Source organism: Pinus tabuliformis, chromosome Q (assembly GCF_031772625.1).
Source record: "Pinus tabuliformis cultivar Carrire ecotype Pingquan chromosome Q, CPIR1, whole genome shotgun sequence".
Taxonomy (NCBI): domain Eukaryota; kingdom Viridiplantae; phylum Streptophyta; class Pinopsida; order Pinales; family Pinaceae; genus Pinus; species Pinus tabuliformis.
The window spans coordinates 142495258-142617153 of NC_142296.1; the positions used below are offsets into that span (position 1 = coordinate 142495258).

The 121896-nt window shown below is 37.9% G+C and overlaps 1 long non-coding RNA gene across 2 annotated transcripts; it reads right to left on the minus strand.

Annotated features, from left to right (window-relative positions):
- Positions 1 to 61055: 61055 nt before the first annotated feature.
- On the minus strand, positions 61056 to 121625 carry LOC149218650 (uncharacterized). 2 transcript variants are annotated; one of them, XR_016248636.1, is made up of 5 exons: positions 121284 to 121625; positions 62269 to 62309; positions 62092 to 62132; positions 61275 to 61851; positions 61056 to 61175 (listed from the first exon to the last, which is right to left on the minus strand). It is a non-coding gene; the product is annotated as an uncharacterized LOC149218650 (long non-coding RNA). The 2 variants fall into 2 exon arrangements; XR_016248635.1 differs by having other exon boundaries at positions 61076 to 61851.
- Between the last annotated feature and the right edge of the window lie 271 nt (positions 121626 to 121896).

The window sequence follows — 121896 nt, forward strand, 5'->3', positions numbered from 1 at the left end:
GACTATTCATTGTGCAGTTCCAGTAGTCAACCAGTCTCCCAACAACCCAGCCTATTCCTTGTGTAGTCTTGGCAGTCGATCTCCTTACCTCCCAGCTGAAATTACGCAACCTTCATCATCATGCACCCAGGTATGTTGCAAGTCAATTCTCATGTTCATTTTGGTTTTCAACTCACAGATTTCTTTCCATGAGTGTTGCCCTGTCTCCAGGTATCCCAGGCGTTCATCTACCTCTCAGCAGTACAGGTACAATGGTTTCCAGGAGAGTAAAGATGAAGACATTGTTCAGAGCACACTTGGGGATGCAATCGATCAAGTGTCCATGGACTTGCCTACCCATGAAGACATCAAGTTGTTCGTAGACAAGGACATCAAGATATGACAGTAGCAACATCACAGCGAGCAGCATCATGAACAGAAACTAAATATAGCATACTAAATGAAATGAATGCAAGAGGCGGGTTGTTGACAACACAGAGGCGAAACAAAGTTGCAAGCTCAAGTAGGTCCATTAATGATGAAATCAACTTTGGAGACTCTGGCTATGAAGTGACGGTGCGACATGAAAATCGCGTCAAGGAAGAAGATGGAACAAAGAAGGAGTTACATGTGCTGAAGTAGCAACTCAGGAAGAACATGAAGCTGCACAGACAGATGAATGAGTTGCAACAGGAACAAGAACAGCAGTGGGCGCAATATGCACTCACGGATGAAACTGCGCCCATACAAGTTAAGGGTCCATTCCAGCAACTAACACAGAGCAGACATGGTGAGCAATGTTGTTGATCGCATGAAAGTGATTCAGTAGCATGCATGTTGTTGAGTGCAGGCATGAAATCCAACCCATTCAACACACTAACCAAGGCGAAGAAAAGAACCAAGTCCAGCTGGGGCTAAACATGTACTTCAGCAAGTTGATGCGCATGACCACTAGCACACACTTGAAGATCAGCACAGACACTATGCATAAGTGTGTTGTCGGTTCAATCGTACCTAAGAAGACCATGTTCATGTTAGTAGACGAGTTGGATGAAGGGGCCGAACCAATGCACCGGTTGCAATGGAGGCAAGAGTTCTCTTCAGCAAGATGTCACCATGAGGTGCATGCACACCATCACGGATGACCAAGCTTGGCATCAGCTCACCACCTTCACCATCACAAGCATGTCAAAGAGTTGGTCTCATCACAGTGGATCGACTATCAGTGATGTCTTGTAAGGCTTGCTCAAGCCATGTTATCTCACATGAGTACATGTGCATTGTAATTTTGAGTCATGTCAAGTGTAAGTGTCAATGGTTGGATGTAATAGTCATAGAGTAGGTCAAGATTCATGAGGGTAGTTGAATTGTCACAAAGGGGAATGTCAAGGGTCACCCCACCCTTTGCTATAAATAGTCCCTCATAACTCATTGTAAAGGCTTTTGGTCAGCCAAGCTTCTATTAAGACTATCTTGAAGAAGGCTTGGACAATATTGTAACGTGCCTTGGCTTCTCCACTGCATGGAGCTAGTACATCTCTTTGGAGGAGCAGGCAGATGTGGTTGTAACGTTTCACTGATGGGGCTAGCAGGTTTACATGGATGTATTGTATGATTGGAACTTACACTTTTATATAATAAGAGCCAGCACATTTTCATGCATATGTTGTTATTGTAGTTGGACTGCTCTGGTTTCCTTAATGATATATGTTGTTTAACTTATGTATTTGTGTATGAACTGATTCACATGCAATTATATGAATCTTGTTGCAAATGTGTTGTATATGTTGTTAATGTTGTCACCGTCTGTGTCGATTGCTTTGCCGGACACTAGACAGACCTTTCACATGAACCTTGTTGTAACAACCGTTGCACTCATTCAAACTGATCCATGAGTGTTGTATGTGTTATCTTACCTTGTATGTTGTGACTACCGCATCCGAGTGGACTGCTCTACTGGAAGTTGTGTATGTCCTTTTGTGTTGTGTGTTCCTAGCTGAGTTGGGACTAATCCCTTTCAATTTGGAACTCACCTTCACCCTTTTCTCCCCCTTTTGTGTTAGAACCTCTCATACATCTTCCTTGACTCATTGCAGCAGTCACACCCTTGCTACTGACAAATCTATCTTACTTACCTTTGTGCGACATCGCGATGAAGGCATTACCTTACGACCCACTGCTAGGACTCCTACACCAAACGGTCTGAGGTCTAATTGGGACTTCTTACCAGGGAGATCCCCTTGACATGTTAGCGGGTCCAGCACCATCAACACAAGGTATCCTCCCCGATCTATACTAAGGCACGTTGGTTTATTGTGATTTGGTTTAGTTGACATGATATACCTTGTAGGAAGAAATATCAAATGGATAGAAAGATGGTAGAATACAAGGACTCTCCCTATGAATCAGAAGAGAAGTATGGTATTGGGAACTTTTCCGATTTGGCAAACAAACTAAGAAGCTTAACAAAATAAATAAGGAGTTGTAAGGCAGATAATGATATAATCATGCAGGCACAGGAGAAATAAGCAGAGGTAAATGCAGTGATACTTCAGAGTTTTTCATATTTGCAACGACAAGTACCACCTCAGATTAGCTATGAGCGGGAGGAAAGAACTAATGGGGCATATGGCATTAGGTCACATGGTGGTCACAGGTCAGATAGAGATGACACAATTAGAGATGGCAAATTGTTGGACACTTCGGAGAGGAGAAGGGATAGACACAGGTATTATTCTAGTTCTGATTCAAATAGGTGTTATGATCATTATCATTATCATCCTTACAAGAGGAATGATAGGGGATACTTGTGGGATGATTTAAAAAACAAAAGACACCTACTTTTGATGGAGAGATGAAGAAACCATAGGATGTAGAGGCATGGTTGCTTGGAATGAGGAAGTTCTTCAAATTACATGACTATTCAGAGAACATGAAAATCAGAGTAGCTACATTCAGTCTCAAAGGTAAAACAGACATTTTGTGGGAAGGGGTGAACAATGTTAGATGTATTCATGAGGAAGACTTGACTTGGAGTGAATTTTAGCCATTATTCAAGAAGAAGTATATGTCAGAGAGATACATTGATGAGAGGGAAAAATAATTATATGAGATAAATATGGGATCCATGATAGATGAGGAGTACACTAGTAGGTTCATGGAGCTACTAAGTTATGTTCCTTACCTCATGTAGGGGAAGGCCAAGATTCAGAGGTTAATTAGTGGATTGTTGGTTGCATTCAAAGACAAGATTGAGTTCGAAGAGCCTAGATAATTGGAGGAGACCATTCGAAAGCTAAGGCATTTCTATGAGAAATCAAAGTGCAAGTCTGAGACTAAGCCAGACTGGAAAGGCAATGCAAGGAATAAAGGAAAATGGGACAAGAAGTGAGCAAGACCTCAGGGTACAGATAATAAAGAGAATGTTGCACCATCTAAGAAGTTCAATGCATCAGATAGAGGATAGGTACATATATTTGACGAGCATAATAAGGGTGCAGGATGGAAGCATATAAAGTGTTGGACTTATGGAAAAGATCATCGTAGGAGAGATCCTCCATAGAATCAGGGTGGTAGGCCTCATATATATAGTGCCAAGGATGCACAAGTTATTGGGAATGTTGGTCAGAGCATTCCTCATATTTATGCAGCATTGGATAACAAACAGACAAACCATCAGGCATATATCATTGAGATGGACGGTAATATTTGTGATCAAGTTATTTCTATTTTGATTGACCCTGGATCTAATTATAGCTATATTAGTCCTCACTTGGTGGATAAGTGTGGTTTGAGTAAGGAATTGCATGCAGAATGTTGGTTAGTGAAGTTGGCTATGGGTACAAAGAAGTGAGTTCATCATTGGGTAAGAGCTTGTGCATTTAATTTGAATGGTATGCCTACTGTAGCACTTTTGAATGTGTTACCGTTGGGATCATACAGTATGTTTTTGGGAATGGATTGTTTGTATCTTCATAGAACCAAGGTGGATTTTAATGACAAATCCATTGATTGTGTGGATGTGTTGTTATGGCTACAAACACCCTCCAAAATTTTTCCTTAGCTTCGTTTTGGAGCCTCCCTACCAACCATTCTCAACCGCATGTCTTGCACCGTCAAGCATATAGGCTTCAGTTGTTTCTTAGTGTCTTTTCAGCCTGTGCATGTTAGTTTGCTTCACTCCCCTCACAGGCTGTCTTTCTGGACTTAGACCATGTGCTGGCCAAGCAGCTCCCCTAGAAAATTGCGCAATTCTGGAGGGGAACCAACCTTCCCTCCAGAAATTGCACAAATCAGCTGGCCAGCCTGCTGAGCTCAAGAATTGCGCAAATCAGTCTATCAGGCTTCCCTCAGAAAATTGTGCAATTCTGGAGGGGAACCAGCCTTCCCTCCAGAAATTGTGCAAATCATCCTGGCAACCTATTGGGCTCCAGAATTGTGCAGAGCAGTCAGGTAGTCTTCCTCCAGAAAACTGCGCAATCTGACCTAGCACTGCTGCTCAGCCTAGAAATTGCACAATTCTGGGAGGCAGTCACCTGCTGACCCTAGAAATTGTGCAATCCCTCTGGGACAGCTAGCCCAGCTCAGCCCCGGAACTACTTAGATTTTCATCCCAGGCTCGCAGAGTGATGTATGTGCCTTCAAGTTGACCGATTCCCTCTGAAACTGAGCAAAAGTAGTTTGCATGAATTGACTGCTTTTCCCAAGGCAGCATGCAAAAGAATCCCTAGATTTAGGGATCTATTTTTAGCAGTTGGAGGTTACATGCAATGCTCATTATAGAAACCTCCCACCAAGTGTCATTTTTCCTATATTGTGGCATGTGCGTCATAACCTCGATTTTATCAAAACTTATGAATCGAACACTACAGAGCTCATTCCTCATATCGATCTTGCAGCTCTAACATCCCACATCGCATCTAGGAGTCGTCAGCACATTCATCTCAGTTGTTTCGGGGTAAGCCCGCATTGCATGTCTTGCATTGTGTTTCTATCGCTTTTTGTGTTTTGGCTTGTGTAAGTGTTGTCTTCTTGATTTCAGTAAGCGTTTGATGTCGTTTTGATGTATGTTTTCTTATAGAAGCATTGTTTCAGTTTTTGTTCGCATCTCACTACTATCGCATGCATGACATTGTTTTTGCACCAACGGTCATCGTTGCGGCGACTCACTTCACACACATGCATGCTTTCCCATTTTTTGAATCCTGCACTTACTATTTGCATGCATGATCATTCACTCTTTTTTACATGTAGTATCACCATGCATTTAGACTTCTGATGTTTTCAGTCGCCCATCGGTGGGTCTGAGTTGCCTCATCCCGAACCTTGCCTTGCCCGGCGAGCATTGCGCATTTCTGGAAGTGAAGGCTCTACCTTCTCTCCAGAAATTGTGCAAGTCTGGCCCAACACTGACCTCCAAGCTTGCATTGTGCAATTCTAGGAGGACTTGCTGGCCCCAAAAAGTGCACAATGCAGTTTGCTGGTTTGCATGTCACTACTAACTAAAATTGTGCATTGTGTAGTTTCAGCCCTCAGCAGGCCAGGCTAGACTATGCATTGTGCAGTTCCAGTAGTCAGTCAGACTCCCGACATCCCCGACTGTGCCTTGTGCAGTTTTGGCAGTCAGTCTCCTAGCCTCCCTATGAAAATTGCGCAATCTTCACAGACAGTCACACAGGTATGTTGCATGTCAGTCCTTCAACTTGTTTTGGTTTTCGACTGACAAATTTGTTCTCATGAGTTTTTCCTTGTCTCCAGGTATCATAGGTGGTCTTCTGCCTCTCATCAGCACAGGTAAAATGGCTTCCAGGAGAGCAGAGTTGAAGACACCGTTAAAATCACCACTGGGGATTCAGTCGATCAAGTGTCTATGAACTTGCCTATATATGAAGACATCAGGTTGTTCATGGACAAGTATATCAAGATGAAATAGCACCGGAATCACAACAAGAAGCACCATCAATAGCAGCAAAAGTTAGCACACATGCATGCGACAAATGCAGGAGGAGGGTTGTTGACAGCACAGAGGCAGAACAAAGTTGCAAGCTCAAGCAGATCCACCTATGATGAAAGAAGCTTTGGAAATTGAGGCTATGGCGTGATGGCATGAAAAGTGGATCGTGTGAAGGTAGAAAGAGAAATAAAGAAGGAGTTGTAGGTGCTCAAGCAGAAACTCAAGGAAGAATAGGAGCTACATAGGCGAGAGAAGGAGTTGCAGTAGGAAGCACAACATCCACAGACAGATGAAACTGTGCCCATACAAACTATAGATCCATTCAGACAAGCTGAGCAGTTTTGTTGATTACATGTAAGGGTATTTAGGAGCATGGATGTCATTGTGCGCACACATGCGATCCCACCCATTTGGCACACTCATAGGCAAAGACAAGAAGCAAGTCCGACTAGAGTTGAACATGTATAATTTTGACAAGTGGATGTGCATGGTCACCAACACACACTCGGAGATTAGCATAGAAACTATGCATCAGTATGTTGTTGGTCCATCTGCACTCAAGACGATGATGTGCATGTTATCAGATGAGTTAGACAGAGGAGCCATTTAAGTGTACCCAGATGCAAAGGAGGTAAGAGTTTGCTTCAGCAGGATATCACCATTGAGCGCACAAACACCATCATGAATGACCAAGCTTGGCATCAGTTCACCATCGTCAATCATCGTGAGGATATTGAAGATTTGGTATTACCACAACTTTCTAAGTGTTAGTGATAGCTTGCATGGCTTTCTCAAGCCTATTTTGTCTCACATGGGTACATGTGCAGATTGTATGTAACGTCTTGTCAAGTGGAAATTCATGTGTCGATAGTCGAATGCAACAGTCATAGAGTAGTTGAAGAGTCATGAGGGTAGGTGAATAGTCACAAAGGGTAATGTCAAGGTTCACCCCACCCTTTGCTATATATAGTACCTCATAACTCATTGTAGAGGCTTTTGGTTAGCCAAGCTTCTGATAGGAGTATCTTAGAGAAAGCTTAGAGAGTATTGTAATGAGCCTTGGCTTCTCCAGCAGTGACTGTAAAGTTTTGCTACCGGGACTAGTGGTTGGTCATGGCTATACTGTATGATTGGAACTTTCACTTCTAAATATAACAGATCCAGCACGTTTCATGCATATGTTGTTACTGTATTTCAGCTATCTTGGTTACTCTAATGATATATGTATATGTTTTCTTATCCATGCATGTATGGACTCTTTCTTTATAAGTATGTACGAATCTTACTAAGATGTGTTGTTGGTTTAACCACCACTTTAGATTTTTATCTTACTTGCTTTCCATTTTGTGATGCATCTTCGCTCCTGTGTTCCCTTCCAAGCCTCGTGCTTCCACAGGTTTCCAAGGGGTGCACTCACCTCACTTACCATGTGTTAGAACCGTTCATGCACCTTCCTTGGTTTGTTGTGCATGTCACACCCTTGCTACCAACAAGGACATCTTACTTGCCTCCAACCGTGGTCAAGGCGATACCGTACGACCCACTGCTAGGACTCCTACACCAAATGGTCTGAGGTCTAGTTGGGACTTCTTACCGGGGAGATCCCCTGACATGTTGGTGGGTCCAACACCATCAACATTTTGGTGCTAGAAGGAGGGCCAAATGACAAGTTGTGTCCTCTCATCCTATTTTGAACCTTTGCACATCTATCATGGATTCTATCAGACTCATCCCTCCATGATGTCTTTTGCATGCCAAACCTCTCAACATCACGAGGGAGTTTTTTTATCTCTTATCTGAATTCATATATGATGGTGAAGGAAAAGTATCCTAGCCTGAGTACTTAGAAGACTTATATGTATTCCTTGAGATTGCAAACGAGTTCTATGCAGAAGAGTTTAGTTTGCTACTATCATACACACTTCGTGAATCCCCATAATGGTGGTGCTGGAGTCTGACTCTTGGAAGCGTGCACTCATTTGACCAATTCTATGATCTCATTGAATCTACTTTCCATCATTTTGATCTAGAACCTCTTGACAAAAAACTGTTAAAACAACAGAAGGCCCCGCATGAATTGTCTATGGATTTTTGGCAGCGCTTCCATGATTTGCAGTTTGAAGCTCTGAAAAGCTAGATGAAATTTCCATATCTTTGGGATAGATTTGAATATTGTCTTAACAAATCAGTCAATCCCAAGAATAAGTTCAATATCAATCCCCGCTCAACATACTTCGGTGATGGAGTTGCAGAATCACAAATGGACACGGTCGTTGTCACAAGTGATTGTCTGCCAACCCTCATCAAACATCTCCACCATTGTAGAGTGATGCGGGAGAGCATGCACACACATTTGTTCAACCGTCACGTCCTCCAGACATTGCTCCTTCTAATTTTCACACAAGCTTAGTTGTGAATCCATTTGGTTATCACATTCATTTTCTACCTCAACCTCCATCTTCATACTCGGATGATCCTCTGAATGACAATATCTTGTGTTCTTCCATTCCGGACTCTACACTTGTTGTGAACGAGGATCAAGCCATTGACAGAGTTGGTGTTGCAAAACCAACATGTGATATCATTCATGAAGAGTATGAATGGGAGCTTGAACATCCACCGGTAGCATAGGACCATCCCTATCTGTCCATACCTCCTCTATTTTTTCCTGACATCCTTGATGATCCTACCATCCCTAATTTTTCATGTGTATCTTCGTCCATGGATGCACCTATTGTTGATCATTCATAGGACACACCATATGTTAGCCCATCATCCGAAAATGGAGAGGACCAATCATTCATTGAACATCCACTTGATTTTTCATCTGATTTTTCTAGAAACGCAGAGGGTGAACATCCTTGCTTCTCATCTACCCCTCTGTGTGATTCATCAAATCATGAGGATGCCGACAAACATCCTGAATTTTCTGATCTTGATTGTCGTGATCTCTCTACTTCTTCATCTGATCACGATATTGATTCAACTGTTGTTAATTTGTCTAAGACACTGGTCTATGATGATCTATCCATCGACAAAGCCGAAAGCCCGCAGACTGTCGAGGCACTTCAGCCCGAGCTTATGGTTATGTCAAGTCCTCGTTTTCCTGAGGTTGGTTTCACTTCCGATCAGGAAATTGTTCAAACACCTGAGGCTCCTCATCACTCATTTGTATGCACTGAAGATCAATCTCACACACATATTACGCTTCCTCCACTCGAACTACACGATCCCATCACTCGTGCATTGGAAGAATCTTACACAGCAAGCACACTTGTGCAACATAAGTGGTCTACCTTTCTCATGTTTTCTTATAGGTCACAATCAAGAGAATGCATACACTTAACATCTGCACAGACTATAGCACAACACCATGGCAAGTCCATAGAGTGCATGTCATTCACTTTCACTCACTTATGTTTTGTGGATGCTTTTAAGCCTAGAGTGTGTTTGTCTTCATTGTTATATATTTCATGTTTGTTGGTTCGCACTGTTGTACTGTTCACGAACCATGCCTTCACCAACATGGGTCGACCAATGCATCAGTGGCTGCATTGGAAGTATCACTTTACATAAGCAGACCCATGCACCATTAGCTTAGGAGTAGGAGTAGTGTTTTCTTTTGGTTTGTTTGCTTGCATGCATGTTTTCTTCTTACTTTGCATGTTTGTTTGTTTGCCTGCTTGTTTTCTCACTCACTTTGCTTACACATTTACTTCTATTTTTTCTTTGTCTTGTTGTTTGTTGCTTGTTTACATCTGTAGGTTAGTTTCGCATGAGACCGTGTGCGACTCTTGAAACAAGTTGGGTAAAGTACAAGAGGACTTGTGCAATTATCAATACTTGGTTATCTGTCGTCCTGCCTCTATATGAAGAACTTGTTATCTTCAGTCCATGATACGCCAATGGAAAATATGTATTGTTCGAAGTGAACCTTGGTGAAAACACAACGCTTGCACGCTAACTAGTGTCACCTACTCTAGTCGGTTGTTTTTGGGTTAATCCTTGTCAGCTCAGTCAAGTAGAGTAAGGTGAGGGGGAAAACCTTAACAAGCACGTCAGAGGTATATATAAACTACTTCTTTGAAGGAACAACCTCTTCTGCTCTCAATAAGTCGGGATCCCTCTTCCACCTTTGAAATGAATAAGTGTTATGCATAGTCACGAAAATGAAACATGAAAAAATGGAAGTGTGAAAATTTTCAAAAAATGAAAAATGAATAAGGCGAAAGAAGAGAAAGGCTTATTGCGCATAGAGGTTGTTACAATAAAATTTGTCACCATGAATATTTGCAGTTAGTATGGCTCCATCAACTGTCATACTATCCTCCTTGGCAAGTCTCATACCTCTGCTCCTCATGTCAAACTCCAAGAAAGAGAGAAAGTCCTTAAAAAGTCAATTAAAGCTGGTTACACAGTTTCTCTTAACCTTACCTGCGTGTACGCACCCCAAGTTCACAATACCTGCGTACTTGTACGCTCTGTCTGTAAAGGGGTGGGTGCATACTCCTATAAAGGTCAAAAGGCGCGAGTTTTACTTCAAAAAAGTTACTTGTGGTCGATTCTAGAGCATTCTAGAAGTTTGTTTGACGTGTATTGAGCGCCTCCAGATGGTTCATGTATCCCTATGAAAGAGGAACTTATCCCATCAAGATGGGAGCTATCCCATTCAAAGAGGGGCTTATCCCATTGATGGTGGACCTGATTAACTTCCTCCAAAGCATTATAAATACAGGCATTGGGCCAGAGGGAGGGGATGTTGAAAGCTGAACATTCCTAAGGGTAGATGCTGCTGAAATTAGGACTCCCTTATAGAGCTTGAGAGGAGAGATTCCCATCCTTTCTTAGCTTCATTTGGAAGTGGGTGAGCTGATCAAAGTAAAGGAGAACTCTTGCTGGACCCTGGGAGGGACCTGCACAACACCAAGGCACTGGTTGTAATGGTTTCTTTTGTTTCCACTTAATACAATTAAGTTCATTTTTCTCAACAAGTTGTTATATATAATTTGTTTCATATACTCCTTGGTCTTTATGATGAATATGTTTTATTTTATGAGTTATTCAGGTGCTATGTAATCGTTTGCTTGTTAGTGAATGCAGGTTTCAAAGAGAAGGAGGAGCTCATCTGGATCGGAGAGGCTGGACTACTACAAACAGCGTTGGACTAAAGGTATGCTTTAAACACCTGGTTGCTTGTATTCTAAATGCATATTTAGGGAAAGATAGTGCTTAATTGTCTTGTTTGTCACTAGAAAGCCTTAGCTTCTAGGGAGGTCAGTTTTGTCCGCAAAATTGACTCTTTCCGCATGACAAAATGGCGACTCCACTGGGGAATCCATGGATTTGATTGATTTCTCTTTTTTGATACTTTGATTTGAGAAAAGTTGATTTCTTTCTGGTTTTTGACTGATTGACTGTGAATTTGGGTGGAATAGCTTAGGTTTAAGTTAGTTTTTATTTTTCTTGGTTTTTCTAGCAGTATGCACCCTCTGCGTTAAGCACAGTGCGTACCTGTATGCACTGCAGCTTTGTACATAAAGCGTACACACACCTGTGCAAACAGGCTGCCTGCGTACCCTGTCAAAAGTTGAGAAAATTTCAATTTTTTCCTTTTTGCCTCTTAGATTTTGTTTATAATTTGTTTTTGCTGCCCAGATCCACTGGTTACCTGTCAGAAGTCTTCATCTAAGCTTGTTTCATTAGTTTCAAGGGTTTTAGTGAAATTCATAGAAGTTCTAGCCCTAGGGTTTGATTTTTGCATTGGTCCTGTAGTGACTTTGGCTTTAGAAGTTGTGAAACCTTGGATATCCCTGGTCTTTTCAGTCTTCTTAGGAGTCGGACCTTTCGTAAAATCCACCTGTGTGAGAAACCTACCTTTGTGTTATCTCTTTGCGGAATTTCGAGAAAGCTTGTTTGTTAAAGTTGTGAATTTCATTCTTAAGAAAAAGAACAAAAGATTTTGATTTTTGTTTTTTGACTGGTTTATGATTCTGCATGAGCTAGTCCTTGGTTGAATTGTAACTGAGTAAAACATCCTCGAATTATACTTTGTAGGCTTTTGCCTCATTAGGTTTGCTTTTAGGTGAATTTCTCTTAGATTTGCTTTTAGGTAAAATTGATTTGATTGTTATAGATTTTTTAAATTTGATTTTTGTTAAGTAGTTTTACATGCTTTGTTTAAAAAAATACAAAAATCTCTTTTGAAGGAAAGTTCGTTTTAGTAGCATTTGAAGTCTTTGAAAAGAGAAAGGAGTTTTCGTGAAATAATTAGTGGTCATGTGTTGTATGCTTTGGAAAAGATAAAGAGATTGTTTCTTTGATTTTCGTTGCCAAGAAGGTTGCCTTTATATCAATTTTGCATCCTCCAACTCTCTTAGCTAGGAAATTCATTGAAAAAAGAAAAATAGTTTAAATCATCCTAGGTGCATCTTTTTAGTGGATTTGAGTCGAGTCTACACACCATCAGTTTCATCTCCACTACCTTTTGTCCTAAAGAAAAGCCATAAAAATTAACGCTTAAAGTAAAATTAACTTAGTAACTTTTTATTTACTAGGGCTCTGAAACACCAATATAGATCAAGCTAGTGTCTTGGAGTAGGAGAGTAATTAACTCTCCAAGACAACAAAACCAAAGAAGTAGCTCATCTTGTGGTAGGATAAATCCAGCTGTTACATTTATGCTCTGGGAAAGCTCCTCTTAAAGGAGAAGCACGAGATCGTGTCCGAACCAGTGAGGGGATCAATCCTCCTTCATTGGGAACGACACCAGATACGCACGTACTACAAACGGTAAACCTCGGATTATTGTCGAGGAGCCTGGGGTCACTTGTCGGTAAACCTTGGATTATTGTCAAGGAGCCGGTAAGGGGATTGAGCTTGATACTCTGCCCTTGCGTGCTATCGGATCGTAGACTGTTCCCCCAGGTATATTTGTTATTGTTGGTGACCTTAGTGACCATTATCTTTAGGTTTCTACCCAAGGTGACGGTGGAGGGAAGATCCCACTGTACCTAGAGCAGACGTCGGCTAGACTCACTTGGATTTTCCGGGGGGTTCACTTCACTCGAGACGGTTAAAGTGGAGGAACTTGTGCCGGTCTATTCATTAAGCAGGTTGCCGGGGTAACTGTTCCACCTGCCACTTCTGTACTGAATTCGGCGATGTTGGACTTCATCACCAACTAGTGTTTTCGGTCCGGAAGGCTACTGTTTGTGTATGGTTTGACGCCCTAGATTATTTAGGCGTGTGATTCGAATTTGTTTGTTTCTTTAGAGACTTTAGGCGGTTTGCTTTGAGATTTTACTTTGTTTGCGTGTGCAGTAGTTAAAAGTTTTTAATTGTGGCTGAATTACCGAGACAGTCCCGTAGACTTCGGGGCCAGTCTCCTGAGATTGTAACCGTGGTCGATTTGTTGAGGAAGTCCCGTAAGCTTTGGGGCCAACCTCCCGAAGACGTCCCGAGTCATTACGAAGGTTTGAAAGTCCTTGTAACTCCTAGTGGCGGTAAAGTAGGTTCACCTGAAGAAGGAGAGTCTTCATTGGTAGTTCATCCTGATTACCAAAGTCTAGAAACAGGTTATAATCCCGAAGCTATTGTAGTTTCCGAGCTTGCTGGTATTTTTTCATCTACTAGTGATATAGGCGAAGAACCTGAGATATCTGAACCTGTTACTCCAACTTCTAGTGCTCTTGATTCACCTAGGGTAGAAAGAGTCATCACCGAAAATCTTCCTTCTGGTTTGATAGCTATTGAAGAACTTGCTCCAGAAGAAGAAATAGGCGTCCCTATCCCTGAAGATCAACCTACTATTGATCTAAGGGAGCGTGAATCCATTTTTTACAGTCCACCTAGAAGTACTACTTGGTATCTTTCGTTAACTAATTATTTGGACAACTCAGGGTCAAGTTTTTCTCCACCTCGTACCCCTTATCCACCTGGAGGTATTTATACTCCTGTAAATATGTCTGGTCAGTCGTCCATGTTTACTCAATCGCCTGAAACTTTCTTGTACGGCGGTCCTTCTGTTCCCTCTGGGTATCAGTCACTTTCTGGTACTTTTGCGGGAGCATCTCCTCAACCCATTGAACATGGGTCATTAACTGGAAACAATGGTAATAAACCGTTGGGCGTAGGAGACATTTACATGATGTCAGGTTCAATTCCCAGTTCTCAACCTCAAGGTGGCCAGTTACCGCCTGGGGGGCAGCCTCAATTAACGCCTGGGGGGCAACGTCAAGGTACACAAATTGTGTCTGGGGGGCAACCTCAAGGACAGTATGTACCCGTGGTGCAGTACATTCCTCAAGGTCAACCCCAGCCTCAATATGTACCCCAAGGTCAACCTTAGTATCAATTTATACCTCAAGGTCAACCCCAGTATCAGTACTTACCTCAAGGGTATCTACCTCAAGGTCAGTACTCGAATCAAGGTTATCAACCACCCCAAGGTCAATCTTATGTTCAAGGTATGGGAAATGTACCTTTCAATTATCAATCCTACCCTCAATCCGGTTATGGATCTCAATATCCTCAACCTGTTATGGGTCAATACCCCGGCATGAACATAGTGTGGGATCCATCGCAAGTTCAACAGGTATTGCAGCCAAGTGTACAGTTGTCATCTCAAACTGGACAACCCCTAGTTTCTGGTTCACCCCAGCAACCAGTCCAGTCTAATGTTCAAACTTCTGTACCTTCGGTAGTTTCTCAGTCTGGGCCTATTGCGCCTAGTACTCCATCTCAAACGACTGCTGCAACTACCGCAACATCTGTTCAGTCTACCACACTTACTTCTGGAGTATCGACAGCTCCGGTTTCTACTGTCTTTGTAACTACTCCTCAGACATCTTTACCATCATCTGGATCCACGATTCAAACTATGGTTCAGATGCCTGTAGGACAACCTGGTTTAAGTACGGTTGTAACTAGTCAACCACAATTCGCTTATCAACCGTACTAGGGAAAGTACCAATACGGGCCTGTTGTCCAGCAGCCAGTTTACCAGTATCAACCGTATCCTGGGTACACTTATCAACAACCACAACAACCCCAGTACGGTCCGGTTAATCCTGGTTTTCCGGGAGGATACAATATCCCAAACGCGATTCCTATTCCTAGTTATCCTGGATATCCTCCTCCTGGGACTGGTCTCGTGACCCAAAGTTTTAGGGATCCTAATCGGCAATTACCGTTTATCGAAACTTTGGATTTACCAGACTTGTCGCGCCTAACGAACGATCCAATAAATTATCTTCCGTTTTGGCCGCCAATGCCAAATAAGTTGCCCAGTGACATACCCAACTTCGAAGGTAAGTCTGGAGAGGACCCGTCGAATCATGTGATGACTTACCACCTCTGGTGTGCCTCTAATTCCATCTCGGATGATTCGATCCGCTTACGTCTTTTCCAGCGTACTCTCATTGGTCTTGCGGCCAAGTGGTACATTGAGTTACCACGGGCCTCTTTTTATAATTTTAGCCAGTTAGCTACCTCGTTCTTAACTCATTTTCAGTTGCCGGTCAGATATGATAACGGCACGGAGTTATTAACTTCATTAAAACAATCGACGTCCACTTATATTTCCGATCATATTCATGAATGGAGACGTCGAAGACGATTAGTGAAAGTTTTTATCCCGGACCAAATCTTAGCTTAATGGTTTGTTAAATCATTGTTACCGAAGATTACTGAAGACGTAGCTAAGGCCGGAGTAGTTACTGAGGAGCAAGTGATTGCTCAAGCGCAGTACCTTGACTTAGTTTACACTCAGTCAGGTACGTTACACGAAAAGATCCCAGATCTTCCTAAGTCAAATCAAATCGCTGCTGCTCCTTCGGGGTCTCATGCCGCTGATGGTATGATTGGTACGGTGAACACTAAAAGCAAGAAGAAGTCTTCAAAGAATTCTTCGCCCATTATAACCTTACCAGACTCCCCGACAGGAGAATCTTCTGCTGAAGTTTCCGCTGATATTCACGCTGTAGAGTCATCTACGGCGAAATCAAAATCCGGTGGGAAAAAGAAAGGTAAGAAGAAGAATAAAGCAGACAAAACTCCAAAGGAGAAAACTGAAAAGTCAGAAACCAATGATGAAAAACGCAAACCTCGATATCCTTGTCTTATTTGTGAAGAGGATCATTTTACAAGAGATTGCCCTCATCGGGCCGAGGTTGTGAAAATCGTCAAGGGTTCCCCAACTCCTGCTGTTTTGAAAGATCCATTTCCAAAGCAGGAGAGTAAGATGATAGGTTCTTCCTCGAGTGCCAGTGAGGAACCCATATTGATGATGTCTCATGTAAGGATTGCGACTCGATCGCAAGATTATGGTAGTAAAAGTCCTGTTGATGGCAAAGAAGCAGAATCTTCTCATTCTAATCCATCAACCTCAGCTCCCGGTTCTGATCCACTACAGATCGAGAAGCCTAACCCGGACTTAGTAATCAAACTGCCCGCCAAGGGTGTACTTCGAAGGTCTGCTTTCAATCCACATGCGAGAGCGGCCCAGAATTACAACATTGTTGAGGATTTAGCTATTTCACCCTCAGCAATGTCGGCTTTGGAAGTGCTGCAATCATGCCCAGCACAACGCAAATTACTTTTGTCGGCTATAGGAGCTGTTGATGTTCAGGACCCGAACCTAATAATCTTTGATCTAGAAAATAGTACACCGCGTTTACCTCATCAAATGGCTTTCTAGATCCCAGTGATAGTCAAAAACAGGCCTATTCATCAGACTGTAATTGATGAGGGAGCTTCCACGTGTATTATGTCCATACAGTGTTGGAGATCGCTTGTTTCTCCTTCACTAAATCAATCCCCGACAATTCTTAAGGCCTTTGATGGCCGTGGGTTCCATCCGTTTGGCATTCTACAGGATTTGCCTATAGGGGTTGAAGGAAAAACCATTAGTCTAGATGTGGAGGTGGTTGATGCCCCTCTAGACTACAACCTTCTCTTGGGTCGAAGTTGGTCTTACGCTATGACAGCAGTCGTTTCATCGGTCTTCAGGGTAATAAAGTTTCCATATAATGGTAAGATCGTAACAATAGACCAGCTGGCTTACTTTTCATCCGACCCAGCCTCTTTAGAGAGTATCCAGCATGTCGGTAAAACGACTATCCCTTATAAGGATGTTGGAGTAGGTTTAGTTAAAGATGTCGGTTTACTGGGAACTTTTCCTTTTCCTCCAATCAACGCCTTGTCTTCATTTGCATCTATTCATATGATTACTTCAGACACCATTGTTCATGACGATCCTTGGATCGTTCCTTCTAAATCTGAGATAGACTCATTTGGTGATGCTATGCCTTTGAGTCCATATGAAATTGCTTATGAAGCCGTGCAGTCTTTTACCAACCCGCGTTCAACCAAAATCGACCAAATGAATGTGGTCCGTGAGGAATCACTTTTCACGTCAACCTCGGAGTTAATAGCGTTTCCCAAAGTTGTGTCATCTGACGAACAACTTTGTGAAGTCCTGTGTGTAGATGATTTACCATGGGAAGATCTCCATCACAAATCTTCGTTTTTACCTGAGGATGATCGTTTTGAAAATGATTCCTCATCAATCTTTACAGCTGAATATGTCAAAGAAGCTCAAAATCCAATGAAACATCCTGATTCAGAGCTAAATTTGGGAAACATTTCTCGAACTATTCCCATTGACATTTCAGTCAAGCCCGAAATTGTTGAGCACATTCATATAGGTGCCTCGTGTTCAGATGACGAAATTCAGACATACAAGGCCCTATTTCAAGAATTCCGTGACGTGTTTGCCTGGTCCTATGAGGAAATGCCAGGAATTGATCCCGCGATTGTTGTCCATGAGATCAAGACTTACCCGGACGCTAAACCCGTCCGGCAACGTTTGCGGCAGATTCACCCACGAAAAGCGACTGCAATTAAAGCAGAAGTTGAGAAGCTGTTGAAAGCAGGTTTCATTTATCTGATCCCGTTAACGGATTGGGTATCGAATATTGTTCCGGTTAACAAAAAACAGGGAACAATAAGAATCTGTATCGACTATAGGGATATTAATCGAGCTTGTCCCAAGGACAACTACCCAACACCCTATATCGATCAAATAATTGATGATTGTGCCGGCAGTGAAATATTTTCCTTTATGGACAGTTTTTTCGATTACAACCAAATCAATATTCTACCTGCCGACCAACCAAAAACGGCTTTAATTTGTCCATGGGGGACATTTGCTTATTGCAAATTACCCTATGGGCTTAAGAACGCCGGAGCCACTTTTCAAAGGGCGATGTCTTATGCGTTTCATGACATCAAACACATTGTGCAACCGTATCTCGATGATTTGCCCGCTCATTCATTACATCGAGCTGATCACCTTGTCCATTTACGCGCAATCTTCATGAGGTGTAGGCATTATCGTATTCGGTTGAACCCACACAAATGTGTCTTCTGTATCGAAGTGGGACGATTGCTGGGATTTGTAGTTTCAAAATCCGGCATTCGCGTCGATCCCTCAAAGGTAGAAGCTATCATCAAATTGCCTCCTCCTTCGAGTCTTCGCCAACTCCAAAGTTTGCAGGGGAAAGCAAACTTTTTACGTCGATTCATTCCTAACTACGCCGAGATTACAAAGGGTTTTACCCGGTTGTTGAAACAGAACGCTCAATTCTCTTGGGATGAGATAACTCAGAAATCTTTTGATGCACTCAAGCACGCGTTGACCCATGCACCGTTGCTACATCCTCCCAACTACAACCAGGATTACTTTTTGTACCTCGCCGCCGCTCATTCCACCATTGGAATGGTCTTAGTTCAGGAAGACGACTTCGGAACGGAACATGTGATATATTACCTTAGTCGGACGTTAAATCCAACTGAGCTCAAATATTCACATGTGGAGAAATTGGCATTGGCAGCCGTTCAAGCTGTCCAACGTTTTCGTCACTACATTCTTCTCTGTAAAACTACAGTCATTTCAGATTGCAACCCTATGATCTACATTTTGACTAAACAATTGCTAGGGGGCAAGTACTCTAAATGTATCGTTATCCTGCAAGAGTTTGACTTGGAGTTTGAGAAATCTAAGTCTAAGAAATCCTTAGTTTTTGCAGAGTTAATGTGTGACTTCCCGCGTGCTGACACAGAAACTGTGGCAGAGGAACCCATTGCGGACGAATCTTTGTTTCTCATCAGCACTTTAGATCCGTGGTATGGGGATATCATCGTCTATCTCCAGACCCAATCCTTTCGGCCCGAAGTTTCAAAGTCGGAACGTCGAAAAATTCGATTCCAGTCCCAACAGTACAAAATTATTGGAGATACTCTTTATCGCCGTGGGGCGGACTTGGTTTTTCGACGTTGTTTAACTCACGAGGAAGCTGAAAGGGTTCTCAATGACTGTCACTCTGGAGCATGTGGCAGTCATATGTCTGGGTATGCCACAGCCCAAAAGATATTGCGCGCTGGCTACTTCTGGCCGTCCTTGTTTAAAGATTGTATTACTGCGGTCCGGAAATGCCACAACTGTCAAGTGTTTGATCGCAATATGCGCACTCCACCTGCTCCTCTCCACCCTATAATTGTCGTTGGTCCTTTTGCCAAATGGGGTATCGATTTTATTACATGTAACCCTCACTCGGCCGGGGGGCATGCGTATATCATCCTTGCGGTAGATTATTTTACTAAGTGGGCCGAGACGATGCCTACATTCAAGGCAGACGGCAAGACAGCTGCAATTTTCGTATTCAATCACATTATTGCTAGGTTTGGTGTCCCACAAGCGATAATCACTGACCATGGGCGCCATTTTCGAAACGTTATGATGACAAAACTTACAGGCCAGCTTGGTTTGCGTCACGATAGCTCAACTCTTTATTATCCACAAGCGAATGGTCTGGTTGAGTCCATCAACAAAGTTTTAGTTATCATGATCCGACGAATCATTGGTATTCATCGGTCGAATTGGCACAACATGTTATTTTCCGCGCTTTGGGCGTACCGAACCTCAGTGAAAACATCAACAGGGTTCACTCCTTTCCAACTAGTTTATGGTTTGGAAGCTGTGCTGCCCATTGAATGCGAAATCTCGTCACTTCAAATGGCCATCGAATTACTTCCAGCTACTTCTGAAAAGGAGAAGCGTTTATTATACTTAGCTCAATTAGATGAGACTCGACGTGATGCTGCATTGGCGATCGAGACTCATGTAAAACGTATGAAAGCTCAGTATGATCGAAATGTGACCCCCGAAATTTTTCGGAAGGAGACCTAGTGCTATTATATGATCAAGCTAACGATAAATTAGGTGCTGGAAAATTTGTTCCTATGTGGCATGGGCCCTATATTGTCAAGCGAAAGCTAGCAAAAGGGGCCTATGAGCTGGTTGACTTTGACGGGGACTCTTTGGGTAAACCCAGAAATGGACTTTACCTAAAGAGGTATTATGCTTAAATGATGGGTATGGATATTTTAGTTAGGTTAGGTTTTTCTTTCTAGCTGGTGTGTTTGTTAGTTTAAACAGTGTGCGTAGCTTAGAGAGTGTTTTTCGTCATTATTCTGCTTATCTTGGTTTTACGTTTGATGTTTGCAAATGTCGATGCCTCTCCAAACATACATTGGATTTGCTGATGGTGCTTGTCATAGTACACGGAATATCTCTTCCGTAGCTTGGGTTATCTATTCGCCCTCTGACGAGTTAGTTTCTATGCATGGGGTAAGCCCCGGTCAAACAACAAACAACATTGCAGAGTACAGTGCAGTGATTGAGTTATTGTCTGAATCTATCTCATTTGGGATTCGGAGTTTGATAGTGAGGTTAGATTCTGAACTCGTTGTATTACAGCTTAATAGAGTATATGCCATTAGAAATCCAGTATTGTTAAGGTTATTTTTGAGAGTGCGTCTCTTGGAACGTAAATTTGATTACATTGAGTATCAGCATATTCCAAGGTCTTTAAATACATTAGCAGATGCAATTGCTTCTCGAGTGTTAGACAGACATTTGCAATAATCATACATGTAAATTTAAAAACATTTCATCACACATGTTTAACAAGATAAGCCGGTAATAATGATATATATAGATAGGAGTGTGTCAAAAATACATCGTCTTCGATCATAGGTTGAAAAACACCTTATGATCGGCAAAAATGATAAGTACAAAAAACCAAAATGTCGCATGTGTCTACAAAAACGACCATCCAATCACTGGTGATGCTCTCTATACGACACCACTGCACGAGCTACCCTACACAAGAACCTTCTAAAAGGTCCTGGGACTGCGACTACGTAGCGCTGAAGCCTGATAGGAATATCGTCTATAGTAGTCTCTGGTATATCTGCCGTCAGACGCTCTAGGTCTTGTTCCAACTCAGCTAAGGTCTCTGTGGCCTCGTCCTGTGGGGCCGGCGCCGCTGCAACTGGTAGTCTCCTCTCGAAAGGCCGGAGATTGGCTGGACGACGTGGGCCTACATTTGCATTTTGAAAATTATTACTGTCAGTTTTAAGACGATATAAAAAACAAAACAATAGATAATTTAAAAACTTGTGAAAAATGAATTACCTGTGTCATCCCATTGTTCTCCCGGTGGAAGAACCATGTCCGGATCTCCACGAAAATCAACTCCAGCATAAGGAAAATCCTGTATCGAAAAGACCTGGTCCTCTAACCAGTGAAAGTACTCTGGTCTAAATCGGACAACCTCCGTGCCCTCGTCAGGATGACGGGCCATAACCGCAACCCATCGCGTCAATTTGGGCTCTCGGGGAAACCCAACCTCAACAGTGAGATGTTGTGGGATCAGCATCGGAACCCTCTCTAAAGAAAAACTCACAACTAAAGCCCCATAACCAAAGGTCTTCAGCTGTCCGTTTTTGGCTTTAGTCAGTTGGCTTTTTACGTTAGCCAACACAGCATCACACCAGTTGAAAATGGTGCCTCGATAGCAATCAATCGCCATCCGCATCTGGGATCCAGTGTCAATGTGCAAAGCGGTAGCCCTGCAAAGTCTGGTAACTGTAAAAGCAATGACCATAAGTTCAGGGCGGGATATAGTTTTGATCTCTATCCCCTTCTCCTGGTTCTGCGTGTTGCACCACTCTAGTCGGAGACTAGCAATGGACTGGCCACCCGGCCTAGTCCCGAACAGAGTCAAGTGTTTGCCCCTCTTGGGCAAACCAGTGAGAAAGTAAATATCTGAGAGCTCTATCTCGAGCTGGTGCCCTCCAATGTAAAAGCACTGTTCCTGGACGTTCCATCTCTCTACCAGCCACTCTAGAAAGCGCACCTGGGCCCTCATGCCAGGTATGGCCCAGTATTTGTAAAGACCGCATGCCTTCAAAGCATCAATGGATGGTTGATGATTAATGGTGGCCAAATCAACATCTTCGTGCTCTCTCTCGCGCCAATCAAGCATGGTGGGCAATCTACACACCAAAAAACATCTGTTAGAGTCAATGAAATCAAAAAATTTGGTCCATTTTGAAGAAATTGGGGTTTGAAAACTCGTTTTGCGGGGTACGCACCCCGCCTTTAGGAACAGGGCGTGGGTACGTGGGTTCCCTTAAGGCAAGGTGCGTACGCCTGGCATTTTCCCAACTGAGAAAATGTCGGGGTACGCGGGTCACCAGTGGAGCACCTGCGTACCCCGAAAGGCGGACCTTGAAACCCCAAAGCCTCCAAAAAATAAAACTAGGGCCTAAAAACAAATTCCAAACGGATGGAAATGAAGAGGAGGATGTTGTAGAATACCTGATGAGACGTCGTTTGATTTCGATGGTCGGATTCTCTGCAATGTCCACGGGAAGTTTCTTGCCAAAAGCCCTTTTTCTCTCCTCAACAGCAAAACGGTAAAAATGAATTGGTAAAACCCCTTTTTATAGGTTTTTTGGGTAAATAAATGGTAAATTTGTTTATTTTTCACCATGAAAAGCTATTTTTACCTATCTTAAACAGGTATGAGTAATGTGTTGGTTTTTATGCAGGATAAAGGATTTTTAGGGAAAATTGTCATTTTTTACAAACAAAAACATCAGAGTCATCTTTTAAGCCCTTTTCTGACTCCTAAAACATGAAAAGATTGTCGAGCGTTTCTTTTACACTCATTAAAACGGAATTAAAAGACGGTCCCCTTATAGCCCTTTTCTGACCGTAAAAACATGAAAAGATTGCCGGATTTTTGTCGTTTCAAATTCGATATTGGAAATAAAACGACGTGTTCTTGATCGCTTTTTACTTTTCAGGTCAAAGACACTAATCATGAAAGTACTCCTTGGTCGCAAAAGATCAAGCAGTTCTCTCAAGTATTATTTTATACTTTTTCGGGCTTGGGAGACACAAATTTACGAAAAAGTTCAACCCTGGAGTCTTCTTAAGTTTTTTCAGACTCTCTAAAATTGAAAAACGCCGAATTTCTCCTATACTGGACTCGTTAAAATTTCACAGTAAAGGACCTGTTCGATTACAAACAGGAACGGACCACTCCTTCTTAGGGTTCGAATCTAAACTAAGTTGGACTCATCCGAAGGATGAGCTTATAATCAAGCATATGTTATCCTCCTCAAGCTTGTAAAAATTAAAGAGGTACTTGCCAGAAATGGTGGGGGAAAAGAGAGAAAAATGAGCCTGTTTGTTACCTTTTGTCTCAGTAGAAACCTTATCACCACTCTTGAACATGACACTTTTCATTCACCTGGGTTGGGAAATCCTTTGCCTAACAATTGATCAAACCACATTAAAAATCTTCAGCCGGTTCCGGGTATTAACTTTGGGTCAATTGTTACCAAGCCATCTGTCGTGTCGTTATGTGTTCAAGAGGTCACTGCAAATAAACTATTCATCTGCAAAATACCCGTCATCCATTTTGACCATCCCTGAGTCAGTCCTTACAGCTACATTTCTTCAACTTGATCTATGATTTCGTGTTGTGGGCTTGCCTGCAACGGGTCGCTTTCTATCGACATCGGCACATTATCTAGAAAGATGACCTAGAAATCGTCAGTACCTTGAAATCTGCATGCATCAATGGCAGGTTTCTCGCCTTTGACGACAGTTTACATCATTGACTTTCGATCGAAGGATTCCGTGACATGTTCGACATCAACACATTCATTCACATCTCATGGATTGTACTGGGTACTTTGAGAACCATTGACATCACTGGTGGTCTCTCTCACACTTGTTAACAGTTTACATCATCGACTGGTAATCAAGTGGTTTCTACCATGTTCGACATCAACTCATTTATTCGCATGGATAGAATTGTACCATTTCGGGAAGTAGGAATGAAGATCCTGGATCTAGTTTCCACTATCCAAGCTGCGAGGAGTTTTGTATTCATTATACAGTAGACTAATCATAAACAGATGGCTGCATCCATACTGTGTCTACAAGAGTCTATGATTATGATGTACTGCGAAATCATTCCTATATCAGAGCAGTAGTTAGTTTGTTAGTTAAAGTTTTCAATCTGAGTATGGGAATGCCTACCTCAGCGATGATATGATCTTATATATGTATTTTGTGTTGAATATTTGCAGGTTCCGACTGGGTTCTCCACAAGATAATCCTTGAAATGATAAAGTACTTCACCCTTCCTAGATGATATGAAACCCTAATCTACTACAGGCTTTGCACTTTAGGGGGCAATCTGTTACACTAAAATTTGTCACCATGACTATTTGCAGTTAGTATGGCTCCATCAACTGTCATACTATCCTCCTTGGCAAGTCTCATACCTCTGCTCCTCATGTCAAACTCCAAGAAAGAGAGAAAGTCCTTAAAAAGTCAATTAACTCTGGTTACGCAGTTTCTCTTAACCTTACCTGCGTGTACGCACCCCAAGTTCACAATACCTGCGTACTTGTATGCTCTGTCTGTAAAGGGGTGGGTGCGTACTCTTGTAAAGGTCAAAAGGCGCGAGTTTTACTTCAAAAAAGTTACTTGTGGTCGATTCTAGAGCATTCTAGAAGTTTGTTTGACGTGTATTGAGCGCCTCCAGATGGTTCATGTATCCCTATGAAAGAGGAACTTATCCCATCAAGAGGGGAGCTATCCCATTCAAAGAGGGGCTTATCCCATTGATGGTGGACCTGATTAACTTCCTCCAAAGCATTATAAATACAGGCATTGGGCCAGAGGGAGGGGAGGTTGAAAGCTGAACATTCCTAAGGGTAGATGCTGCTGAAATTAGGACTCCCTTATAGAGCTTGAGAGGAGAGATTCCCATCCTTTCTTAGCTTCATTTGGAAGTGGGTGAGCTGATCAAAGTAAAGGAGAACTCTTGCTGGACCCTGGGAGGGACCTGCACAACACCAAGGCACTGGTTGTAATAGTTTCTTTTGTTTCCACTTAATACAATTAAGTTCATTTTTCTCAACAAGTTGTTATATATAATTTGTTTCATATACTCCTTGGTCTTTATGATGAATATGTTTTATTTTATGAGTTATTCAGGTGCTATGTAATCGTTTGCTTGTTAGTGAATGCAGGTTTCAAAGAGAAGGAGGAGCTCATCTGGATCGGAGAGGCTGGACTACTACAAACAGCGTTGGACTAAAGGTATGCTTTAAACACCTGGTTGCTTGTATTCTAAATGCATATTTAGGGAAAGATAGTGCTTAATTGTCTTGTTTGTCACTAGAAAGCCTTAGCTTCTAGGGAGGTCGGTTTTGTCCGCAAAATTGACTCTTTCCGCATGACAGAGGTTATGCAAGTAACTTCATCGAGGTACTTGTTAGGGTCCTATAATTTATAGGATCTCAAGGTGATTGATTATTTTATCTTAGAAATCTCATATTGTAAATAATATTCCATGTTGTAAATTATTTCCAAAAAAGGTAAAAACCTTGAGAAAATCAAAAAATATGCTTGCAAGTCAAAATGCAACATTAGAGAATAATTGAGTGTGTTTAGATTAAATTAATCACATCATTTAAATGTGATTAAATAAATTGTAATTAGGCCTTGGTACCATAGATTTGATTTTATTCTAAAATTGATTATGACAAAAGGATATTTGTTGCATATGGTTAAAAGAGCGACAGTTATCCACTAAGGGATCCTCCTACCTTTCAGATCGATGACGCACATTCATTTTCAGCTCCCCCTCTCCATCCTAGCTTTACCACCAGGGGGGGGGGGGGTCCGAAAAGGTGGTATTCCCGATCAGGTCCCATGGCTACGTGTCCGCTCCCCAAAATTTCGGACCCCCTTTCACTAATACCACAATTTGCCTCTACCCCCCTCCGAAAGCAATATCCACTCCTTGCCGCAAACCACCACTTCACTACCACCATGTATCCTCCGCCTAATTACTCCCGCACCAATGTCCACCTGCCATGTCCCACCTCATATTCCACTCATATTCTGCCACCTAGTCATATTTCCACCAACCATATGCCTCCACATTATCCTCCACCTCCATGCCACCTTCTGCCTTCATGTCATATGTTTGTTTCATCGTCAAGTAAAACTATGTTTTTCCCTATACAAAACAGTAATTTCAAACATGGTTTACAGAAAATTGGGAAATCATTTTCAAAAACGGAAAGAGGTTTTTGTTGCTAACATCCTTCTTCACAAAAATTTCTCTCCGTTTTGTAACAACTATTATGGTTTGGGAGATGCTAATGATTCTTTGAAGGCATATTTTCCACAAATTTCATGTTTCAATCACCTTTTTGTAGAGAATATTGTGGATAATCAGAGATGAATATTAGGAAACTGGAAGAGGTTTTGGTTCATAAGATTCCAAAATACAAAATTGTATCTCACTTTTCTCACAGCTATCAGGGATAGGGGATTCACTCTCATCATTTTAGCCTATTTTTTCCGACTATGCAATGCCCTATTTTAGTCACCCTTTTGCAGAGCATATTATGGATAATCATAAATGAATTTTGGTAAACTGGAGGAATTTTTTGTTCCTCAGATGCTAATCTATAAAACCCTATCTCTATTTTTTAACAACTAGCTCGGATTAATATCTTAAAAGATATGATTGGACCCTATTTTTCAGAATTTCGGGAGGAAAAAGCTCAAAGACAGTTAGTGACTTGGAGGCCACCTCATTAAATAAGAGTTTCTATCAAATTCAAATTTCTCTTCTTCGTCACCAACAATCCACAAAGATAGTGACAAGTAGATTCATTAGTTTTGAATGTCCTATATTTTAGTTCTATTTGTGTAATACAATTTAAAATATTTGTAAACAAATCTTGATATTTTTTCAAGATATTTTAGTTTAGAATTTTTATAAATACTTCATAGTTTGAAGTAATAAAGGTTGATTGTTAAATATAATTTTCCTCTACGAATTGTAATTTCCAAGTTGCTAGAAGCATCAATAATACAAAGACATTCTTCACGGGATTCATGTGGTGTACGATTTGGTGATGTTTTGCTTCTATTCATGTGTTTACAAAAATTATTATAATGTAATTTCCACCGAAAAATCTTCTCATTAAACTTGATATGGATCACAGAAGCTTAAATTCAACAATTGTTTCTTTTCTCTGTCATTTCTGAAAAGCATAGTTACATAACAAAAATTGTGACAAATATGATATATTATACAAAACACCCTATTCGTGTTGTTAGTAATTTATATGTTTTCTGCTGAAGTCAAATTAAGGAATCCTTCATTGCTCCTTAGTTTCTACTGAATCTTACATTTATTTTGTTTCATAATTCATCTAAATTTCTGAAAGATCCAACTAGTACAACCTAGATTTCCCTGTGAAACTCCTTGAAAATTTGATTTTGATCTAGTTAATATTTAGACTCCATAGCCCAATGGAATTATAACAATTAAATCAACCAAGCAACCCAATCAAAAAAGCATCAATACAGTAATAACTAACCTAAAATTTACACCAAACATAGCTAAATTTTACAAAGAGATCCCTCTTTGAAGTTGGCAGGGCTAGATCCCAGCTTCCAAAGTGGTTTTGATGTTGTCATATGTGTTTGCTCCCTCAACCTCAAAAATACAGAATGACAATAGTGCTGACTAGCCTCGCTGGCAACAGAACGATGCTTGCATTCCAGCATGACTCGGTCGGGGTATTGTCCAGGCCTGCTGGCAGTGGAGCAACACCAAAGATGAAACTAAAACTCTGATGATTATATGACTTGTACACCAATATACCCATCATCCACAATCGAAACAAATGTGTTGACTTGGATTGGAATGTGTGTCGACCGACCAAGGGCTTGGCAGATGCTACATCTTACAATCAAGAAAGTGTGGAAACCAAGACGAACAAACAACTGAACAATACTTCCGGAGGTGTTAGACTTTCTTTTCATGAACAAGATCCATTCAGAGAGCTGGAGTTCTACCAGTGTGTCGCCAAGTGTTGTAGCGGCTACAAATACCCTCCAAAATTTTTCCTTAGCTTCATTTTGGAGCCTCCCTACCAACCATCCTTAGCAGCATGTCTTACACTGTCAAGCATATCGGCTTTAGTTGTTTCTCAGTGTCTTGTCAGCCTATGCATGTCAGTTTGATTCACTCACCTCACAGGCCATCTTTTTGGATTTAAACCATGTGTTGTCCAAGCAGCTCCCCCAGAAAATTGTGCAATTCTGAAGGGGAACCAGCCTTCCCTCCAGAAATTTGGAAAATCAGTTGGCCAACCTACTGAGCTCAAGAATTGCGCAAATCAGTCTGTCAGGCTTCCCTCATAAAATTGCACAATTCTGGAGGGGAACTAGCCTTCCCTCCAAAAATTATGCAAATCAGCCTGGCAGCCTGCTGGGCTCCAGAATTGCACAGAGCAGTTAGGAATTCTTCCTCCAAAAAACTGCACAATCTGACCCAGCATTGCTACTCAGCCCAAAAATTGTGCAATTCTGGGAGGCAGTCACCTGTTGACCCTAGAAATTGTGCAATCCCTCTAGTACAGCTAGCCCAGCTCAACCGAAGAATTGCATATATGGACTGCTTTTCCCAAGGCAGCATGCAAAGGCATCCCTAGATTTAGGGATCTATTTTTAGCAGCTGGAGGTTACATGCAATTCTCATTTTAGAAACCTCCCACCAAGTGTCTCTTTTCCTAGATTTGTGGCATGCACATCATAACCTCGATTTTATCAAAACTTATGAACCAGACGCTACAGAGCTCATTCCTCACATCAATCTTACAGCTCTAACATCCCCCATCGCATCTAGAAGTCGTCGACACATTCAGCTCAGTTGTTTCGGGGTAAGCCCATTATGAATGTCTTGCACTGCATTTCTTTCATTTTTTGTGTTTCATCTTGTGTGAGTGTTGTCTACTTGATTTCAGTAACCACTTGTTGTCATTTTTATGTATGTTAGCTTGTAGAAGCATTATTTTGTTTTCATTTTCATCTCACTATTATCACATGCATGACACTATTTTTGCACTGACAGTCGACGTTGTGGCGACTCGCTTCACACACACGCATGCTTTCCCGTTTTCTGAATCTTGCACTTAATATTTGCATGAATGATCATTCACTCTTGTTTACACTCAATATCACCATGCCTTCAGACTTCTCATGTTTTCAGTCGCCTGGCAGTGAGTCTGATCTGCCTCATCCCAGACCTTGCCTTGCTTAGCTAGCATTGCTCATTTCTAGAAGTGAAGGCTCTGCCTTCCCTCCAAAAATTGCGCAATTTTGGCCCAACACTGACCTCCAGGCTTGCATTGCGCAATTTTGGGAGGCAGTTCCTTGCTAGCCCTAGAAACTGCGCAATGAAGTTTCCTGGTTTGCATGTCACTGCTGACTGAAATTTCACATTGTGCAGTTTCAATCCTCAACAGGCCAGGATGCACTATGCATTGCACAGTTCCAGTAGTTAATCAGCCTCCCGACAGCCCGGATTGTGCCTTGTGTAGTTTTATCAGTTAATCTCCCAGCCTCCTGTGAAAATTGCGCAATCTTCACAAATAGTCACACGGGTATGTTGCATGTCAGTCCTTCAGCTTATTTTGGTTTTCGACTGACAGATTTCTTGTCATGAGTGTTTCCATGTCTCTAGGTATCACAGGTGTTCGTCTGCCTCTCAACAGCACAGGTACAATGGTTTCTAGGAGAGCAAAGTCAAAGACACCGTTGAGAGCACAACTAGGGATGCAGCAGATCAAGTGTCTATGAACTTGTCTATCTATGAAGACATCAATTTGTTCATCGACAAGGATATCAAGATGAAATAGCAACGGCGTTACAATGAGCAACACCATCAGCAACAGCAGAAGGTAGCACACTTGCATGCAACAAATGCAAGAGGAGGGTTGTTGACAATGCAGAGGTGGAACAAAGTTGCAAACTCAAGTAGATCCACCTATGATGAAAGTAGCTTTGGAGATTGAGGCTATGAGGCGACGGCGCAACAAGAGGATCACGTGAAGGCAGAAAAAAAAAATAGAGAAGGAGTTGCAGGTGTTGAAGCAGCAACTCAAGGAAGAACGTGAGTTGCACAGATGAGAGAAGGAGTTGTAGGAGGAACAGGTATAGAAGGAGGCGCAACATCCACAGATGGATGAAATTGTGCCCATACTGGCTATATATCCATTTAGCAGTCGGCATGGAGTAGACAGGGTGAGCAGTGTTGTTGATCGCATGCAAGGGTATTCAGGAGCATGGATGTCATTGTGTGCACGCATGCGATCCCACCCATTTGGCACACTCACCGAGGCGAAGACAAGAAGCAAGTCTGACTAGAGCTGAACATGTATTTTGACAAGTTGATGCATATGGTCACCAACACACACTCGGAGATCAGCACAGACACTATGAATTAGTATGTTGTTGGTCCAACTGCACTCAAGGCGATGATGCTCATGTTATTAGGTGAGTTGGACAGAGGATCCATATCATTGTACCCAGATGCAACGGAGGAAATAGTTCGCTTCAGCAGGATGTCACCATTGAGTGTGCAAACACCATCACGAATGACCAAGCTTCGCATCAGTTTGCCACCATCGATCATCACGAGCATGTCGAAGAGTTGGTCTTACCACAACTGTCTGAGTGTTAGTGATAGCTTGCATGGCTTTTTCAAACCTATTTTGTCTCACATGGGTACATGTGCAGAATGTATGTAACGTCTTGTCAAGTGGAAGTTCATGTGTTGATAGTCGAATGTAATGGTCATAGAGTAGTTGAAGAGTCATGAGGTTAGGTGAACAGTCACAAAGGGGAATGTCTAGTGTCACCCCAACATTTGCTATATATAGTACCTCATAACTCATTGTAGAGGCTTTTAGTCAGCCAAGCTTCCGATAGGAGTATCTTAGAGAAAGCTTGGAGAGTATTGTAACGAGCCTTGGCTTCTCCACAGTGCAGAGCTAGTACATCTCTTTGGAGGAGCAAGCGGCAATGACTGTAACGTTCCACTATCGGGACTAGTGGTTGGTCATGGTTGTACTATATGATTGGAACTTTCACTTCTTAATATAACAAATCCAGCATGTTTCATGCATATGTTGTTATTGTATTTCAGCTATCTTGGTTACTCTAATGATATATGTATCTGTTTGCTTACACATGCATGTATGGACTCTTTCTGTATAAGTATGTATGAATCTTACTAAGATGTGTTGTTGGTTTAACCATCACTTTGGATTGTTAGCTTACTTGCTTTCCATTTTGTGATGCATCTTCGCTCGTGTGTTCCCTTCCAAGTCGCATGCTTCCACAGGTTTCCAAGGGGCACACTCACCTCACTTTCCATGTGTTAGAACCGTTCATGCACCTTCCTTGGCTTGCTGGGCATGTCATGCCCTTGATACCAACAAGGAAATCTTACTTGTCTCTACACGCAACTGCGTTCAAGGCGATACCGTACGACCCACTATTGGGACTCCTACACCAAACGGTTTAAGGTCTAGTTGGGACTTCTTACCAAGGAGATCCCCTGACATGTTGGCGGGTCCAGCACCGTCAACAGGATGACAATGGGGAACCAAGAGTCTTACAAGGTAAGAATAAAGCCACATCAGTTAGGATGGTAACATCTATGCAAGCAAAGCGTAGCCACAGGAAAGGGTCTATGTTATTTGCAGTGCATATCTCTAATGACAAAGGTAAGGAAGTTGAGGATGCAGACATTTTGAGCAGGTACCCAATTCTACAATAGTTTCGGGATGTATTTCTTGAGGACATTTTAGAGTTTCCACCTCATAGGGAAGTAGACTTTTCTATCGAGTTAATGTCAAGGGCAACTCCAGCATCAAAAGCACCTTACAGGATGAGAACACCTGAGTTGGTAGAGTTGATGTTGCAATTGAAGGAAATATTCGACAAGGGATACATAAGACCAAGTGTATCACCATGGGGCTTATGGTATTGTTTGTGAAGAAGAAAGATGGTACTCTCATATTATGCATTGACTACAGAAAGTTGAATAAAGTCGCCATCAAGAACAGGTATCCATTTCCGAGAATTGTTGACTTGTTTGATCAGTTGAAGGGAGAAGCAGTGTTCTTGAAGATTGATATAAGATATGAATATCATCAGGTACGCATCAAAGAGGAGGACATTTACAAGACATATTTCCATACTAGATATGGGAATTATGAATTTGTTGTAGTTCCATTCAGTTTGACTAATGCTCAAGCTACGTTTATGTGCTTGATGAATAATGTGTTGCATCCGTATTTGTATAAGTTTGTTATTGTTTTTCAATGATGGTATATTGGTATATTCTAAAAATGAGGAAGACCATGTCGAGAATTTAGCAACAGTGTTGATATTGTTGAGACAACATCAGATGTATGTTAAGCTCAACAAGTGCAATTTCTTTCAAACTATGGTACATTACTTGGGACATGTTGTCTCCAAGGAGGGCATTGCAGTAGATCTATAAAAGATAAAGTCTGTCATCGAGTGGATAGCTCCCAGGAATGTAGATGAGGTGAGATCTTTGATGGGGTTGGCAGGCTATTATAGGAGTTACATGAAGAACTTCTCACATTTTGAATGGATATAGGAGTGTGAGGCTAGTTTTGATCAGATTAAGCAGTTGTTGACACATGCACCATTGTTAAATATTGCATATCCGGACAAAGAGTTTGTAGTATGCACAGATGCTTGCAAGAAAGGACTTAGTGGAGTCCTTATGCAGGATGGACAGGTAATATGTTATGAGTCACAAAAATTGAATGAGCACGAGAAGAACTACCCCACACATGATCTACAGTTGGAAGCGATTATACATGCGTTGAAGATGTGGAGACACTATCTCATGGATAGGAGGTTTACATTGATGAGTGATCATAGTGGTTTGCAGCATCTATTTGACCAACCGAACCTGAATGGTAGGCAACCTCGGTGGTTGGCCACAATCAATGAGTTCAATTTCGAGATCAAGTACATAAGGCAAAGAGAAGAGAGTGGCAGATTCTCTTAGTAGGTGAATACAAGTAAATCACTTAGCAGTTGTGAGCTCCTATGGGACAAACTTATAGGATAGGATCTTGCAAGCAAGTCAGCAGGATGTTAGATATATGGAGATTATGCACAGGTTGCAGTAGAGTACAGGCACAAGTACATGTGACAGTACAGGTAGTGGTATTGGTATAGGTACAGGTGCAAGTGCACAGTATGTAGGTTATTTCCTTACAGCGAGTGGATTGGTCAAATTCAGAGATAGGATATATGTGCCAGATAGTAGTGAGCTCAAGAAGGTGATATTAAGGGATTTTCATGCAAAACCATATTCGGGTCACCCAGATTATCAGAAGACACTTACAGAAGTGAAAAGATTTTATTGAACCTGAAGAGGGATGTAACAGAGTTTGTGGCCAGGTGTTTCAATTGTCAGCATGTGAAGGCAAAGTGTAAGCATCCACATGGAATGCTACGGCCAATTTCGATTCCAGAGTGGAAATGGGAGGTCATTTCGATGGACTTCATCATAGGTTCGCTGAGTACAATGAGACAGCATGATTCCATCATGGTTGTTGTGGACAGGTTGACAAAGGTTTCACATTTCGTTCCAGTGAAGTCTACATTGTTAGCTAGCATGTAGCATAGGTATTCATCATAGATGTGGTCAGATTTCATGGTGTTCCAAAGAAGATCGTGTCAAACATGGATGCAAATTTCACTTCCAAGTTTTGAAAGGAGTTATTTGCAGGTTTGGGCACAAAGTTGGCCTTAAGTACAGTTTATCATCCCCAAACAAATGGACAGACAAAGAGGGTCAACATGATATTAGAGGACATGTTGAGGATGTATGTGATGCATCAGTAGCGAAAGTGGGAAGAGTATCTTCCACTACTAGAGTTTGATTACAACAATGGGTATCAAGAATCTTTGAAGATGAGTCTCCTTGAGGCATTTCATGGGCGGAGTTGCAATACTCCTATCAGTTGGAGTGATCTAGTTAACAGGGTGTTGAATTGACTGGACATGTTGGCGGACATGGAACAGGAAATGAGGGTAATAAAGAAAAATCTAAAGGAAGCATAGAACAGGCAGAAGATCTATGCAAATCCAAACATGCTTTTCAAGGAGTTCCGGGTAGGGGAACATGTGTACTTGCACATCAAACCAAAGAATAGCTCCTTACGGACTGGACCCTATGACAAGATGGCACCACGGTTTTGTGGACCCTTCAATATTTTTGAGAGGACTGGGCTAGTAGCCTATCGAATTACACTGCCTCCGAAAATGAAAGTACATGATGTTTTCCATTCGTCATTGCTTAAGAAGTATGTTAAATATTTTAATCATGTGATTGAATCGTCTGTATTGCAGGTGGAACCAAAGGAGAATTCCAGTCGAAGCCTCACTATATATTGCAGAAAAAGGTTCTCATGCTCCAAAACCGAGCAATTGAGCAAGTTAGCGTGTTGTCGAAGCACTTTGGACCCAATGAAGATACATGGGAGATGGCAGATCAAATGCAGGCTATGTATCCTTCCTTGGTTTCTGGTTGAGGCAAAGCAGTTTTGGCATGGTTTTTGGGTATGGTGTTTTGGTATATGTCTTGGTATATGTTTGGTGTTTTTTATATATGTACATATGTATATGGATGTACATACCACCATGAGCTATGTTATAAATCTCTAATAAGTGATATGGGTGTCATGTCATTATGATGTTATGTTGTTATGTTTTCATGTTGTTTTCTTCTCAGCAGGTTGATCATTATAAATATTGCATCGAGCTAAGTTATAAAGCTCCATCGGAATTATATTTCGCTTATATCAGTTTTGTGGTTATAGGTGTTGTTGAACACTGAGGATGGTGTTCCCCCAAGGGGGAGGGTTCTGTAATAGCCCTGATGAAAATTCCATGTAATAAAAGTTAATAAAGGAAAACTAATAACTACGGTTGATGGGACACTTATTCCAAGATGAATGTTGGGAAAGATATCCTAGTGTGGATGTTAATTTGGTTATTAATGGCTAAGGAAATGACTAAGGCTTTGGAAAGGAAAAATGGAATTTTTGGCACATTTTATTTAAGAAAATAATGGAAATTAGGAGAAAAGGGATATGACAGGTCACAGGTTGCATCAGAAGAGGAAAATGAAGCAAAATAATGGAAAATGAAGAAAATAGAGGCCTCATTCATAAAAAGGATTCTAAGGATCAGTTGGCAACCTTTTTCCATTTCATTTTTGGATCTCTCTCATTATTATCTCTCTCTCTCTCTCTCTCATATTCTTGGATACTTAGAGTTTTCTTGGAGTACTCTTGGAGGGTGTGCCATACTTGGATTTTTGGAGCAAGAAATCAAAGGAAGGGCTTGAAAGCGCAAGATACATCGAGATCAACAGCTACAGCAAGATTTTCCTGTAGATACTGAGTTGCATGTATGTTTTCCTCACTAGTTTTGGCATGCATGGCATATGCATGTGGATTTTTGGCCATGTTCTATCACTAGCATGAAGGATTTCATAGATTGACAGTGGATTGCCTAGCCTTGCCATTTCCTAGATAGCCATGGATATTGTGGGTTTATTTCCTTGTTCTATTTTGGTTGGTTCTCATGTTTCCTTAGCTTGGGTTGAGTTATTAGTTCCTGGAAACCCTTTTTGGACAAATGCTCTAGAAGCCCTGTAACATCTTGGGTTGAGTTACTAGTCCTGGAAACCCTGGTTGGAAAAACAATCTGGAAACCCTTGGTGGGTTGAGTTACTAGTCCTGGAAGCCTTGGTTGGACAAATGCTATGGAAGCTCAGTAGTAGATATGGGTTGAGTTACTAGTCTTGGAAGCCTTGGTTGGAACAAACACTCTAGAAGCCCTTAAAAGATTGGATAGAGACCAATTTGATAACGGTTTTGTGGAGTCCAACCGTGAGGTGGAATCACTGTTTGATGGGTTGATGTGGATGGCCTCTGGAAGCCATATATGGTTTTGGATTGATGTGTTCTATGAGATCCAGCATTCATGCTTGGAATATGGCGTGAGGGTGAATGGATGAAGAGAGATTTCGCTCAGTCATACTACAGTTGTGTGGAACGTGGAAGTCCCATCCCGGGTTTGGATTTTGCATCATCAATATGAGATTATTTCTCTTTGTATTTCTATGAGTGTTATAATGGTTTATATGTGGATCATATAGTTGTGATTTCATTGGTGTTTTTGTTTCTATTATGTTCGTTATATATATGTTTTATGAAAGTAGATGTGTATGCATCTCATCATTTTTTTACTTGTAAACGAATGAAAAATGTATCTATGATCTAATGAATGAAATGGCAGTCATTGTGTTGAGGCATCAATGTCTCTTAGTGATTCTCGGCTAGGTAAGAGACCCTTATGCTTAGATCTGTTATTTACACTTGTAGCTTACATATTTGTGATATGTTTGATGAAATGCCTATCATGGCTAGTAGGGGTCCATTCAAGGTCTTATTCAAGTAATTGCTTTTGCATTGTCATTTCCATGTTATCTTATTGTTCTGAAGATGTCATTCTATTATGGGCAGTGATCTAGGCTCTGGGCTGAAAATTTGTCTCAAATCCCGAGGAAGTTGGCACAACATTGTGCAAATAATTCCCCGGATGTTGGCTTGTAAGCCTATGAGAGCATCCAGAAGTCCCTAGACACTAGCATGCCCATAGCATGAGAGAATCCAAAGGTCAAGTGGTCCAAAATCTTGGTGGGACCCAGGGGCTAGTTGGCAGAAAGATTGGATTAGTTCCTAAGGGCCCTAATGCTAATGTTGAATGTCTATATGTTGTGTTTCTGTCGGTTACACTTCCTTAACGTGACATAGGATGTCGCATCACATCATAGTGGCCTCTCATCGCATGTTTATCCCGGCTAGCCGGTTGCTTGGGTAGATGTGGGAGGAGGGTGTTACAGCCAAGCTGACTTGTTGTTGAAGGGTATTTTGACACTTTTAATGACAAAAATATTTTTTTTACAAGTTACAATGTGCCTGATAGGATATTCAACTTATGAAAATGAATCTTTTGACTTATTGACCTAGGACAAACCCTAGAAGCACTTAATGGGTGCTTGACCTATAAAATAAAAGACCTTGAGTATGAAACCCATGCTCCAAAAATGATAATAACAATTTTTCTTTCATTTTACAATATACAAGAATCATAAGTACATTTCATATTTATCATGAAGACTGAACATAGTTACAAATTTTTCAACATGGCCTAGGCAAGACAAATTTCAAATAACATTCATTCAAAGTTTTGAAACTTACATTATTAATTTTGTTACAAAATAAAATAAATTAGAGTCATTCTTCATGACTTTGTTCATTCAATCAAAATGGGGAACATATATGTTTCTTCTTTACATTCATTCACTAAATTCGATGTCTCATTTTTCTACATATATATTACATGCATATTTTTATGATAACCCTCACTTTTATGCCAAGGGCTTTCAGTTGTTGTCTGCATAATTATGTTTTTTTCTTCACACCATATTTGACCTTCCTCCTACAATTTTGCTTAATGAAAAAGAGGCCTTTGTTTGATGTCCATTCATCATATTTTTAAATCTAAAAAGTTTATTAGTAATATATTTATGATATATTTGGCCTATATAAAATTCAAAAATGTATGTAATCTTTCCTACCATGTGTTGTAACTCTTAGAGACAATTCGTGGTTGTGGGGGAACCAATACCTGATACATCTTCAATAAAACTTTTAGAAATGGTGGTCGGAGGGACAGGCCATGAATTCTATAATGAATTACTTAATTCAATAAACCTAATCTTTGAACTAGAATGGCCAGAAACAATGAGTGTTACAAAGCCTTAAATTAAAGATGTATAATAGAAAATGAAGGAAACATAGTTTTGCATAGGCAATTAAGAATCTTTGCTTCAAATCTGTAGAGAGAATAGTGGATGGAGAAGGAAAATATGAATGAGTTTTTGGAACGTGGAGCGCTCATTAAGGGTTTCAAACTTAAAACACATGAGTACAAAAGTAAATTCATGAGTTTAAATTGGAACATCATGTTTCATCATACATCATTCCAAAGAGGAAAAACAGACATGGAATCATAGAGATTGAAAGAAAATGATGCTTGTATCCATACTCATTGCTGGAATCAAAATGAATTCTATTACTGAGTTCATGAGAGAATTCTTCACTACAAAATAATCATGACTCCCAATACTCCCCAACCTCAGAACCCCTTCAAAATCTCATTCCTGGATTTTTATTTATACCTCCTAACTTGACTTTGCTAACTGATACTTGAAATAGTTTCAAGAACTATTTCTCTCTTTTTATAAACCATATGTGCTATGGGTAGCTTCAATTTCATTTATAGTAGCTTATGAGTCGTCAATTTCTTCCTTCAAATTATCACACACACTGAGTTCGTAGTTCCTTGCAGCTACCGCTGAATTGTCATTGGTTTCAATGATAATTTTGGGTTTCTAGAATGTTTTTAAAAGTTTTGGACGCAATGCCTTTCTCCGCCTAACACCTCCAACATGCCTATATTCAGCCAAAATCATAGAATTTGTGGGGGAGCATTGAAGTGATATTTATCTTGAAATTTTTAGAATACTCCTGTGTTGTTGAGGTGAGTTTTCAAGTCTGTGTGGTAGTTTGAAACCTCCAGGGGTAATGAGCGAAAAGCCATCTGTGATTGGAAACCAAGTGAAGTTCAATTTTCATCATTTTTTTCACTGAAAGTGTCACCCAAATCCTTTTAACTCATCTTTCTGGACTAAAAACTTCTCTTTGAGTTTTGATATCAATTCATGACAAATCTGGTCATTCTTGAGGAGCATATGCCACCAATCATTACATTCCATGCAGTTGGGTTTTTCGATGATAACTGGATCAAGAAACTTGGACTTCATTATCTCTGCAATAGACATTATTTTTGCAAGAGCAATTGGATGCACAACTTTTGAAGAATATCTAGTGTAAAAATCACTAGTTTCTCATGGTCCAGAACCGTAAGGTGTTGTTGCTTATGTTTTAAATTTTAGAGTGACCAAAATAGTTTCTGTCATAGTATAAGCAAAAATGTCAAGTTCTAAGGACTCAATTCACTTCATATCTAGATTCAATAGTTTAAATTCTTGTTCAAGTCTCATCTGAGAAGTAAATTTTCAACATACAAATCGAATTCGAGCATAAATGAGTTATCTGTAGGTCGTTTTTACGAAAACTGTTGTTTGAAGGAACACACAAAATCTTTGAAATTACTCTCAATTTCTAGAAATTTCCCATGCAGAAATCAATTTGGGTCCTTCTGTAAGAAACCCAGATCACTGATTTTTGAAATTTTTCTCTGTTTTCCCGCAATAACCAGCCGAAAATTACTTCCTCGCGCCACCTTCAAAAATTAGTTTTCATAGTGAGTGACTTACATTTCAACATTTTCTCCATGTAACAACACCACCAAGTATTCAAGAACCTTTTCACATGTATTGAATTCTTCAAAAGACTATTCATAACATTATGGAGGCCCTTAGCATTGAGAATCTCCATAAGTTTCTCACATAGTCATAGCCAGACTCAAACTTCTTGCATTTTCTGCGACAACATTTAACATTATGTTCTATGTATCACATACAATTCATGTAGCCAAAGGAAGACACCTTGTTGCAGCTTCTCCTGTTCCAAAACGTTGAAAAAAAGAAAAGTCCTCGAGTAATAGCCTTGGTGTACTGGAATCCAACAATATTTGCAATATATCTACAGGTCGATTAAATTCAATTTCCATCAGACCCATCATATCAAAAACAACAACTCACCTTATTCTAGTGTGTTAATACTCAGTTTGCAGTTTCATCAAATGAATTTCACAGAGATAACATTTCAACGGTTTCCTCCTTCAGGCTACCTTATCTTGGTGCTTGACATGGACACTACCTTTGATGAAGTATAATAGTTGTTGAATGATATACCTTGGTGCTTCGACTTGGATATTTTACGAGGCAGCAGAAAATTTAAAAACTTATAATTGTCTTTTGAAACATTTCATGGATTTGTTTGAAGAAGTTTTTGTTCTCTCCAGCTAGAAAACTGAGCTACAACATCTGGCTCCAATTGGGGACAACGCTTTCGCTACAAAGTTCTAAGAATCGTATACCAGTGGCCTTTGGTTGGGTATGGATTCAAACCAAAACTGCTTCCTAAAAATTGACATCTCCGGATAGATTTATTCCCAGATTGTCACTCTTTATTGAAAACTATATACCAAAATTAAAATTGCTGCAATTTGCAAATTGAAAAAAGGAATGCTCAATTACTCAGCTTATTTATTTACACTGCCCAGTTGCTTAGGTATACATAGATTTCCAAAAAAACCTGTGAGCAACATTGTAAGAGAAATAATTTATTTTGCATAGTTGACCAATAAAACCTACAAATAACATGACTTGAACCATAAAAACGTTTCTAGAAGAGCATATCTATAGTGGGAAACCACTAATAGGCCAAAATATATGTTATTTAAAAACTCAGAAAAATAAGATTCCATGAAGTCTGCCACTGGATCTTCAAAGGATTTTTTTTGTTTGTGTTGGCCTTTGTACAAACTCCACTTTCAAGGTTTGAATGTCATAAATTTGATTGCCATTTGTTGTTGACAACCATTTAGGTTGAAAACAGGAATCCAAAGTTTGTTCCCCATAATGTTGATGTTTTACATGCAATGCCAGCTCTTGACAAAACTCTTTTCCTTCTCTTAACAACTTTTGATAAACTGTACTAGCTCCTCCTTTGTTCATAAAATTATTAAAATCATGAACACTATAACGATCTTCAAGGCGTTCAAAGTGTTGTTCATTTTCTACAAAAAAGTTGTTGATCTAAATTATCATAATGTTTGCATTCTAGTTTCTTATTAGTATGGCAATCCTCTGCCACCTTTTGAAAACCCCTCCTTATCTCTAAACATGCATTTTCCTGCAAAGCATTTCCATTATTTTCTTGGAGGACCTTCTTGTTTTGAGCAGTATATTTTCTTTCAATCTGATAAGAAAGTTTTCCACAAGCCCATAGATTATCTTCAATCTCTTTTGCATGATAAATATTTGCTCCATAGTGCAAGGCTTCCTCTCCTTAAGATAAAAAATCAATTCAATAGGATGAGCCTTTGAATAGTACACCATGGCTATCTCTAAACATGCATTTTCCTGCAAAGCATTTCCATTATTTTCTTGGAGGACCTTCTTGTTTTGAGCAGTATATTTTCTTTCAATCTGATAAGAAAGTTTTCCACAAGCCCATAGATTATCTTCAATCTCTTTTGCATGATAAATATTTGCTCCATAGTGCAAGGCTTCCTCTCCTTAAGATAAAAAATCAATTCAATAGGATGAGCCTTTGAATAGTACACCATGGCAACAGTTTCACGAGGTTGAATTTCTTTTGGCATGTTGAAATAAATTTTCTGAAACCTCCTATTAAATCCAGTGACTGATTCACTACTCTCAGTGACTGATTCACTACTCTTCCTCTATATAGTATGTAATTCTAAGAGATGTTTGTCATATCTAAGGAAGATTTCCTAGAAACCCTACCACGAACTAATTGAAATTGCCTCTAAATGTTGGAACCATTGTTGACCTTCCCACTTTAATGAATGAAAAGACATCCTTAAATCCACATCTTCATAAATAATTTTAAATTTTTCCAAAAAGTACTCAAATCCGAACACATGTTGTTCACTTGTAACATCATCATTCTCTCCAGAGAAACTTGGGAGAAATTTGAAGTTTTTTTAAGGATATTGGTGAAGGATTGTGGGCAGCTCCAGGGGTTTAAATATGTAAAAATCATTAGTTTCTCGTGGTCCAAAACCATAAGGTGCTACTGCTTCTGTTTTAAAACTTAATGTGACCTAAATAGTTTCCGCCATAGTTTAAGCAAAAATGTCAAGTTCTAAGGACTCAATTGGCTTCATATCTAGCTTCACTGATATAAATGCTTGTCCAAGTCTCATCTGAGAAGTAAATTGTCAACATACATATCGAATTCGAGCAGAAATGAGTTATTTGCAGGTCATTTTTACGAAAACTGGTGCTTTAAGGAACCCACAAAATCTCTAAAATTACTCTCAATTTCTGGAGACTTCTTGCTATGAAGTCAATTTGGGTCCTTCTATTAAAAAAACGCAAATCGTGAATTTTTGAAAGAAAAAAATTGTTTTCCCGCGATAACCAACATAAATTTACTTCCTACGGCCACCTTCAAAAATTAGTTTTCACAGTGAGTGACTTACATTTCAACATTTTCTCCAGGTATCAATTCCACCAAGTATTCAAGAACCTTTTAATGTGTATTGAATTCTTCAAAAGACTATTCAGAACATTATGGAAGCTCGTAGCATTGAGAAGCTCCATAAGTTTCTCACAAGGTCCTAGGTAGACCAAACTTCTTGCCTTTTCCATTACAAAATTTAACACTATGTTCTATGTATCACATACAGTTCATGTAGCCAAAATAAGACACCTTGCTACAGCTTCTGTTGTTCCAAAACGTTGGAAAAAAAAGAAAATTCCTCGATTAACAACCATGGTGTATTGGAATCCAATAATATTTGCAATATATCTACAGGGCGATTAAATTCAATTTCCATCAGACCCATCATATCAAAAACAACAACTCACCTTATTCTAGTGTGTTAATACTCAATTTGCAGTTCCGTCAAATGAATTTCACAGAGATAACATTTCAATGGTTTCCTCCTTCAGACTACCTTATCTTGGAGCTTGACATGGGCACTAATTTTGATGAAGTATAATAGTTATTGAATGATATACCTTAGTGCTTCTAGTTGGATATTTTACGAGGCAATAGACAATTTAAAAACTTAGCATCATCTTTTGAAACATTTCATGGATTTGTTTGAAGGGTTTTTTGTTCTCTCCAACTAGAAAAACGGAGCTATAACATCTCGCTCCAACTGAGGACAATGCTTTGGCTACAAAATGTTGAGAACTATAGATAAATGGCCTCTGGTTGGGCATGGATTCAAACCAAAACTGCCTCCTAAAAATTGACATCTCCCGATAGATTTATTTCCCAGATTGTCACTCTTTATTAAAAACCGTAAACCAAAATTAAAATTGTTGGAATTTGCAAACTTAAAAAAGGAATGCTCAATTACTAAGCTTATTTATTTATACTAAGCTTATTTATTTACACGGCCCAGTTGCTTAGGTATACACAGATTTCCAAAGTAACCATGTGAGCCACATTGTAAGAGAAATAATTTCTTATGCATAGTTGACCAATGAAACCTACAAATAACATGACCTGAGCCATAAAAACTTTTCCAGAAGAGAATATCTATAGTTGGAAACCACTAATAGGCCAAAATCTATGTTTGTTAAAAACTCAGAAAATAAGATTCCATGAAGTTTTCCACTAGATCTTCAAAGGAATTTTTTATTTTTGTTGGCCTTTGCACAAACTCCACTCTCAAGGTTTGAATGTCGAAAATTTGATTGTCATTTGTTGTTGACAACCATTGAGATTGAAAAAAGGAATCCAAAGTTTGTTCCCCATAATGTTGATGCTTTTCATTCAAAACCAACTCCTGAAACTCTTTTCCTTCTGGTAACAACACTTGAGAAACTGTACTAGCTCCTCCTTTGTTCATTAAATTATTAAAATCATGAAGATTATAATGATATTCAAGGCATTCAAAGTGTTGTTCATTTTATGCAACAAGTTGTTGATTTAAATTCTCATATTGTTTGCATTCTAGTTTCTTAAAAGTATGGGGATCCTATGCCACCTTTTGAAAACCCCTCCTTATCTCTAAACATGTATTTTCCTACAATGCATTTCCATTGTTTTCTTGGAAGAACTTTTTGTTTTCAGCAATATATTTTCTTTCAATCTGATCCGAAAGTTTTCCACAAGCCCATAGATTATCTTCAATCTCTTTTGCATAGATAAACATCTGCTCCATAGTGCAAGGCTTCCTCTCCTTATGATAAAAAACCAATTCAATAGGATGAGCCTTTGCATAGTACATCGTGGCAATAGTTTCAGGAGGTTGAATTTCTTTTGGCATGCTAAAATAAAGTTTCTGAAACCTCCTATTAAATTCAGTGACTGATTCACTACTCTCCATTTGTATAGTATGTAATTCTAAGATATGTTTGACATATCTAAGGAAGATTTCCTGGAAACCTGCCATGAACTAATTGAACTTTCCTCTAAATGTTGGAACCATTGTTGAGCGTCCCGCTTTAATGAATGAAAAAACATCCTTAAAGCCATGTCTTCATAAATAATTTTAAATTTGTCCAAAAGGTACTCAAATTATAACACATGTTGTTCAGCTGTAACATCATCATTCTCTCCAAAGAAACTTGGTAGAAAATTGAACTTTTTTTAAGGATATTGGTGAAGGATTGTGGGAAGCTCTAGGGTTTTAAATATTTCCTTAGTTTTGAACTGAAAAGCGGTGGATTGTTTATGAGGCAGAGTGACAGCTGCAAAGGATGATGAATCGTCTTCTTTATATTCAGATCATGACCGATTATCTTCAAGAATTGTAATACAAACCTCATTTATTTTCTCAAATTCAAGGGCTAAAATCATCCCAATAATAATGATACAAGAAGAAGATAGGTTTTCTTTTTTCATTAAAGAATGTGATTTTTTGGGCTTACAATCTTCAGAGAATATAAAAGCCAGAAACGGAATTTTTGATGTGTATGGGAAAGTAGACTACACAACTAATAATAAAAAATAAAAATTCCTTGAAAAACCTCAAACTCTGTACATGTCTTTTCCACATTTCTTCTTCATTTTCTTGTCAACAAAATTTCTTATCCAATAAAGCCTTCGTCATTGGAGTCACCAGGTGAATAATAAACAGCCAATTTTGTATCTAAATCTTGTTCACCACCAAGAAAGAGATATTAATACCAAGGGAAAAATAACTTTGTGTCTCCATTCCCTGGCAACGACGCCAAAAGATGTTGTAACTCTCGGAGACAGTTCTTGGTTGTGGGGGAACCAGTGCCTGAGACATCTAAAGATCAATAATACTTTTAGAAATGGTGGTCGGAGGGACAAGCCATGAATTCTGCAATGAATTACCTAATTCAGGAAACCTAATCTTTGAACCAGAATGGCCAGAAACAATGAGTGTTACAAAGCCTTAAATTAAAGATGTACAACAGAAAATGGAGACATGGTTTTGGCATAGCCAATTAAGAATCTATGCTTCAAATTTGTCGAGAGAATAGTGGATGGAGAAGGGAAATATGAATGATTTTTTGGAACGTGGAGCACTTATTAAGGGTTTCAAACTTAAAACACTTGAGTACAAAAGTAAATTCATGTGTTTAAATTGGAACATCCTATTGCATCATACATCATTCCAAAGAGGAAAAACAGACATGGAATCACAGAGATTGAAAGAAAACAATGTTTGTAGCCATACTCACTGCTGGAATCAAAATGAATTTTATTACTGAGTTCATGAGAGACTTCTTCATTACAAAATAATCATGACTCCCTGTACTCCCAACCTTCGAACCCCTTCAAAATCTCATTCCTAGGTTTTTATTTCTACCTCCTAACTTAACTTTACTAATTGATTCTGTTAGGTCCCTATAATACTAGTGATTCCCTTAATGTTATTGTTGTGCCCCTATTGTCCCCATATTGTTATTATTGTGCTCCATAGAAACCCACTATTGTTATTGTTATTCCCTTATATTATTATTGTTATGTTGGCTTTGATTATATTGTGACCCCTTAGACTCCTATATATATAAAGGAGGCTTTGTCATTTGTATCATCCAATAATTTCATTTGTGTAATGTAAAGGAGGTTTCCCCATCGAAGAGGTTGATTTTGAAGTTGTTGATCTATCTTTTCTTCTATTTTTGTGAGCTGGTTACATAACATTTGGTATCAGGGCTTTGGTTTCTAAGGTTTCGCTGCTCCAAACAGGTCATCGTAGAATGTTCGCTATAACGTTTTCTCTACGAAGTTGCAGAAGCTACAAAAAAACCCATTTGAGTCGAACACTTTCTTAACCTTGGGTCTGAATTTCAAATCTTGTCTTGCTATATTTTCGGATATATGATCTGAGGAATTTACGGTTTTGGAAGCTTCATAATTCCATCTCAAACAGGTCATCGTGGCATTTTCACTATAATTATTTTTTTACGAAGGTTCAGACTCTGAAATTAAAACCCATTTGAGTTGAAAACTTGGTGAAGTGTGGGCCAAAATGTCAGATCTTGTATGGCTATATTTTCAGATATACGGTCCAATACATTTAGGGTTTCTACAGGCTCCCAAATTACATCCCAAACATGTGACCATGGGAAAATCGTCATAACTTTCTCTCTAAGCATCAGATTGAAATTTCATAAGACTTTACAGAAAGAGGACAGACTGTGCTTTTCCATGTATTATTTTTAGGTCCAAAGGTTGAAACAATCACATGTGGCACTTCATACAAGTTTGCTCTACTGAAAAAGTATATAATCAACTCATCTTGGGAGATTGGGCATAACTCTTTCTTAGAGAATCCAATATTGATCAGACTTGCGAGGTTGGAAAGAGGACTCGGAGGGATACCGCAGGACAAAATTTTATACCTTGGAGATTTGAAATTACAAAGATACAATAGATTCGATATCAATCTCCTACAAAGTGAAAAAAGGTGTGTAGTTTTTTAAAAAATTTCATAAGATTGGTTTGAAAAATTAGTTTGAAATAATTCAAAGGGAATAGTGAAGCATTATTATCATTAATTTATTCCCTGAAAAAAGAAAATGGAAACACCTAGTAAGCAACGTGAAAGCTCTAGCATGACTCATGAAGAAGAGGAAGAAATGCAACATGATATATAAAAATTACGAGACCAAGTGCAACAAAATTCACTCTCACAAAAAGTAAAAGAAGTTAAGATGGATAGTTTAAAGAAAAGCATGGAAGCTAATATGGATGGCATGGAAGATATGATGGATGGTTTAAAGAAAGGCATGGAAGCTAAGATGGATGGTATAGAAGAAAAAATTAAAGACAACATGGAAGAGATGAAGATATATTTGACAAATTTTCTACAAGAAATTCTCACTAATGGTGAAAGGGTAGTAAAGGAAACTCATGAGGAGAAAAAAATAAATGTTAATCATGATTTCATATACTCTAATGGTACACTAAAGACCCTCCATGTTCCAAATATCAATATGAGGAATTTTTATGGCAAGGATCCCGTAACATGGATACTACAGATGGAGCAATATTTCGATCTCCATAATGTGAAAAACACACAAAAGGTACACATTGAAACTTTATATTTGGAACCAAATTATTTTGTATGGTATCGATGGCTTTTCTCTCGTAAACAAATTGTCAATTGGGCAGTTTTTACGGAAAAAATGATAGCACATTATGAGGATACAAAAAGCAACACCTTTTTTAGCCAATTAATAAATCTCAAACAAAAGGGTTCAATGATGGAGCACATTGAGGACTTCCAAAAATTGAATATAAGCGTAAAAGATATTCCAAAGGAGCATAGGATTGATGTGTTCATAGGGACATTAGAGGATAACATCCAACATTAAGTTCACCTTTGGGAACCTGATTCATTGGAGAAAGCATTCAGGTTGACAAAAAAAATGGAAAGCGAAATTATGGAAACAACGCAGCCTACCACTCACAACTATAAATATGGAAGTGTTGTTGCCCCTAGCCTTCCACAACCTACAAGGTTGACACCACAACAATTGGAAGAAAAAAAAGAAAAAAGGCTTTGTTATTGTTGTGATAGCAAATACATTAAAGGTCATAAGTGTGCTGAGAAGAAATTATTTTACATAGATTGTGAAGAGGAGGAAGAAAAGGAATAAGAAACGTCAAAAGAAGAGGATATACACCAGGAACAAACCCTAGAGAAAGAAGAAATGAATCCGACCATATCTTGTAATGCATTGACCGGAATTACCACTCCTCAAACTATTAAGATAGAAGGACATATCTAGAAGAAAAATGTAATAATGTTGACTGATTATGGCAGTACCCATAATTTTATTCATTGTAAGATAGCCAAGGAATTGAATTGCTTCCTATATCCAACAAAAGAGTGTCAAGTGATGGTTGCAAGTGGAGGAACCATAAATTTATCTGGAAAATTCCATAAATCAAACTATCCATGGGAGAATATGTATTGAATAGCCCAATGCTTTCCATTCCAATGGGTGGTGTTGATGTTGTACTAAGAGTCCAATGGCTACAATCTTTGGGTACAATAGCTTTTAATTTTCATGAAATTTTCTTCGGAAGGAAAGGAAGTTGAATTAAGGGGTATCACAGGGAAACCGAGAAAGATAATCATCTCTAACAGAATGAGAAAGCTTATAAAAAAGAACAACGAGGCGTAATTACACAATTATGTTCGCTAGAGGTTCCCACATCGAAATCATCTATTTCTCCAGACCTCCAAAAAGTCTTGGACAATCATTCCAAGGTATTTGAGACTCCCAAAGGTCTCCCACCTATTTGTGATCATGATCATGCTATTCATTTCATTCCAAGAAGTGTTCCTCCAAACATCAGGCCTTACAGATATCCCTATGCCCAAAATAGTGAAATTGAACATACGGCTGCAGAAATGCTAGAAACTAGTATAATTCAACCTAGTCAAAGTTCTTTCTCTGCTCCAGTAGTATTGGTGCACAAGAAGGATGGGTCATGGCGCATGTGTCCGGATTATAGGGAGCTCAACAAGATCACTATTAAAGATAAATTTCCCATTCCTGTCATTGATGAATTATTGGATGGATTGTATGGATCAATTTACTTCACCAAGTTGGATCTTCGTTCAGGATATCATCAAATCAGAATGAAGATTAAAGGCATTCCAAAAACAACATTTAGAACTCATGAGGGTCACTATGAATTCTTGGTCATGCCTTTTGGCGTTACCAATGCACCTTCTACATTTCAAGGTTTGATGAATTCCATTTTCAAACCCTTCCTTAGAAATTTCGTGTTAGTATTTTTTGATGATATACTAATCTACAGCAAGTCTTGGAAGGATCATGTTCAACATGTTGACACGGTGCTCAAGCTATTGGAGGAGAAACAATTATATGCAAAAAGATCCAAATATTTCTTTGCAGTACAAGGGGTGGAATATTTGGGTCATATTGTATCTCATGAAGATGTGAAGGTAGACCCTAGCAAAATTAAAGCCATTAAGGAATGGAAAATCCCCACATCCATAAAGAATCTACAAGAATTTCTCGGGTTGACAAGGTATTATCACAAGTTTGTTAATAATTATGGGCGAATAGCAGCACCTCTAACAACATTATTGAAGAAAGATGCATTTTCATAGACTCCAAAAGCAACGAAGGCCTTTGAACATCTTAAAGAGGCAATGTGCCAAGCATCGGTCTTAGCTACGCCAGACTTCACAAAAAATTTTGTTGTCGAATGTGATGCCTCGGGAAATGGAATTGGTGTTGTTTTAATGTAAGAAGAAAGACCCATTTCTTTCGAAAGTCATCCAATCATAGGAAAGTATTTACACAAAGCTATTTATGAGAAGGAAATGTTGGCAATACTACATGCAATTAAGAAGTGGTGACCCTACCTAATGGGAAGACACTTCATGGTAAAAACGGATCATGATAGTCTTAAATAATTTTTAGAAAAAATATTATCTTCATAAGAGCACCAAAAATGGGTCACAAAGATGTTGGGTTAAGACTGTGAAATCATTTACAAAAAAGGGAAGCAAAATGTTGTGGCAGATGCACTCTCAATAAAGGATGAGGATGTGGAAGCATTTCTTTGTGCCATTTCTATTATCCAACTAGATTGGATAAACGAAACAAGGGCTAAATGGAATAATGATGAAGAAGTGTAGGCACTCATTCAAAAGTCACAACAATATCCCAGTACATCTGATACATTTAGCTAGAAAAATGATTCGTTATGGTACAAAGATCGCTTATACCTATGTAAGAATTCCCAACTCAAACAAAATATTCTTATGGAATTTCACACCTCTCCCTTAGGGGGGCACTCAGGATTTTTAAAAACTTACCACGGGGTTAAGAAGGATTTTTTTTGGGATGGCCTTAAATCAGATATTCAAAAGTTTGTGGCAAAATGTTTGGTTTTCCAACAAAATAAAGTTGAACAATTATGACCCTGGGTCTATTACAACCTTTATCCATTCCAAGCAAACGTTGGGAGGAGGTTCCAATAGATTTTATCATAGGCTTACCCAAGTCCGAAGAAAAGAGTGTCACCATGGTGGTAATTGACAGAATTACCAAGTATGCACACTTTTGTGCATTATCGCATCCATTTAAATCCATTACAGTTTCTACTACATTTATGGAAACAATTCAAAAGCTACACAAAAACCCAAAGATTATTGTAAGCAACAGAGATCCCATTTTCATTAGAAATTTTTGAACAGAATTATTTTCTTGTCTTGGTACTCATTTAGCTCATAGCTCATCTTATCATCCTCAATCCAATGGGAAAACTGAGATAGTAAACAAATGTTTGGAATTATACTTTTTTTGCTTTGTATCTGATAAACAAACACAACGGGTCAAATGGTTGCCTCTGGTTGAATGGTGGTATAACACTTCCTTCAATACTGCAGCGAAAATGACCCCATTTATGGCACTTAATGGATATCATCCACCGTCCATCACATCATATTTAAGATAAAATTCAAAGGTTCAAGCAGTGGAAGATCACATTGAGCATCAACAACAAGTTCTCCAACTCTTAAAGGATAACCTCACTTTAGCACAGAATAGAATGAAACAACAGGGAAATCAACATTGTAGCAAAAGAAGTTTTGATGTAGGTGATTGGGTATTCCTACAGCTACAACCATATTAAAAAAATATCCCTCAAGAAATCTAAGAAGGATAATAAATTATCACCCAATTATTATGGTCTGTACAAGGTGTTGCAAAAGATTGGTACTGTGGCCATACAAATTGGAGCCTCCTACAACTTCCCGATTGCACCCAGTTTTACATGTTTCATGCTTAAAGAAGGTTATAGGTGACAAACTCCCAGTTCAAACAATATTGCTAGAACTTGATGAGGAAGGAAAAATCATATTGGTACCTGAAGCAGCCACAGAAACAAGAACTCTACAAGTACGAAATCGATCAATTTTGGAGTATCTCATCAAGTGGAAGAACTTACCCACTAAAGATTCCACATGGGAGGGTGAGAATATTATACAGAAGCATCTAGAACTACTCAAGTGTTGAGGACAACACTTTTTGAAGGAGAGGGACATGTCAGGTCCCTATAATACTAGTGATTCCCCTATTACTATTGTCATTGTAGCCCTTATTGTTATTGTTGTGCCTCTATTGTCCCCATATTATTAATATTGTGCCCCATAGAAGCCCACTATTGTTATTTTTGTGCCTTTATATTATTATTGTTATGTCGGCTTTGATTATATTGTGACCCTTTAGACTCCTATATATAGAAAGGAAGTTTAGTCATTTGTATCATTCAAGAATTATTCATTTGTGTAATGTAAAGGAGGGTGCCCCCTCGAAGAGGCTGATTTTGAAGTCATTGATCTATCTTTTCTTCTATTTTGTGAGCTGGTTACATAACAGATTCTTGAAATAATTTCGAGAACCGTTTCTCTCTTTTTATAAACCATATGTGTTATGGGTAGCCTCAATTTCATTTACAGTAGTTTCTGAGTCGTCAACTGCTTTCTTCGAATTATCACACACACTGGGTTTGGAGTTACTTGCACCTACCTTTGAATTGTCATTGGTTTCAATGATAATTTTGGGTTTCTAGAATATTTTTTTTAAGTTTTGTACACAATGCGTTTCTCCACCTGACCTTCAGCATGCGTATATTCAACCAAAATCATAGAATTTGTGAGGAGTGTTGAAGTGATATTTATCTTGAAAATAGAATACTCCTGCATTGCTGACATGAGTTTTCAAGTCTTTGTGGTAGTTTGAAACCTCAAGAGGTAATGAGCGAAAAACCATCCGAGATTGGAAACTAAGTGCAGTTCAATTTTCATTATTGTTTTCACTTAAAGTGTCACCCAAATCCTTTTCAAACTCATCTTTCTGGACAAAAAACTTCTCTTTGAGTTTTGATATCAATTCATGACGAATCTAGTCATTCTTGAGGAGCATATGCCACCAATCATTACATTCCATGCAGCTAGGCTTTTCAATGATAACTAGATCAGGAAACTAGAACTTCATTATCTATGCAATAGACATTATTTTTGCAAGAGCAATTGGATGCACAACTTTTTAAGAATATCTAGTGGCAAAATTGCTAGTTTCTAATGGTCCAAAACCGTAAGGTGCTACTGCTTCTGTTTCATTTTTTAGAGTGACCAAAATAGCTTCCACCATAGTATAAGCAGAAATGTCAAGTTGTAAGGATTCAATTCGCTTCATATCTAGCTTGACAGATATAAATGCTTGTACAAGCATAGTCTGAGAAGTAAATTTTCAACATACAAATCGAATTCAAGCAGACATGAGTTATTTGCAAGATGTTTTTACAAAACCTAATGTTTGAAGGAACCCACAAAATCTCTGAAATTACTCTCAATTTCTGGAAATGACGGGTGTTGAAGTCAATTTGGGTCCTTCTGTAAAAAAAACCCAGAGCGCAGATTTTTGAAATTTTGCTTTGTTTTCCCGCCATAACCAGCCGAAATTTACATCGTAGGGCCACCTGCTAAAATTAGTTTTCACAGTGAGTGACTTACATTAACATTTTCTCGAGGTATCAATTCCACAAAGTATTTAAGAACCTTTTCACGTGTATTGAATTCTTGAAAAGACTATTCAGAACATTATGGAAGCCCTTAGCATTGAGAAGCTCCATAAGTTGCTCACAGAGTCATAGCCAGACTCAAATTTCTTGCCTTTTCCGTTACAACATTTAACACTATGTTCTATGTATCACATACAGTTCATGTAGCCAAACGAAGACACCTTGTTGTAGCTTCTCCAGTTCCAAAACATTGAAAAAAAAATCCTCGAGTAATAGCCTTGGTGTATTGGAATCCAACAATCTTTTCAATATATCTATAGGTCGATTAAATTCAATTTCTATTAGACCCATCATATCAAAAACAAAAGCTCACCTTATTCTAGTGTGTTAATACTCAGTTTGCAGTTTCATCAAATGAATTTCACAGAGATAACATTTCAATGGATTCCTCCTTCAGGCTACCTTATCTTGGTGCTTGACAAGGGCACTACCTTTGATGAAGTATAATAGTTGCTGAATGATATACCTTGGTCCTTCTACTTGGATATTTTATAAGGCAGTAGAAAATTTAAAAACTTAGCATCGTCTTTTGAAACATTTCATGGATTTGTTTGAAGGAGTTTACGTTCTCTCCAGCTAGAAAAATTGAGCTACAACATCTAGCTCCAACTGGGGACTACGCTTTGGCTATAGATTTGTAGACCAGTGTCTTGTGTTTGGGCATGGATTCAAACCAAAACTTCTTCCTAAAAATTGACATCTCCCAATAGATTTATTTCCCAGATTGTCACTTTTTATTGAAAACTGTAAACCAAAATTCAAATTGCAGGAATTTGCAAACCAAAAAAAGGAATGCTTAGTTACTGAGCTTATTTATTTACACTACTCAATTTCTTAGGTATACACAAATTTCCAAAGCAACCATGTGAGAAACATTGTAAGGCAAATGATTTCTTTTGCATATTTGACCAATGAAACCTGCAAATAACATGACCTGAGCCATAAAAAAAATTCCAGAAGAGCATATCTATAGCTGGAAACCACTGATAGACCAAAATCTGCATTTTTAAAAACATAGAAAAATAAGATTCCATGAATTTTTCCACTGGGTCTTCAAAGGAATTTTTTTCCTATGTTGGTCTTTGCACAAACTCCACTTTCAAGGTTTGAATGTCAAAAATTTGATTGACATTTGTTGGTGACAACCATTTAGGTTGAAAAGAGGAATCCAAAGTTTGTTCCCCATAATGTTGATGTTTTTCATGCAATGCCAGCTCTTGACAAAACTATTTGCCTTCTCGTAACAACACTTGAGAAACTGTACTAGCTCCTCCTTTGTTTATAAAATTATTAAAATCATGAAGATTATAACAATCTTCAAGGCATTCAAAGTGTTGTTCATTTTTTGCAACAAGTTGCCAATCTAAATTCCCATAATGTTTGCATTCTAGTTTCTTAACAATATGGGAATCCTCTACCACCTTTTGAAAACCCCTCCTTATCTCTAAACATGTATTTTCCTGCAAAGCATTTCCATTGTTTTCTTGGAAGAACTTTTTGTTTTCAACAATATATTTTCTTTCAATCTGATCCGAAAGTTTTCCACGAGCCCATAGATTATCTTCAATCTCTTTTGCATGGATAAACATCTGCTCCATAGTGCAAGGCTTCCTCTCCTTATGATAAAAAAACCAATTCAATAGGATGATCCTTTGCATAGTACACCATGGGAAGAGTTTCAGGAGGTTGAATTTCTTTTGGCATGATGAAATAAAGTTTCTGAAACCTCCTATTAAATTCAGTGACTGATTCACTACTCTCCCTCTGTATAGTATGTAATTCTAAGAGATTTTTGTCATATATAAGGACGATTTCCTGGAAAGCCTACCATGAACTTATTGAACTTGCCTCTAAATGTTGGAACCATTACTAAGCGTCCCACTTTAATGAATGAAAAAACATTCTTAAAGCCACATTTTCATAAATAATTTTAAATTTGTCCAAAAAGTACTCAAATTCTAACACATGTTGTTCAGTTGTAACATCATCATTCTCTCCAGAGAAACTTGGCAGAAATTTGAAGATTTTTGAAGGATATTGGTGAAGTATTGTGGGGAGCTCCAGGGGTTTAAATATTTTCTTGGTTTTGAACTGAAAAGCAGTGGATTGTTTATGAGGCAGAGTGACAGCTGCAAAGGATGACGAATTGTCTTATTTATATTTAGATCGTGACCGATTATCTTCGGGAATTGTAATACAAGCCTCGTTTCTTTTCTCAAATTCAGGGGTTGAAATCATCCCAATATCAATGATACAAGAAGAAGAGAGGTTTTCTTTTTTCAATAAATAATGTGTTTTTTTGGGCTTACAATCTTCGAAGAATATAAAAGTAGGAAACAATCTTTTTGATGTGTAGGGGAAAGTATACTACACAGATGATAATAAAAAATAAAAATTCCTTGAAAAACCTCAAACTCCAATACATGTATTTTCCATTTTTCTTCTTCATTTTCTTGTCATCAAAATTTCTTATCCAATAAATCCTTCATCAATGGAGTCGCCAAGTGAATAATAAACATCCAATTTTATATCTAAATCTTGTTCACCACCAAGAAATAGATATTAATAACCAAGGAAAAATAATTTTGTGTCTCCATTCCTTAGCAACTGCGCCAAAAGATGTTGTAACTCTCAGAGACAGTTCCTGGTTGTGGGGGAACCAGTGCCCGAGACATCTAAAGATCAATAGGACTTTTAGAAATGGTTGTTAGAGGGAAAGGCCATGAATTCTGCAATGAATTACTTAATTCAGGAAACCTAATCTTTGAACAAGAATAGTCGGAAACAATGAGTGTTACAAAGCCTTAAATTAAATATGGATAGTAGAAAATGAAGGAGACATAGTTTTGGCATAGGCAATTAAGAATCTATGCTTCAACTCTGTAGAGAGAATAGTGGATGGAGAAGGAAAATATAAATGATTTTTTTGAACTTGGAGCGCTCATTAAGGGTTTCAAACTTAAAACGCATGAGTACAAAAGTAAATTCATGAGTATAAATTTGAACATCCTGTTGCATTATACATCATTCCAAAGAGGAAAAGCAGGAATGGAATCACATAGATTGAAAGAAAACAATGTGTGTAACCATACTCACTGCTGGAATCAAAATGAATTCTATTACCAAGTTCATGAGATACATCTTCATTACAAAATAACCATGACTCCCTGTACTCCCAACCTTCGAACCCCTTCAAAATATCGTTCCTGGTTTTTATTTTTGCCTCCTAACCTAATTTTGCTAACTGATGCTTGAAATAGATTCGAGAACTGTTTATCTCTTTTTATAAACCATATGTGTTATAGGTAGCCTCAATTTCATTTATAGTAGCTTCTGAGTCGTCAATTTCTTCCTTTGAATTATCACACACACTGGATTCGGAGTTCCTTGCACCTACCTTTGAATTGTCATTGGTTTCAATGATAATTTTGGGTTTCTAGAATGTTTTTAAAAGTTTTGGACACAATGTGTTTCTCCCCCTAACACCTCCAGATTTCCTATATTCATCCAAAATCACATAATTTGTGGAGAGCGTTGAAGTGATATTTATCTTGAAAACTTTAGAATACTCCTACATCTTTGAGCTGAGTTTTCAAGTCTTCATGTTAGTTTGAAACCTCCAGGAGTAACAAGCGAAAAGCCATCTGAGATTGGAAACCAAGTGCAGTTCAATTTTCATCATTGTTTTCACTGAAAGTGTCACCCAAATGCTTTTCGAACTCATCTTTCTGGGCTAAAAACTTCTCTTTGAGTTTTGATATCAATGCATGACAAATCTCGTCATTCTTGAGGAGCATATGCCACGAATCATTACATTCCATGCAGCTGGGCTTTTCGATGATAACTGGATCAGGAAATTCGGACTTCATTATCTATGCAATAGACATTTTTTTTCAAGAGCAATTGGATGCACAACTTTTGAAGATTATCTAGTGGAAAAATCATTAGTTTCTCATGGTCCAGAACCGTAAGGTGTTGTTGCTTTTGTTTTAATTTTTAGAGTGACCAAAATAGTTTCTGCCATAGTATAAGCAGAAATATCAAGTTCTAAGGACTCAATTCGCTTCATTGATATAAATTCTTATCCAAGTCTCATCTGAGAAGTAAATTGTCAAGATACAAATTGAAGTCGAGTAGAAATGAGTTATTTGTAGGTCGTTTTTACGAAAATTGGTGTTTGAAGAAACCCACAAAATCTCTGAAATTACTCTCAATTTCTAGAAACTGCCCGCGATGAAGTCAATTTGGGTGCTTCTGTGAAAAACCTAGACTACGGATTTTTGAAATTCTTTTTTGTTTTCCTCCAATAACCAACCAAAATTTACTTCCTACGTCCACCTTCAAAAAATTTACTTCCTAGGTCCACCTTCAAAAAGTAGTTTTCACAGCCAGTGACTTACATTTCAACATTCTCTCCAGGTATCAATTCCACCAAGTATTAAAGAACCTTTTCACGTGTATTGAATTCTTCAAAAGACTATTCAGAACATTATGGAAGCCCTTCGCATTGAGAAGCTCCATAAGTTGCTCGCAGAGTCATAGACGGACTCAAACTTCTTGCCTTTTCTGCTACAACATTTAATACTATGTTCTATTTATCACATAGAGTTCATGTAGCCAAAAGAAGACACCTTGTTGCAGCTTCTCCTGTTCCAAAAAGTTGGAAAAAAGAAATGTCCTCGAGTAACAACCTTGGTGTATTGGAATCCAACAATATTCTCAATATATCTATAGGTCGATTAAATTCAATTTCCATCATATCAAAAACAATAGCTCACCTTATTCTAGTGTGTTAATACTCAGTTTGCAGTTTCATCAAATGAATTTCACAGAGATAACATTTCAATGGTTTCGTCCTTCAGGCTACCTTATCTTGGTGCTTTACATGGGCACTACCTTTGATGAAGTATAATAGTTGTTGAATGATATACCTTGGTGCTTCGACTTGGATATTTTACTAGGCATAAGACAATTTAAAAACTTAGCATTGTTTTTTGAAACATTTCCTTGATTTGTTTGAAGGAGTTTTTGTTCTTTCTAGCTAGAAAAAATGATCTATAATATTTGGCTCCAACTGGGGACAACGCTTTAGCTGCAAAGCGCTGAGAACCCTACACCAGTGGCCTCTGGTTGGGCATGGATTCAAACCAAAACTGCTTCCTAAAAATTGACATCTCCCGATAGATTTATTGTTGGAATTTGCAAACTGAAAAGAGGAATGCTTAGGTATACACAGATTTCCAAAGAAACCATGTGAGCAACATTGTAAGAGAAATAATTTATTTTGCATAGTTGTCGAATGAAACCTACAAATAACATGACCTGAGCCATAAAACCTTTTCCAGAAGAGCATATCTATAGTTGGAAACCATTGATAGGCCAAAATATGTGTTTTTAAAAACTCAGAAAAATAAGATTCCATGAAGTCTGCCACTGGATCTTCAAAGGAAATTTTTATTTGTATTGGCCTTTGCACAAACTCCACTTTCAAGATTTGAATGTCAGAAATTTGACTTAAATTTGTTGTCGACAACCATTTAGGTTGAAAAGAGGAAACCAAAGTTTGTTCCCCGTAATTTTGATGCTTTTCATACAATGCCAGCTCTTGACAAAACTATTTGCCTTCTCGTAACAACACTTGAGAATCTCTACTAGCTCCTCCTTTGTTCATAAAATTATTAAAATCATGAAGATTATAACGATCTTCAAGGCATTCAAAGTGTTGTTCTATTTTCCTCCAAAGCATTTCCATTGTTTTCTAGGAGGACCTTCTTGTTTTCAACCTTTTATTTTCTTTCAATATGATAAGAAAGTTTTCCACAAGCCCATAGATTATCTTCAATCTCTTTTGCTTAGATAAACATATGCTCCATAGTGCAAGGATTCCTCTCCTTAAGATAAAAACCAATTCAAAAGGATGAGGCTTTGAATAGTACACCATGGCAACAGTTTCAGGAGGTTGAATTTCTTTTGGCACGTAGAAATAAAGTTTCTGAAACCTCCTATTAAATACAGTGATTGATTCACTGCTCTCCCTTTGTATAGTATGTAATTCTAAGAGATGTTTGTCATATCTAAGGAAGATTTCCTGGAAACCCTGCCATGAACTAATTGAACTTGTCTCTAAATGTTGGAACCATTGTTGAGCGTCCTTCGTAAATTATTTTAAATTTGTCCAAAAGGTACTCAAATTCTAACACATGTTGTTCAGCTGTAACATCATCATTCTCTCCAGAGAAACTTGGCAGAAAATTGAAGATTTTTAAAGGATATTGGTGAAGGATTGTGGGCAGCTCCAGGGGTTTAAATATTTCCTTGGTTTTGAACTGAAAAGCAGTGGATTGTTTATGAGGTAGAGTGACAGCTGCCAAGGATGATGAATAGTCTTCTTTATATTCATATCATGACTGGTTATCTTCAGGAATTGTAATACAGACCTCGTTTCTTTTCTCAAATTCAGGGGTTGAAAACATCCCAATATCAATGATACATGAAGAAGATAGGTTATCTTCTTTCAATAAAGAAAGTGATTTTTTGGGCTTACCATCTTTGGAGAATATAAAGTAGGAAACAATATTTTTGATGTGTAAGGGAAAGTAGACTACACAGCTGATAATAAAAAATAAAAATTCCTTGAAAAACCTAAAACTCTGATACCTGTTTTTTCCACATTGCTTCTTCATTTTCTTGTCAGCAAAATTTCTTATCCAATAAAACCTTCGTCAGTGGAGTCGCCAAGTGAATAATAAACAGCCAATTTTATATCTAAATCTTGTTCAACACCAAGAAATAGATATTAATACCCGGGTAAAAATAAATGTGTCTCCATTCCCCGACAATGGCGCCAAAAGATGTTATAACTTTTGGAGACAGTTTTTGGTTGTGGGGGAACTAGTGCTCGAGACATCTAAAGATCACTAAAAATTTTAGAAATGGTGTTTGGAGGCACATGCCATGAATTCTGCAATGAATTACCTAGTTCAGGAAACCTAATCTTTGAACCAGAATGGCTAGAAACAATGAGTGTTACAAAGCCTTAAATTAAAAATGTATAGCAAAAAATGAAGGAGACATAGTTTTGGCATAAGCAATTAAGAATCTATGCTTCAACTCTATAGAGAGAATAGTGGATGGAGAAGGAAAAGGATTTGTCCTTAGTGCAACTTTTTGAAATTTCTGGTGCCCGAATCTGGCGGAAAAATTTGAGGTGAAATCTTGATTTGCGTTATTTAAACTAGTTTTTTTAGTGTAAATATGGATTCATCACCCTCAAAAACCCCTATGGCACTTTGATTGTGCATGGGTTACCCATCAAGTTTGTGATTTCAATAATTTCCCACTGGATTTTAGAGAAATTAAACAGGAAAAACCCGCGGGAAAAGCTTCCAAAAAGTCGCACTAAAGACAAAGGAAAATATGAATGAGTTTTTGGAACATGGAGCGCTCATTAAGGGTTTCAAACTTAAAACACTAGAGTACAAAAGTAAATTCTTGAGTTTAAATTCAAACATCCTATTGCATCATATATCATTCCAAAGAGGAAAAACAGACATGGAATCACAGAGATTGAAAGAAAACAATTTGTGTAGCCATACTCACTACTGGAATCAAAATGAATTCTATTACTGAGTTCATGAGAGACTTCTTCATTACAAAATAATCATGACTCCCTTTATTCCCAACCTCCGAACCCCTTGAAAATATCATTCCTGGGTTTTTATTTCTACCCCCTAACCTAACTTTGCTAACTGATTCTTGAAATAGTTTCGAGAACTATTTCTCTATTTTTATAAAAATATTTTTAGAATAATTTAAATTTAAAAAAAAAAAATAGTTTTAATATTATATATAATATATATATATATATATGTATATATATAATATTAAATAAAAACCTTTAAAAATAAAAATCTACCTCCGTTTGAAACTTTACAATACGAATACATATCGGGCCTTTAATTCTCAACAAGAATTACAACATGTTGATGTAATGAAAGTTGATGTCGGTCCAGCTTGCCTAGCGTACAAAAATGAAGTAAATGCAATGTAAGTTGACAACGCGGGGTCCCAATTGTTATTATGTGGCATCACTAATTCAAACCATAAAACTGCTTACGGGAGCACCTTGATGGTTTCCAGAATATGGTCATTCTTGAGGAGCATATGCCACCAACCATTACATTCCATGCAGCCGGGCTTTTCAATGATAACTAGGTCAGGAAACTCGGACTTCATTATCTGCGCAATAGGCATTATTTTTGCAAGAGCAATTGGATGCACAACTTTTTAAGAATATCTAGTGGAAAAATTGCCAGTTCTCATGGTCCAGAACCGTAAGGTGCTGCTGCTTCCGTTTTATCTTTTAGAGTGACCGAAATAGCTTCCGCCATAGTATAAGCATAAATGTCAAGTTGTAAGGACTTAATTCGCTTCATATCTAGCTTCACTGATATAGAAGTAAATTGTCAACATACTTATCGAATTCGAGCAGACATGAGTTATTTGCAGGATGTTTTTACAAAACCTGGTGTTTGAAGGAACCCACAGAATCTCTGAAATTACTCTCAATTTCTGGAAATTGTTGGCGCTGAAGTCAATTTGGGTCCTTCTCTCGAAAAACCCAAATCGCAGATTTTTGAAATTTTGCTTCATTTTCCCACAATAACCAACCGAAATTTACTTCCTGGGGCCACCTGCGAAAATTAGTTTTCACAGTGAGTGATTTACATTTCAACATTTTCTCCAGGTATCAGTACCACCCAGTATTCAAGAACCTTTTCAGGTGTATTGAATTCTTCAAAAGACTATTCAGAACATTATGGAGGCCCTTAGCTTTGAGAAGCTCCATAAGTTGCTCACAGAGTCATAGCCAGACTCAAACTTCTTGCCTTTTCCGCTACAACATTTAACACTATGTTCTATGTATCACATACCATTCATGTAGCCAAAAGAAGAGACCTTGTTGCAGCTTCTCCTGTTCAAAAACATTTAAAAAAATAAAAGTCATCAAGTAACAACCTTGGTGTATTGGAATACAACATTCTTTCTCCTGTTCCAAAACATTGAAAAAAAATAAAAGTCATCAAGTAACAGTTCTATGTATCACATACAATTAATGTAGCCAAAAGAAGAGACCTTGTTGCATCTTCTCCTGTTCAAAAACATTTACAAAAATAAAAGTCATCAAGTAACAACATTGGTGTATTGGAATACAACATTCTTTCCCCTGTTCCAAAACATTGAAAAAAAATAAAAGTCATCAAGTAATAGCCTTGGCGTATTGGAATCCAACTATCTTTGCAATATATCTATAGGTCGATTAAATTCAATTTCCATCAGACCCATCATGTCAAAAAAAACAGCTCACCTTATTCTAGTGTGTTAATACTCAGTTTGTAGTTTCATCAACTGAATTTCACAAAGATAACATTTCAATGGTTTCCTCCTTCAGGGTACTTTATCTTGGTGCTTTACATGGGCACTACCTTTGATGAAGTATAATAGTTGTTGAATGATAGACCTTGGTGCTTCAACTTGGAGATTTTACGAGGCAGCAGACAATTTAAAAACTTAGCATCGTCTTTTGAAACATTTCATGGATTTGTTTGAAGGATTTTTTGTTCTCTCCATCTGAAAACACTGAGCTACAACACTATGAGTTTTGATGATGCATTAATTGATTATCCCTTTCCTTGCAAATTTCTTTCCTTAACTATATGTTATTTAGAAACTCGTGTAATAGTATATTTGTTGACACTTGAATATTTTATTTTGGCATGACCTACATAATATTTCTTTTATAGCATGATTTTTTATGATTGAAATAGAGGCAGGGGGAAGGAATAACAGGGCTAGGGATAAGGAGGTATAAAAGGCCTAGGGTTTCTTTACATTTTGACGAAGATTCATAGGAATCAAGGCAACTACTTCAAACTGGGATTTTAAATTTACAATGTCTAACTTGTTTCCCATCCTCCACAGCTTTCCATCCATAACATGCAAAGTATTGGTATCCTAGTGCCACCTCACATTTTTGCACCACTGTAGTGTCTTCCAATGATGGTTGGCAGAACATCATTTAGCCGCAATTGTTACATTTAGTTCATGGATTTCCAATAGCTTCATTGCCTCCTCCTTCCCCCCTCTTGAACCTCATGTGCCGCATCGCTCACAGTTGGTTTCCTCTCGTGTTGTCCCCACAGCACAACCAGCAGCCCAGTCTTCCGGGACTACCTATCAACCTCCTCCATCCATTTCTCAACCTTCTAAGCATACCATTATCCTTTCTCAACCTGTTGTCAATCATGAAAAAAAAGGCTCATGTTATGAGATCAAACTCATCTCATGGTTCTTCTCACTTTATCACATCCCATCCCCGCCAATAGGAGAAGCAAGTCAAGAGTGCTCCCTCTGACGGGCTAGAATGAAAACTTATGGATGTTTTCAACTTGAGTTTTATTTATGGATGGTCATGCTTCATTTTTTCTGTTGTCCAGATTATCTTCTCAACACTTATTTACAGTATGATTGGGAACTGATGATAGATTTTGTATGTATATGTGGATATTTTACATCCTTAGCTTATGGATGGAATTTTTTTGGGGATTTTGTGATACATATGTTATATATTTTTAGGATGTATGTATATTTTTGATGGTTTATTCATTGATTATCATGGTTCCTAATGATAGAGAGATAAGGAATATGTTTGGGAGATACAAGGTGTTCATCTAATTTCTTGTTTGATGATGATTACTGCAGCATGTATTTGCATGGATGATGATAATTTTTTTCATAATGGATGCTTGGTGGTTGTGTTTACTTGTGCATTTTTTTGGCAGAGTTATTTAATTTATTTTATGTTATTTGGAGGAACATGGCAGATATGGTTTATGATTATTCAATTATTTACAATTAAAAGTTATATCGAGAAGTCATATTAGATGACTTATTTTATGGAATACAAGAGTCCCACCTACCAGAAAAATTACATATAATATATTATAAAGCTAATCCTATTAGACTTCCCTTTATAAATCCCACCTCGAATTATAATCAACACTTGATTAGAAAATATATGATAACAAATTACCTAAGTGCTTCAACTATCTAACCACTTTGAGGAAGCATAAAATAGGATTGGGACCTATGAAGGGGAGAGAGAGAATATTGTAATGAGAGGCATGCATTAAGTTTTAAGTTGTCATTCATTCCTTTCGTATTTTGATATTCTATGAGTTACAAGAAGATGAACCAAAGGTAGCAGCAGATCATTGTCGAAGTGAAGATACTTTCAAATGACCAACTCCACTCATCCTTTGGACATATTATTTTAGGTAACTTGATTTTCTGTCTTTTTATTTGTTGTTTGAAGTGTTGAAATATGTAACTAGGTTCGGTCTTCATAATGACATGTGTAATCATGATTTTATGTAATTAATGTAAAGAAGAAAAATAATAATAATAATAAATTATGCTTGAGACGTGGGTTTCATGCTCAAGGAATTTTACTTTTATAGATGAGGCTCCCATTGTGAGCTACTAGGATTGGTCATTAAGTCATCAAGTCAATTGAGTCTTTGTCATGTATGAGAGACTCGTCTTGGGCATGTTACATATGTATTTGAGTCATTGTAAGAGTTAAAAAACCCTCCAAGACCAAGTCCAAAGCACTTCTAGCAAGTCGGCCTTCAAATGAAGCATAAGCCTACACCAAGATGATATGTCGACCTAGGATCAAGTTAATTCAGCCTACAAGCATGAGGAAGAAGTCTATATATGGGCACTCGGCCTCATTCAAGAGGCATTATCTCTCACTCAAGGAGTTTGAGCACAAGGACAAAGAGGAAGCCTCTCATTCAAGAGAAGAAGAGAAGATCAAGGTCGAAGGAAGAGCGAAACAATTGCAGATTTGTTTTGGGCCACTTTATGTTCACATGTGTGAGGATATTAGGTTGTGTATCTCTACAGTAAGACCGAATTATAGTCATCAAAGGAGGGTCGAATCCAGGAAAGAAAGAGATCCATATTGAAGGTTGAATTCATAAGGAAGGTAGCCCTAATTCAAGCGAAGAGAAGGAGGACTTAAATAGCCCTAATTCGGTCACTTGTCAGAAATTGTAGTCAACTACAGGTAGCCAAAAATTGCATAGATAGAGGCTAATAATTTCATACTTGAGTTGCATGATCAAGGGTAAAGAAAGAAGGAGAAGTTGCTACATCTACAAGAAAGGGTTGAATTGGTCTTGGAGGGGTTGTTAGTCAAGGGTCTTGGTCTTGGAATTCATCAATTGAAGATTCTATAAGAAGAAGAACTCGGTGGGTTTTCCTCTCAAGATTGGAGAGGTTTTTTCTCTGCATAATAGCATACATATGGTGTCATTTGTCTCATTGTTCTTTATAGTGTGGTAATTTTTTGATGAAGAAGAACGCATAACAATAATAAAGTAAAGAAGAACCTAATTAAGAAAAGTAAAAATTCCTCACAAGCAGTGATCATTTCTAAGGAAATCATCTCATCTCTCTGCCCTAGATTTCTCAACATGAAGGTTTGGTTTTTACTTAACTAGTGTTAATAGTAATTAATCTTGTAGAGAAACAAGTTGTCTATTATCCTATCAGATCATCTAAAGGTGTTTGAAGGTTGTCTTTTCTTTTATTTTCTTTCCAAAACTTTTGTATATGGTCTATTTACATTGTAGAGGTTTAGAATCTAATTTGGTCAAATGAATATTTGTGGGAATCTACCCTTGATTCTATCCTACTCACTGACATTTGATTAATAAATCATCCTTATTTTTCTTTATATTCGTTGTGTATACTTCTCGAAAAATTTCATATTTTAAACATTTTATTTTCTTTAATTTATAATTTGACATAGTTGAGGCTCTACAATTGTTTGAGGCCAAAAATCCTCAAAATTCTTATTACTCTTTAAATATGATTTCTATTTTTAGTTCGCTGATTTTTTTTCGTACAGATTTTTACTTTAGAACTTTTGTAAAGTTTTGGCAATATTTTGTAAATATTAAAGTTTAATTCCATTTTCTATCCAAATTCCCTGTAACTAGCCTTATTTGATCATTAAAAATTTGTAAATTCCTTTTAAAGTCAATCATAGCATTAGGGCATAAATTTTTGGGTAGACATGTCCCATTATCTGACCCTCACTAGTGAGATCTGAGGGTTTAGTTGAGGGAAGTATAAAAACTTATTCTTGATCAACAAATTTTTTGTGACCATATTGGGGAACGATTAGTTCCTTTTTTATCTCTAATATATCTTAAATTTATGACTATCCATTCTCTTGAACACCCTAATCTTGGATTTCGTCAGCGTGATCAGACTAACATTGTTAATTCATTGTTTGATTTCATCCTTTGAAACGCTACTCCCAACAAAGAGTGTGCTAGGAATTGGGCAATTATTTCACGAGATACCCAATTGCAAGAACAACGAGAATCTTTTCAAAGACAAATTTGCGAGCGTGAAAACTTAGCCTGTGGATAGTCAATTCATCAATACCTCTCATTAATCTCATTTCAACTTAATAAATGAATATTCGATCAAATCAAAAACATGTTCTCGTTCCACAATTAAATGATCAAAGGCACATCACCAATTATTTAATTCATTACATCTTGCATAGCACACCTACTATTAATAAATTAAATCAAAATTGGGTTGTAGTTGCACAGGAAATTGAAATTACTAATGAACAAGAAGTTATAATCAAACAAGAACACAAACATAAACGCCAATGCATACATGTCCCCCGCCAATGATTTTTGTATGAGTAGTGAACCTTGATCCTCTAGATGTATCAGAGGTGAAATTCCTTAATATATTCCTATTGAAAAAATTCAAAGACATAGGGTTATCTTAGAAGTTGAAGCTCGAAATCGGTTCCTCTAAAATATAACTACCTCTTCTAGGACTATCTCTCTCGCAAAATGTATAATGTTTGGAACTCAGGTATAATCTTCCTCCAGAACCCAGGGGGGTCCACAGCCTCCAGGTCTTCCTCGTCAATTTATGGCTCAATTGTCACTCCAAAGATTTATATTAGGTTAATTTATTCGTCTTTTACTCCTCATCAATCAACCCTAATGCTACAAGGTTATTCGCAAGTACAACTTGTTTCAATTTGAAGAAGATCTTAACACCAAATCTTGGCATGTAAAATCCCCTTTAAAATTAGCACTAGCTAACACACCTCTTCCAAAATTTAAAGATCATTTACCTAAGTTCTTAGCTAACATAACTATCACTACGAACAAGCATTTAATCACATTTCTAATGTTTTCCACAATATTGGGGAAAATGATAATGACATATGCATGCGGTTGTTTGTAAATTCCCCTCAAGGGAGAGTTGTTGTTGATTTTTTCAACTTTCCCTCTATTGTCACCCGAATTGTACAACACCGCGATAACTACTCAGGGCAAGGGTTGTCACTATGATCCTCACCCACTTTGTTCTAGCTATCTCCCAACAACAGGGTTTGGGGAGTAGTCCCTATGAAATGAGGTGAAGGAAAAAAATTGGAAACCAATTTGTTTGGGAGACACGGATAAGTGACTTAATTACTTGGCTAAATTGAGCAAGATTAATTATTAGATTAGATTTTAAGAATGAGACCAGTGCCTTAAATGGAGCCACAATTCTTGCTTATGGTAAATTGAAATCAAGTGACCAGATGGACACTCACTACTTGAATGATTAACTAACCTATATGATATGCAAGTCCTAGGACCTATGTGAGGTGCAGTGATCTTGGTTGATTTTAATTATATGCCTAATATAAGTATGGCCTTCCCTTAAGTATTTTGAAGTTGGGCTCCAATGTAGGTTGTGGGAAGGAGGCCAATAGGAAGCAGGCTAGGGCCTGATTAACGATACCTTTTGTTGTGCTCCTATCACCCGATGCATATGGCGTTGTAGAGACTGTGGCTTTGACGACCACAAGGTCACCGTGTTAACCACTGAAGAGTTGCTAAGCCCCTCAAGCTAGGTGAGAAGGGTTTCCCTAGATTTATATCAACCTAGCTTATGCTAGGAGGTAAGTTTTAATGCAAGCTAGATCTAGGATGCTTATGCAAGAGATTATGAGTGAGATTATCTTGAGTTATGATTATTTAAGATACTTAAGTACTTAGTGTGAATTATCTTATAACGAGAGTACTTAAAAATTATGTGATGGCTTCTATCTCAGCAAACCATGACACTGGTACAAGGGAACATCAAATCGTTGATATCTCAGCAAACCACAGTGTTGGTACAAGGGAACAGCGAATCATTGCTATCTCAGCAAACCACAACGCTGGTACAAGAGAATAGAAAAAAAAAAAAATTCCCTAGTTTCAATGCCTACAAACACAAGTGTTGTTGCAAGGGAACAACAAATCATTTTTCTAGTTCCAACTTCTGCAAACACAAGCATTGGTACAAGGGAGGAGCAAGTTGTTTTTCCCAGCCACACAGTCTGTAAAAACACAGTTTAAATATCCCTTCATAACTCCCAAACCAATGATATTTTTGGAAAATCACTTGCAAGTTACTAAAGAGACCCTGCTTTGCACAAAACCCAGATGCCATAATTTCGAATTTTGTCTTCCTTTGATTAGAAATTGACCCGCAAATTTGATGACAGTTTTCCCTTACGAATTTTCTTTCTTCTATTGGCTTGATACAGAGTGCTCTATATTCTCAAATCTATAATTTAAATTACTCTTTCCAATACAAAATCTTGGATGCAAAGAAATGGATTAGAAGATTAACTAAAATGTGATTCTCTAGGTTCTCATTTAAATGTAAATAACAGAGAAAATGCAGTGCATGAATTCCTCATTCAACGCAGCAATTTAAATACCAAATCAATTTCAATCTCCAGATATTAATATTATGGTTCACAAACCTCACAAGAGCATATGCAAATAATTGTCTCACACACACTTACAAATTTGATTTGCTGATAAAGAAAACCATTAGTCTAAGAAATGTTGTTCAGTTAACTTCAATCTCACACAGAGAAAAAAAAAGCAGCGTACCTCTCTCCCACACCAAAAACTTCCAACCAAAATGTTCCTCCTCTCTCAAAAACTAAAAGAAACTGTCCAAGAAATGAGTTCATGGATGTGAACCAATTTCCCTTAGCCCTAACTACCTACTAGCTATAAATTATTTATTTTAACTAGATATTCCTAACTAATATTAACTAAATATCAAAAACTTTTCACAAATAAACTTTAAAATGTTCTAGCCTTGGCATGTGACCAATCCATCACATTGTTAGGCTCTTGGTATGACTTTAATAACTTATGATTTTTGTCTGTGCTTGGCCTAATGCACCTACATCAGACTCCCTAAGAAAGAAAATTTTTATGAGCTCCTGCTCATAAGATCTTCTATAGAATGACCTACTTTATGTAGTCTTGCTTCATCCATCCAAGTAGAATCCTCCATCGGACAGTCTTTCCACTTCACAAGATACTACGAGTATTCTTTCATTCTGGTCTTCTTGGAAACATGTATATCCGAAAAAAATTCAACCTCTAAACTCTTTGCCATAGGCATTTTCTTCAACCACTATTGTTCCTTCTCTTCATCCTGGTCAAGATTCCTAGAAGCTTGATCTGCATCACCAACTATGTAGGGATAGAAATTTTCTACATTAAAAATGGGTGAAATGCCAATTCCTAGAGGTAACTCCAACTCATAAGCATTCACTGAAAACTTGTGGAGGATCTTACAAGGTCCTATCTTCTTCATTTTCAATTTTTTATATTCTCCCCTTGGAAACCTCTCTTTTCTTAGGTGAGCTAGGACCACATCTCCCACTTCAAAGTTTACCTCTTTCCTGTGTAAATTTGCTCGTTGCTTGTATCTTGTAATCTTTGTTTTACTTGCTCATGCAGCTCACTCATGGTTGTTGCAAAATCCTCTCCATCAACACTTCTATGCTCAAGCTTTCCCAAGTCCCTTAGCTCACAAATTCCCCTCGGATGCATGTCGTACAAGATCTGAAATGGACTCTTTCCTATGCTCCTATTTGGTGAGTCATTATATGCAAACTCGGCCTGGGCTAGCACATGATCCCATTGCTTTGGTCGGTCACCTACTAAACTCATCATCAAATTACCCAAAATCTTGTTTACAAGCTCTGTTTTCCCATCAGACTGTGGATGATAGGCTGAGCTAAAATTTAGCTTAGTGCCAAGTTTCTTCCACAAGGTCCTCCAAAAATTTCCAGTGAATCTTGTGTCCCTGTCAGAGATTATACTTTTTGGCCAACCATGCAACCGAACAATCTCATCAAAAAACAAACTAGCCACATGGGTAGCACCACTAGTTTTGAAACACATAATGAAATGATCCATCTTAGTAAATCTATCCACAACTACAAGGATTGAATCATTACCTCGTTGAGTTCTCGATAAAACTAGAACAAAGACCATACTCACTGAATCCCAAGTTCTATTGGGAATGGGTAATGGCATGTATAATCCAGCATTCTGACTTCTCCCTTTCGCATGTTGACATACCCTACACTTACTCATGTACCTTTGTTCATCTGCCTTCATCGTAGGCTAAAAATAGAAGTGGCTCAGTTGCCCAAGTGTTTTCTCAACACCAAAGTGTCCAACTAACCTTCCATTATGCTTTTCTTGGACCAAGTTTTCCCTCATTGAGAAATTGGGAATACATAGTTGATTGTTCTTGAACAATAGCCCATCCCGCAACATAAACTCTTTCCATGGATTTTTTTCCCTATTGACTGGATTTTTACACGCTGCAATAGCTTCTTTAAAATCAACATCAATGTCATATAAGTCCTTCAAATAATCAAAGCCTAAAATTTGTATTTGACTTTCCTACATGATTAAGCATCTCCTACTCAAGGCATCGGAAACCTTATTTTCCTTCCCATTAATGTGCTTCAAAACAAAAGTGAAATTTTGAAGGAACTCCACCCACTTTGCATGTTTCTGATTTAACTTATGTTGTTTCATAATGTATTGTAAGGCATAATTATCCGTGTATAGAACAAACTCGTTAGGCATCAAATAATGTCTCTAATGCTTCAAATCTTGAACCACCGCATAAAATTCTTTGTCATAGGAAAAGTATTTTTGTTTTGACTAATTTAACTTCTTGTTGAAATATGCAACAGGCTTATCTTCTTGGATCATTACAGCTCCAATGGTTGTCCCACTAGCATCACATCTCACTTGAAAGGGATGATTGAAGTCTGGAAACTTCAACACCAGCTTCTCAGTGATCTTCTTCTTCAATAGTTGAAAAAGCAAATCTGTTGTTGTTGTCTAATAAAATGGCTTCCTATTCTTCTTGATGGTGTCAATGATAGGTGCACAAATGCCACTAAAAATCCTAATAAATTTTCTGTAGAAGTTGGCCAAGCCATGAAAACTTCTCACCTCAAAAATTTTCTTAGGTGAGGGCCAATTTACAATTGCCTCTATCTTCTCCGGATCCATTTTCAAGCCATCCTTAGAAATGACAAAACCCCAAGTATACAAGCTCATTCTTCATAAAAGAACACTTCTTCATGTTAATCAACAACTTTTCTTGCTTCAATCTCTCTAAAACATACTTCAAATGTCTCAAGTGTTCTTCTTTAGTTTGATTGAAAATTCAAATGTCATCCAAGTAAACAATGACAAACTTACCAATGAACTCCTTCAAGACTTCATGCATCAGCTGCACAAATGTACTGGGTGCATTTGACAAGCCAAATGGAATGACCATCCACTCATACAAGCCTTCATTAGTCTTGAAATTTGTATTCCACTTGTCTCCTTCTCTGATCTGAATTTGATGATAACCACTTTTCAAGTCAATATTTGAGAAGTAAGTTGCCCCACCCAATAAATCCATCATATCATCCATTTGTGGCAATGGAAACCTGTAACGAATGGTGATCTTGTTGATTTCTCTAGATTCAGTGCACATTCTCCATTCTCCACCCTTCTTTGGACTTAGTACTGTAGGTACGGCACACGGACTCAAACTTTCTCTTATTAGTCCTTTGTCCAACAATTCTTGGACTTGATCCCTTACTTCCTCATTCCCTTTGGGTGTCATACCATATGCAGCCTTGTCCGGAAGACTTGCTCCCAATATCAAGTCTATCTGATGACTGATGCTTCTTTTGGGTGGCAATTTATCAACTACAATATCAAGAAAATCATGCAACAACTCCTGAACTTCAATAGGTAAATCTACAATTTCAGTGCGCAGAAGTACTACCTTTGGCTTGAAAATCACTGCATAGATTACCTCTTCTTCTTCCATTTGTTGTAGAAATTCTGTTCCACTAAGAAGTAGTGCTTTTGGGCTGCTTGTTTCAGTTGTACCTTCCTCTTCTAATGGTACAAGAGTGTGCTTGATGCCATCCCTTTCGAACTTATAACAATTGTTCTCTCCATCATGTGTCACCTTCCTATCAAACTACCATACGCGACCCAAAAGGATGTGACAAGCATCCATTGGCATTATGTCACAGAGCACCTTGTCTTTATACCTTCCTATCTAAAACTCAGCTCCACTTTGTTCATGCACCAACAATTGGTGTCCTTTTTGCAACCACGATACCTTATAAGGTGTGGGGTGCTTAATCCTTTTCAATCCCAATTTTTCCACCATTTTTGGGAGACTAGATTGTCCATATTTCCGCTATCAAGCACCAAATTGCAACATTTTCCTTTTGCCTTACACAATTTCTTTAATAAGTATTTTCTTTGGACTGGTTCAGTAGTCTCCTTTTCTTGTTTTAATAGGACTTTTTTCATCATCAACACCTTTCCAGTCTCTAGCACATTCTCTACCTCAGGTACTTGTGCCTCTAATGCTTCAGTTTGAGCTATGTATGCACCTCGTTGTTCCATATTGTCATTCTCAGGACATTCAAAAGATAGGTGACCCAATTTTTTACATCTGTAACATCAATAGACAGTCTCTCTGCCTCTTCCTCTACCTCTACCTCTACCTCTCTGGTAAGGTCTTCCTCCTATGTTGCCACCTTCTTTTTCTAACTGCCCTTGCTGATTTGAGTTGCCTTCATCATTCTTTTGTGGAGGAAACTTTCCTCTTCCATTTGTCCCTCCTTTCCCTTCGGAAAAACCACGTCCTCTGCCAGAGCTTTGCTTCCTAGCTATCTTTCCTTCTTCCTTCAAGGCACACTGGTATGCTTCCTTCATTTTCCTTGGAGAAAGTATTTTGATTTCATATTGGATATCTAACCTCGAACCATTGATATACCTTGTTGTCTTCTCCAGGGTATCTTCTACATAGCCTACTCACAAATTCACCTTGTAAAATTGTTCGGTGTATTCTCTCACTGTCATCATCTTTTGTTTAATATTTTGCATCTATTTGTAAAGAGTTAGTTGGTAATCCTTTGGAAAGAACTTACTCTTCATCTTTTCCACCATTCTATCCCAGCTCTTGATCAATGGCTTGTCCTTCTTCCTTCTTTCAGCCTGTACATTGTCCCACCATAGTGTAGCATGGCCTTTCAACCTTGTCACAGCAAACTTGACTCTCTTATCCTCGTCAATTTCCTCATACTCAAAATACTTTTCCATCTCACTAATCCAATCTATTAGATTCTCATCTTTCAAACTGCGATCGTAAATAGAGATTTTTGGCTTTTGCCTTGAATTTGAGCCCAATACTTCTCTCAACAACTTAATCTCAGCAGCTTCTTCAACAGGTGTTTCTCCTTCTTCTTCAAGTTCCTCTTCGGCATCACTAACATTTCCATCTTCAAGGTCTCGTTGTATCCCTACTTTCATGGCTTCTAACTGAACTTGCAGACTCCTTATCTCTTGCCGGATTTCTGCATTACCCACAGGTCTGCCTCCACGACCTCGTGCCCTTCCTTCTCGCATATTCATCTCTCTATACTATAGAGACCAACAATGTTAAGGCTCTGATACCATAAATTGATGGCTTCTATCTCAAGAAACCACAGCGCTGGTACAAGGAAACAGCGAATCATTTCTATCTCAGCAAACCACAGTGTTGGTACAAGGGAATAGCAAATCGTTGTTATCTCAACAAACCACAGTGCTGGTACAAGGGAACAATGAATCATTTTTCCCCAATTTCAATGTTTGCAAACACAGGTATTGTTGCAAGGGAACAGCAAATCATTTTTCCAGTTCCAACTTCTGCAAACACAGGCGTTGGTGCAAGGGAACAGTAAGTTGTTTTTCCCAGCCACGCATTCTGTAAAAACACAGTTTAAAGATCCCTTTGTAACTCCCCAACCAAGGATATTTTTGGAAAATCGCTCGCAAATTACCAAATAGACCCAGCTCTGCAAAAAACCTAGATGACATAATTTCGAATTCTGTCTTCCTTTGATCAGAAATTGACCCGCAAATTTGATGACAGTTTTCCCTTACAAATTTTCTTTCTTCTATTGGCTTGATACAAAGTGCTCTGTATTCTCGAATCTGTAATGTAAATGACTCTTTCCAATACACAATTTTGAATGCAAAAGCACTGGATTAGAAGATTAACTTAAATGTGATTCTCTGGGTTCTCATTTAAATGTAAATAACAGAGAAAATACAGTGCATGAATTCCTCATTCAACACAGCAATTTAAATACCAAATCAATTTCAATCTCCAGATATTAATATTATGGTTCACAAACCTCACAAGCATATATGCAAATAATTTTCTCACACGCACAAATTTGATTTGCTGATAAAAAAAACCACTGGTCTAAGAAATGTTGTTCAGTTAACTTCAATCTCACACGGAGAAAAAAAAACAGCATACCTCTCTCCCACACCAAAAACTTCCAGCCAAAATGTTCCTCCTCTCTCAAAAACTAAAAGAAATTGTCCAAGAAATGAGTTCATGGATGTGAACCAATTTCCCTTAGCCCTAACTACCTACTAGCTATAAAATCATTTCTTTTAACTAGATATTCCTAACTACTATTAACTAATATCAAAAAAAATTCACAAATAATCTTTAAAATGTTCTAGCCTTGGCATGTGACCAATCCATCACATTGTTAGGCTCTTGGTATGACTTTAATAACTTATCATTTTTTTATGTTCTCGGCCTAATGCACCTACATCATGATGAGATGACAATCTTGAACAAGATAAATTACTTTAGAGACATGATGAGGCTCATCAATGGGTAAAATCTATGGACCTTAATGCACCTCCAGCTTACTAAAATCAACTCTTCTCATAATTCTTTACATGTTTTAATTATATTTTGTTTAATGAGATGAGTAAAAGTAAGATGTCATGTCTAGTGGTCTAATGTGCATTGGTTGTAGGTTTTGGGAGAAAATTGTGGCTAATTAGGGCACAGGAATTCGAATGAGACAAGCAGGAGAGATTATAGGAGATAGGATCTCCCTCCTTAACTCCTCACTCACTCGAAGATCCCTCAATCAAATCACACCAACTCGGAGTTGCAAGAAGCCGAGTCATGAGGATCATTGGCAGCCAAGCCAGTGACAGTTAAGAACCAGTTGATCTCAAGATTGGGATAAAAGCCTCCCTAGATTTAAGGAAGTTGTTGGCAACTTTAGTTGTATAAAGAAAGAGGCCTAGAGCCTCATTAGGATTCGGATCTTTTGTGCAAGATAGCTAAGCAGCTTTCGAGTTGAAGGATTGTGACCAAACACTTTTATGTATTTTTGATATGTTAATGAAAATGAACAGCATTCCCTTGATCCAGCACTGATTTGAATCAGAGGGCTGAAGCTCTTGGGTTAGGGTCCAACCCTAGCATCAAAGGTTCCTCTTGTTGTATATGTATGATCGGGCTTGTACTCATAGTTAGGTGCTACATTGATTTATGTGTTGTTAGTTTGCAAGTACTGGTATGTTTTATTAGTTTTCTTCCATTTGTGGACAGTTCTAACAGTAACATTATAGAGATAAGAAAATATTCAAAAAAGGTTGACAACAAGTGGATCTTACCTCATTTCTCCCTTCTAGGGATCATGGCATGAGGATCATTCCCCATTCAGCCCAAAAAAGACAGAATTCTGGTTTCTTATGAAATTTAGGGTTTTCTGCTAATTAGGTCATCATCTTTCAGTTTTATAAGAGAGGGGTTACAATTGACATTTCTGATATCTTAGGTATTGCATTGATTTCATGTTGCTTTCATAATGGTTTCAAGCATTCCCATGTATGAACTTGGCAAATAAATGATGAAAATTTTGTTTTCTTCTATTCAAGTAAACCCTTCTTGTTTTGAGATGAATTTATGGATAAATGCCAACAATGATGTATATGTTGCAGGGGTTTCTACATTGCAGGAAGACCTCATATCATCATCCTCAGTCGAACCATATCCACCCATGATCGCCAAAAGCCACTAAGGTCTCAATTCGAATTATCGTTTTACAAGGAAAACTTGCCATGCTCATTGAGCAAATCCAACCATCATAAAGCTTTGGTTTGAGTTCTGAGTGAGTTCCTACCACTCCCTTGCCTTATTCCCTCCTTACTCACCTTTTCCAAGCTCCATCCCACCTTTTAAACCACTCCCTATGCTTTCGGCCTATTCCTGTAGGAAAACAGGGGATCCTGTAGGTGAACTAGGACATCCTATAGACATCCTATAGGAAAACCTGTAGTGGCAAATTGTGAAAAAAAACATCACTAAAGCTAGGAGTAGACCCCTTCTTGCCCTCCAAGCCAGCTGAACCATTGCACTCATCTCCCTCCACACCTATCTCACCTGCCATGCAACCAAGAAGTATTAGCATTTACATTTTTACAAAAAGATAAAGAGAAAAAGGTCTTTATATTTATTCATGCATACAACAGTTAAGTGCCTGTTTAGATCAGAATTCATGCTTAGACTAGTTAAGACTTCACATGTTAAATTTGAGTTCTTTTGCAAGCAAGGTATGTTGACAAATAGTTAGATGAGTTATGTTGTTTTGTACGCATTTCTTTTAGTCTTTCATTACTACAATAAGTAGCATTTCAATTCTCTCAATTAGGGTAAAATTATCCTCTCTAAATTGGTAATCAGACTTCTTCTAATCAACAAAAGGTTGGTTTGAGAAACCCTAGTGGTCTATCGCCCCAGCTCAGTAGTGACAAAGAGTGGACCCATTACATCTATTTGTGTATACAACACTATCACCTCCAAGTTTATACGAACCCCGGGTTGATGAAGTAAAGTTGGTAGCCCCAGGAGTTGCAGCATCCTTGCTACAATATTGGTGCTCATCACTTTTTTCTCTTGGTTTCTTTGATGGATACAAGGGCAACATGGTTATGAAAGGTATTGGTTGAGGTGTGGTGAGGAAAATGGTTTTTTTTTTTTAACATTCAAACATAATCTTATGTCACCACCTTGCCATTGGGCTGCTCCTCCTGTATTTTTCAAGACCTCCGGTAATTCCTACAGGAAACCCTTGTAGTATTACAGGGAATCCTGTAGAAAACACAGAACTGCTTGAAATGATCTTGAGTGGAGTATAGATGGAAGACTAGGGGCATAATGGAGGATATGAGATGGGTGAAGTAAAACATAGTTTTTATAGGGCCTAATGTCCTCTATATGTTGTGTTCATCTTCCTTTTGCTGACCTGCAACATAGAATTGTTAGTTTTGTATATTTTTCTCTTTTCTCTTCTTTTTTTTTTTGAAAAATAACTAGTCTGCCTCCAAGGAGGTTTTCATCCTAGTTGCCTGCACTAGGTGCCTCAAAAGAGGTTTTCACCCAGAGATCTTTTATTATTATTTTTATTTTATTTTTAACGCTCTTGGGCCGCCTCAAGAGGTTTTCAACCCAATAGTTGTACTCAGGTGCCTCATGGAGGTTTTCACTCAAGTCTTTTTATTTTTATTTATTTTTTTATTTTTTCAAGGACTTGGTGGGGTGGAAGATGAGACTTGTTCAACCACCATCAATGTCTTGCCAATGCTATTGATGAATTTCTGCTTTGATAAGGGCTTTTTGTATATTTTTAATATGTATCCATTGGTAAGCAAAGGTATAGCCTCTGCATCAATGGTCCTTATTTGAACAGCACCATTATCATGACACTTTTCTATTACATAAGGCCCTAACCATCTAGTCCTTAACTTGCCTTTGAAATCTTTGTACCGGGAATCATACAGCAAGGCCCAATCGCCTTCTTGAAACTGTTTGTCTTTTATATTCTTGTCATGCCAGATTTTCCTTTGTACTTGAGTCACTTCTATGTGCAGGAGGGCATGCATCCTAAATTCATCTAACCCATTCAACTGGAGCAATCTTTCTTGTTGTGCCCTTGTGATATCTAGATCCAGTTGTGCTGCCATCCTTAAGGTGTTGTATTCAAATTCAATGGACAGCAGGGCTTTCTTCCCATAGGCCAGTGCATAAGGAGTGAATCCAGTGGTGGTATTCCAGGTGGTATTGTAGGCCCAGGTGGCCTCAACTAATCTATCTGCCCAATCCTTTATGATGCTGCTAATCACCTTGGTCAAAATTCCTTCCAATGCTCGGTTGGTTAGTTCCACTTGTCCATTAGCCTGTGGGTGGTAAGGGGTGGATTTCCTGTGCTTGATATTGTGTTGGCTTAACATATTTTCAATCATGTGAGATGTAAATTGACTGCCTTGATCAGTGACAAACTCTCTAGGGTACCCAAACTTATAAAACACATTCTCCCTTAAGAATTCAACCACTTTTTCTTTTGTTGCTACTTTTATGGCTTTGGCTTCAGCCCATTTTGTTAAGTAGTCAGTGCACACAATGGTGTATTGCTTCTATCTGGATGGAGGGTCAATTGGCCCGATCAAATCCATGCCCCACTTGTCAAATGGATCGAAATTCACTTGAGGTTGCAGGGGCATTTCATCCCTTGGGGTAGTTTTCCCCATCCTTTGGCACCGATCACACTGGCTAGTATACCTCCTTACATCTTGGTGAAGAGTGGGCTAGTAATAACCAGCTTGTAGTACCTTGAATGTTGTTCTTTTGGTTGCAAAGTGACCTCCACAAGGCCCATCATGACAGGCCAGAAGGATGTCGAAGACTTCCTCCTCCCTGACACATCTTCTTAGAATTTGATCTGGACCTAGCTTGAAGAGATTGCCCCCAATCCAAGTGAATGGGGCACTTTTTCTTATGATTCTGCTCTTTTCCTTGGAGGACAAATTTGGAGGGAATTGTGCAGATACCAAGTAGTTTTCTATGTCAGCAAACCATGGAGAGAGAACTGAAATGGCGAATAAATGTTCATCTGGTAGCTGATCATCAACCATTCCTTCCTCCCCTGCAGGCAAAGTCAATCTAGATAAAAAAATCTGCAACTACATTCTCCTTTCCAAGCTTATCAATAATAGTTAAATCAAATTGTTGCAATAAAAGTAACCATCTAATAATCTGAGCATTTACATTAGGTTTATTCATCAAGTATTTAATGTCTAAATTTACAAATGTCTGGTAAACAGTAATGTAATGTCTAAATTTATTCAATGAATCCACAACAGCTATGAGCTCTTTTTCAGTTACTATGTAGTTTAACTTGGCTTTTGACAAATTCTTACTGATGAAGTAAATGGCATAAGGTAGCTTGTCATCTATCTGGCCTAGAGCTGCTCCCATAGATTTGTGAGAGGCATCGGCATGAATATGAAAAGGAAGAGCCCAATTTGGGCCTCAAAGAATAGGTGCAGTAGTCAACTTGTCCTTTAGGGTGTCCAGGGCTTTTTGGCAGCTTTCTGACCATAACAATTTGGAGTCTTTGACCAATAACCCAAATAAGGAAGAAGCTAACTAGCTGAAATCTTTTATGAATCTCCTATAGTATCTGGCTAAGCCTAAAAATATTCTGACATCCCTCTGCTTCTAAGGAGTCAGGACCCTTTTCATGATGGCTATCTTGTTTGGGTCTACCTGTAGTCCTTACTGGGATATTGAGTGACCTAGAATAGTCCCTGTAGTCATCAAGAACTCACATTTTTTGAGATTAAGGGATAAGTTCATTTCAATGCATTTTTTTAGTACCTTGCCCAAGTTAGAGAGAGCCTCCTGGAAATCACACCCATAGGGTGTGAAGTCATCCATATAAATTTCTACTGCATCATGGACTAGCTCTACAAAAATACTCAAGACTGCTCTCTGGAAAATGGAAAGGGCATTGCATAGACCAAAAGGAAGGACCCTATAAGTGAAAGTACCCCAAGGACAGGTGAAGGTGATTTTATCCTGGTCCTTTGGGATGATCTGGATTTGATTGTACCCACTGAATCCATCCAAGAAAAAGAAGAACTTATTTTCCTTCTTTGTGGCTTTGTTTAGCTCTCGGTAGTTAACACAAATCCTCCACTTTCTATTTTTCTTTGGAACCAGCACTAGAGGAGACACCCACTCACTATCCGAGATAGGGTAAATGAATCTTGCATCCAGCAGCTTCTGCAGCTCTTCTTTGACTATATCTTTGAGAGATGGATTCATTCTCCTTTGGGGTTGTCAGACTGGTTTGCAACCTTCCTTGATGTAAATGTGGTGAGTACACACCGAGGGGTGCAATCCCTTCATTTCTTTGTAATTCCAAGCAAAGGCATCCAAATTCTCTCTTAGCATATCACATAACTCTTCTTCTTGGTGTACAGAGAGAGAGGAGTTGATTTTCAGTGCTCTTTCAGGGCCGAATTCTATTTTCTTGACATGAGTAGGTTTGAGTCTGCTAAGCATAGATCAATGTAATGGTTGTCCTTGGTTTCCTACACTACTTCCTCCAGAGACATGGTGTTGGGAGTTTGATTTTGGACAATGTGTTTAATCAAATCATCTTCATCAGATTGTCTTCCTCCTATGGCAGTTTCTAGGGTATAGATTTGGGAGGAGTAGACTTCATCTTCTTCCTCCTCTTCTAGCCATAAAGGTAAGTCATGTTCTAGAGATGGCTAAGCAGGAGGGTACAAGACCAACTACTTGGATAGATGCCCATTTTTTATAGTCATATTTCTAGCCCTGCAGCTTATGTAGGCATCGGCAGTGGCTAACCAAGGCCTCCCAAGGATGAGAGGATAACCATTAAATTTGGTCTTAGGCTGGAGAACTAAGAAGTCCGCAGGGTATTCCTAGGAATCAATGGAGACCATCACATCCTCAACAATCCCCTCAGGGGCTACTATGGATCGGTCTGCAAGCTGCAAGACTGTCGTGGTCTTCCTTAATGATCCCTAGAGATTCAGCTTGAGCATAGTGTCCTTAGTCATTACATTGATGGCAGCCCCAAGATCAATCAAGGTATGGGGGACAATGGTGCCATCGATGTGTACATCTACTACAGGGCTCCCAGGGTCTAAATACTTCGGGAAAATTACCTGCCCCAACATTAAGTCGGACAGTTGTCCAATGACATTAATGGTAGGGGTGTCTCTTTTTCTCCTTCCTGGATGTTTGAAACACTTCTCTTTAATCATCTTGTTGTAAATGGGTACATCTTTAATAGATTGGAGTAGTGGGATTTTGACACACAGATTTTTCAACTCACCCAGAAGTTTAGTCTCTTCTGGGGTATGCTGGACTGGATGGGTTAATATTTCAAGAAAGGGTGGTATATTTACTATAGGCATACTTTACTCTCTTTCCTCCTCAAACAATGTAAACTTTGAAACAAGAACTGATATTGTTACTCATTTCGTAGAGATAGCAAAAAATTGACCCGATTTTGAAAAGGGGCGATGCAGAACACACATATTTTTTTTAGAGCATAGTTTTTGGCACTTTAAATAACCGATACGATTACCCATTTCATAGGGGTAGTAAAAACATGACCTGATTTTGAAAAGTGGTGATGCAGAATACACTTCTTTTTTTCGAAGCATATTTTTGACACTTTAAATTTTCTTATGTATCAAATATAAATATTTGTTTTTAAATGTTAGTGATTTTCATACTAATTTTTAAACGTGTAGATGCAACGTGTTGATGCAACATACCTTTTTTTTAGAGAACTTATTTTTCACACTTTAAAATTTATTATGTCCAAATTTTTTTTAAATTATGATTACTTAACGAATTTTCAAGTTGTTTTATTTTTCTTTTTTTTAATGTTGATTAGTTAAAAAAACAAATATAAAAATATACATAAAAAAAGACAAACAAAAAAATTAAAATATGTTAAAAAAAAACTTTATCTCATAAACCATAAAAGAATTTGGAAAAAAATTAAAAATTAAAAAAAAAAAAAATATATATATATATATATATATATAAAAGTTAGCCCCAAGGGTTAGCTCAGTTGGTCAAAAACTGTGCCTCGCCATCGGGAGGTCACAGGGTCGAATCCACCCGAAGCCCTTGGGGTCAGGTCTTGCAGTAGGCCGAGGGGCGATTTAGCCTAGCTATCGCTCAGATTTTTCCATGGACGTAGCGATCACTCACTGACCAGGGTGCTCGTGAACCACATGCAAAAAATATATATATATATATATATATATATATATATATATATAAAGTTAAGCAAGTAAAAATAGAAAGATTAAAAAAACCCTTAACAAAAACTAGGAAAAAAAAAAACAAACAAACAAACAAAAAAAAACAAACAAACAAACAAAAACAAAAAAAACAAACAAACTAGATTAAACAAAAATAGAAAATTAACCAAAAAAAAAAACTAGTAAAATTAGTATTAAAAAACATTTAAAAAAACTAAAAAGACCAAAATAAGCTCAAATTAATAAAAAAACAAAACAAAACAAAACAAAAAACTTTAAAAATATATGTCTTTTCCAATTAAAAAAAAAAAAATAATATATATCTATATCTATATATATAAACATTTTAAACTTTAAAAAAAAAAAGTATTTTGGATTTTTTTTTTAAAATAATAATAATAAATAATTTTTTTTATTAAATTTTCATTATTTATTTAAAAACAAACCAATAAATAAATTTTAAATATAATTTTTTTTTAAACAAAATTTTGTTTTTTTATTTGAATAAAAAAATTTATTAAACAATTTTAATAAAAATCATTAAATATATTTAATAAACAAAATATATTTAAAAATTTTTAATAAACATATTTAACAATTTAATAAACATATTTAATTTTACAAAAGATTTTTCGGCGAAGATCACATGAAACACCATTTGTCGACACGTTTCGAACCAACCAGTGTGGTTCATCGTCAGGACAAGTTGAAGAAACAGATCCAGCTTAGCAAGTTAAATACACTGAGCAGAGCCTCCAACGGCTAACAAGACCAACAGCTACTTTTGACTATTGTTGGTATTGTTAGCCGTTGGAGGCTCTGCTTAGTCTATTTAACTTGCTAAGCTGGATCTGTTTCTTCAACTTGTCCTAACGATGAACCACACTGGTTGGTTCGAAACGCGTCGACAAATGGTGTTTCATGTGATCTTCGTCGAAAAATCTTTTGTAAACTTGATATGGATCACAGAAGCCTCAACTATACTATTGAAACATATTTAAATAAATATTTAATAAAAACATTTTTAATAAACATATTTATAATTAAATATTTAATAAACATTATTTAATAATTCTAAAAAAAAATTATTAAACAATTTTATTTTATTTTTTAATTTTGTTTAAAAAAAAAAAAATTCGGCCCACGGTCGCGCCACCACCGAGCGGTGGGCGTGCCATTGGGCGATTCCCCGAATCGCCCAATGGCCCGCCCGCCACCTGATGGTGGCGCCGCCGTGGGCCGAAATTTGTTTTTTATATATAATAAAAACAAAATTAAAAAAAAAAAAAAAAAAATTGTTTAATATTTTTTTTAATTATTAAATAATGTTTATTAAATATTTAATTATAAATATGTTTATTAAAAATTATTGAATATATTTAATAATTTTTATTAAAAATTTTTAATAAAAAAAAAATTCAAATAAAAAAACAAAATTTCGTTTAAAAAAAAATTATATTTAAAATTTATTTATTGCTTTGTTTTTAAATAAGTAATGAAAATTTAATAAATTTTTTTATTTTTTTAAAGAAAAAACACATTTTTTATAAGTTTAAAATGTTTTTTATTTTTTTTTTTCTATTGGAAAAGACATATATTTTTGAAATTTTGATATTTTTGTTTGTTTGTTTTGTTTTTGTTTTTGTTTTTTTTCTTTTTCTTTTTTCTTTTTCTTTTTTCTTTTTCTTTTTTTTTCTTCTTCTTTTTTTTTAAATTTAAATTTGAGTTTATTTTTGTCGTTTTAGTTTTTTCTAAATGTTTTTAATATTAATTTTACTAGTTTTTTATTTTATTTTTTTTGTTAATTTTCTATTTTTGTTTAATCTAGTTTGTTTTTAATTTAATTTTTTTCCTAGTTTTTGTTAATGATTTTTTTAAACTTTCTATTTTTACTTACTTAATTTTATATATATAATTTTATTTTTTTTTTTTTTTTTCAAATTCTTTTATGGTTTAATAAACAATTTTTTTTAAACATTTTTTTTTATTTTTTGTCTCTTATATATATATATATATATATATATATATATATATAGTAATCATCATTTTAATCTTAATTTCACTAGTTTTTAATTTCTTTTTGTTAATTTTCCATTTTTTTAATCTAGTATGTTTTTAATTTTCAAATTTTTTTTTAGTTTTTTGTTAATGTTTTTTTAATTTTTCTATTTTTACCTACTTAATTTTGTAGTTTTTTTAATGTGTTTTTTTTTTCTTTTCCCAAAATTTTTTATGGTTTACATATTTGTTTTTTTTTTTTACTATTTATTTGTTTATAATTTGTAATTTTTTTCTAGTTTTTTAATTCTGATCTTTTATAGGTTAATTTTGTTTTTTTTTTACATTTTTATGATTGATTTTTATTTTTGATGTTTGATTTTTTCTGTTTTTATTTTTACTTTATGTTTTGTTTTTAGTATATATTTTTATTTATGTTTTGTTTTTTTTTTTTTACTTCTTTTTGTTTTGTGTTTTTTATTGTTTTAATTTTTTAATTTTTTATTTTTATTTTATGTTTTCATTATTTTTTGAAATTTTAATGTTTTTCGGGGTCATAATAAAATATTTTACGCTATTATTTCGAAATATTGAAATTTTACCCTTAAAAAAATTTGTTGTCCCAGCATCAACACTTTTCGTTTTGAGGGTGTTTTTTGCACAAAATTTACCATCGAAAAAAAAATGTTATTCAAACATCAACACTTCGTTTGAGGGTGTTTTTTGGACAATTTTTGCACAAAAAATTGGTTTTCGCCGCCGTTTTTAAAACATGTTGAAAATTTACCCTAGAAAAAAAAGGTGTTATTCCAGCATCAACACTTTTCGTTTTTAGCACTGTTTTTTATGTTTTTTCGGGGATTTTTGGCCAGAGTTCTCGTTTTGAGTTTATAGTTCCCGTTTCAAAGTTTACATTGATCTCACTCTCCCTAGGTGGAGATGGAGGTTTCTTATCCGAGAGCACTCTCCCAATCCTAAGATTAATTTCATGAATTTCCACAGCATAAGCAGGGTAGGATGTCTCTCCACTGTAGACCTGTTGTGCCTGTCTATTATTTGGGTTCGGGTTTGGTTGGGCAGGCCCTACAAAAACTATGTTTTACTTCACCCATCTCATATCCTCCATTATCCCCCTTGTCTTCCACCTATACTCCACTCCAGATCATTTCAAGCAGTTTTGTGTTTTCTACAGGTTCCTTGTAATACTACAGAAGTTTCCTGTAGGAATTAAAGGAGGTCTTGAAAGCTACAAGAAGAGCAGTATAATGGCAAGGTGGTGACACAAACCTGTATTTGAATGTAAAAAAAAAAAAAAAAACCATCTACCTCACCACACCTTAGCCAATATGATGAAAGGAGTTTTTGCGCTAAGAAAATGTCCCTTTCATTTCCAAAATATCGATCGTGGACTTGTGGGTTATGGGCCCACGTTTCTATCAGAAGCGTTAATTGGCGTTGTTGCCTTAAAACCCGGGACAACAACAGTCAGCGCAAATACATAGAAATACATGGAAACCTGACCATGAATGTCTAAGGTCGGATCTCAAATAGAATAAACCCGCATCCATAAGCTTCTTGAGTCCACTCTTTCCCAAGCCTTTCCGATGTTCTTCAATCACCGCCGTTGATCAGCTTCATAATCCAACAGTCGACGCTTCATCGCATTCTCGATTCATCGCACATCGTAGTTTTCGCAATCCGCCAGCACTTGATTCCTGCGAAATGCAAGAGTTAACCTTCGACGTTCGATCATCCCTTTGATCTAACAGTCCATAGTCCATCGTAAATCTCGGATCATTGCAATATCGCAAATCTAGGTTTATCGCAAACCCAAACTCTTTTACCGAATGCGATTTGCGATTAAATCTCCGTCATCGGTCTGGTTCTTGATCCGACGGTTGTCGTAACATCGCACAAAAAACTTGCGCAACGTTTAGCCACCCTTTCGGAGCCGATAGGACTTATAAACTCTAATTTATAACAGTTCAAGTCCGGACTTGAGATTAACACCCGATGACAGAGGTTTTCGGAATCTACGGCTCACAGGACTTCGATTAACACAAGGTTTAATAACAGGCCAAACCCCTGCTATTGACCTTGGCACATTATGTTGAAAATGGAATCAACGGTGAAGAATGAGTGTGGGACTTCAATCCTAGATCAAGAATTCATGCACTTCTAACCCCGCAGTCGATAAGCCCTTAGGCCACCCGATGAACTACTTTCCTATTGCAAAACAGCTTTCAATGATCCGATGGCTCTTCTTCTGCACTTCTTCGCATATGATGGAATCTGCATCAACACTTAATTAACTCTGCCATTTCTACTCGACACTTCACACAAAAATTGACTTGTTTAACTTTGGATCGCCATCGATCCTCACAGTGATCGATGGTCAATCAATAAACCCGTAAACACAGAAATTAACTCAACAACGCATATATACACAGTATAACTTGCAAAGGCATAAGTACACAGATACACGGAATTCGCACACACACGCAGATTTATATTATATATAACTTGATTACATTTTAAGGCATTTCAGCCTTAGTCAAACTTTCCCCTCTCGACTACATTGAATCCACACCCTGTTTACACAAATCTCTATATGTCGCTCTATCTCTCTCACCTCCTTACACAGACTCTCTTATATAAGAAGTTACAAAAGGGAGGGGTCATTTACGATCCATGAATTTCTTCCACAATTGCTCAACAAGCCCCTAAATCTCTCTATACGCATACATGGCAGATTAAATTACATTAAATAAGTCTTCTAGAGACTTTATCCATTCCATCATTTCAACCCTGTTTTAACAGAATTTGCCTCTTGGTTTACACATTTGTCCACATATCCTCCTTCTCAGCTTTGGATTCCTCTTTTAATCAAGAGTGCTCAGATGCTCCTGCACCAGACTCCCGAAGCACAAAAATTTATGACCTCTTGGTCATATGCTTTTGGCCTTCGTAATAGCTTAACTTGTGAGTTGCAATCAGTCTTTTGGCAAGCTCTATGGTTCTCTCCTCAAACCTCTCGCTGACTAACAATTCTACCCAACACTTCTTTTGCTGAAATTGTTATCTCTAAGACAACTCTATCCACAATCGCAACTGTGGAGCTGCCTCAACAGCTTCTACCCAACCGCAGTTGGAATTTCTTCTCAGCTTCTCTTGAGCACTTCTTGCTCTTAGGCTATTGCAATCTTCTCACCTTCCTCTGCTGCTACCTGCACAAAAATATAAAGACCATACCACTTTCAATTTGCACCTCCTTCTGCAGAATCTCCTTCTGCTCTGATACCACTTGATGAAAGGAGCTTTTGCGCTAAGTCAATATCCCTTTCATTTCCAAAATATCGATCGTGGACCTGTGGGTTATGGGCCTACATTTCTATCGGAAGTGTTAACTGGCGTTGTTGCCTTAAAACTCGAGACAACAACAGTCAGCGTAAATACACAAAAATACATGGAAACTCGACCATGAATGCTTAAGGCTGGATCTCAAATAGAATAAACCCGCATCCATAAACTTCTCGGGTCCGCTCTTTCCCAAGCCTTTCCATTGTTCTTCAATCATCGCCATTGATCAGCTTCATGATCCAACGGTCGACGCTTCATCGCATTCTCGGTTCATCACACATCACAGTTTTCGCAATCCGCCAGCACTTGATTCCTACGAAATGCGAGAGTTAACCTCCGCCGTTTGATCAACCCTTTGATCTGACGGTCCATAGTCCATCACAAATCTCGGCTCGTCGCAATATCGCAAATCTGGGTTTATCACAGACCCAAACTCTTTTACCGAATGTGATTTGTGATTAAATCTTCGTCGTCGATCTAGTTCTTGATCTGATGGTTTTCGCAACATCGCACGAGAAACTTGCGCGACGTTTAGCCACCCTTTCGAAGCTAATAGGACTTATAAACTCCAATTTATAATAGTTCAGGTCTAGACTTGAGATTAACGCCCGATGACAGAGGTTTTCAGAATCTACGGCTTGCGGGACTTCGATTAACACAAGGTTTAATAACAGGCCAAACTCCCACTATTAATCGTGGCACATTACGTTGAAAATGGAATCAAAAGTGAAGAATGAGTGCAAGACTTCAGTCCTAGATTAAGAATTCATGCACTTCTAACCCTGCAGTCGATAAGCCCTTAGGCCACCCGATGAACTGCTTTCCTGTTGCAAAACCGCTTTCAATGATCCAACGGCTCTTCTTCTGCACTTCTTCACATATGATGGAATCTGCATCAAAACTTAATTAACTCTGCCATTTCTACTCGATACTTCACACAACAATTGACTTGTTTAACTTTGGGTCGCCAATGATCCTCATAGTGATCGATGGTCGATCAATAAACCCGTAAACACATAAATTAACTCAACAATGCATATATACACAGTATAACTTGAAAAGGCATAAGTACACAAATACACGGAATTCGTACACACGCAGATTTATATTATACAAAACTTGATTACATTCTAAGGCATTTCAGCCTTAGTCACACTTTCCCCTCTCGACTACATTGAATCCACACCTTGTTTACACAAATCTCTATCTGTCGCTCTATCTCTCTCACCTCCTTACACAGACTCTCTTATATAAGAAGTTACAAAAGGGAGGGATCATTTACGATCCATGAATTTCTCCCACAATCACTCAACAAGCCCCTAAATCTCTCTATACGCATACATGGCAGATTAAATTACATTAAATAAGTCTTCTAGAGACTTTATCCATTCCATCATTTCAGCCCTGTTTTAACAGAATTTGCCTCCTGGTTTACATGTTTGTCCATGTCTCCTCCTTCTCAGCTTTGGATTCCTCATTTAATGAAGAGTGCTTGGATACTCCTGCATCACAATACCTTTCATAACCATGTCATATCCATCAAAGAAATCAAGTTCAAAGGAAAAAAATAAAATAAAAATAAAGAGGGAAAAAAAAAAAAGAGGAGGCATACCAAAAGCAACATCCCTCACCTTCCATTCCATAACCCCATCTTCCAGTCATTTCAACACCCCTTCTACTTCAAAGCTAAGGAAAATTGTGATAGTTTAAGGAAAAGGCAGCTACAGGACATCCTGTAGGAAATCCTGTAGCAGCCTATCCCACAAAAGAAACAACAGAAATCGTAACCATCTTCAGCACAGAGACTACAAGGATGAGAAAGCCCCTCCAGATCTCAACAGCAGTAGGAAGATCAGCAGCAACAATATCCAGCACTTGTACATCATCAAAGGAACAAGTCATCGAAAGAGGAAATATACAGTTGGAAATATGCAGCTCGAAAAGAACAGCAAATTGGCACCAATCTCCAGCATGCATCATCAACAAAGAAAAGGACCCACAGGTATGTCATCTTACCAATACTCCCTCATAAGTACAATATGATTAAACTGTAGGAATAACTGTTAGAAAATTATATATTAAGAGTAATGGAACACATAAAATACATGGCAAAAATATAAACACAAAAAACGCATAAAACAAGAGAGACACAGATATACGTGGTTCACCCAATTTGGGCTACATCCACGGGAAACACCCAATCCTTCCTTTTATATTATCTAGCAAACTGAAGAGATACAACCTACAACAGATCCATTGTAATTCCCTCTTCACTGTCACACAATCTCCTCTCTCTTCCTCACTCAGAATACAAATCTACATAGACGCAATACAATTCCCTCATATATAGCGAGGGGTTGCATTCTAGGGAGAAATACCCTAAATTAAACATAACTTCTACCGTCAGATCTCCACCTAATGAACGCCCAGATTGACTATGAAATTACAACATTTTACAAGGAAATTTTACATCTATTTTTTTAGTTTCGGGGGCACTGCCCCCGATCCCACACTTGGGGGGGGGGAGGTGCTCCTAAAGATCACTGTTTCCCCACCCTAGACCCCCCTTGCAGTGAAAATATTACAGATGGCGTTGCCGCCACATTATGAACTGGGGTCCAATGCGATGATACCTCTTAATAAAGAAGATAATCAGGATCCACACCCAACAATCTCCCACTTGGAGACTGATTATAGCAACTTTTCTATTGCTTCATTTGTTGGACAATGACTCCACTTTGGACTTGGCTATTTCTCATCTTCATCATCATACTTGAATACCAATTGAAACTTAGAAGAATCTCAGTTTCTCCCTGGTTACAACTTTTGTTAGCATATCTGCAAGATTCTGGCTAGTGTGTATCTTTTCCAGCTTCAACTGTCCATCTTCCAACACTGATCGTATGAAATGGTACTTGATCTGTATATGTTTAGTCTTAGAATGAAATGCAGAGTTCTCTGCAAGGTGTATGGCACTCTGGTTGTCACTATATAACCTGCCCAAGTCCTGCTTCTTACCCAGTTCATCCAAAAAACTTTGTAACCAAATCATTTCTTTACTAGCCTCTGTAGAAGCAACATACTCTGCTTCTATTGTTGAGAGTGCAACAACACTTTGCAATTTTGAAACCCAACTAACAGTTGTTCCACCTACAGTAAACACATACCCTATTGTGATCCTCCTTTTATCTCTATCACCCACCATATCTACATCAACATATCCCTGTAGAGCAATGTATAATGCTTAATTTGTGGTACCTCTCAAATACCTGAGAATCCACTTCACCGCCATCCAATGTTCTTTTCTTGGATTGTTCATGTACTTGCTTACAACTCTCACTGCATGTGCAATATCAGGCCTTGTGCAGACCATTGCAAACATTAAGCTTCCAACTGTTGATGCATATGGAACTTTAGACATATAAGCCATTTCTTCCTGAGTCTTGGGACACTCCTTACATAGTTTGAAATGGCTAGCCAAAGGTATACTAACTGGTTTTGCATTCTGCATATTAAATCTTTTCAACACCTTTTCTATGTACTCATTCTGATACAATGTTAATTTTCGATTCTTTCTGTCTCTAGTTATTCTCATACCAAGGATTTGTTTTGCAGCACCCAAATCCTTCATTGCAAATGAGTTCGCTAGTTTTCTTTTGAGCACATTTATTTCCTGCATGTTATAACCTACAACAAGCATGTCATCTACTTACAATAACAATATAATATAGTTGTCATCATTTTTCCTTTTGAGATAAACACAATGATCAAAGTGGCAACTAGTCTAACCTTGTTCAGACATAAACCTGTCAAATTTTAGATACCATTGCCTTAGAGCCCGTTTTAAGCCATACAAGATCTTCTTCAACCTGCACACTACTTTCTCCTTCCCTTTTACCTCATATCCTTGTGGCTGCTGCATATATATTTCTTCCTCCAAATCCCCATGGAGAAATGTTATCTTTACATCTAACTGCTCAAGATACAAATCTTCAGCTGCTACTAGACTTAAAATAGTTCTAATTGAAGTCATTTTAACAATAGGAGAAAATATCTCATCAAAGTCTATACCCTTTTTCTGTGCAAACCCCTTCACCACAAGTCTAGCTTTATACCTATTTTTACCTCCATCTTCTTCCGTCAACCTGTAAACCCATTTATTCTGCAATGTTGTTTTACCTGCACGCAACCTGACTAAGTCCCAAGTCTGGTTATGTGCTAAGGAGTCCATCTCTTCTTTCATGGCTTGCTCCCACTTCTTCCTAGTTTCTACCTGCACTGCTTCTTCATAACATTTTAGTTCACCAGAATCAGTCAACAATACATAATATAATGAAAGAGAGTATCGTTTAGGGGGTCTACTTATCCTGGTAGATCTTCTAATACCACTTTCAGGTGTTTGAGGTGCTTGTTGTTGTTGTGGTTGTTTTTGTTGTTCTGGTTGTTGATCATTATGATTTTCAGGCACCATCACTTTTCTTGTGATCTCATCAAGCACTGTATATTCTCTGTTTTTTTTTTCCTGTTTCTTTTCCTGCAGCTGATCCTTATGAAAAACCTTTTCATTGAATATAACATCTCTACTTCTAATAATTTTGTGCTTTTCATAATCATAAAAGTGATAACCAAAATCATTAACACCATATCCAATAAAGGTACATTTCTTTGATTTTGCCTCAAGCTTGGTTCTATTTTATTTATTAATGTAGACAAAGGCTTCACAACCAAAAGTCTTTAAAAATGAGTAGTTTACCTTTTTACCTGTCCATGCCTCCTCTGGAATACCACCATCCAAGCAAACTTGAAGGCCCTCTGTTTATTAGATAAACAGCAGTATCTACAAAATCTACCCAAAATTGTAAAGGCAATCTCATGCACTTTGCACACTCCATGATTGTCTTGTTCATCCTTTCTAACACACCATTCTCTTGTGGTGTTCCTGGAACTATCTTCTCTCTACGAATTTCATTCTCTGAACAGTGCCTATCAAACTCTTTGCTGCAATATTCACCTCCATTGTCTGATCTGAGACACTTCAACCTTTTTCCTGTCTCATTTTCAACCAAAGATTTCCATTTCTTGAAAGTATCAAATACATCAGATTTATTTCGAATACAATAAATCCAGGTTTTTGCTGGTTGCATCATCAATAAAAGTAACATAATAACGAGAGCCACCAAGAGATGATACCTAAGCAGGTCCACATACACTATATGCACAAGCTCTAATTTTTCACTCTTCTTTTATTTCCCAACTCTGAGAAATATGACTCTCTTCTATTTTCCATAAACACAATTCTCACAGAATTCTAAATCAACATGCTTCAAACCTGGCAACAAATTTCTTGAGTGAAGAATCTGCATCCCCTTCTCACTCATGTATCCAAGCCTATGATGCCACAATGTCATACCTTCACCTGTAGAGCTTAAATCATTAACAAAATTAGAAATACCATTGCATAAATACAATGTACCAACCTTTTCTCCTTTTGCTATTACCAGGGATCCTTTAGTGACCTTCCAGGTTTTATCTGTAAAAGTAGTCACACAGCCTTCACCTCCCAACTTCCCTGTTGAAATTAGATTTTTCTTCAAATCTGGAACATGCCTTACCTCCTTCAATAGCCATTGATTTCCATTCTGTTGTTTTATGAAAACTGTACCCATTCCAATGATTTTACAAGGTTTATCATCACCCAATCGAACCTGTCCAAAATCTCCTTGAACATAATCATGAAAATGTTTCCTATCAAGTGTGGCATGGAATGAGGCCCCTGAATCTACCACCTAGGCATCAATAATATTTTCTAATGAAAGAATCAAAGCATCTTGCAACACATCACATGTCACATTTGCTTTATGATTGTTTTCTTGTTGTGTGTCTCCTTCTTTTCCCTTCCAAGACTTGCAGTCTTCTTCAGGTGTCCTTTCTTCCCACATTTCCACCACACTATCCCTGATTTGGACTTGGATCTGTCTTTCTTTGACTTACTGCGATATCTTGGGCTCTTTCCTCTTTCCATTTTTCTTCCCCTAGTCTCTGGAGTCAAAGCATTACCTGATGTCTCACCGGAGATTTTTGTCGCATTTCCTCGCTAAGGATTGCACCAACAACATCATCAAACTTAAAAGTACTAGATCTAGAGACAGAGTTACTAATGGCCATAACTAAACCATTCCAACTTTCTGGAAATGAGCACAGAAATAACAAAACTCTAACTTCATCATCAAAAGTTACCCCTACAGAACTTAAGTGACTAGTAACTGTATTAAGTTCATTTAAACGATCAGCAACAGATCCACCTTCTGACATTTTCATATTAAATAAGCGCTTCATAAGAAATACCTTATTTGAGGCCGAGGGTTTTTCATATAGCTTGGTCAATGCCAACTTAAACCCTTTGTTGTCGTTTCCTTTGAAATATTAAACACTATCGACGCCACTAGGCACAGCCATATTGTTCCAAGTTCCTTTCTGTCAAGAATATCCCATTCTGTGTTTGCCATACTCATCGGCTCCTTTGCCTTTCCGCTCAATGGCTGGTACAGATATTTCTGGTACAAATAATCTTCCATCTTCATCTTCCACAACTGGTAGTTTTGGTCGTTAAATGTTTTGAACCTAAACCTACCATCTTCCGCCATTGCTCCCACTCGAACCAGAAACCCCTCTCCTATGAGTTTATCAGCCAAATAGACCTTCGGCTCTAAGACCAGTTGTTATAAAATTATATATTAAGAGCAATGGAACACATAAAATATACTGCAGATATATAAACACAGAAAATGCATAAAACAAGAGAGACATAGATATACGTGGTTCACCCAATTTGGGCTACATCCACGGGAAACAGCCAGTCCTTCCTTTTATATTATCCTGCAAACTGAAGAGATACAACCTACAGCAGATCCGTTGTAATTCCATCTTCGCTCTCACACAATCTCCTCTCTCTTTCTCACTTAGAATACAGATCTACATAGACGCAATACAATTCCCTCATATATAGCGAGGGGTTGCCTTCTAGGGTAAAAAACCCTAAATTAAACATAACTTCTACCATCAGATCTCCACCTAATAAACGGCCTAGATTGACTACGAAATTACAACATTTTACAAAGCAAATTTACATCTATTTTTTTATCTTCGGGGGCGTTGCCCCCAATCCCCTGCCGGGGGGGTTCCTAAAGATCCATGTCGCCCCCTAGACCCCCCTTGCAGCACAAATATTACGGGCAACGTTGTCGCCACATTACGAACTCGGGTCTAATGCGGTGGTACCTCTGAATAAAGAAGATAATTAAGCTCCACACCCAACAATAACGCGGGAGTCAATTTTATAAGTGAAGGTGGTCAGTTAACTTGGACACCCTCGTTCAAATAACGAGAAGAAAACGTTTAGTTCACTACACACGTGGCAAGGTCAAATCAAAGAAAAAAAGGAAATAAATCCCAAAATGGTTAAGTTATGGATAATAAGAGTGGGAGATGATTACGAGGCAAGGTGATATGATGAGTTGGTAGTGGGACCAACAGTCCAAAAGAAGGTACTCGTACTTGGACGACCAACACATCACCCAACACAATCATCCATAAATATAAATAAACATTGACTCCCATACGAAGAAGGCAGAGGCAACTTCGAGGAGTAATCAAAAGAAGAAATTACTCTCGGCATTCCTAAAATAGCACCTACAACAAACAGGAAACCTACAGGATACAAGGATATTAGCATACAGAGTTATCAGTGAGCACTAAAGGAAATCGAGTGAAGGGTTATCATCACCAGAACATAGCAAAGGGAGGTAGGTTCCATACCTTCTACGTTGTTCATTTAAAAAGAAGAAATCCTCAATTCGATTAAGAATTTGCAATGCATATAAGGATAAAAATATTGCTTTGAAGGTCAATAAAGGTTAAACTCCAAAACTTCCTCATCTACCAGAATTCTTGAACTTTATCCACCCAAGCCTCAAGAATTACCAGGGAAATATGACAGGAGATTTCAATAAAAGAGAACCCACCAACACAGCAAGAATCCACTAGCATCCTCCTCTAGTGGAAATTTTTACAAATCATCAATGGATGGGGTTATTTGAGAAGATGAGAGGATACGATGATGATGTGGCCAGATAATTTGCCATGTCACTCATACCCCTCACTAGATCCAGTGCCACTGCTGTAGTGAAGGGTTTGTCAGTAGAAATTACCCCTGAGGTTATAAGCAGGGTAACTACACTCCCCCTAGGGTTGCAATGGAGAAAAGAGGACAAGACTAACAACACCCTTGCAAAGAAAAGTTTCTTTTTGGAAGGAGAAGAACCAATTGAAGACAAAAATGGGGTTAGAAGGGAAAGCATTCCATACCCTTGGAATGAAGTCAGTTACCACATCATCAAATATATTTCGTGTGAAGGTAGATACAGTGTAGTGTATGGATACCACTTCAGACTCCTCCAAGAACTGAGATTTGGAGAGAACACACCTCCTCATAACAGACTTAGTATACCCTATTTTCTGTTACAATCCATGATAGACATGAGCATCAAGGTACAAGAAGGAAAACATCAGCAGCTAGCCCATCATGGGTTGATCAAACTCATCCTTGAAGATGCTCTACACAATTTAAGAATCCCTATTACATGGACAACATTTGCAGACATGCAGGAAGAAGGAGAAATTCAAGCCATTGAGTATGACAGAAGCCCTACTACTAGTGAGGGAGAAGAAGAAACAGTGGAGAAAAATGAAGAAGAAACAGAGGAGGAAACAAAAGAAGAAACAGATGAGAAAAATGAAGAAACAGAAGATGACAAAGAGGAAGAATCAGAGAATGGGAAAGAAGAAGACAAAGAGGATGGAGAAGAAGATGAAAAATAGGATGAAGTACAGAAGGATGAACACAAGTCTGCAACTTAGAGCAGGGAAGAAGAAGAATCACCAAGAGTGTCTCCAGAGCCTACAGAGAAAGAGGCAGCAACTGCTCTAACTACCCTAAGTACACCTGTCAAATCAAAGGGAAAGAGGCAAAGGCAAGCTCCACTTTACTTCAGGACAAGGAAGAGCACTAGGATTAGACAAGGGAGACCTCAAACCCCTACCAAAACTCCAATTGTCATAGAGGACTCACCAAAACAACAAGAGAAAGCAGTCCCCCTAGGGAAGAAGGAAGGGGAAAGAACATCAAAACAAGCCTCTCCCAAGCCTCCAATCACCTATGTTAGGAGGCCTGTCACCAGGTCAGCCTCAACAAAAGGAAAAGGTATCCTATAGAAAGTAGAAACAATCCTACAAGAAACACAGAAAAGAGACCAGGAAGGAATTACTCAAGAAGAAATAGAGGAAGAAGCGTAGGAACTGAAGGAACCTAGCCCACAACCAAACCTCAGCTCCTACTATAGATTCATTAAAGGAGGTAGGGTGATACCACAAAATTTTTCCATTCCTCTATTCTTTGAACTTGAAAAAGAGAGGGCAAGGACACATAGGTGGATGCAAATTGCTAAATCAAAAGGGGTAGAGGATGTAGGCCACATGGAAGAAAAATTGCAAGAAATGGGCAGAGAAATAAGTAGCATAAGAGACAGGGAAGCAATAATGAAATCTCAGTTAGAGGCTGAGAACACATGGCTAAGGAAGAAGCTACAAGAAAAGGAAGGCCAATTGGCAACTATGGCTAGTTTATCCATGGAGGCAATCCAATGCAGGATGCCAGCAAAGTCATATGCCTTATACCTCAAGGAACAATGGCTACAATTCCAGATAAAGACCCTAGCACAAAGAGGAACTATTCCTTTCCAAGACTACAGACAATTCATTGACCTCTGTGATCAAAGCACCCTAGAGGATAGAGAAAAGATATTTGAGTTCTACCTACACAATTTAGATTTGATAGATTTAAATGTGTGGGACCCAAATCCAAAGCTAGGGGACTTAAAATTGATGGCCTATCTTAGATGAGTCATGAGGAGGCCAGATCCACAAAAATGAAAAAGGTATTGGAAAAAGAAGAAGCAGAACCCCTTATGATCAGAGCAGAATAGTCTAACCCAATGGCTGTCATCAGCACTCACAACCTCATTGCAAATGATCCCAAGCTTGCACCAAGATACCTTGCTATACAAGAACAGGAAGTCACTCATTTTGAAGATATACTAAGATTGTTAGGAGATGATAGCCAGCAATCCTGCTAAAAGAGATGGAACACCTTACCTTACAGCCTAAAAATTAGAGAATATCATTCTTCTGACAAAATGAGAGATGCACTAAATAAAACCCCAATGTATAAGAAGCCATTACAAAGACTCAAAGTCAATTGGATTGGCTTGAAGCTCAGTCCACCATTTCTTTTAGGTATGTTGGAAGGAAGAAAAGAATAAAAAGAAAGAAAGCAGTGGGAGGAGATAGAGAAGAATCTGGGGTTTATTCACAGGAGGAGGAGACTACAGAAGAAGCATGGAATGTCAGGGAGGCTCCAAAGTAATGAAGGACATGGACATAGATTGAGTTGCTCAGAGGATGAGCAACACTTTCAGTGGGGGGTGATGATGAGGCTCATCAATGGGTAAAATATATGGACCTTAATGCACCTCCAGCTTACTAAAATCAACTCTTCTCATAATTCTTTACATGTTTTAATTATATTTTGCTTAATGAGATGAGTAAAAGTAAGATGTCATGTCTAGTGGTCTAATGTGCATTGATTGCAGGTTTTGGGAGAAAATTGTGGCTAATTAGGGTGCAGGAACTCGAATGAGACAAGCAGGAAAGATTATAGGAGATAGGATCTCCCTCCTTAACTCCTCACTCACTCAAACATCCCTCAATCAAATCACGCCAGTTTGGAGTTGCAAGAAGCTGAGTCATGAGGATCATTGGAAGCCAAGCTAGTGACAGTTAAGAACCAGTTGATCTCAAGATTGGGAGTCGAGACTCCCTAGATTTAAGGAAGTTGTTGGGAAATTAATTTGTATAAATAAAGAGACCTAGAGCCTCATTAGGATTTGCATTTTTTGTGAAAGATAGCTAAGCAGTTTTCGAGTTGAAGGATTGTGACCAAACACTTTTATGTATTTTTGATATGTTAATGAAAATGAGCAGCATTCCCTTAATCCAGCACTGAGTTGACTCAGAGGGTTGAAGCTCTTGGGTTAGGGCCCAACCCTAGCAGCAGAGGTTCCTCTTGTTGTATATGTATGTTTAGGCTTGTACTCATGGTTAGTTGCTACACTAATTTATGTATTGTTAGTTTGCAAGTACTAGTATATTTTATTAGTTTGCTTCCATTTGTCGACAGTTCTAACAATAGCATTATAGAGATACGAAAATATTCATAAAAGGCTGACAACAAGTGGATCTTACCTCATTTATCCCTTCGAGGGATCGTGGCATGAGGATCATTCCCCATTCAGCCCAAAAAAAACAGAATTTTGGTTTCTTATGAAATTTAGGGTTTTCTGCTAATTAGCTCATCATCTTCTAGTTTTATAAGAGAGGTTGCAATTGACATCTCTGATATCTTAGGTCTTGCATTGATTTCATGTTGCTTTCAAAATGGTTTCAAGCATTCCCATGCATGAACTTGGCAAATAAATGATGAAAATTATGTTTTCTTCTATTCAAGTACACCCTTCTTGTTTTTAGATGAATTTATGGATAAATGCCAACACTGATGTATATGTTGCAGGGGTTTCTACATTGCAAGAAGACCTCATGCCATCAACCTCAGCCGAACCATATCCACCCATGATCGCCAAAATCCACTAATGTCTAATTCGAATTATCGTTTTACAAGGAAAACTTGCCATGCTCATTGAGCAAATCCAACCATCATAAAGTTTTGGTTTGAGTTCTAAGTGAGTGCCTGCCACTCCCTTGCCTTATTCCCTCCTTACTTACCTTTTCCAATCTCCATCCCACCTTTTAAACCACTCCATATGCTTTTGACCTGTTTCCGTAGGAAAAGAGGGGATCCTATAGGTGAACTAGGACATCCTGTAGGAAAACCTGCAGTGGCTTGTTTTGAGCCCAAATTGTGAAAAAAGCATCACTAAAGCTAGGACTAGACCCCTGCTTGCCCTCTAAGCCATCTGAACCATTGCACTCATCTCCCTCCACACCTATCTCACTTGGAATGCAACCAAGAAGGATTAGGATTTACATTTTTACAAAAAGATAAAGAGAAAAAGGTCTTTATATTTATTCATGCATACAGCAGTTAAGTGCTTGTTTAGATCAGACTTCATGCTTAGACTAGTTAAGACTTCACATGTGTTAAATTAGAGTTCTTTTGCAAGCAAGGTATGTTAACAAATAGCTAGATGAGTTATGTTGTTTTGTAGGCATTTCTTTCATCCTTTCATTACTACAGTAAGTAGCATTTCAATTCTCTCAATTAGGGTAAAATTCTCCTCTCTAAATTGGTAATCAGACTTCTTCTAATCAATAGAAGGTTGGTTTGAGAAACCCTAGTGGTCTATCGCCCCAGCTCAGTAGTGACAAAGAGTGGACCCATTACATCTATTTGTGTATACAGCACTGTCACCTCTAAGTTTGTACGAACCCCAGGTTGATGAAGTAAAGTTGGTAGCCCCAGGAGTTGCAACATCCTTGCTGCGATACTGGTGCTCATCAAGACACAAGTGCAAAACTTCAACAAAATCTCACAAGATGTAAAATGTCAATTTTTTAACAATGTTCGATACCACTTTAAGATAAACCAATCACCATTCAAGATAGCAAAATGAAAATTTAGATTCCAAGACTTAGAGTGATTACCAAATACAAAGATGCCAATTAGATTCAAATTATCTCAAGATCAGGTCTAGAACTTAAATGTAGGAGTACTTTAGGTGCCAAATTCTGGAAATTTTACAAACTTAGAGTAAACCAAACAAGTGTTAGATCTCAACAGTCAAGTCAGTAGTAGTACTGCAGAAAATTGCAGTGCTTATTAGTGTTATAACAGCAGTAGAAAAATCACTCTAAATTATAAAATTTGCCCAACACATGAAGTACAAAACTTTCCAATGGCTGGCAGAAGTAAATTTATGTTTCTAGCTTACTTTATGATGATGTATTCAGTGATATTTCATATCTGTAATAAGATATTACAGCAGTAAATTGGCCCACATATCAGCAAGCTAATGATGTTAGAACCAATGCCCAATATACCCAAAATAGTAAAATTCACCCAACTTGAAAAAGAAAATAATTTTTAGCGTTTTAGAGGGTGTGATTCAGAAAACTTCAGATCTGATCTATTTACTAAAGCAATGACTAATTGACAGATCAGCAAGCTAATGAAGTTACAATCAATGCCAAAATTTCCTAGAAATAGGAAAATTTACCTGAAACTGAAAATTTCAAGTCATAGAAGCTTATTAAGTGTATCCTTTAGAAATTTCAGATATGAAAACTTCAGTTATGCAGTAAATTTTAGCAAGCATAAAATTTATATCTAGGCTAGATCTAGGGTGCCCAAGTGGCCAAAATTTAGGGAAATCAATATTTTGCAGTTTTAAACAATTTTGACCATGTAGCATGTGATTTTATGGATTATATATCATTGTTAAAAAAAATTACAGCATTAGTAAAACAATGAGAAGCTAGGGTTCGTATAGAAAACTAGAGGCCTTGGAACCTTGTAGATGGCTAGGAAGACTTCCAATGAAGATGACCACCTAAAAACACAATGTTAACCCCAAAATCGTTGCAAAACAAATTGTTAGAGATAAAATTCCAATCCCTTGAAGAAACCCTTGTTTGTAATGAGATCCAACCCTTGTAGAGATTATGGTCTTCTTAATGCTTACAAAATAGGTCCCAAACACTAGCCTTTTAGGTTGGGTAAGGGCTAGGTCCTTTAGAAAATGGGTTTCTTCCCCGATTTGAAAATAAGCAACTTGCAAAAATAGCCTAAAAACCCTAGACGTCTAGGGTTTCTGAGGTCTCCAATGTCAATTTCTTCCTCAATCTTGAAACAAATTTAGAATAGAAACGCAAATACCCAATATAAAAATAAATAAATTTAAATTTCAAAACCCCAAATATATACAAAATACCAAAAAACTCCAAAACCAAAGTTAGAAAAAATAATTTACAAGTTAGATTTATAAAATTATTCATAATATCTACAAATATACAAGGGTTTAAGTTTTTAAAAATTTTGAGAAAAATATTTTTATGGAGTTTTTTCCTTTGAAGAATGGTTAAAAATATTGTATTCTATAGCCTTATGTTGGGCGCAGGATCCCCCCAAGACAAGTTTTGGGGTTTAAAGCCCAAGTTTTGACTAAGTCCGATGTAAAGACTCCATGATTTGTGGGCGTGGAGTGCGAAGTTGTAATTAAGTCATAAGATTGTCCACCCTTACTTTTGTAATGTAGTGTCGGCTTGAGAGTTCTAACCATGGTCTGCAAATCGCGGAGCGCAAAGTTGTAATTAAGTCATAGGGTTGTCTACCCTTACTTTTGTAATGTAGTGTTGGCTTGAGAGTTCTAACCATGGTCCGCGGACCATAGGATTGTATAAATAGAGCGAGGCTCTAAGTGTAAAGAGATAGACAAGAATTGAAGATAGAAGATCTAATGAGGAAGCATTGAGTCTAAAGTGTAAAGTCATGTCTTTGGGTCGTAGAGTAGGAGAAGGCTCTGCAGCTGAGTGCGCAGAGGCCTAGTAGTTCGCAGCTGAGTGCACGGACCCCTGTAGCTGAGTGCACAGGGCAGGTTGAGTCTGTAATCAGTTGAAGCATTAATAAAGAGAAGTTTTACATTATTTATGTGTATCTTTTCCTGTTTTATGCATTGAAGTATGTTGGGTATGAATTGCAAGTTTATTTTTTATTTGTTGCTCGAACTTATATGAATGTGTTGAATAAGTGAATATAATATAAGGTATCTGTTTACATGAAGATAACTCACTGTTATAAGAAGATAAGTAAGATCCGCAGTGTGACTTGGGGAAATAGCGCAGATCGTTGCTTTAGCAGCGCGAAAGCTCCTCAACGCCTGGTTAGGGCTGCACGAAGTCAAGTATAACAAGGCGCGAAGGCCTCCCAGGTCAGGAAAGTGCGCAAAGTAACCTGCATGAAGATATTTACAGACTAAATCGACCCCTCAGACATCTCAAGGGTGCAGAAACTTGGTTCCAGCATCCCCCCATATTGCTTCGGGTGAGACCTCAGTCCGCGCTCCGCGGGCTGTTGCCGAAAGGGCCAGTAGTACAGGGATTTGTTTGGCTAAATAACTCCGAACCTGGGTCAGGCCCCATCAAGCCAACAAATGGTTCTGTTGCCACAACCGGAATCTGCATAGAGATGTCTGATGTCGTATCATTGGAATCCAACTAAGAAAGAAATTAAAGGTTGGTTGGACAGGAGAATCCACGAGTTTGCAGCACAAGAGAACAGGAATCCGCGACTATCAAAAGAAGAGTCGTTAGACTACTACCTGTACATAGAGATCCACAAAATTTTCTTCACATCTTTCCCTACTGAGTTGTACGAGTGGATCGCGAAGCTAGCAGATAGCCAAGGAAGGTGGAAACTCGAAAATCCTATTGTGTGGACCCCAGAGTTGGTGCGTAGATTGGAAGCATCGGAGGATAAGATCGTGTGCGTTGTTGACCACTGGCTCAACCAGATTATAGAAAGATTCATTACTGAGTTCGCAGTAGATACTTCAGTTAGTTATAGCAAGGCAGAGCGACACTTTCTCAAAGGACTAAGAGGTAAGTACGTAAAGTATCTGAATACTTGGATTAAGATGTTATTGTGTGAAAAAAGGGTTATGTAATTACCTTGATGTCCGGAGCTACGCGAAGTGGAAAAACCTATAGAAATGAAAGAAGTAAGGGACTAGATAATAGCCATTTGATTTCACCTCTGCAAGGGGATGAGGAAGAGCTCGCGAAGGTCTCATTGCGAAGTGCGATCAATTTGATAAGGCAGAGGATTCCGCGCATACCACCCCCACCCACACCACCACCAGCTTCACCACCTTCACCTCCATCTTTGCCCGTACCACCTCCACCACCACCGCGAGTCAATATGGGAAGCGCGATAAATTTGCCTGTGTTCAAGGGAGTAGGAAACGAAGATCCGAACCAGTTTTGATACATGATAAGAGCCGTATGGGAAGTGCAGGGAGTTACAGATGATAATATAAAGAAAGTGACGCTGGTCAATGCTCTGCAGGATCGTGCGCTAACCTGGTATATTAAGCATTCTAATGACAATCTGAATGCGAGGATCGCAGATATCCAAATTGCGTTGAACAAATAATTTAGCAAGCCGAAGTCAGAGGTGCAATCGATCATTGGATTCAAAGATATCACAATGCTACCAAGCGAGACTCCTTGGGAGTTGGATCAGAGACTGAAGTGCACAATTCGCGAAGCTAATATGACTTTGACAGATGGACAGCACCGCGAATGGTTTATCGCCTCGCATTTGAGGAACGCGCTGTTGTAACAAAGGTTAAGGACTCAAGCAGAAGCCTCGGATATCGTGATGAGGTTGCATGAGACCCCGATACAAGATCCTAACCTGGGAATTCAGCAGATCCACGTGCAGTTGAAAAACTTATGCCTTGAGATGCAGAGTCTGAAACAAGACAGGACAGCTCGCCTGGAAGTGCGTGAAGAAGTATGGTGCGTAAAATGCAAGGGTCAAGGTCATGATAAGGACCATTGCCCTATGTTTGCGAATTACCTCGCAGGAGGAGGGTCAGTGCCGTTAAGACTAGAGGCACAAGTAGGACCTAGTGCTGCACTTGCCTTGTGGTGCGTGATTTGTCAAATAGGATGAAAGCATGCTACGGACAACTGCCATTTGTTACATAAGTACACACAAAATTCGCAACAGTTGTTCTGTAATTTTTGTAGATCGGTTGGACACGATGAGCACACTTGTAGAAACTATGAGCTGATGATGGATAGAACTACCACCTACAGGGTTCAGTCGGAAGCGCGACCCCTTGACCAGAATGTAGGAATGGCGCGAACCAGATTTCAGGGGCGCGGATGAGGCCGAGGTGGAGGAGGACCTGGAAGAGGTCACGGACAGCTGATATGCTACAATTGCGAAGGGCTAGGACATTATGCTCGTGATTGTACGAATCCAACCCATCCATCATGTCTGTATTGTACCTTCTTTAATCACGAGACGGAGGACTGTCCTACACTAATAGCTAGGTTGCGCAACAAGGGAGTGACTCAGAACCTGTAGATGATGAGGTCGGAGCTGCGGGAGGAAGATCCAAATGTAAACATTGTGCTCCGAAGTGGAATTACGACGGGAGATGATAAAGGCAAACAACTTGAAGATAGTACTTGGGTTCGCAAGGCTCCGACGAAAGAAGCAGAGTTTGATTTGGAGCGCACTAAGGAAACCTTCACGGAAGCTAAGAAGAGCTTCGCTGATGCCTCCACTTCAAGAAGCAAGGATAGATCAGAGCTGGAAATGGACCCATCTATGCTTACAACGTTCCTAGAAACATGCATGAAACTACTAGGCGACAGTAAGGTTGTAAAGGGATTATAGGAACTCATTAACAGATCCGTTGGGACCGCGCCAAGAGAGTAACGCGTATTTCGGAAGATTGGAAAGCATGCGACGAGGACGGGAAGAGAAATGAGGTTGACAGCATAGATTGGAAAATACGATATGGACCAGGTAATTCTGGATTTAGGATCGAATGCGAACATTCTACCGAAGCAGACATGGGAGCATAGGGGAAGGCCTACGCTGCAATGGTCTCCTATCTAGCTGCGAATGGTGAACCAGCAAAATATAATACCTATGGGGAGATTGCAAGGGATCACCGTGGATATTGAAGGGTGAGCGCACCAGCAGACTTTGAAGTGATAGAGATTGTTGATGACAGCAATCCCTACCCTGTGCTCTTAGGAATCGATTGGGCCACTGACATGAACGGGGTGATTAATCTGAAGAAGCACAAGATGATTTTTGAGAAAAAGTCTCTACGCGTAGTCGTACCTTTGGACCCTGCAGAAGGATCGTGCTACACAGAGCCGGTGCGCGACTATGAAAGCGACGATGATTTGGACTGCATCTACAAGATAACCGCGTAAGAGCAATACTGGGTACACTCCACCGCGGATGGACGGATCTCATGGGAGCGCGAAAGCTCCTGTACATCGATTCTGATGAGGAGATAGAGCGATGGCAGAACCGGTTGCACGAGGTGACCACGCTGAACTGTAATATGATGACAAGATCATTGTGCTGTGTATCGACGGAAGTGAGGGATCTGCCTACTTATGATGGGTTAAGTGAGGTAGATGCTTTCTTGAATAGATTTGAAAGGGAGGTGCCGAAAAAGCAACGTTTCGAGGCTTTGAAGTGGGTACTGTGCGCTACGCCTGCGAGGTGGTGGGGTACGCACCAAGGAAGCTTTGAGGACTGGCATGAATGCAGGAGAATGATGCGCATGCATTTTGGGAAGCCTAAGATGCGACTAACAGATAAATACAATGTACGGGATGGTCCGCGCGTGCATCTATCTAGGTGGGTACAGGCATATGGTAAACAACCTACGCGGATGCACATGGACTTCGCATTGGGGAACATGGTCAATAAGCATGTGTTGGGGAGGCAATTGCATGAATGGTCCCTCAAGTTGGAACGACAGAGTGTGGAAAGAACGAGTGCGTAGAAGGTTACCCACGCAGAAGCATTTAACGAAGTGTGCGAAGCACTGAACAGGGTATATAATGCATAGCGAAGTGATTGGGACCTGTGCGTACCAGCAGTTTTGTGGGCTTATAGGACAATGTGCAAGAAACTGACGGGACAGACGCCTTCTAGGCTGGCCTATGGAGAAAACGTTGTAATACCAATGGAGTATATTATGCCTAGTCTACGCATAACAACACCCGTGGATATGACGGTTCGCGGAGCCTTGGAAGAAGGGATCACGTAGCTGAACAAAGAAGAACGCTTGGGACCTGATGAAGAGATCCAATAGGGTAATCTTAGGCTCCAAGAACTCATGAATGAAAGAGATAAGTTAAGGGAGAAAAGTGCTCTGATAGAAGCGGAAGTCAAGAAACTTCGGGAAGGAATAAAGAAGGATTTTCTCGATAAGAAAACTATGGTAATAAAACAAGATGCACACGATTACGTTGACAAATTTGGGGACTACCACCGAGAGTTGATCAGCCTAATGCCCTGGATTGGCCCATATATCACTAGAGGGATCACCGATGGTGGCGCGATGCAAATGGTGAAGTGCGTGACGCAGACAGTAAAGTTAATAGGTGGATTTTTTCCAAGAAAAGTGATTGATGGTCGGTTGAAGCCATACACGGGTGGCCCGGCTATCTGACTAACCGAAAGAAGCACATTCTTAGCACTCTAGGGAGTTGAAAGGAGGCACGGGACTATAAACATATACAGGGGACGCATGAGCAAATACAGGGAAGCAGTTCAGAAACCGTGGTCTCTGAACAGCGCGTCCAAAAGATACAATAGGCAGCCGCTCAGTGCGTTATAGACCTTGCAGCAATCCGAGCTGAGTTGGGAGGTCCCCACACGAAGATTTCTGCACTGATAGAGTGACTCAGGGTGAGTCAAGATGTTTCTGTTGGGGGCCTATTGGGCATGGGATCCCCCCAAGGCAAGTTTTGGGGTTTAAAGCCCAAGTTTTGACTAAGTCCGATGTAAAGACTCTGCAATTTGTGGGCGCGGAGCGCGAAGTTGTAATTAAGTCATAGGGTTGTCCACCCTTACTTTTGTAATGTAGTGTCGGCTTGAGAGTTCTACCCATGGTTCACGAACCATGGGATTGTATAAAAAGAGCGAGGCTCTAAGTGTAAAGGGATAGACAGGAATCAAAGATAGAAGATCTAATGAGGAAGCATTGAGTCTAAAGTGTAAAGTCGTGTCTTTGGGTCATAGAGTAGGAGAAGGCTCTGCAACTGAGTGCATAGAGGCCTAGTAGTCTGCAGCTGAGTGCGCGGACCCTTGTAGCTGAGTGCGTAGGGCAGGTTGAGTCTGTAATCAATTGAAGCATTAATAAAGAGAAGTTTTACATTATTTTTGTGTATCTTTTCATGTTTTATGAATTGAAGTATGTTGGGTATGAATTGCAATTTTATTGTTTATTTGTTGTGCAAACTTATATGAATGTGCTGAATAAGTGAATATAATATAAGATATCTATTTACGCGAAGATAACTAACTGTTATAAGAAGATAAGTAAGATCCACAGTGTGACTTGGGGAAATAGCGCAGATCGTTGCTTTAGCAGCAAGAAAGCTCCTCATCCCTTGGTTAGGGCTACACGAAGTCGAGTATAACAAGACGTGAAGGCCTCGCAGGTCAGAAAAGTGCATGAAGATATTCACAGTCGGACTAAATCGACCCCTCAGACATCTCAAGGGTGTGGAAACTTGGTTCTAGCGTCCCCCCACAATACTTCGAGTGAGACCTCAGTCCGCACTCCGCAAGTTGTTGCCGAAAGGGCCAATAGTACAGGGATTTGTTTGGCTAAATAACTCCAAACCTAGGTCAGGCCCCATCAAGCCAACACCTTAGTGAAGATTTAATCCACCTTATAAATATTTGAGATCCAAGCAACAGTGATCTTTGCCCAATTTTGTGAACTTGGAGGCCAAGGACTGAAATATCTGCAAGCAATATGTATTTATCTCAAAAATAATTTGTTAGATCACATGGGGAATCAAACCACCTAAGATTAGCCCAAAACTATCAATAGTATGGTTTTATCTCCATCTAATGAAAAATAAATATTACCAATATTCAGCACAACATAGAGATTCTCGTAGTCAGCACATACCACAAATCAATAAGCAAAAACACTTTGAATTGCACCCCAAAGTATTTATTATGATTGCAAAAATAGTTCTCAACGGGACAATAGTTACAAAGTTGCTTTAGCAGCAATTTCTAGCTAGAGATCAAGATGATAGAGACTCATATGACTCTCTAAGTTATAGATTTATCCTCCAAGTGGAAAAATAATGGCTAGTTTCTTTGATCCTTGTCAAAATAATATTGGTCATTGATAAACACTTCAAGATCTTTTAATCTTGACCCTGGATTTTTATTTTTGAGGAATATTCGAATTTATCATTTATTTCCATTTTTATTAGCTCAAATTTAATTATTTTGAGCTAATTTCCTCAAAAAAATGACTTTGACTTAACCACCAAGGTTCAAGGGTCCAAATTTTCTTGAAATATACAATATTCCCTTGGTGGAGGACCTTTAAAATTTGATTCCTTTAGGTTGGATAAAGGCTAGGGCCTTCAGAAAATGGGTTTTTTCCCCGATTTGAAAAGAAGCAACCTGCAAAAATAGTCTAAAAACCATAGACGTTTAGGGTTTCTAAGGTCTCCAATGACAACTTCTTCCTCAATCCTTAAATAAATTTAGAATAGAAACTCAAATACCCAATTTAAAAAAATAAATTTAAATTTCAAAACCCCAAATATATACAAAATACTAAAAATCTCCAAAACCCAAGTTAGAAAAAATAATTTACAAGTTATATTTATAAAATTATTCACAATATCTATAAATGTACAAGGGTTTTAAAAATTTTAAATTTTTGAGAAAACTATTTTTATGGACTTTTTTCCTTTGAAGAATGGTTAAAAATACTTTAGAAACTCCAATGCCCTTAGCAAAGATTTAATCCACCATATAAATATTTGGGATCCAAACAACAATGATCCTTGCCCAAGTGTGTGAACTTGGAGGCCAATGATTGAAGTACCTACAAGCACTATGTATTTATCTCAAAAATAATTTGTTAGATCACATAGGGAATCAAACCACCTAAGATTAGCCCAAAACTATCAATAATATGGTTTTATCTCCATATAATTAAAAAACAAATCTTACCAATATTCAACACAACATAGAGATATCTGTAGTGGGCACATACAACAAATCAATAAGTAAAAACACTTTGAATTGCACCTCGAAGTCTTTATTATGATTCAAAAAATAGTTCCTAGTGGGACAATAGTTACAAAGTTGCTTCAGCAGCAATTTAGCCAAAGATCAAGATGTTAAAGACTCAAATAATTCTCTAATTTATAGATTTATCCTCCAAATGGAAAAATAATGGTTAGTTTCTTTGATCATTGTCAAAATAATCTTGGCCATTGATAAACACTTCAAGATCTTTTAATCTTGGCCCTTGATTCTTTATTTTTGAGGAATTTTAGAATTTATCATTTAATTCCATTTTTATTAGCTCAAAATTAATTATTTTAAGTTAATTTCCTCAAAATTTTGACTTTGACTTAACTACCAAGGTCCAAGGGTCCAAATTTTCTTGAAATATACAATATTCCCTTGGTGGAGGACCTTTAAAAATTGATTCCTTTAGGACCCACGAATTTTTCCACTTGGAGAATTATTTTTCCTAAGAATTTAATTTCGATTGTATTAATTAATTTTCTGGCTTAGGATTCAATTTTATTTTGCCAAAAAAAATAATTAATTTACACATAAGAGGATTTAATTATTTTTCCACCTTCTAATACATAGTATTTTACATTTACAACCCTCAAAGGGGGAATACACATTTGGCTTAGACCCTCAACACACGTAACCCATCTGCGACACAATATGATTTAGTAGACCAAGTGATTTGTAATAAAATAATTAAGCCAACTAGATTAAATTATTCTCAAATCACTTTTACATCAGACTCGACTAAAAACACTAGGACTAACCTAAGATTCCGACAATAAATTTCACCCTAGCTTTGGGATTTAAGTTGGAAGGAAAAAACTCTTCTGATTACCCGTGTCTATAAACACAACTAATCAGAAAGGTCAAAAAACCTCCTATGATGAAATTTGTCATCAAAATTATAGGTTTATCTAGGTTGTTACATATACCCAAGGTCTTACTAGGGTCATTTACATTACATAACTTATAGAATGGGTTTACAATGACATGTAGACTGCTAATAGATGACCCGATCTTGTTGAAAAAACTTGGAACTTTGACAAAATGTGTGCAACACCCCCAAAGCATTTTCGACTTGGGAAGAGATTTTCTATTGGTTCAAATCTACCTGTGGGCAGCCTAGGAATCCTATCAACCTTTATTTTATTATAATTATGTCTCCTTCTCCAAAGGAGAAACCATTAAATCATTCAACCTTTAGTTTACTAAACTATATAATCATATTCTCAAAATCCTCTGCCCTCAAAATCAAGTAGCAATGATGCACTATTATATTGCGCTTCCCCCACCTTAGTGTTAGCGGTTAGAAGAAAAGAATGCCACAAGTCTAGACTCTACACTCCAAATTTTCCTATAATATGAAGAACAACTTCGTAGAACTGGTGTTCCTTTATAAGGTCAAACCAATCAATCTGACATGGCATCCATCCTACAGCTCATGCAAGACATGAGCAATAGATTGATCTCTTATGAAAGAAAACTTAGCATACAACCTCAACTAGAACCCTCCTCTTTAACACATTTTCACGTTACTCAAAAAGCGTATCAACCAAATTTTTTGTTCTCTCACCCATGGTGTAATTTTTGTGAAAAATATCAGATGAGAAAACTTGTCAAATTCAAATTAATTTGAGAGAAATAATATTTGGAAAAGAACCTTACCACACTGTGGAAACTCTAGATTGTATCAATAATGAAGAAGTGCTAGTTATTGAGACAAGAGGCACCTTTAGTTCTCACAATGCGAGAAATCATGTTTCCAAACAACCTAAAAATCCAAGAGCTACAAATCCTTCAATCTCACGTTCCATTGTAAATACTACCTCGGCCTCCCAAAATGTACATTCTTATATCCCCTCTTCATCCTCCATGCTACCCAATTTGACATCCTCAAACGGATGGCAAGAATTAAAGTTAATTCCTCCTTACTTGACATGGAAACAATTCCTGAAAAACAAAGGCAGCTAAAGGGTTTCCTTCAAGGTAAAATACCTGCACCAGTTAATGCCTTAGAAATTCAACTGGAAGAAGAAAACCATCAGGACAAAGTCCTTGTTGTTCATAACCCTTCAGCTTCTCTTAGAACTCCTCCTTTTTATGTATCATGAAACTTTGTGACAAAATAGCACATTTTGCTTGGTCGACAAAGGTTTTGGAACTAACGTAATGCCTAAGGTCATAATATAATAATTGAGTCTTCAATGCTCCAAAGATACCCCAAGAAAGTACTTGCATTCAATAACTCTCTTCACAAAATAATTGGTCAGATCAAGGATATCACGCTAGTTGTGTGAACTCATCCTAAAATTAGAACTACTTGCAACATAGAATTCATGGACATGGCAGTCTCTAATTATTCAATAATTTTGGGGAGAGATTGGCAAGTCCAGACTAGTAGTTACATTTCATTCAATGAACACATATAACCTTGCCTAAAAATGGAAAAAACATTACTTGTTTATAGATAAGGTCATATTATAACATACATCGAAGGCTTACTGCAACCGCATGTTAATTATGTAGAAGAGGACATTAGCCTATATTCCCTTTTCACTGAAGATGGGATACCTCCTCCTATAGAAACCTATAAGAAAGATCAAATCTGGCATTTATATTTTGATGGGGCCTCTTATAATAAAGGTATAGGAATTGGTATTGTCTTGTATTCCCCTCGAAAAAATGCACCAATATGTATTTTGACACGAATTCCAATGCACCAATATTGCAGAATTTGAAGCACTTCTTTTAGGGATAGAGCAAGCTTTAACCTTGGGTTGTAAGTACTTGACTTCCTTTGGGGACTCAAAGTTGGTTGTCAACCTAATAAGGAAAATTTATTCTCCTTCTAACAAGCTCATCAAAAGGTATACTCTAATCGCTTGGGAAAATATCTTTGAACTTTTAGCTTTCAACATTAATCATGTTTAGAGGGAACTCAATTCCTTAGTTTATCATTTAGCCATAGATGCAAAAAGTCCTTCTCGCCAAATATTACCTAAAATGCTAGATTGTGTTTTATAGATTCTCTATTGGCCTCATATCCCAAACAACAACAAGGAGTAGCAAGTCTTCTCTAATGATGAAAGCATTTTTGCTTTCATCCAAAACCGACCTATCAAGGAGAATGAGATAATATCATTAAAAGACAACAGATGCCCAGCCATAATTCCCCCTTAGAATTTTTTTTCTCACCAAGTGATGTTCCTAAATCAAAATAAAAACACCTAGAAGGATCTAAATGAAAAATTGGAAAAATAGTTTTGGTAAATTTATTAGAACCCATGATGATCCAAATATGCATGCCATTCCTCTCAAACAAGAAGCCAAACCGATTAGGCATATACAAAGGTCGGTCAATCCTACTCTAGAAGTTATTATTAGAAAATAATTGGATAAGTTACTCCAAGATCAAATCATTTTTCCAGTTAAATATTTAGAGTGGGTGGCTAACCTGGTCCCTATTTGGAAGACATGCACTTATGTGTAGACCACTGCTCATTAAATAAGGTAATTGTAAAAGATAATTTCCCTTTGCTTAACATGGATCACATTTTACAGAAAATGGCAGGATCTCAAATGATGTCCCTTTTACATTGTTTTTTCTGGTTATAACCAAATTCGCATAAAGAAAGTGGATAAATACAAAACTACCTTTACCACTCGCTAGGGCACTTTCGCTTATGAATGAATTCCTTTCGGCTTGATCAATGTAGGTGCCAATTTTCATAGGGCTATGCAGTTAGCCTTTGATCACCTCATCGAGAAAATCATTCAGATCAATCTCAATGAGTGTCGTAAAGATCATTTCGAACATCTAAGACAAGTTTTCATTAGGTGTAGAAGATTTGGTATATCACTCAATCCAAAGAAATATGTATTTTGAGTCACAACTAGTAAGATTCTAGGACATATTGTGTTTGAAGTTGGAATCAACATCTATCTAGAAAGGGTCGAGGCAATCAAGAATCTCCCACCCCCTAATTCGAAAAAGGAAATCCAATCTTTCATGGGAAAGGTAAATTTTCTCTGCATATTTATTAATGATTTTTCCAAAATTACTAAACCTATTCATAATTTATTAAAGCAAGATCGTGTTTTCAAGTGGGATGATATTGAAGAAAGGAATTTTCTTGCCATAAAGGAAGTTATTGCCTTCGCACCAGTGATGGCAAAGCGAAAATTCACTAAGGAATTCTCTATCTACACTAATTCTACATAGGAAGCCATTTCTAACATCCTCATGCAAAAGCATGATCAAGGAATTGAGCATCCAATTGCTTTCATGAGTCAAATCCTTTCAAATGATGAATTCAAATATTCATTGATCAAAAAAAAATGATTTTACTTTTGTCATAGAAATTGAGAAATTTCGACACTATATCCTAGGCAAGCATACGGAGGTAAGAGTCTCGTTACCTGTCGTTAAGTTTCTACTTTCATGGAGTTATCATTCATGGAAACTCAATCATTGGCTTTCCAAAATTCAAGAGCATGACATGTCGATCATTAAGTGACAAAAACAACAAAGGGATGTGACTTAGCGCTTCACCTCGATCAATATCCTAAACCATGTGAACCAGAGAATGCCCTATTTCTAATTAATAAACAACAAATTGATGTTGCATATCACCTTTGGTATAAGGATTTGGTCTGCTACTTCAAAAATAAAAAATGTCATGATCATCTTGATAAAACTCAACAAAGAAGTTTACGTTTGGAATATTCCAAATATCTAATCCTTAATAACATGCCTTTTAGAATATATTTTAATGGATTGTTAGTATGTTGTGTCAATGATGAATCTGTTGATGAAATCCTAGCACTATCTCATGGTTCCACTCATGGAGGAGTGCATATAGGTGGGCATTTTAGAGCCAAATCTACCACGCAAAAAATCTTGAGATATGGTTTTTATTGGCCAACAGTTTTTTTAGATTCATACAAATATGTGCAGAGTTGCAAATAATGTCAACAAGCTGCTAGTAAAGAAAATTGCCATGCCATGCTTTTACAACCTATCATTGTTGATTTCCCATTTTCAAAATGGAGTCTTGACTTTATTGGACCAATCAATCCACCCTCTTCTGCATGGAACATCTTTGTCCTCACCGTCATTGATTACTTCACGAAGTGGGAAGAGATTGTCCTGTTAAAGAATGTCCGAGATGAGCAAGTCATTGAGTTTCTTGAAAACAACATTTTGTCACATTTTGGTATCCTTCTTGACTTGATTTCTAATAATTGTCTAGCATTTATTTATGCACGATTCACTAAATTTTGCGACAATTATAGGATTAGAGATTTCACATATTCCACCTATTACCCTCAAGGTAATTGGAAGTACGAATCAAAATCTAATCTTAATTTTAAAGAACATCATAAATGAAAAACCTCGCAATTGGCACAGTTTGTTAAAATATGCCTTGTGGGCTGATCGCACACTCGTGAAATTCAGTACTAACACTTCTCCTTTCGAGGTTGTGTATGGGAAATAGGCAGTTATTCCTATTGAACTTGAGTTGACTTATTTATGCCTTTCCATGCAAGTTGAAGAGCTTAATTCTACTAACATCTCTCAAAGAGTGTTAGCTCTGTTAGCCCTGGAAGAAAAATGCAATCATTCTCTTAATAATATTAAACGCAAGATGAAAACAGTAAAGAAATATTTTGAAAAAAAATATAAATATGTTAATTTTATTGTCAATCAAAAAGTGTTGCTATGGGACTTTGCGCATGAAGAAAAAGGAAAACATCACAAATTCCAAAATTTATGGATTGGACCTTTCAAAATTGCGACAATCGTCAGGCCTAATTCCTATATTCTAAAAGATGAAAATGATCGTATTATGCCCTACACTGCGAATGGATCACATCTCAAGCCATACATAGAGGCAACACAAGAATAAATCATCAAAATCACGCACTTTTTCCTTGTAAATATTTCTTTTTCAAGCTTTCTTTTGGCTTGTTTTCTTGATCCATCTCAAGCCATACATAGAGGCAACACAAGAATAAATCATCAAAATCACGCACTTTTTCCTTGTAAATATTTCTTTTTCAAGCTTTCTTTTGGCTTGTTTTCTTGATCCATCTCAAGCCATACATAGAGGCAACACAAGAATAAATCATCAAAATCACGCACTTTTTCCTTGTAAATATTTCTTTTTCAAGCTTTCTTTTGGCTTGTTTTCTTGATTTTGTTTCTTATTGCATTTTCTTTCCAATTTATTTTAGTTTTCATGTAGTTCTTTTCTTACTTTTACTTTGCAGCCTCTGATTAATTTGGTCCTTTTTCTGTTATTTCATTCCTTCTTTTATGTTACGTTTTTAGAGCTTTACTCACTGATTTCTTTGATTTTTGGTAAGGTTGATACACGTTTATACATTGAGTAGAGTTGGAAATCATTTATAACAAGATAGTGACACCCTCCTGACACAATTTGTTTTAAGCTTTATTTCTTTGAAAAGATTAATATGCTGACATCTTTAACCTGTCAACAATAAAAGCTCTAATACAGGGACAAGGAACCTTCCCTTTTATTCAAGAACTGGATTGAGAAGAAGTTATATCTAACCTTATTATGACCTACGACAGACCACCCTAGATACTACCTTCTTCTTTTCTACTCAAAAGAAGTCCATAAGCCTTAGGAATGTCCACAACTACAATATCAATGAATTGATGCACTCATGAATTAGAAGACAAACGAATCTTTAAAGGAAGAATGTAGGCATACTTCGATTACGATACATGGATGAAGAAAATAATTCATTCATCGCTTGTGAATTAGTTCTCGATCGACAATGGTAATGAAAATATAAATAGCATACAACTTGAAGTAAGATATGTGTTTAAATCAACAAAAGAGATCGTTAACTTAACACATTGAAAGAACAATCACATGCCATCGAATCATCATGAGATAAGTTGCACAACATTTAAAAATATATGGATAAAATTTCTCTCTCAGCTCAATGACCTTCTCAATATTATGTTGAAATGTCCAATGCACCATTACATGAAGCATCCATGAAATCAAATAGTGGAAGTACTAAGCTATAACTTGATTTCTCAAAAGTATGTACAAGCTTTCCTAAACAAGATGCTATAATGGAGTCCCAAAACTAAAATTCCTTTATAATTATTCATGAGTGTATATTTATACAAAATGAGGTGACTCTTTACCTCCCACGACCTTTCAACTTCCCTCATGACTTTTCATTTTCCACATTACTTTTCATTTTCTCCCTATTTTATTTCTACTTTATTTCTAATTACAATATACCTTTTTTACAAATTACAAAAGAAGATCAAATAGATTAATGAAAAACTTCCTTTATAGCGCCAACTTCATGATTCCCATGTCAGAAGCTCCCACTTGTAATTATCTTGTGAGATATGTGTGCCAGACCTTGTATTTAGAGGAAACAAATATGATATTATTTGAAAACACTCTTTCAGACCTCATCTCGCACTTAAGGTCATTTGGAAGAAACATCTTTACCTCGGTTTGTATCTAGATCCAAAGCATTGAGAGCTTGTTGTGCAATATCTATGGTTCCACAACATACTTTTCTATTGCATCTTCTGTGGGCTCTAAGTCCTTTTGTGTAGCAACTTGCTTTATTGCATCCAACATATCTTGTATTTCTCTTTGGATTTCTTCTTTTGGCCTCATTTCTCCTGTAGCACCAATGGAAGGAATTTTATGCACTTTAACAAGGGACTCTAACCCACTATGGAGCGTCTAATATGAATTAATCATTCTAGCCATATCTCTACTCAAATTTTCATGGGATTATACTGACATATGAATTCTCACTTCGTCTCTTTTTGCAGCCATTCTATATTTTTTGGATTTTAGACATCTGTGGTTCATTTCTGTCGAGTTGTGTTTCAGAGTATCCACAGTGATAACCATATTTTGTCAATGTTTCAAATCCCAACAGGGATCCATCAGTTCCTCTTCAATTCTTAAACTTCATTTCCCAGGTGCTCCATGTTCTTTTCAAGGGTAGAAGGAAATTCACTTCCTGTGGAGGCTATCATTAAAGCATTAGTAGTAATACCAATTATGATTTCTCTTACAGTAGTAGTAGATATAGGTTTACATGTTTCTATTGCTAAGTATTTCCACCTTTCTTGCAATATTTTGTTCTTGTACTCATGAAACGTGAACCTTGAGAAATCTAATATTCTATCATCTTCTTTGAAAGTGACTCCCATTTCATTAATTGGAAAGTGTCCTATAGTGATAGGTGTGGGAGGCTGGACATCCATAGAGGGAAAAATTGCTTATGTTTGTAGGTCATTTAAATTGACCTCTTTTGTTGTTTTTTCAACTATTTATTTAGCAATTAATTCCTCCACCAATTGTTTTGTTGACTCTTCATCTCTCTTCTTTTCTTCCTCTTCCTATTTCCTTTTCATCTCCTCTTCCTACTTTTTCTTCTCTTCTTCTTCTCTTTTCTTTTTGGCTTCTTCCTCTTTCCTCTTCTTCACTACTTCTTGATTTTTCTTATTTATTTTATCTTGCCTTTATCTTTCTTCTTCTTCCCTTTTCCACATCTCCTTTTTCTCGCCTCTTCTTCAGCGTGCTTCTTTCTGGATTCCTCCTTGGCTTGATTTTTCTTAGCCTCCTCTTCAACTTGTTTCTTAGCTTCCTATTTGGCTCTTTGTTTATTCAATATTTCCTTCTTGGCCTCCTGCTCCTATTTTAGTTTTAGTGTAACCTCTTCTCCTTTGAATCCATGCTCTCCTATGACAGTTCATCTATATGCTCACGTTTTTTTGTAGGCTTGGAGGTGCCTATCCCTTGGGTTGCTTCAACTGCTTTTGTGGCATTAAAGAAATTATTTAATTTCACTTTAGCTTCCCAAGTAACTAGATTATATGACCAACTATATTTTATTTTCTAGAAATGTTGGGTGGCAATACCATTTGAGTCATATATATGGTATCCAAGCTCTCCATATTTTGAGGTTTTCTAGTTCTTGTGCTTTAGCTTTTGCTTCTTTGAAATTTTTTATGTAATATGTTCCTATGCATAAATGGAAGGTGGGCCAAGGGGTTTTATTTTCCTTTATCAATGAGTGAGTGAGCCTTGTTGTGATTTGATAAGCTACTTCTTGTAGCACCACCTTGTCTACGACAAATAGTGGCAACAGATGAGGATCCTGTATGTATCAAATACCTTTATAAATGTACAATCTCTATGGGTAAACCAATCAGCTACCTCAAGTAATGACATCCTTTCTCTATCATACATGCAAGATGACTCAATTTCAAAGAGCTTTTGGTATACCACTGAGATAAATTTCTTCGTGATCTAGGTGTACATTCCTCTATACCTTGTTTCGCACAATTGCTTGTAATAAATGTGTATAGGTAGGATATCATGGGAAAAATTCCATCTCCATCCTAATGCTTTGAATTCCAATTTAGCACAGATGCCATCTAGCTAGTAGGAAGTCATATAAAATTCTCTTATTCCCCTTTTGTTGGGTACCTATCTCTCCTAACATTTGACTTGAGTGAAGATGCTAGGATATCATCTAAATTGAAAATTGTTCCTCATGTGGTACATGTATGTATCATGGGAAATCAACTCTCCTCAATAGACTGTGAGTGGCTTAGTTCCATCTGTTCGTTTGTTCCTAAAGGTTGGTGGAATGCTGTGAGTTCCTAGTCAAAATGTAGACGTTAGCTTCTGACTGGTGTATAGTTTTTTTCGAGATTCTGCAGCACATATCCATCTACAACTGGTATACCCTCTTGAGCACTTTAGTCATGTAGATTCCATCACTTTTTTGCCTAAATTTGCTAGGTTTTTGCCACCATGTCTTCAGAATCTCTTTAGTTGGTGTCTTAAATTTGCAATACCACTGTGGACAGATATTCTCATGAGGTTGAGGTAGCTTATAATATTTTGCAATGTCTTGTGGTGTGTATGATGCCAGTGGTGTACCCTGGATGTTCTTGACTATCATGTTGTAGTCATTGGTGCATTGTAAAATCCAGTCAATGGTTTCTGCACATGGTAAAATAGGCATATGGGCCGCTAGTTTGTGAAACCATGACTTCTTAATATTAATGTGCACATCACAGTCTTCTTCATCTTCGAGAATCTTTTCTAGAGAATTCTTGGTATATTACAGGCCATGTCAAAGGCACTAATTTGTCTACATAACAAGTAGTGTCCTTGTAGGTAGCCACTTTAACTCTTGGGATTTCAAGTGTTCCTTCAATATTGCTTTCTACTCTCTTTATTGGGCCTCCTTGCCATTGGTGCCATATCTCCTATGGACGAGGATATGTTGAAGCACTGGAGATCAACGGTTTCTGACATTTGAAAGATATTAATGGCAACATACAATGTGAGGAAAAACACAAAATTGTTCATTTTTCTGGTATGTGGTGTAGTTTACAAAAACATAGTGCGCTAGGCTTCAATCACAAACTATGAAGATAGATTGTGATTGGCTTAGTTGAAAATTGAAAAGGCAGGTTGCGAAAAATGGAAATTTAGCTAAGGGTAATGCTTATCTCATTTGGAAGAAACATATTGTGCTTTAGCGTTGTCATGAGAAATAGTTACAATATGCAATGAAGGGGGGAGCATGGAAGTATGTTGCAGAATCACAATTTGTGGGATCAAAATGCAATAATGGGAATCAATAGTCAGTCTTGTCGCAATCATGACTTGCAAAGGAAATGTGTGAAAAGGCTAGGATTATATATATATATATATATATATATATATATATGCTGGGAAAATTAGATATAAAGGGGGAATGCTTGTTATACTAGATTTTGTCGATGCCACTGAGCAAAAGGAGCGTGGAAAAATAGATGGAAAATCGTCCAAGTATGGAATGAGGGTAGGATTTGGTCTTTTGTTATACTAGATTATGTCGATGCCACTGAGCAAAAGGAGCATGGAAAAATCGATGGAAAATCGTCCAAGTATGGAATGAGGGTCATTCCATACTTGGACGATTTTCCATCTATTTTTCCACGCTCCTTTTGCTCAGTGGCATCGACAGAATCTAGTATAACAAGCATTCCCCCTTTATATCTAATTTTCCCAGCCAAATCCTACCCTCATTCCATACTTGGATGATTTTCCATCTATTTTTCCACGCTCCTTTTGCTCAGTGGCATCGATAGAATCTAGTATAACAAGCATTCCCCCTTTATATCTAATTTTCCCAGCATATATATATATATGTGGTTATATGAAACATTAGGAATGCGAAACAAGAAGGAAAATGAAATGACACAGGTAAATAAGAGATTAAATTGCAAATTAGAAAAGGAGAATGCACTTACTGAAGTCCAAGCACTAGGTCACAGGTTGCAGAGGCAGGCCACGATCTGAGAAAGCTCTTTGTGTTGTGTATTTGAGAGCTCAAAGCAAATGAGACGGTGAAGATCAAATGACGGGGGTGGGGTGCATATATATAGGTTTTTGGTCACATGTGCAGACATAGGTGCAATAAATGTGCTCTTGCAGAATAAACTACGGCTTAAGATGAGTCGGTGTGATGAGTTTCTTTAATCGCGAATTGGAAATGCAAAGTGAGATGGCACTAGTTATATTGTGAAAGTGCGTTGTTATCACAAGTTGAGAAAGCAAGATGTAATTGCGACTAGTCGCACATTGCAGAGGTAAGTTGCATTAAAACCTTTTTGGGCAAATTTTAATAAGTGGAAGAAACTCATAGGAATCAGGAGGATCATGGACATTTGTCCTTTGGAAAGTTCAAGATAGAGGGATTCTAAATTTTGAGAATATTGAAAATTTGGTGCTATTGTAGTGGCTACGACACTTTGGAGAAATAAATATCCCCTAGTAATGCATGAAATAAATCCAAATAGATAATAAAAATGATAAATTATATGGATTAATCCGAATGTTCATCTTTGTTGATTTATGGTATCA